Source organism: Stenella coeruleoalba (assembly GCF_951394435.1).
Source record: "Stenella coeruleoalba genome assembly, chromosome: 2".
Taxonomy (NCBI): Eukaryota; Metazoa; Chordata; class Mammalia; order Artiodactyla; family Delphinidae; genus Stenella; species Stenella coeruleoalba.
The window spans coordinates 53,019,034-53,163,212 of record NC_137147.1 but is presented as its reverse complement, the minus strand read 5'-3'; the positions used below and the strand labels follow the sequence as shown (position 1 = coordinate 53,163,212).

The 144,179-nt window shown below is 36.4% G+C and overlaps 1 protein-coding gene, 1 long non-coding RNA gene and 1 pseudogene across 4 annotated transcripts; 2 read left to right on the top strand and 1 right to left on the bottom strand.

The window, feature by feature from the left end:
• Positions 1–32,038: 32,038 nt before the first annotated feature.
• On the top strand, positions 32,039–81,193 carry LOC307181668. 2 transcript variants are annotated; one of them, XR_013827001.1, is made up of 6 exons: positions 32,039–32,183; positions 32,943–33,071; positions 34,073–34,122; positions 39,082–39,172; positions 50,029–50,180; positions 81,038–81,193. It is a non-coding gene; the product is annotated as an uncharacterized lncRNA (long non-coding RNA). The 2 variants fall into 2 exon arrangements; XR_013827002.1 differs by lacking the exons at positions 32,039–32,183; positions 32,943–33,071; positions 34,073–34,122; positions 39,082–39,172 and adding an exon at positions 48,209–48,298.
• Positions 81,194–105,789: 24,596 nt separating this feature from the next.
• Positions 105,790–106,577, bottom strand: LOC307183033 (ATP synthase subunit g, mitochondrial-like; annotated as a pseudogene). The gene has a single exon. The product of its transcript is annotated as an ATP synthase subunit g, mitochondrial-like (transcript).
• Positions 106,578–124,136: 17,559 nt separating this feature from the next.
• LOC307182259 (Golgi-associated RAB2 interactor protein 4-like) lies at positions 124,137–127,066 on the top strand. Its single transcript, XM_079913487.1, is given in 2 exon segments — positions 124,137–125,294; positions 125,296–127,066. Coding segments are annotated over 2 exon segments (1,806 nt in total). The 5' UTR covers positions 124,137–124,208; the 3' UTR covers positions 126,016–127,066.
• Positions 127,067–144,179: the final 17,113 nt, after the last annotated feature.

Genomic DNA, 144,179 nt, shown 5'->3' with positions numbered 1-144,179 from the left:
CTGTGGTTTCCTTGAAGAAGAAAATGGAATAACTCAATATTTTTAAGTTACATACATGAATTTTAAATTACATTCCCTTTACCATTAAGTTGGGGTGAGTCTAAATTTAAAGTATTAAGATATCTAACACATCTTAGACAGTTGTAAGATGTAAGACTTAGAGTAAGACTGCATAAATTATCTCATTCAAACCATCATATGCTTACCTTTTGATGGGGTAACTTAGTTACCAAGGTAACTTAGTTGTATTTTTTCATATTTTGTATTTTTTCACATTTCATACTACTTACTTTATAAGTAGTTTGAATTACAGGATATAGTCTAGTGTCTAAGCATCTGGGTTCTAGTGTTAGATTGTTGACAAATCTTTGCTCTATCACATATAAGCTGTGTGACTTTTAGCAACTTATAAAATTGTCCATACCTCAACATCCCCATTTATAAAATGGAGATAATAATAGAACAGACTGTTAGATAAATGAAATAATACATACTAATGTTTGGCACATATAAGTACTCAATAAATATTAGCCTTTCCTACATGGCTGGTCATGGCTCTATTTCTTTATGTGGGTACCCATTAGTTGTATGGAACAGGACCCTACAGGGCCTTCCCAGGACAGACCCCTCCCCCCATGTCATCTGCCTGCCTCTTGTTTGTAGAAAAGTTGCAGTCTCCCAGGCCTCCCCTGAGTCACAAAAGTCTGGCTCAAGAATTAATGACTGAAAGGATGTGAACATGGAGTGACAAAAGTGGCAGTTGGGCCAGGAGAACTGTTAACAACAGTAAATAAGGCATATGGCAGTCACAGAATCTTTAGTTCCTCCCTGAAGTACATAGATAACAGTATCTGATGCACATTCCTGAGTTATTTTGCAGATACTAAAGCCCCCACCAAATGAAAGAAGTTAAGTACATGATGACCATGAGCATGTAGCAGGCAGACCTACTGGAGCCTGAGGATCGACAATGTTAACCCCTGTGACACCACCCTGTTAGTGGTGTCATCTAACCAATCAGCCAATCAGAGAATTGTACATGAGCTGATCACACACCCTGCAACTCCTCTCCTTTACCTTGCCTTTAAAAATGCTTCCTTGAAACCCATCAGAGAGTTCAGTTTTTTTGAGCATTAGCTGCCCAGGACTCCTTGTCTGGCACCTACATAAATGATGCACTGGTTCCTTCACCACAACCAGTGTCAGTAGATTGGCTTTACTGCATACGAGCTAGTGGACCCAAGTTTGGTTTGGTAACAATTTGATTAAAATTAGAGTAAGCTTCAGAGGGGTGAGCATTTTCATTCCTGATTTCATCTATATTTACAGTGTGGATTGTTGCAGATTGTCATAATTTTTGCTTTGTTCCTATTTAAACTTCTTCCATAGAGTCTTCATTCATTACATGATCTCAATTTTTATATTTATGGGTATGAATTATACTATTAAATCTAAAACCATCACTTAGACATTATTAACAATAACAAATATAAGAAAAAAATATATTTATTGGGCATATGTTATATGCAAAGAATATTTCCAAGTACTTTACATTCATTACTTTGTTTAATTCTCAAAATAACTATGTTAGGTATTATTATCATTAACCCCATTTATGAATTAAAAAACTAAGGTTAATAAAGATTGGCCAGACTACTTAGGTCTATGGGACAGAGTCAGAGTTTCATTTCATATTATCTGATAATAAAGCCCATACTCAGAACCTCTAAATTCTACTTTCTTATGTTTCAATTGAATGTCTCTCCATCACTTCAAAATATACAAACATATTTTTTCCTGCCGATCTGACCTCTTTCTAACATGTATAGTTCTAATATTCCTGTATTCACTCCTACTTGGAATGCATGATTCTCTCCTGTAACTTACTTCTTTCCCTCCCATTTGCTACCAATTGTTTTTGTTCTCCCTTGGTAATATTTCTAACTTAAAAATATGTTCCTATGAGTTACCCACCAACCTCCATTCCTGTGTGATTTTCACTGCCACTACCCTGGCCTAAGCCTTCCTTAATACATGTCTGGATTACTGCCTTAGCTCCCTAGTTATTCTCCCCTAACTTCAGCTTCCTCAGATTACACTCCAACTTGCCATTTACTAGCTGTGTGACCTCAACAAATTAATTTATCTTCCAGTGACTCAATCTTAAAATTTGGATAATGATATCTACCTCATAGAGTTGATCTAGATTTCAAAACGTAACCTTAATGGATTTCCATAATTTGGCCCAACTGTGTCTAACCTATTTTAGTTCCTCAAACAATCCTTTTTAGCAGGTGTCTCAGGCCCCACAATCTCAAGGTCAGTAAGTTTTTGGTATCACTTTCTTTTAACACTTAAATAGTTATGAGATTAATGAGTTTTCCTTGGTTCACACTTCTTCAGTTAGATTGCATCTTTTATGCCTCACAGTACCTAATTTAATGCTTCATATACTGGGGGCAGTAGGCGTATAGTAAACATTTGTTGAATTATTTTGACTCAGATCAATTTCCTTGTTCCCTAGTTTATTCCCATTGGGTTTATAATGAAACCCAGTGGAAAATGTCATTTTTCTCCACAGCTGCCATTCCTCCTTTTTCTTACTGTGTTGCCATCATGAAGTTTGGGTAGGATAAATCTCACCTCCAGCTACAAGAACAGTCCTATTTTCAAAGACTAATTAGAATTACTTCGTTGTCATTACCCCAGTGATTGGCTCAGATATGGTGAATAAACATATCAGGCTGAAGTTAGTCAGTGCATGGCAATCACCAAGTTTCTATAAGAGTAAATTCAGGTCTTTTATATATGATTTAGGTCAGTGGTTTTCAAACTTAGCGTGCATCAAAATCATCTGGCAGACTTGTTAAAATACAGATTTTTGAGCCTCACCCCCAGAATTTCTGGGGTCATAGGTGGGGTCCAAGAATTTTTATTACTCTGCTGTTTGGAAGACATACCCCCAAGGACCACTGGTTTAAGGCTTTTCTATTCAAAATGTGGTCCACACACGAGCAGCTTTGACATCATCTGGGAGCTTGTTAGAAATGCAGGATTTTGAACTCAAAGACCTACTGAATCTGAATTTTCAATTTAACAAAATGCCTGCCCAGGTGATCCACATGCACATTAAATTTGAGAAGCACTAGTTTAGGGAGAGACATTTATTTTCCCTCTGGCTGCCCAAGAAGCAGATTGCTATCGCCAGTCATCCTGTAATCATAAGTGGAGCATGCTTTTAAATGAAGCTGATGGTAGAAAAGGCAGAGTGATGATATGGGAAACACTGGGTCCTTAGTTTACAATGTTAATCTGGGTTCACTTTTGTCCTAAGTATGAATTTTATTTTATTTTTTGTCCTTGGACCAAAAATTCCCTTTATTGTTAAGGGCATTTTGAGTTGAAATTTCTATTTCTTACATATTAACTATACAAGTCTCTGCCATGAAATCTATACACTGCCTTGGATTAGTAAGACATTGCTGTCACATTATCTAAAAACTTATGAATTTATTTTCCAATAAATTGGTATATTGACAGCAGCAGTATTTGGTGATAATAATTTGTGTTATTTTTAAAAAAGTTAAAACTAGAATAAGGGAGAGACACACATGAGTATAGATAATTTCCTCAGACAATTGGGTAAGTGTTGAAAGAAGCAGAAAAGGAGAGGATTAAAGACAAAAAAATTGCTTGAGGTGAATATCCCTAATCTCAGACCATATGCACAATTAACTGCACATTTCACATGAGAGGAAGAAAAATAATAATAACAATATCCGTAACTACTTTTGAGTACTTATCACATGCCAGACAACGTGTTAAGTGTTTCTTATACTTTCTCCCATTTAATAATCATTTACGCCAGATATGGAAAACAACTCTACGTAGTATGTATGACTCTCCTATTTTATTTATTAGGAAACAGAAATTATGAGAAATTTAGTAACCTGACCAAAGTCACACAACTAGTAGGGTTTAGGGCTATACATCAGGCATAAGTCTTCTTATCCCATAGAGCTGGTTATTTTCCACAAAGTAAGAATAAAACTGAATTGTTGAAATGGTGTAACTTTTTTTCCTGGAAGGTTTTCTCTTAGGAGAGTGATAAAGGCAGCATAAGCTAGTTGTATGTACTTTCAGGTTTAAGGAATATTGATTATAAACATATATTTCCATATTTTAAAGTAACCAAAGTATAATAACCAATATAGGTATCTAATAACTGTTAATTTTCACATACAAACAATACCACCCACACCCAATAAATTTATGAATGGTCACAGAAACAATAAAAAACTAAATAATAATGTTTACTTAATATATTATTTACATATAAAACTTCATATTTTTTTAATGTTAAAACATGCAATAATAAATTTGGACTCTGAATTAACAAAATTAAAATAGTTATTCTCTAATTGACATATTAAAGCTATGGTGAATCAGAATATTTTAACTATTTATAAACTTTTGTATGTCTTCAATTATTGCTGGCATTAAAGCAAAAGAAAACTAAATATTGCTATTCTTTAGCTGGCATTTGGAGGAAGAAATTAAGGCTATTCCTTAGAAAGGAAAACCATTATCCTCTAGAAAGCCTTTGTGGTGATTATACTTCTCAGGGCAAAATCTTTCTTAGCTAGATCTACAGTAACTCTTAATATTATTTGCAGAGATGATTTTATGTGAATATTATTTCATTACCACCAATTTTACATATATCCCTCTTACGTGAGAAAATATAACTTTAGGGAGAAAAGGAACTATAAAAGAAATATTTCTTTGATCTGTAATTAGCAGCATATCCTTCATGGTAATTTAAGAACAAGGAATACAGCTGTAGGCACTAAATCTATGTCATGTGGATACAAGATATTAATGAATGCTTCTAAAATCTGGGGACTTTCTCTATTAAAATGATTATGAAATGGATATTATTTGCAGAACATTTCAATATTATGTCAGAAAATATTTAAAACAGTAAACAAAATTGTAAATGATTTGACTGGAAATATTTACAATGCAGTGTTTCCATTACTTTGGAAGGTAATATTGCAGATCTTGCTTATACATTATACAATAATCAGTGATGAACACAGACTTTTCAAACACTAAAAACTAAATGCATGGCAATACTTTTTACTGATGCCTTTTACTACTTTTAAAAGTTTTTGTTTGTTTTAATTTTGAAATAATTTCAAAATTACAGAAGATTTACAGGAATAATACAAATGATTCCTATATGAAAATTCATTAATTCACTAGCTGTTAACATTTTGAGAGAGTGTGTGTGCATATATATTATCGGGGAGGGGAAATTCCCCCCCCACCCCTCTTGAGTTCTTGGGATGGGATTAATAATACATTTGACACAAGATATATTAACAGGAGAAAAAGGAACAAATTTTAATTAATGTACGTGGAGGTCTCAGAAATAGGACATAAGAAGTCGCCAAAGCAGGCCAGTTTTATACTTTTTAGACAAAGAAACAATAAATTTGGAAGGAATTGACAGGGCAAAGAAACTCAGGTTTTAGTTGCTTAATTAGTGAAGCGTCTAAAGAGAGTTTGGGCTTGGGGTACTAAATTAAAGTAACAAGATTTGTTTATATAGACTTCTTGGCTGGAATTGCCTATTCCTGGTGATAAGTGTATCCTTCCACCTCCAAATACAGAGAGTGCACCTTTCACATGAGAGATTCATTTCCTCCTTTCAGAGGGACAGAGAGGAGGGTCAAATTGTCCCCCTTGCCTTGACTGTTTCTTAAGTAACTTTAATTCAAAATAATCAATATGCCATTGAGGCATATTTTGGGGTGGCCTACTCTGGGCCCCGACTACATATATAGTTATATATAATTATATATAGTTATATATAATTAATATTATAATTAATATTATTATTTTCTGAACCATTTGCATGTAAGTTGTTGACAAGTCCCTTTACCCATAAATACTTTGAATGCATCCTCCAAGAATAAAGATATTCTTTTATATAATCACAATACAAACTCAGGAAATTTAACATTATATATAAATTGAACTTTCATCGTATCAGATCAACCTAATAATGTCCTTTATAGAAATACTTTTTCCCTGATTTAGGATGCAATCCAACATAACACATTGCACTTAATTGTCATTTACTCTTTAGTCAGACTTGGCACTTGGAAACAGTACTTCACTTCTCTGAGTTTTAGTTTGCAGCTCTGTATTATTAGGAAAATTATCTAACTTCTCTGAACTTTAACTCATAAAGATATTGTGAGAATTAAATGAGATACTGTAGTAAAGTCACCTTCCTTCCAAAGTATCTGGCACAGAGTTGGTGATCAAAAAATTGTAGCTTAAAAAAGAAAGACAAGTACATATGTTTAAAACGTAGTCATAAAATTCAGACTTTAACTTAAATGTAGTGAAAGACAAACCACTTCTTTATCTTTTTCAGGATGCATTTTAATGGGCCAGGAGCAAAAAGTCAAAGTCGTTTTGAAAATAAAGCATTTTGTATAAAGACAATCTATTTCATTGAATGATACAGTGTTTATAGCACCTGCTTTAATTATATATCTCACAATGGAAAGCAATAAAGCTGTACAGCTAGCAAGAAGAGAGTCAAGGTTTCAAGACATACTTTTATATTATGAAAAAAATTCTTTATTGACATACACAAAAAGCATTAGTTTTGGAAAAGAGGAAAATGCTTGAGAATGTTCCTATAAGTAAAATGTCACCTCATGTTTGTTTAACTCAACAATTACCTCAGAAAAGTGATGTGCTTAAATAAATACACTTTTTATTGATGAGGGCCAGATCCCAAGAGAATGCTTTCCCCCTGAAGTTTTTCTCCTTTTGGCCTACTTCCTCCTATACAATATAGATGCAGAAACAAATAAATAAATAAGGTTACTAAGACAAAGGGCATTGCTCACCACCCAGTTCTACAAAGGTTAAGTTGTAACCCACTGCGATGCTGACCAACAGTGCACCCTGAAAAGAATTCAGGATGAGAAACAGGATGAGGCATTTTGTGCTTTGGACAAGCAGGCCCTCTGATAATTACATAGATACTTTAGGAAGAATTGTAATGACCCCAGATTTTTGCATCTTCCAATACATAAAAAACCTCAGAAATTATTGATTTGAGATATCTGTTCTTTGTGATTAGCAGTACTCTTACCAAGATGTATGCTTAACTGCATGTATTTCCTAGCTGAAAGTTATATAAACTGGCTTTTCTCCTACCTCTTCAGAGCAAGCAGTTCCTCAGAGCTAACTGAGTGGCTGTCTCCCGGGCTCTAGTCTTCTACTGAGGACTAGATCCTGAATACAACTTAAACCCACAACTCTCATGTTGTGTGTTTTTCTTTAAGTCAACATCAACACCTGCCCAACCAGAGGTATAGCCAATGGCATGTCCTTCTGGAAGTATGTGGTTGCCTGACCAAGCCAGCTAGTGATTCCCTTCTTTGAAAACTTATTTTCTCTGTAATATTGTGATTTATAATAAGAAATATATATTTGGTCTTTGACCCTGTTTCTGGCACAGAGCTCCTAAAACTGTTGAAATTTCCTGTAATAAGAACAATAAAGGTGTCTTGTTATGTTGATGAGATGACTGTTTGGTAGGGGAAACAATCAACCCCATAGTTAGAGGGTTGTGACATTTAGAAACAACCAAAGCCCTCTCTCCCCCACACCCGTGCCCCCAACCTCAGGGGAGAGGAGAGGAGAGGGCCTCGAGGTTGAATCAATTGCTAATAGCTAATGATTTAATCAGTTGTACCTCTGTAATAGAGCCTCCATAAAAACCCAAAAGGACTGGGTTCAGAGAGCTTCTGGGTTGGTGAACAAGTGCCTAGAGAGGGCATGGAAGCTTTGCTCCTTTTCCCACCTACCTTGCCCTATGCATCTCTTCCATCTGGCTGTTCCTGAATTATATCCTTTTATAATAAACCAGAAATCTAGTTAGTAAACTTTCTCTGAGTTCTGTGAGCCACTCTAGCAAATTAATTGAACCCGAGGAGGAGGGCATGGGAACTTCTAGATTTATAGCCTGTTGGTCAGAAGTACAGGTAACAACTTGGACTTGGAAGTGGGGAAGGGGCAGTCTTGTAGGACTGGGCCCTTGTGGAATCTGATGCTATCTCTAGGTAGATGGTGTCAAAATTGAGTTAAATTTTTGGACACCCTGCTGGTGCCAGAGAATTGGTTGGTGTTGTATGGGAAGCAGGTAGGGGAATTGGGTCCAGGAACTCAAAAGAATTCTAAAGAGTGGTTTGGTCTTTGATCTAGCTTGTCTCACTATATGATATTTTTAGGTTCTATGTTTAATGCTTTTCTCCCCAATGAGATTGTTACTTTTTATGGAAATTGCCTAGTTCTTATATTTCTTTTTTCAGCTCATCATGCTTAATTCAGTGATAAATAAGAGAGTATATGTGGAATTGAAATTTTTAATCTTTCTTCACCTACCTGGGGTGTAAAGCAATCTCTTTTTGTCTCTACTTGCCTGAAACTGAGTTAAACTGTGGCTAAATCTGACTTCCTTATGCTTCTAATGACTTGCTACCTCCAATTATTTTGAGATACGATTTTATCTACCCTTATAGTGCAAGGAGTAGAAAAGGGAGAAGAGGACCTCAAGGTTCTTCTCTCCCTTTGGAGGAGACTCTTCACATGTGTTTTTCCTTCTAGTCTTACTGCCACAGTAAATTTTCCTTCAGTTAGAACACTGCCTCTGACCATCCTGTTTCTGGCCCGTACATTTTTACCTTCCCCTCCTCACCATGAAGCTCATAGAGTGGTACCTCTCATTTGTGGTCCTCCTTTCTTACATATACCTGAACCTCCTTCCTAAAGCCTTTAAGTACTCTCTTCCAAATCTGCCCTCAATCTTTTTTTTTCTATTAAAAAAAATCTTTATTAATATGAGCAAATGTTTGTGATATAATTTTAATTAAAAATCATGCTACAAAACATTTTGTAAAATAGTATCCACATTTAGATATATCTCAATGAAATGACCAAGATTGCTTAGAATAAGAGCGGTACATGGGGCTAGCAAAATTAGTGCCACTAATACTAACAAATGTTAAAGGAGCTATTTCCAGATGGTGTGAAAGTGGATCATTGTTATTTGTACCACTTTAATTCCTAAATTTTCTAAAATTAATATTTATTACTTTTATAATTAAAAAATTAAATGTAATTTAAAAATGCCCACCTAATTAAACTCCTGAGATAATTAAATGAGGTGGTGTCATGGAGTGCATTCCGAGGTATTGTGCACCTATTACATATTTTTTTTTAACATCTTTATTGGAGTATAATTGCTTTACAATGATGTGTTAGTTTCTGCCTTATAACAAAGTGAATCAGCTATACATATACATATATCCCCATATCTCCTCCCTCTTGCATCTCCCTACCACCCTTTCTATCCCACCCCTCTAGGTGGTCACAAAGCACCGTGCTGATCTCCCTGTGCTATGTGGCTGCTTCACACTAAGCTATCTGTTTTACATTTGGTAGTATATATAAGTCCATGCCGCTCTCTCACTTCGTCCCAGCTTATCCTTCTGGTCACAAAGCACCGTGCTGATCTCCCTGTTCTATGCAGCGGCTTCCCACTAGCTATCTGTTTCACGTTTGGTAGTATATATATATATATATATATATATATATATATATATATATATATATATATATGTCCACGACACTGTCTGACTTCATCCCAGCTTACCGTTCCCCCTCGCCGTGTCCTCAAGTCCATTCTCTAGTAGGTATTCGTCATTATTCACATCCTGCCCCAAGGTTCTTCATGACCATATATATATATATATTTTTTTTTTTTGATTCCATATATATCTGTTACCATACGGTATTTATTTTTCTCTTTCTGACTTACTTCACTCTGTATAACAGACTCTAGGTCCATCCACCTCACTACAAATAACTCAATTTTGTTTCTTTTTATGGCTGAGTAATATTCCATTGTATATATATGCCACATCTTCTTTATCCATTCATGTCGATGGACACTTAGGTTGCTTCCATGTCCTGGCTATTGTAAACAGAGCTGCAGTGAACACTGTGGTACACGACTCTTTTTGAATTGTGGTTTTCTCAGGGTATATGCCCAGTAGTGGGATTGCTGGGTCATATGGTAGTTCTATTTGTACTTTTTTAAGGAACCTCCATACTGTTCTCCACAGTGGCTGTATCAGTTTACATTTCTGCCAACAGTGCAAGAGGGTTCCCTTTTCTACACACCCTCTCCAGCATTTATTGTTTGTAGATTTTTTCATGATGGCCATTCTGACTGGTGTGAGGTAATACCTCATTGTAGTTCTGATTTGCATTTCTCTAATGATTAATGATGTTGAGCATTCTTTCATGTGTTTGTTGGAAATCTGTATGTCTTCTTTGGAGAAATATCTACTTAGGTCTTTTGCCCATTTTTGGATTGGGTTGTTTGTTTTTTTGATATTGAGCTGCAAGAGCTGCTTGTAAATGTTGGAGCTTAATCCTTTATCAGTTGCTTCATTTGCAAATATTTTCTCCCATTCTGAGGGTTGTCTTTTCGATTTGTTTATGGTTTCCTTTGCTGTGCAAAAGCTTTTAAGTTTCATTAGGTCCCATTTGTTTATTTTTGGTTTTATTTCCATTTCTCTAGGAGGTGGGTCAAAAAGGATCCTGCTGTGATTTATGTCATAGAGTGTTCTGCCTATGTTTTCCTCTAAGAGGTTTAGAGTGTCTGGCCTTACATGTAGGTCTTTAATACATTTTGAGTTTATTTTTGTGTATGGTGTTAGGGAGTGTTCTAATTTCATTGCTTTACATGGAGCTGTCCAGTTTTCCCAGCACCACTTATTGAAGAGGCTGTCCTTTCTCCATTGTGTATTCTTGCCTCCTTTATCAAAGATAAAGTGACCATATGTGTGTGGGTTTATCTCTGGGCTTTCTATCCTGTTCCATTGATCTATATATCTGTTTTTGTGCCAGTACCATACTGTCTTGATTACTGTAGCTTTGTAGTATAGTCTGAAGTCAGGGAACCTGATTCCTCCAGCACCATATTTCTTTCTCAAGATTGCTTTGGTTATTTGTGATCTTCTGTGCTTCCATACAAATTGTGAATTTTTTGTTCTAGTTCTGTGAAAAATGCCAGTGGTAGTTTGATAGGGATTGTACTGAATCTGTAGATTGCTTTAGGTAGTAGAGTCATTTTCACAAAGTTGATTCTTCCAATCCAAGAACATGGTATATCTCTCCACCTATTTGTATCATGTTTAATTTCCTTCATCAGTGTCTTATAGTTTTCTGCATACATGTCTTTTGTCTCCTTAGGTAGGTTTATTCCTAGGTATTTTATTCTTTTTGTTGCTGTGGTAAATGGGAGTTATTCCTTAATTTCACTTTCAGATCTTTCATGATTAATGTATAGGAATGCAAGAGATTTCTGTGCATTAATTTTGTATCCTGCTACTTTACCAAATTCATTGATTAACTCTACTAGTTTTCTGGTAGCATCTTTAGGATTATCTATTTATAGCATCATGTCATCTGCAAACAGTGACAGTTTTACTTCTTCTTTTCCGATTTGGATTCCATTTATTTCTTTTTCTCTGATTGCCATGGCTAAAACTTCAAAACTACGTTGAACAATAGTGGTGAGAGTGGGCAAATTTGTCTTGTTTCTGATCTTAGTGGAAATGGTTTCAGTTTTTCACCATTGAGGATGATGTTGGCTGTGGGTTTTTCATATATGGCGTTTATTATGTTGAGGTAAGTTCCCTCTATGCCTACTTTCTGCAGGGTTTTTATCATAAATGGGTGTTGAGTTTTGTTGAAAGCTTTTTCTGCATCTATTGAGATGATCATATGGTTTTTATTCTTCAGTTTGTTAATATGCTGTATTACATTGATTGATTTGCGTATATTGAAGAATCCTTGTATTTCTGGGATAAACCCCGCTTGATCGTGGTGTATGATCATTTTAATGTGCTGTTGAATTCTGTTTGCTAGTATTTTGTTGAGGATTTTTGTATCTATGTTCATCAGTGATATTGGTCTGTCGTTTTCTTTCTTTGTGACATCTTTGGTTCTGGTATCAGGGTGACGGTGGCCTCATAGAATGAGTTTGGGAGTGTTCCTCCCTCTGCTATATTTTGGAAGAGTTTGAGAAGGTGTTAGCTCTTCTCTAAATGTTTGATAGAATTCGCCTGTGAAGCCATCTGGCCTTGGGCTTTTGTTTGTTGGAAGGTTTGTAATCACAGTTTCAATTTTAGTGCTTGTGATTATATTTTCTATTGCTTCCTGGTTCAGTCTCAGAAGGTTGTACTTTTATAAGAATTTGTCCATTTCTTCCAGGTTATCCATTTTATTGGCATATAGTTGCTTGTAGTAATTTCTCATGATCCTTTGAATTTCTGGAGTATCAGTTGTTACTTCTCCATCATTTCTAACTCTATTGATTTGAGTCTTCTCCCTTTTTTTCTTGATGAGTCTGGCTAATGGTTTATCAATTTTGTTTATCTTCTCAAAGAATCAGCTTTTACTTTTATTGATCTTTGCTATTGTTTCCTTCATTTCTTTTTCATTTATTTCTGATGGTATCTTTATTATTTCTTTCCTTCTTCTAACTTTAGGGTTTTTTTGTTCTTCTTTCTCTAATTGCTTTACTTTTAACGTTAGGTTGTTTATTTGAGATGTTTCTTGTTTCTTAAGGTAGGATTGTATTGCTATAAATATCCCTCTTAGAATTGCTTTTGCTACATCCCAAAGGTTTTGGATCATCGTGTTTTCATTGTCATTTGTTTCTAGGTATTTTATGATTTCCCGTTTGATTTATTCAGTGATCTCTTTGTTATTAAGTAGTGTATTGTTTAACCTCTGTGCGTTTGTATTTTTACAGATTTTTTTCCTGTAATTGATACCTAGTCTCATAGCGTTATGGTTGGAAAAGATACTTGATACGATTTCAATTTTCTTTAATTTACCAAGGCTTGACTTGTGACCCAAGATATGATCTATCCTGGCAAACTTTCCATGAGAACTTGAGAAGACAGTATATTCTGTTGTTTTTGGATGGAATGTCCTAAAATATCAATTAAGTCCATCTTGTTTAATGTGTCATTTAAAGCTAGTGTTGTTTCCTTATTTATTTACAGTTTGGGTGATCTGTCCATTGGTGAAAGTGGAGTGTTAAAGTCCCCTACTATGATTGTGTTACTGTTGATTTCCCCTTTTATGGCTGTTAGTATTTGCCTTATGTATTGAGGTGCTCCTATGTTGGGTGCATAAATATTTACAATTGTTATATCTTCTTCTTGGATTGATCCCTTGATCATTATGTAGTGTCCTTGTTTGTCTCTTGTAAAAGGCTTTATTTTAAAGTCTATTGTCTGATATGAGAATTGCTACTCCAGCTTTCTTTTGATTTCCATTTGCATGGAATATCTTATTCCATCCCCTCACTTTCAGTCTGTATGTGTCCCTAGGTCTGAAGTGGGTCTGTTGTAGACAGCATATATGTTTTTGTATCCATTCAGCCAGCCTATGTCTTTTGGTGTGAACATCTAATCCATTTACCTTTAAGATAATTATCGATATGTGTGTTCCTATTACCATTTTCTTAATTGTTTTGGTTTTGTTATTGTAGGTCTCATCCTTCTCTTGTGTTTTCTGCCTAGAGAAGTTCCTTTAACATTTGTTGTAAAGCTGGTTTGATGGTGCTGAATTCTCTTTTCTTTTTCTTTAAAGGTTTTAATTTCTCCATCAAATCTGAATGAGATCCTTGCTGGGTAGAGTAATCTTGGTTGTAGGTTATTCCTTTTCCTCACTTTAAATATGTCTTGCCACTCCCTTCTGGCTTGCAGAGTTTCTGCTGAAAGTTCAGCTGTTAACCTTATGGGGATTCCCTTGTACGTCATTTGTTGTTTTTCCCTTGCTTCTTTTAATATTTTTTCTTTGTATTTAATTTTTGAGAGTTTGATTAATATGTGTCTTGGTGTGTTTCTTCTTGGATTTATCCTGTGTGGGACTCTGCACTTCCTGGACTTGGGTGACTATTTCTTTTCCAATGTTAGGGATGTTTTCAATTATAATCTCTTCAAATATTTTCTCAGTCCCTTTCTTTTTCTCTTCTTCTTCTGGGACCCCTATAATTCAAATGCTGGTGCATTTAGTGTTTTCCCAATGTCTCTGAGACTGTCCTCAATCCTGTTTATTCTTTTTTCTTTATTCTGCTCTGCAGTAGTTATTTCCACTATTTTATCTTCCAGGTCACGTATCCATTCTTCTGCTTCAGGTGTTCTGCTATTGATTCGTTCTAGAGAATTTATAACTTCATTTATTTTGCTGTTCATCATTGTTTGTTTGCTCTTTAGTTCTTCTAGGTCCTTGTTAAATGCTTCCTGTATTTTCTCCATTCTAATTCCAAGATTTTTATCATCTTTACCATTATTACTCTGAATTCTTTTTCAGGTAGACTGTCCTCTTCATTGTTTGTTTTGGTGGGTTTTTACCTTGCTCCTTCATCTGCTATGTGTTTCTCTGTCTTCTCATTTTGCTTAACTTACTGTGTTCGGGGTCTCCTTTTCACAAGCTGCAGGTTCATAGTTTCCATTGTTTTTGGTGTCTGTCCCCAGTGGCTAAGGTTGGTTCAGTGGGTTGTGTAGGCTTCCTGATGGAGGGGACTAGTGCCTGTTTTCTTGTGGATGAGGCTGGATGTTGTCTTTGTGGTGGGCAGGACTGTGTCCGGTGGTGTGTTTTGGGGTGTCTGTTACCTTATTATGATTTTAGCCTCTCTGCTAATGGGTAGGGTTGTGTTCCTGTGTTGCTAGTTTATTTGGCATAGGGTGTCCAGCACTGTAGCTTGCTGGTCGTTGAGTGGAGCTGGGTCTTAGCTTTTTTTTTTTTTTTTTGCGGTACGCTGGCCTCTCACTCTTGTGGCTTCTCCCGTTGCAGAGCACAGGCTCCAGATGCGCAGGCTTAGTGGCCATGGCTCATGGGCCTAGCTGCTCCGTGGCATGTTGGATCTTCGCAGACCGGGGCACGAACCCACGTCCCCTGCATCGACAGGCAGACTCTCAACCACTGTGCCACCAGGGAATCCTGGGTCTTAGCTTTGAGATAGAGATCTCTGGGAGAGCTTTCCCCGTTTGATATTACGTGGAGCCGGGAGGTCTCTGGTGCACCAGTGTCCTAAACTCAGGTCTCCCACATCAGAAGCACAGGCCTGACGTCTGGCCGGAACACCAAGACCCTGTCATCCACATGTCTCAGAATAAAAGGGAGAAAAAAAGAAATAAAGAAAAATATAAACTAGAATAAAGTTATTTAAGTAAAAAAATAAGAAATAATTATTAAAAATAAAAAATTTTAAAGTAATTTTTAAAAAAGAAGAAAGAAGAGAGCAACCAAACCAAAAAACAAATCCACCAATGATAACAAGAGCTAAAAACTATACTAAAAAAAAGAAAACAAACAAAAGGACCAATAGACCCCTAGGACAAATGGTAAAAGCAAAGCTATACAGACTAAATCACACGCAGAAGCATGCACATACACACTCACAAAAAGAGAAAAAGGAAACCAATATATATATTGCTGCTCCCAAAGTCCACCGCCTTAATTTGGGATGATTCGTTGTCTAGTCAGTATTCCACAGGTGCAGGGTACATCAATTAGACTGTGGAGATTTAGGCCGCTTCTCCTGAGGCTGCTAGGAAAGATTTCCCTTTCTCTGTTCGCAGAACTCCTGGGGTTCAGCTTTGGATTTGGCCCCACCTTTGCATGTAGGTCGCCTGAGGGCGTCTGTTCCCCGCCCAGACAGGACCAGGTTAAAGTAGAAGCTGATCAGGGGGCTCTGGCTCACTCAGGGCAGCGGGAGGGAGGGGTACAGAACGTGGGGCGAGCCTGTGGATGCAGAGGCCGGCATGACATTGCAACAGCCTGAGGCGCGCCGTGTGTTCTCCCGGGGAAGTTGTCCCTGGATAACGGGACCCTGGCAGTGGCGGGCTGCACATGCTCCGGGGAGGGGAGGTGTGGATAGTGACCTGTGCTCGCACACAGGCTTCTTGATGGCTGCAGCAGCAGCAGCAGCCTTAGCGTCTCATGCCCATCTGTGGTGTCCGCGCTGATAGCCGCGACTTGCGCCTATCTCTGGAGCTCGTTTAGGCGGCGCGCTTTATCGCCTTTCTTCACGCACCTCAAAACAAAAAGGCAGCAAAACATCTCTTGCCGCTTCGGGAGCTCCAGACTTTTCCCCGGACTCCCTCCCGGCTAGCCGTGGTGCACTAACCCCCTGCAGGCTGTGTTCACGCTGCCAGTCCTCTCCCTGCACTCAGACTGAAGCCCGAGCCTCAGCTCCTAGCCCCCGCCCGCCCCGGCGGGTGAGCAGACAAGCCTCTCGGGCTGGTGAATGCTGGTCGGCACCGATCCTCTGTGCTGGAATCTCTCTGCTTTGCCTTCCGCAGCGCTTTTGCTATGCTCTCCTCCGTGGCTCCAAATCTTGCCCCCTCCGTCTCCTGCAGTCTCCGCCCGCAAAGGGGCTTCTAGTGTGTGGAAACCTTTCCTCCTTCACAGCTCCCTCCCACTGGTGCAGGTCCCGTCCCTATCCTTTTGCCTCTGTTTATTCTTTTTTCTTTTGCCCTGCCCAGGTACGTGGGGAGTTTCTTGCCTTTTGGGAGGTCTGAGTTCTTCTGCCAGCATTCAGTAGGTGTTCTGTAGGGGTTCTTCCACATGTAGATGTATTTATGATGTATTTGTGGGGAGGAAGGTGATCTCAGCGTCTTACTCTTCCGCCATCTTGAGGCTCCTCATCCTGCCCTCAATCTTTTATTTTTAGACACCACCAAGACTAAACTAATTTTTCTACTTCACTTGGCTTTGAATATGCAGATATATTCATACTTTAGAAAATTCCTCACTATTTCTAATTTTCTCAGAAAGATATCCAATGGACTTGACCTCAGCAAAGCACATCATTAATAAAGTGATAGATAAATCACAGACTGGGAGGAAGTATTTGTAAACATATATCTGACAAGGGACTCTATGCAGAATATATAAAGAACATGAGAGGGTAGCATTGACATACATATACTACCAAATGTAAAATGAATGGCTAGTGGGAAGCTGCTGCATAGCACAGGGAGATCAGCTCAATCGACTCTTTGTGATGACATAGAGGGGTGGGAGGGAGGCTCAAGATGGAGGGTATATGGGGCTATATGTATACATATAGCTGATTCACTTTGTTGTACAGCAGAAACGAACACAGCATTGTAAAGCAATTATACTCCAGTAAAGATGTTTTTAAAAAAAGAATAATTATTGTTAAAGGCTAAGAAGTTACTTTAAAAATAACATAGCTAAAAAGATACAAATAAGCATAACATTAAAAGTTAGTACTATAATACATCAAATACTACAAATACTATGGTACATCAAATATTTTTAAAGGAGCTATATATTGCGTCAAGAAAAAATTATGTAACAAGGAGAGAAGAATGGAAATATGATTTTGTTCAAATAACCATAAATGGAGAACTAAGAAAAAGTCCACTTTAATACTAAATCTTATTTGCAATTTAAGATGCTAAGCAAAAAACTGGTTGGAGGAACATTAAGTTGGAATTCTAAGATTCAAATTATTTTGTTCATAGCTGAAGGCAGAGATTTTTTTGGGTCAACTAATAATTATTCTGGACGTTTTGAAAAGTTTTACTTTATGTTTTTTTAGGTCAGAGACTAGAAGAAAGACTAAAACCATACAAAGGAAAAGGGAATTGGAAAGGAGAAAAGTATTTTTTAAAATAAAAAGATGATTGAATACGCAAAGGATGATCATTCCCAGCCTTGATTTCTAAGTGCTATCTCAGTCATAAAGTAGGGAGGCTGTGACATTAAGGACCAAAGCTGTTTTCAGTAGATTCTTAGTAAGATCAGCTTACTGGAATTGTCATGCGAAGAGACCGTTACATACACAAGGTTTCAAGATTTGGTTTTTGTGTTAAAAGGAAATTAAGTGGTCTTTTTAATATTTTGCAGTGGATTAGGCTTTTAAGCCCTAACAGTGTTTCCCTATTTTAAATGTTCACTTTTTTATAAAAAAGAATATACTTAAATTTTTTTTAATTTTAAGACTTTCAATTTCTACTAATTCTAATAGAATTGTCACTTTTTCTCTTCTAAATATGAAGTGTGTAATACTTCAAAATATGAGATCAATAAAAGAAATGTATTTAGTAATAAACTAAAATTAGCAAGGGCATTTACATAAAATCCCTGAAGCAATAAAAATGCATGTACTGAATAATAAAAGTATAATGTAATTTTTAACTTTGAAAAACATAAACATTTTAAAACCTGGAACATAAGGTAAAATGCTAAAATGCCTCAATATTTAACTTAGTGAAACATGATATGCTTCAAGGAAAATGCCACCATTTAAAAGATGCATAAGCTATAGCACCTTCATATTTGTAGAAAGAATTGACAGAAAAGTCGAACCATATTTAAAAGATGAAATGTATTGAGTACAGAACAGCAGATCCATTTATTTGGCTATACTAATGATTGGGGCAAACCACCAGTGTGATGGCTTGCTAATTGATAATGAGTGTGAAAACATTATAAACTAGTGGACTGCTCTGGCTTCAATTTTTTTAAGCGTGGCTTTGGAAGCAATTAATAATCTCTCTTCTGATTGCAACTACATATTTTAAATAATGTGTACCTTAGAAGCAGAGATAAAATAACTTCTAAAAGGTTAAAGGACTATTTAAAGCAAAAATAATAAAAATATATTTGCCATTTATAACAACAGCAGAATTAAAATATGACAATAGTACCACAAAAGCTGTGTGTGTGGTGTTGGAGGGGCGGAGTGGGATGGAAGCATAATGTTATAAGGTTCTTTAATTACGTGTGAAGTTGAATAATATTATATGAAGGTAGATAAGCTGTGATAAACTAAATATGTATTTTGTATATAGTATAGGAGTGTTTTCAACCTTGGCTCTATTAATATTTTGGGCTGGATAATTCTTTTTTTAAAAAATTTATTTATTTATTTTTGGCTGTGTTGGGTCTTCGTTTCTGTGCGAGGGCTTTCTCTAGTTGCGGCGAGCGGGGGCCACTCTTCATCGCAGTGCGTGGGCCTCTTACTATCACGGCCTCTCTTGTTGTGGAGCACAGGCTCCAGACGCGCAGGCTCAGTAGTTGTGGCTCACGGGCCCAGTTGCTCCACGGCATGTGGGATCCTCCTAGACCAGGGGTCGAACCCGTGTCCCCTGCATTGGCAGGCGGATTCTCAACCACTGTGCCACCAGGGAAGTCCCATTGGGCTGGATAATTCTTTGTTGTTGGGTACTGTCCCGTGCATTGTAGGATGTCTAATAGCATCTCTGACTGACCTTTACCTGCTAGATGCCAGTAGCACCTCCTTTAACTGTGAAAATAAAAATATCTTCAGGCATTGCCAAATGTCCCCTGAGGTCAAAATAACCCAAAGTTGAGAACAAATGCCTTAGATAAACAACCAAAGAAAACACTAGAAACAGGTATAATAGTAAATCAATAGAGGTGATAAATTAAATCTTTAACAAAATAATCGGTTAATCGAAAAGAAAGCAGGAAAAGAGAAAAATACATGACAATAGACGGATCAAACAGAAAACAAAATCACTCAAGCTAAACACTCCGTGCCATTTTAGACTTCTCCCAAGAATCCTACCCACCCCTGCCTTGGTCACTAAATTTTGCATTTTCTATTTCCTTAGCATCTCTAATTTCTATCTTCTTCTCTTCATTTACATAGCTTTGTTTAAATTCAGGCCTTTCATCTGGATCATTTCATTAGAACCCCACTCTAATCCAGTCTTCCCTCTGCATTGCTGCCAGAGAGAGCTGGTTTTATTTTTCCCCTGCTTAAAATGCTTCAATGACTTTTGATTCTCTCTAGCAAGAGGTGAAACACCTTAATATAACACACACAATCTTTACAATGTATCTATCCTTCCTACTTCTCCAAGTTTACATGTGTCAAGTGACATCTCCCATCTGCTCCTTTTTATACTCCTTTCTCTAATCCAGAGACTCACAATCTCTGCTCCTACTGCTGGGAATTGCCACACACAGCAAGACCACCTCAGATCTTGATTTTGTTCAAGCTACTCTGTATGCCTGCATTATCACATCTTACCTTTCAGCTACTGAATACCTATTCTGCTTTCAGGTTTTAACCTTTATTTGAAATCTCACTCTGTCCTTGTACCAGGTAGAATTATGTTCTTCTTCCATTCACCACCATTACAGCTCATTAATATATCTATTTCATCACCTGTCACATTTTGTTAAGCCTATTTTGTGTATATTTGTGTTCATCTTTGTCTATTTCACAACCGTGTCTTCTCCCTCATATTTTTATCTCCAGTGCTTGGCGCTGCAACTACTGTTTAAAACATGATTGATACAAGTTTAATACACACATAAATAACAGTAAAATCGTGGTGTGAAAGAAGAAACAAAAGAATGCTACATTTTAACACAAAGAAATTTCTCCTATTTCAATCTTTTCTGTTTGACAATATTCAAGAATATATTTTAACTTCAGAAGCAATTGAAATTGCATATAAAAGGAAGCCCATACTAAAATGGCTAATCTGATTCAGAAAAAAATGTCTGTTATGTTAGAAGCACACACACACACTCACAAACACACACATACATAGATGCATGCCAAATATCTAAAGTGTAGCCAGTAAAAGTAATAAGAAGGGAGGATACAATAAGAAGGCCAAAAACAGCAACAAAGCAGTGCTATTATAGAAATGAATGAGCAAATAGTGCTTAATAACAGTGGGGGCATGTATGGTTAATCCTATTATACTGTTAAATTGACTTCAAGCAGTAAATGTTGGCCATTTTTTCATCAGCATAATATAACCTCTAGGCCACATGCTGAGAATCTTTCTCTGTTGTTTGACACAGACGGCATCAGTTCTGCCCCAATACATGTCTGAGTCAGTGTCACAGTTTGCAGATGAAATGCAGCGGTTCCACATTTTCAGCGTACCATGAGAAATTCTGACCTGTCACTTTTTGGTCAAATTTTGCTTAATCTCATGTAATTTAAAATGTTAAGCAACAAGTCAGGAGAATTTTCTTTTGCCAACAACTGGCAGAGTGCTATAAAATGGCTAAGGTCAGTGTAATTTTGATGATCTTAAAACTATGATTTAAGATTAACCTTTGAGATGTTATTACATTTGTTTCATACTGCTGAATTTATACAATAAATTTTTTTAAACTTTCAGATTCAGATTACGTTATGAAGAATAAAGGTTAGTTAAGATTTAAGAAAAAGTCTTCATTAGAATATTTTTAAAAGAAATGCAGTTTTGTTACATCTCGCTATATATGTTAGGCTAGCCACCAATAAGGTATTTCCAGTAAATATCAAGACTTCTCTAATGAATAGATTAAATCAATTATTTATAATCATAGTGTTATTTTATTCATAAGTATAAAATAATATTATAAGCATTTTAAAACTGCAGATAAAACTTTTCGTGTTCCCATCTCAACCCTGCTTACTCCACAATCTGGTATGCAATGATGACTTCCTTAAAAACCATTTTATTTTTCCAGTAGTGGTGATGTTAACAAAAGGGTGAAAAGAGATAATGCAGTGCCCAAAACAATCTTACATACACACAATTAATAAACAATGAATTACCCCAAAGTAAAGATAACCCAGCAGTCACAATTCAGCTCAAGAAATATTACATTATCAGCAACTTCTCTAGAGTCCCCTGCACTCACCATCTCCTCTTCTCCTCAAAGGTAAACAGTATCCTAATTTTTAACACCATAGTTTTTCAGTTTTATAGTCATAACACCTCACACATGGGAGATAATAAATGTTTATTCTAAAACCATAATTTAGATTTGCCTGTTTTTGGACTTTATGTAAATGCAATTGTGCAGTATGTATGTTTGTGAAATTCATCCATGTTGAGACATATCATTGTAGTTCATTCCATCTATATAATAATAGAAATTATACATATATATAATTGTTTTGTAGACTCAATTTTTTAGCTTCATAGCAAAATTGAGAGGAAAGTATAAAGATTTCCCACACATCCCCTGCCTCCACACGTGCATAGCTTCCCTTATTATCAGCATCCCCCACCCAAGTGGTGGATTTGCTACAACTGATGGACTACATTGGCTCATTATAATCACCCAAAGTCTATAGTTTACACTGGCTTTCATTCTTGGTTTTGTACATTTTATGGGTTTAGATAGATGTGTAATGACATGTATCCATTGTTATAGTGTCATATGGAGTATTTTCACTGCCCTAAAAATTCTCTATGCTCCACTTATTCATCCCCCTACTTCACCCTACCCCCTGGAAACCACTGATCTTTTTACTGCCTCCATAGTTTTGCCTTTTCCATAATGTCATACAATATATAGTCTTTTCAGATTGTTTTATTTTCACTTAGTAATACGCATTTAAGATTCCTCCTTGTCTTTCATGGTTTGATAGCTCTTTTCTTTTTAGCGTTGAATAATATTCTGTTGTCTGGATGTACCACAGTTTATCTTTCCATCTACTGAAGGACATCGTGGTTGCTTACAAGTTTTGGTAATTATGAATAAAGCTGCTAAAAACATCTATGTGCAGCAAAACATTTTTTTAAAGATAAAATATTCTATCTCTGTCTCAATATTCCTAATACTGAATCATATTCATGATTAATGAGTTAGATATAATACAGAGAAAGAGGAATCATTGGGTTAGAGGGTCACAAAATGACATCACATAGTTTTAATTTTCAGTGACCTTTGTGCTAAGTAGTTATTAATCATATGAACTAATATGATGAACCAAAATCAAGATATCTATTGATTGGTGTAAGATACTTTTCTAAGTTATGACTCATTGCTTCACCTCAAAAGACTAAGAGGGCATCCAAATTAGGTATTTATTTACAAAGTCTATTGCTTGTGGTACTAAATTTCATAATGACAACTGTAAGACAAGGATCACATATTATCTTTAAGCCAGGAAAATGTTTTGTAGCAGAGGGCAGTAGGAGGATATTGACTCATTTGAAAACAATGGCTACCAACAGTGTTAACTCCTTTTATATTAAGCTGCAGAAACCTTATCTAATAATAATATATACAACAGAATTTTTGTTAAGTGCCAACTGATCTTTTGTTGTTGCAAGTAGAAAGAAAATGAATTTTTAAGTTTCACGAATTCCCCTGTGATATTCTTTTGCAGACTTAAATAAATCGTATTACTGTAGTTATGTATATGGCGTTACTTTCTTCTGTTCTTCTTTTGAAAGCTAAGGTTACTAAAAGTATGTAGTACCAGACCATAGGGAATTAAATCTGATAGCATATGCTGGTGGAGCCAGGAATTATTAAAACAGACACAGTACACATTATGTTGAGAGACAAAGTAGCTTAATCATTTAGTTATGCTGTTTCAACCTTCACATTTGACTTTTCAGTACTAAAGTATTAAAGAGGTCACGCCAAAGAATAGAACCATCCATCTTTTTTTGTTTACTGTGGTTTAAGTGGCATCTTGCTTGAAGACAGAAATATGGATGAGATAACCAAAATGAATTAATTAAACTAGTGATCTGTTCTTGGCCTAAACCAGTGATTCTCTCAAACTTGGCTGCACATCAAATTCACCTGATGAACTTTAACTGCTATTGAAGCCTGGGTTCCACACCCAGGTATTCTAATTTTATTGGTCTCAAGTATAGCCTCAGTTTCCTGATCCTAATGTACAGCCAGGATTGAGAACTACTGACCTAGTCAGGTAACATATTAGAAAGGAAGATGGATTTTGGAGAGTCAGAATAGACCCAGTTAGAACTTCAGCCATAAGTATAATTTATGAGGGTCAATAAAACCTGATGAGGCTAAGCCTTTGAAACAACCGTCAAGAGGATAAAATAAAATTATTCATGTGAAAACTGACGGCCCAGAATTTGGCATGTAATAGGCATTAATAAATATTATTTTTTTATTCTTTCCTGCATCATCCCTCTACATCCTGGCCCTTTAAAGGATAGGAGACCAAATATAACAGCCACTGTTTACTGCCTATGGGGTGTATCCATTTACATTCTAGTTCCGGTTCAAAGGACATTGCTGGGTCATATGAGGGATAAAGAAGTTAGTAAACATATTTTTCTTCCACTTCCTCTACCCCAATGTCTGATTTGCAGCTTCCTGTTCATCCTTCAGGTCTCCATTTGAATGTTATGTCCTCTGGGAAGCCTTTCCTAACTGCTTCCCCTACCCTGACTTAGGTTGGATTCCACTGCATCCCACCTCCGTGATATTGGTAATGAATCTGTAGAATTTACTGCTTTATCTCCTAGGACACATAGTGCCCATTTAATAATTTTAACTGAATGAATAAATGAAGGAATTTAAGATAAAATAATATTACACAACGAGTATAAGGCAATATTTAGCTGAGTGTCAAATAGATGGTTGTAATAGTAACATAATTTTTATGAGTATACAAAATGCCTTTACATGAGTAATTTTATCTAATTCTTTCATCTATTTTTTTCCCATTTATGTTTTCAAAAGATATTTTTTGACTGTCCACTGTCTTATGACAAACACTGTTGTAGATATTGGAGATACAGAAGTTAAAAAGATCCACAGTGTCTTGGTTCTCTTTGAGCTCACAATCTAGTCAAGATAGACAGGGGGGGAAAAAAAAGAGTAAACAACATAGTATTATTTCAGTAGTAGTAAATGTTCCAAAGTAAAGAATATGAGAGAAGGTGACATTGGTGTGTGTGTTAGGGATGCTGATTAAGGAGGTCTTCTCTGGGAAACCAACAACAGGCTGGGATCTGAAAGACAACAATGAGGTGGCCATGTGAAGTTCTGAGGGTGGAAAATTACAGCTCAATGGAACTGAAAGTGCAAATTCCCCAGGGTGGGTCTGAGTTGCTACGTTCTATGAACAGTGAAAAGCTCATGCAACCACATAGAGAGCGAGGAGAGAAAGGTGGAAAACAAAATTAGAGGATAATCGGAGACCAAGTTCATGTAGAGCCTTATATGTCATGGTGAGAAGTTTGTTTTACATTCTAAATGTGATGGGAAATCACTGGCATATTAAAGATTCTAGAAGCTGTAAAGTTTATATCTAAACCTATCAGATTTATATTTTTTTAAAAAACAACTTGACTGAAATATGGAAAATGGATTTGTGGGGGTGGGTACTGGTAAAGAATGGGGAATATATGAGCACCAGAGTGGAAGCATTGCAGTCATCCATGCAAGATATGATGGCAAATCATCCTAAGGAGCAGCCATTAGTGGATGGAAAGAATACATTTTGGAGTTACAATAGGCAATACTTGCTGGTGGATTGGATGTTGGGTGGGGTGGTATTAGTTGCATGTCAACAGTCCAGCTCTAACCCTTGTGATGGGGGCTTGATGGTTGGGTGGTATGTGTAGGTCTAAGTCCTTCCACTGCATCCCTGGGGACTTACAAAGTAATGGGCTCAGGCAATGATTTTTTTTTTTCACATCTTTATTGGAGTATAATTGCTTTACAATGGTGTGTTAGTTTCTGCTTTATAACAAAGTGAATCAGTTATACATATACATATGTTCCCATATCTGTTCCCTCTTGCATCTCCCTCCCTCCCACCCTCCCTATCCCACCCCTCTAGGTGGTCACAAAGCACAGAGCTGATCTCCCTGTGCTATGCGGCTGCTTCCCACTAGCTATCTATTTTACGTTTGGTAGTGGATATATGTCCATGCCACTCTCTCACTTTGCCACAGCTTCCCCTTCCCCTTCCCCATATCCTCAAGTCCATTCTCTAGTAGGTCTGTGTCTTTATTCCTGTCTTACCCCTGGGTTCTTCATGACATTTTTTTTTCTTAAATTCCATATATATGTGTTAGCATACGGTATTTGTCTTTCTCTTTCTGACTTACTTCATTCTCAGCCAGGCAATGATTTTTAATCACTCCTTCTGAGTATAGCTTTGTGGTTGTCAGGAAAACCTTTGCTGAAGGTTAAGAATCTCAACAGTTCTTTAAAGGACAATTTCCAAAGGGTTTGGAAAGTAGTGTGCCAAAGCATGAAGGTAGAGAAGAAAACAACTTGAAAAAATTGAAGAGGCAGTGAGTGGATCAGTTTGTATGCATCAAGGATCCGTGTAAGGGAATAGTGAAAGATACATATGGAAAAACAAACGTGGGTTCATTTTGTGGAGAACCGTAAATGTTATACTAGAGTCCATGCTTTATGGCTTTATGGAACTAAGAAACTTTTCTGAGAAAACCTTATGATAGCATACCAAGGAGAGTGATCTAGCAGTGTTCATATAATGACTTAGAGTGGGGGAGAGTCTGAAAGCAAGGAGACCATGTAAATACCATTCAAGTAGGATTATTCATCCATCCAAGTGAACATCTACTTGTTCACTTAACATTCATTGAGCACCTGCTGTATGCTAAAAACAATGGTCACTAGGACTCTGCTCTTATCTAAAAGTATCAATAGAATCACATATGGTCAGGAAAAGCTGTAGCTAGACATACTCTTAAAGAGAGGTTAAATATATAAACCTCTTAAATCACCAAAGAAAATATCTGGAAAAGCATCTTGCTTTTATTATTCTGATTCTCTGACATTATGATTCATAGCTCTAAGGTATGTTTGTGCACATGAGATTTATTATTTTCAAGGGATAGATTTCTAAATACCGTCCTATAAAATTAATTGAATATTTTATAAACTCACAAATGCATGTTTTGAAGGCCTCCCAACTGATAAATATTTAAAAGAGCCAGATATAACTTAAATCAAGCTATTACTTTATTTTATAATGTTAGTGTACAGCATTCCACACACTTCAAGTATTTTACATATAAACAAATTAGTTGTTATAAAACTAAAAGATACCACTCACCATTGGATAATTGCACTAATCTAAGTCCCTTTTAACATATGTGGGAAAATCTATAAAACTAAAATAAAAGTCTTTTCCTAGTTTTAGATTACATGATAGCTTGTATGGATTTTTGTTAGGTGGAACTTCTTTGTTTTCAAATTTTTAATTCATTTATTTATTGGCTGCATTTGGTCTTCGTTGCTGCGTGCAGGCTTTCTCTATTTGCCGCGAGCGGGGGCTATTCTCCGTTGCGGTGCGTGGGTTTCTCTTTGCAGTGACTTCTCTTGTTGCGGAGCACAGGCTCTAGGCGCGCAGGCTTCAGTAGTTGTGGCACGAGGGCTCAGTAGTTGTGGTTCACGAGCTTAGTTGCTCTGTGGCATGTGGGATTTTCCCGGACCAGGGATCGAACCCATGTCCCCTGCACTGGCAGCCGGATTCTTAACCACTGCACCACCAGGGAAGTCCCATGGAACTTCTAACGGTAATGTAGCAAGTCCCAGTCTAACTATGTTCAACACTATCATCCAAGACAAAAGGTATAGAGGGAACATAATAAAATAAATATTGAGTATATTCTAGGAATTTGAAAACAAGGTGAAAATATCTGATTCTCCAGCCTCAACAAAAGAACAGTGACTAAAGATTGAAGGAAGATATACAAAATCCAGTGGGAGAAAAACAAACAAAAAAAGGATACCAGGAGATGGTGAAAGTTACTGCCAGCCACAGCACTGGTGGTTTGCAAGGAACAGCATATGGGGAGGCTGGCTCCAGCTTCCTGTTTCTTCATGAAATGCTTCAGTCCCAAGATTAAGGACCTCTTTCTCTGAACACATGCCTAATTTTATATAAATGTCAATGCAAAAATAAACTGCTTGAAAACCATTTAGATATCACATTTTCAGGAATTTTAGGAAGTGAGCTTTACCTATATGCAAGTGTAATTCTACTCTAGAATAGATTGTCATCACATATTAGCAGGAAAAAAAAATTAAATATTCCTGATAAAGCCACATATCAGTATTCACACAGTAGGAGAAATTTCCCAGTCAACTCCTAACGTTGATTATTTTGCAGTGAATTTTACTTAGTCTCTGTTTATTTTTATACCTATGCTTTGAATTCATTACAGCCAAATAATAGTTATATTGTTCTTTATGTTATCCTAGAGAGTAGAACATAACTCTGGGTTTTAATTACTCACATGAGATAGGTAAATTTTTCAGAGATGAAAGTTATCTGATAAATTCATTAGACAGACCTGAACAGGGTTATAGCTACAATACGTGCTTGGGAGTTTGCTCTCAGAGAATATTTCCTTCACACAGTGTTTTTGAAAACTACATTCTGTTTTCAAAGTAATACTTGTATTAGGAAATAAGCTGATAATATCACATTTTCTTCTAGAGAACTTTAGAAACTTTCTAGAAAATGTGAAAAATGTGCATATGGTTCTTGTCTCTAAATAATTTAACTTAATACTTAAAGTAAATTGTTGAATAAAACTTCAGATAATTGCATTAAAACAAGTAAAATTACATAATACAAAATTCTTTACTAAGAACCATATCAGTTAATGAGTAGTGTTACAAAAGGTAAAAGAAAAAAAGAGAACATTTAATCAAGATGTAACATGGCTCTAAAGATCATTTAGTAAGCAGTTACTTCTGTTTCACTGAAAACCAGCAGGCTGTGCCTTCAGTCAATTTCCAAGTGAGGCAAAACAAATGCCATGATGTCTTGCTTTAAACATAGACAAAGTTAACCAATCAAAACCAACACAATTCATGACTATAAGATGCATGAATTTTTAAATTAATTAAATTGCTTTTAAATAAACTTGAGGAAAGACCTTGAAGTTATGCCCAGCAGTCAATTAATAAAGCTTAATTTAGTCCCATCTCTTTAAAAACAAAGGCTATGAGAATGTAAGTGTATTTTTTATAGAATGGTTAAGGTTTATCAGTTATTCAGCTGAGAACTTTGAATATATTCTCCATTTAGAATATCATAATGCATTAAATTGTCCATGTGACAAAGCTCCATGTAAAGATGAATTAATGGACACCATTCTATTTCTGCTGACCTATTTTCTCTGATTTTACAAAACAATAATGAATGATTGAGAAAAATTGGTAGCTCAGAGATATTAACAGAGCCTATGTAACAGATGAAGGTAACATCTTTTGAGCAACAATTGAAAAAATTAACCCACAGCTCAATAGCTGAAACTATATTTATATTCTTTGACTTCTAATGACATCTAACTTTTATTCTTCAGTTGTTTCTTTTTTACATCTTTATTGGAGTATAATTGCTTTACAATGTTGTGTTAGTTTCTGCTGTATAACAAAGTGATTCAGTTATAAGTACATATATCCCCATATCCCCTCCCTCTTGTGCCTCCCTCCCACCCTTCCTATCCTTCCTCTCTTCAGTTTTATTGGTTAATAAAGATTAGTCAGTATTCTCCCTGATTCAGCCTGTCGTTCTGCAACTATTACATATGGCTTTATGATGTTGAAGGTAAGAAGTTTAATGACATCAACAAAACCACAGAGTTAATAGCATCCAACTCTCCCTGAAAGAATCAGGAGGCTTTGTAAAGGAGGTGATAGATGAATTAGATCTTAAAAATATATATATGTATATATAAAATTATATATATATATATATACTGGGTAAGAAACACTAAATCTGGTCATTCTAAGCTCTTAAATTCTATTAACTATTTCAGGAAAAATTAAAACTGTTTTTAATAAGCCTGTCATTAATTTTGCAGCTAAGCAAGTCAAATATGTAGTAATTAAACTTTTTAGAATGAACATTTTTGTGAGAGATGTTAATCGTATTATGAAATACTTTGTACTTTTAATTTTTATCCTTCTCTCTTTTGGAACTTAATCAACAGGCAGTTTTTGACCTTACCAGGTACACAGTACTTTAGAAAGCATTAGGACTAAAGCATGAATTTGATGTGTTGATTCCTTCCTCATTCATCCATTGAAAAAATATGATTTAAGTAACCCCTATTTTTCTGGAACTACGCTTGGAACTGGGGATTAAATGATGAGGAAAAAAATCAATCCAATAAATATACAAATGCAATTTAGACAAGTACTATAAAGGAGAGCTATATGGGGCAATGAGAGAATATACAAGAGGGGTCTGACCTCATCAAAGATGTCAGAAAGGGCTTTCCAGAGCATATGACACAAGAGCAAAAATACAAAGGATGCCTAGTAATTAACTAAGTGAATACAGGTGTGTAGGGAATGAGGCAGCACATTCCAGGTGGAGGGAAAATCACTTGCAAAGGTGAAGACTTATTAGAGGCAGTGCAAGTAAGATGAGAGAAAGAAGGCTATTGTGCCTAGAGAGGAATGATCTAGCCCCTTCTGAAATTTATAGGACAAATTACAGAGTTGTAATTTAATTTTAAGAAAAGAGTAAGCCATTGAAATGTTTTAAGCAAAGAGGTGAATTCATTAGATTTGTGCTTTGAAAAGATAATCCTGGCTATAGGGTAATTCTGGATAACTTATTAACAGGAGTCCAGACTGGAAGTGGGCACAAAAATTAGGAAAGAAGACCTAAGGAAATAGAATGGTTACTTATTTTAGGATACTGGTACAGCTGGAAGAGAGAAATGGATATACTTGAGATATGTTTAGGGAGTAAAATCATGAGAACTTGGTGATGGATGCATTTGGAAGTAAAGGATGACCCAAAGTGTCTGATATATTTAACTAGCAGAATTATATGCCATTAATTAAGATAGTAAACACTGGGAACATATCAAATATTGGAAAGTGTTTGGAGGCTGTTCATGAGTTCATTTTTGGAAAAATTAGGTTCAAAATATATCCCGGGGGGATATCACAAAATATCCTAGAAGAGAAGTCACCACTTCTTAGCTGGTCTAGAGTTCGTAAAGGAAGTCTAAATTGGAAACATAGATTTGTGGGTCATCTGTTGCTATGATCTGAATGTTTGTGTCTCCCCAAAATTTATATGTTGAAATCCTAACCTCCAAAGATGATGGTATTAGGACGTGGGTCCTTTGAAGGTGTGTAAGTCATAAGGGTGGAGCCCTCATGATTGGGATTAATGCCTTGTAAAAGATGATCCAGAGAGCTTCCCTAGCCCCTTCTACCATGTAAGGACACAGTGAGAAGGTGCCGGCTATGAACAAGGGAGAAAGGCTTCACCAGAGTTCAATCATGCTAGTGCCTTGATCCTGGACTTCCCAACTCCAGAACTATGAGAAATACATTTCTGTTGTTTATAAGCTACCCTGTTTCTTGTGTTTTGTTATATCAGCCCAAATGCAGTAAGACATTTGCATACAGGAGGTAACTGAAACCAAAGACGTGATGATATTAACTCAGAAGAGAGAATAGAAGGAGCAGAAAAAGAACAGAATTTGAACTGAGTCTTTATTTACTCCAAATTTTAATGGTCTCAAAGAGCTTGCATTCTAGAAAGAAAGAAAGAAGAGATACACACACACACACACACACACACACACAAAAACTATTAAAATACACGTTAGTGACCATAATAGTATAATTTCCTTCCATGAGGTCCAGGAAAAAGCACGTGACTGGTGTTGCCAAGGAGTTCTGGTCAGTGGAATGGAAGAAAACACACATATATTGAGAGCAATTCACACAAGAAAGAATGAGGTCATTTCTGTGAAAATACCATCTAATCTCAAATGAAAGGAAGTTTGAGGCTTTGTACACTGGGGATGGAGCACAATGCTGTGATAATTAGACACAAGGTAAAGGGGGAAGAGTGGAAGATATGAAATGCTTCAGGACAGTCTGTCAATAAAATGCTTGCATTTTGGGTGCATAAAGAAACCAGAGGATGATGAAAAGATGCACACAATACTTTGGGAGCACAGAGAACATAGTTTCTAACTCCCTCGAATGGAATCACAGAGTCTTCAAAGATTAGGTAGCACTTGTGAATTAGGAATTTTCAATGTGAACAAAGAGAGAACAATTTTTTTAATTAGAAAATGTTTTTAATTTAAATTATTTTAGGAAATAGTTGCAAAAGTATTTGTCTCCCCACTAACCATGAGATGAAATATCTGAAGAAAGAGAGTAAATAGAACAAATTCCACTGAAAGGAAAAGTGATGGCAGAGGTGGGGGTAAGGTGGAAGATGAAGGGTAAGGAGAGAACTACTACAAAATAGAGGGTTGATTTGGGACAAAATTTGCCCCAAAACTTTCTAAGAGATCATAGGAAAGAAGGATGATTAGAAATTAACTTGTGAAGAATAGGACTGAAGGATATTCCTGTTTCATTGTGAAGAAGATGGTATTGTTGAGAGGGAACAGATGTGTGGGGTTGCTTAGGGAACCTGAGTAGAATAGTGATTTGTGTACCATGATGTTTCTAAACAGCAAAAGTGCCTATTTTCTTAAAATCTCTGTGTATGTGTGTGTGTGTGTGTGTGTGTGTGTGTGTGTGTAGCCTTTGACCTATATATGAATATAGTTTATAAAATATATTTTACTTATGGCTTTATAGCAGTATGCATAATATGTATTATATAATATATATGATATGTATATTATAACGTGAAGTATTTTGGGTCTTAAAAGGGTAGCTAGGCATTGGCTGATATCTATTTCTCTTAGCGTAAATACTTGAATGGGTATTCTACTATTTTAAACTATTATTTGTTTTTGAGAAAATTATATTACTTAGAAAAGTCAAAGTCTTAAAGCAGCATATGCATCACAAAAATGTCGATTCTCTTTTAGAAAGTTAATTAAAATAATATGAGCCACCATTTATTGAGCAAATACTATTTTCCAAATACTGTACTGAGGATTTCGTATGTGTTATCCACTTTAATCCTTACTTTAATCCTTTAATCCTTACATACCTGGTTTTATCATTTTCTCACTCCCATTTTGTAGATGCCAAAACTGACTGGCTAAATCGTTTGAGCAAGACCTCTGCATCCTGAAAGGTAGAGCGAGGTTTTGAACTATTGGTGTATTGGAGTTCTAAGTCTTTGGCCCAGACCACTCCCTAGGTTTAACCTGGTAATGATTTATTTATATTTTGCAAACCAAATCTCAGGGGTTGATTTTTGTTTTAAAAAACCTACCTTTGCTAATTTTCATGTTTCCTGAATTTAGCCCAAGAGCAACTGAGCCTCCCAGGGGTCAAGCTTAACAGACTTTACATAATACCCTGCCCCAAAACATACACTCAAAGGGAAACACATAAATACATACAAGAAAAGCATACACCTGACTCCTAAAACCTTAATGGATGATAGATATTTTTAATGAAGTTTTTATGTAGCAGTGGAGAAGAGAGGACATCATAAAAATCCTCTTTAAATGCCAGACTTCCACCACAGTTCCTTTCATACGGTAGCTCTTGTAGTCATTTTCCTACTTGCACTCTATCTTCCCCTTCTAAAACCTTTTTCTAGCCTCTCTCCCTCCTCCCCTTCCTAGGTATAACCATAACAGTTCATGCTTTCTCCTCCTGCAACTAGAGCTTTCTGGAAGATTCTATTCTTTTTTCCTATACTCTCATACTTTCAGTCTACCTACCAAAGGACCTAGCTAAAAAACCTCATTTTCCTTAAGATCTAATCTGCCGTGGGGTGAGGAAATAATCTAATATTTATTTTCTGTCATTAAAAATTTTAGACAATATATACATAAGGTAGTCATTAAACTTACTTTATGAACACTTTTGAATGCTTATAAATATTTGTTTTATTCTAGAAATAACTAGCAATATGGAATCATACCCTAAATTGTAATACTGAATTGTATATATGGATTAAGTGCTAAATCATGAATTCCAAATTTGAAAAGAACACACACAATATATTTTTTACTTGTGATTTGGAAAAGCATGAGTTAATAATTTGTACTGCTTTTGTAAGAAAAATCCTGAACTTAAACTTGGCTTCCATTTCAGAAATTCATATCTGTTATTTCTTTAGACACAGAAATATATCTTGTGAATAACTTTGTAGCTCTATGTTCTTATTCACAATATCTTCACCACATTGTTTTCTTAGGAAACTACATTGAAGATTTGAGTCTACAATGATTCATTACAGAAATTCAGGTATTTATCGTAAGTAAATATGAAATATACCTGATTTGCTATATTTCATTCATATAGAAAGGGCCAGAATGAAACAGGGAAGGCCTAGCATAGAATCATTGATTTCATTATTAATATGGGAAACCTTAGAAGAAGTTGAAGTTTAAAAATTATATGCTCAACAGATATCAGTTGGTAATTAGCACCACCTATTTTGGAAATTATACTGATAAAAATAAAAGAGCAAAAATTAAAATTAACTCAGAGTAAACCATTTAAAGGAGCTCTCAAATTTTTTTCCTCTGCTTGAAACTGAAATGAAATAATGAAACAGCATTTTGAGGCTTATTCTGAACAGATCCACAGAGCTAAATGTGCTAGAAAAAGCAGAGAATTTTTGCACAGATGGTCCTGCCATGAAACTTGGCAAATTCACCCAACACACGGGAGCTCTGGGAAAGGCTTTTCTGCCGACAGGCACATATAGTGCCTTTCAAATTTGGTTGGCCAAAACCAAAGTCTGAGGGCGTCATATTGTGAAACTGCTTCTCTCTGATGAAGATCATAAATAACAAGAACATTATATTGTATAGTTATGATAAAAAAAACTGTTTGTGATCCAAATCGCTGGACTGAAAACGTAGCCTTAATGGTATTCTTCACGCAGCCTCTCTTGCCTGCGCCTCCAATCTCTTTTCAGCAGCAGAGCCAGAGTGATCTATTTAAAATGCAAATCTCATTCTGTCTCTGCCCTGCAAAAAACTGTTCAGTGACTTCCCTTTGTTCTTGAGAGAAAACCCCAAATACTTGACACGTCGCAGTCCTGCATGGTATGACTGCCTCGTTCATTCTGATCGCAGACCTCACTGGTCTGTACCTCTTCTTGACCCAGACCTGTCAACCTCATTCTGGCCCATGGGCATTTGCTGTTTTCTATTCATGGAACTTCTTTCCAGATCTCTCACCAACTGACTTCTGACCCCTTTCCAAGTTAACTAGAGGTCATACCAAATGGTTTTGTTTTGTTTTGTTTCTCAGGAAAGCCTTCTCTGATCAATCCCCACCTCCCCCTACTAGATCAGGTTGCCCTGTTTATGGAATCTCATAGTACCTTGTATTTTTCCTTTAAATAAATTAGTGAGGTTTAGCAAAGTGCCTGAAATATAATAATATATGTTAATATTTGTAGAATGGTGCATGAATGGAACTAAAATATTTTAAATACAAGTTGGAAAATAACAATAAAAAAGAGGCAATGACATTATATTCATAAATATGTTTGTGGTAAAAATTTCAACCTCAAGAAAAGTGGTAATGAGTATAGAAATTATGTTTGCATAAAATTTTTTATGTATTATTTTTAAAGACAAATGAAACACTAGCTTATTACTTTACTGACATAGTTCAAAATGCAATATCCTAGTGGTAATAGTGGTACAATTCTCAGAATATTCTAAAAACCTCTGAATTATACACTTTAAAAGGGTAAATTTTATGGTATATGCAGTGTATCTCAATAAAGCTGTTACAAAAAAAAGCAATGTTCTAATATAGCAATTAGAGATTAAACAAAAAAATTTTCAGCTTTCAGTAACAATAGTTTATTTTCTATACTTTTGATGCTGTCAAATAAAAAGACAAATCCTGACTTTGGTAAGGAGAAACTTTATTCTAAAAGACTATCGCAATAGGGGAAGGAGAACTATTGCAATAGGGAGGACACGCCCACTCAGGAGAGCTGTAAGGGTCTCAAAGGTCAGGCAGAAAATGCTTTTTTTTTTTTTTTGTGGTACGCTGGTCTCTCACTGTTGTGGCCTCTCCCGTTGCGGAGCACAGGCTCCGGATGCGCAGGCTCAGCAGCCATGGCTCGGCAGGCGGACTCTCAACCACTGCGCCACCAGGCAAGCCCAATGCTTTTCTTTTATAGGGAGGAACAAACTTGAGGATGAGTAGGTGGCATGGTGGGACAGTCTTTCCCAGGAGGAGCAGTTAAGGAGAGGTTGTTCAGTATTCTAATGCTTTCTTAACGCTCAAGGATGGGCCAGAGTTTAGGGACCTGGGGGAAGTGCTGAAGCCTGACTAAAGGTTGATCAATTTAAATTAGGAAGCATTTAGTCCAGATTGGTCAATGGGGATCCACAGTTCAGCTAATCATTTATGAGACAAAGACTGGGATTTGGAGAGTCTGTCTTTGGCCTTGCCATGGGTAAACCAGAGAAACAATCTTATCTGTGACATGGGGAAGAGTGATTCTTTGCAGTAATTGTTTCCTGGGACACAAAAGGGTGGGGGATTTCTTCACCATCACTTTTTTCCAGAAGTATGGGGCTCAGGTGAGCTTCAACATTGTCAATACTTGCTAATAAGAATTCTCCGAAAAGGTATTTTTGGTTACATTCATGAATACTGAGGTCAGTGCAGAATGTGGAATGGAATAGATCCAAGATCAAACCAGTAAATTCTCCGCACTCCATGCATTATTAGTGTGGGTATCTACAGCAGATGGGTAGGCCGAGGATGAGGTTCAGGTTTGTAGCACAAGATTTTTCTGTGTTTGAAATATTGTCACTTTATTATAAAATATCAAAGTTCACAAATTTATTATTGCTTTGGGAGCATTTCTATAGATATCTTGATAGAGAGGGTTAGAACATAGTTTTGGCAATAATTGTAGGCAGTATTAAATATTTTATGAGAAATACATTAGTGTAAGTCACCATTTTTTAAAAGTGAAACATGAATCACTACCCAAAGAATTGGACTTCAGCGCAAGAGATCCTGATTTATCTGCACTGTTGATACTGTATATGTAAATGCCATTTCTCAGAAGCATAAAACTCTGAGTATAATATATTGGTTAGTGTAAGCAGTATAATATGTATTTTTCAGGCTGTGCTAGTTTCATTAATCATATATTTTAAGAAGTTTAAGCTTTTTTTTATGAGGCATTGCATTACATGTGGCATTGATATGCATGTGTAATTTATTACTTGGCAAGTGAATTATATCCTACATTATTTTATGTGCTTGATATATTGATTTTCAGTTGTGATAGATCATTTTAAGATTGCATGGCTTTACTCATGGTGATTTATCCACAGAATCACATAGACTGTGGGGCAAGCTGATGCAGCCCTTTGAACATTTTCTATTAGCTATAAATAGAGTTGTTAACTGGAATTCTTAACCCCAGTAGGGAAGCATATTTAGCAAGCTGAAAAAAATAACTTTCATCCAAGATCTAATTAGTTGTTGAATAAGTGTCTGTACAAAGTAGTTTCAATATGTCTTTTTCTTCCATATGCTAATCTTGTAACCCATTTTTTTATCAATAAGCAGGAAACTATACAGTCAAAGAAAGAGAATGATGTCATCAGTTTGCTTAAAAGGTCTGTCTTCTGTGACTGCTGATTGTCTTTTAATCCTCATCAGCTCAAATACACACATTTGCATCTGCTAGAATTATTATCACTCTCTTCCTTTTAGAAAACTTGCTTTGAACAGAGTTCCAAGGAGAGAAAAACATGCACTGCCCAAACATCAAATATGTGATGGCCACTGGGAAAGATATTGCATAGAGGAACCAGATAAAGTAAAGGGAGTATTTTTAGAACCAAGAAAGTATTTTTGGAATACTTCCTAGAATTTGTAATAAACAATACTAAGGCCACCCTGCAAAAATATGCCATCTTGTCACCGGTCCCAAAGCACTTAAATCACAGGAGATTTTGAAGTAATATATGCCGAGAGTTTTCCTCTTTGCTCTCCTATCTTATACCCCACTTAAATTATTTTCTCTTTCTTCTCTTCCTACCCTTTGTTGCCATTGTTATTGTTTATAAATATTCCTCCTCACTTTGGTTTCCTAGGGACTAGGAAGGCTTGTTCTTAACTTCCATAAAGTCTCTGCTTAAATATCATTTTACTAATGTGTTCCCTGCATATAGACGTTTTCTTGGCACATACTAAGCACTTGATAAATATTGCTGCATAAATTAAAGAAAGAATGAATGAGTGAGTGAAATCGGATTCGAAACTACGTGTTCACTGCAACATAGCAGTCAAAAATTGGGCCCTAGAGTCAGACAATCCTTAGCCCTTCCTAGCTCTTTGACCTTAGACAAGTTGCCAAACCTTTTAAACCTCAGTGTTCTCATCTAAAAATGCAGATAAAGACAGTACCTTATCTCAAAGAGTTTTTGTGAGGATTAAATGAAACAATATAGGTAAATCACTTATGTCACACTTACATGGCAGATGGTATGCTCACAATAAATATTAGCTGTTATTATTATTATTTTCATCACTTAATGCTCTTCCCCTAAGTCTCTTCGTGCATTTGCGTTTTTCACAAATGTATTGATTGGCTTGAAAATAAGAGCTATAAATAATAAGGGTGTGGCTCTTTTCTATTTGTTTAACTAGAATAGCTTGCACCTAAAATGAAATATAAGATTTCAGTTTGAACTTGTTACCTTTGAAATAGTTTTCAACACATTAAAATGTGGAAAATAATTGATTTTATGAGATGAGAAATATGGTGATTCTATGTTGTGTATTTAGAAGGAACGTACTTAAAGGAAACAAAGGGAAAAGTGTGTTTGGGAAACAACATGCTATGCATTCTTTCGCGGTATGGGCCTGAACTACCGTATGACCAAAGTTGTATGAAAAGACCCTATGGCTTTCATATGTCATGAATCTATAATGGCAGTAATGAGAAAAAAAAGAAATTGTAAATAAGTAGCTCAAACCTACTGTACAGAACTGTGTATTACAGGTGGACCTCATTTTATTGAACTTTGCTTTATTGCACTTCACAGATATTGAAAATTTTATAAAAGAAGTTTTGTGGCAACCCTGCATAGAGCAAGTCTATCAGTGCCATTTTTCCGACAGCATTTGCTCACTTCATGTCTGTGTCACATTTTGGTAATTCTCGAAATATTCACTTTTTCATTATTATTTTATTTGTTATAGTGATCTGTGATCAGTGGTCTTTGATGTTACTACTGCAAAAAGATTATGACTTGCTGAAAGCTCAGATGATGGTTATTATTTTTAAATTAAGGTATGTACATTTTTTAAGGCATAATGCTATTGCAAACTTAATAAACTACAGTATAGTAAAACATGACTTTTATATGCAATGGGAAACAAAAAATTCTGCGACTCTCTTTATATTTGCTTTATTGCGGTGGCCTGGAACTGAACCCACAATATCTCCAAGGTATGCCTTTTAAAACAAAGCAAATTTCCAAATAACAACTGTTACTGCAGCAACTACCACTAGATGTCATGCACTTCTTATTCTGTCTTCTCACAGAAGGTCTGTAGGTTCTGTTAAAGAATATTATGCCCCTCAGAATTTAAATCCCAGGCCTTTGATGGACATAGGTTATAAGGTATTTAGGCATACATCAGGATTTGATAAAAATTAACTATCATTAAGATTTTATCTATCTGTAGAACTAAGATCTATTTTGATCAAACTGACCTGTTACTTTAGTCAAATTTAGATTTAATTAATTTGATAAGTCTGTTTTATGAATTTGGCAAATACTTGCCAGGGTTTTATCAAATTTTACCTATAAATATAGATTTAAAACATGGATATTGTCCCTGTTGTATTATGTGTTTACTCAATTTTAGCCTCTGAGGAGTATTTTTATATTCATGCCATGCAAAGTTAATGCATATTGGGTCTGTGCTGTGACTAGCAGAGCCATTTGTTGAAGCAGAACCATCTTAGACTCTATTTACAGCATTCTGTTACTGGAATAATAGGGAAAAAAACAACCTCTAAAATATGTTCACAAATCAGGAAGAGAATGCTATCTTGCTTTTAAAATAAAATTTTAAGGAGCTTGTTTACACACTGATTCAAAAAAATAGAACATCTAAACGTTTATTTTGAAACTGATGAATATTTCTTCCCTAGTAATTTTTGGAGGTAGTGTAGCTAAGAGAATATGGGGCTGTAAGTTAGAAGATTTGTGTTAAATTGTTTAGTTTTTATTTATACCTTCCTAAATGTGTCACATGTTCCATAACCATTTCTCCTATCTGAATTATAATATTCTAATCTTTAATTTGTCTATGTGAGAATCACATGAGATAATATGTGAAAAATTATTATGGACTTAAAATGTCCTGGTCATTCCTGTAATTCACATGTGAACTAGTAGGGGGAGGTCCTGGAATCTGTCTTAATCTCTCCCAGAATAACTGTGGGTGGGGGAGTAGGGGTGTGTTTGAGGATCAAGGACAGAGGACAGACATATTTCTCCTGCCTTCTTTTCTAGCCCTACTCTTTTAGAATTAGTTCCATTTGTGGAATTTCTTTGCTCTGTGCAGGCTTCTCTAAGCTTTGAAAATTAGCCTAACTTCTTTATCTTTCAAATATCACCAACATTAGGCTGAATTTGCCTACGAGTTTTCAGAGCAAGGTAGGTGTTTATGTTGAAACACCACAAAACTAAATTGAATATTGAACTTTTTTGTTGTTTAAAAAAAAAGTCTGTTGGGTATCTCACCACTGGCATTTTCTCGCTGGCCACCTTTATCTTCGGGCTCCAGTTTGGGGCCATGCTCTGTTCTCCCTCCCCCCCCTTGATTCCCTGCTTCCATCTTAGACCTCCAACCTCCTTTCCTCTTCTTTTAAAAGAGCTATATGTTTCTTGCTAACTTTTATGTAGACTCAATTACCTATCTTTAGATTTACTGTCTCATTTCCTATCAATCAGGTTCTTGAGACAGACAGCCCTCATTTAATGTGGCCTATCATGATATTTACTAAATAAAGATGATTCTTACCCTGAGTGGAGCTCTTGATGCCAGTTGTAAAATTAAAATCCTTTTAAAATTCACATGGTACATACTATGGTACTTATGTCACTAAATCAATAAGACCTGTAGACCTAGCAAACTTGAGTTTGCTCACCCTTGCACAGTAGAGCCAATCTATTGACACCAGGTTGTGGTGAAGGAAAGTGCAGCATTTACTGCAAGGGGCCAGACAAGGAATCCAGGGCAGCTAATGCTCAAAAAACCCAAACTCCCTGATGGGTTTCAGGGAGGCATTTTTAAAGGCAAGGTGAGGGAGGGGGTTGCGGGGTAAGTGATCAGCTCATGCACAATTCTCTGATTGGTTGATGGTGAGGAAACAGGGAAGTGTTACAGGGGTTAACAAGGAATCCTTGTTAGGGGCCAGACAAGGAATCCAGGGCAGCTAATGCTCAAAAAACCCAAACTCCCTGATGGGTTTCAGGGAGGCATTTTTAAAGGCAAGGTGAGGGAGGGGGTTGCGGGGTAAGTGATCAGCTCATGCACAATTCTCTGATTGGTTGATGGTGAGGAAACAGGGAAGTGTCACAGGGGTTAACATTATCAATCCTTCCGCTCCAGTAGGTCTGGGGGCTGTGTGCTCATGGTCATCAAGTTGTTAACTTCTTCTATTTGGTTGGGGGTTTAGCCTCTGTAAAAGAACTCAGGAATGTGCATCAGATACTATTGTCTAGGTACTTCAGGGAAGAACCAAAGACTCTGTGACTGCCACATGGCTGATTTACTGCTTAAATTCTAACCAATTCTCCTGGCCCAACTGCTATTTTTGTTGCTCCATGTTCACAACCTTTTGATGCTGAAAACTCAGCCTCTCTGCACTAGTGCCAAGTGGAATCTTGGAACCAGAGTTTTGGGTGAAGTAGAAAAGAATAGCTTTATTGCTTTGCCAGGCAAAGGGGGACACAGCAGGCTTATGCCTCAAAAACTGTGTCCCAACCCAGGGGAATTTGGTGAGTAGTTTGATAACAATGGTTCAAGGGTGGGGTTGCTGATAGGGATCAGGGTGGGTGCAGGACCTGTACTCCCTTAATCTGACCTCAGGTAGTCTGCTGATGAGCTTCTCTGTTTCCTTTAATCTGACCTCAGATGGTGTTCTCCCTTGTCTCTGCATCCCCTCCCTTCCCTGATTAGCAACTGTCCTGAATCTGCCCTTTGGAACACAGGGGAGGTCATGGAGGCTGAAGTCTATTCCCTACAAACAAGAAATGGGGGACACAGAAAGGCTTCTGTGCCCAGGAGCCCGACAGGGTCCTGCTCGGTTTCACGTTCAGTCATTAATTCTTGAGCCAGGCTTTTGTGACTCAGGGGAGGCCTGGGAAACTACAACTTTTCTACAAATGAGAGGCAGGCAGAGGACATGGGGGGAGTGGTCTGTCCCAGGAAGGCCCCATAGGGTCCTGCTGAGTTACACTACTGTCAACAGGTACTATGGTATAGGAAATAAAGCCCTTCTGTTTTCATATTATGGATATTGTTTTCTAATATTTTAAACTCAGATTCACAGAATTAAGTTGATTCTACTCTATTTCATGAAATGCTATTATGTTGGTCACAAAGTCCCTTTATTTGTTCTCTTTTTATTACTATTTTCACTATGTTTCTTATCCTCAGTTCATATTTTTCTTACTCTTGTAAATTTAACATATATCTATCAAACTTTCCTTTTATATATTTATATATTTACATGTAAGTATAGAACTGAAAAAAATACACCATTCTTTATGTATGTTTAAAAGAAGTAAAAGTGGGGCTTCCCTAGTGGTGCAGTGGTTGGGAGTCCCCCTGCTGATGCAGGGGACACGGGTTCGTGCCCCGGTCCGGGAGGATCCCGCGTGCCGTGGAGCGGCTGGGCCCGTGAGCCATGGCCACTGGGCCTGTGCATCCCGTCCGGAGCCTGTGCTCCGCAATGGGAGAGGCCACGGCAGTGAGAGGCCTGCATACCACAAAAAAAACCCCAAAAAAATAAAATAAAAGAAGTAAAAGTGGCTTTATCCTAAATCTTATTCTCTTCCCAACTGTTCTCAAATATCTATTTATTTTGAAGGGTATTCTGACTGCTCTATGTAGATCTAGCACCAAGTGGTATATCATTTTGTAGCTTCTTTTCTTTTCTATCTCAGTGAGAAATTATAGTAAAACTGGGTTCATGCCTTGGTGCCAAAGACACAACCAAGCCAAAGATCTGGAGAGGGAAGAATTTATTACTTGCAGTAAGTAAGGAGAACACTGGGAATCTTTCCCAAACAGTGTCTCTCTAAACAGCAAAATTGGGGAAGTTTTAAACTAAGGGTACATGCATATTCATGGAGGGACTGGGGCAGAGGAGAATTTAGCATAGAATTGGGTCCAAGGTCGACATAGTACAAGCTTTAGTTGACTGAAGTCACGGGGGTCAACATCATGGAGACCTTAGTTCCTGCAGGACTCAAAGACATGTATCAGATTGGTATGTATATCTCTTACGGAGAAACTAGGACTTAGTTTTATCACTGAACTATCGTTTCTTGACTGCTTTTCCTTTGTTTCTGCATTCCCTTACTTTCCTTAAGATTATTAATTACTGAGACCTATTCAAGGGCAAGCATTTGGCTAGGCTTAGATAACGAAATGGCTTAGGCCAAAAATGGTTTCTCTTATGTCGAGAAAGCCATGCTTGGTGGTCTGTCTCTGGGGATCCCCTACCCTATCTGCTTACAAAATGGGGCATATTTCTTAACTATATCATAAGAATAATTGCACTTAAATCATACATAGTGTTTACATGAAAAGTGCTTATTCAAGAATAAGTCTTCCCCAAATTTGCCACTTTCCCATGAGGATTACTTCAAACTAAAGGCAATCAAGACTGAGCTGACTCAGGAAAAGCCCTTCTTCCCCCTGACTACCTAAAAGAAATATAAATTTCCCCATTTGTGGGGAAAATCTGCAGTACTAAAAGAATTTACATTGGAAAGGGGCCTATACTGGGAGGAGAGCTACTACCAAAAATAACTTTTTACCTAAGAAACTTATTTGCATACCAGGGCAAACTTTGTTTACCAAACACTTCTTCCTCTCACCTTCCTGTGACTTGTCTTCCCCTTCTTTGTATCCCAGACCTCTACCCCTTTCCTTAGCCCAAGAAGTTTTATCTCTCAATTGCCTGGCTGCCTTTTGAATCTCTTATCTTTATGGGGCTCCCCTATATACATAGTTAAATTCATTTTTCTCTTGTTAATCTTTCATATGTCATTTTAATTGTTATATCAGCCACAGGATCTAGAAGAATAGAAGGATAATTTTTCCTCCCAACAATAAGAATTAATTATATGAGACTAATCTGAACACAGCAAACACACCTAGACTTTGTACCTAACATCTGTGATTATATATCTAACTACCATGTCTTCTGTTTCTTACTTGTGGAACCAAAATGGTAAATTCTACATTGAGTAATACAATTAAGGAGACAGAAAATTTCCTGAGAAATGCCACGTACTCTAATTCACAGGTTTCCAGATTTGGCTGTACATCAGAGATACTTGGGGATCTTATAAAAAATTATAGATTCCTCAGCCTCCCTAGCTCTAGTGAATCAGAATTATTGAGAGTTGTGGCCATTCCTCTAATTTACAAGTCAACTTGGTAGGAGAAGCTAATGTAATCTCTCCTAATCTTTCCAGGGATAATTGCAGTGAGGAAAGTAGAGGTGTGTGAGGAGTCTGGAGTCTGTCTGTCTGTCTATCTGTTTACCTATCGGTCATCATGTAACTATATCTCTAGATATCTAGAGTGAGAGATAGAATGATCTAGATGATATATAGAAACAGCTTCTATATAACTTCATCTAGATGGATCGATCTCTTTCTTTAGAGAGAGAGATCTCAAGAGAGATCTAGATCTTATATATATCTAGAACTGATACATATCTTCGTCTATATCTCCATCTATATCTATCACTATCATCTATATTTTTTCCATATTCTCAGGCAATTGTGATATAGCTAGTTCTGAGTGGCGCTGCTTAGTACACATAGCATTTCTGAGATTTATCAGAGATGAAGAGCCAGATCTGCCATTCCTATTCTATCACAGAAAGGATTAAATTTAATGGTATTGATGTTGGCATAGATTGTTTAGAGACTGAAAAATGCTATTTGTTGGTTAAGCATTTAAAATAATGAAAAAAACAATAGTGATAGTAGTTATTGCAGAAAAGCCTCAGATTAATGATTCTCATTGCTAATATTAGCTATAATTTGAAAATTTTAACATCTTGAATTTATTCTTGGTCTAATAATTCCTAGGTCTGGGTGTTTTGGTTTTCTTCTGCATCTAGTATTGATGAATAAAAGCATTTTCAATATTATTTTGGATCAGTTAACTTAGTGGTGGGTCATTTCAGATCACTAACATTTATATGTAAAATATCTGATTCTTTAGCTACTTAATTTAAAATCTTATTTGTGTATATGGGAATATCAATTAGTAAAAATAGAAACTATAAGTGTGTGAATAAAGCTGTCCAAATCAGACTTTAATTGCTAGTCTGAAGATCGTATAAATGTTCAAAATTCATCTCAGCACTTGTTCACTCATAGTTTGAGTGCTTGGTCAACACAGATAAATCCAAAACAAACTCCTGAGTGGACGTGTACTTATTGCTTTTAGGGGAGAAAATGGCTGACAGGTTTGCAAATCACTTGTGGCTAAATATGCTGGCCTCAGCCACTGAGAAGGAATAATTATCGGACATTTTTGTTGCCACTCAGAATTATACCACAGTCACTTTTAGAGCCAATTTTGATAATGCCCTATGAATATATGAACTCTGATAGGTCAGAAATGATTTTTATGGATCCATGCCAGACTTTTTTTTTTAAATCAATAGCTGAATGATTTCTAAAAATAGGAGCTAAAAAATATTTTCTAAACACAAGTTGTTCAGATGACATATGCTTATTTTTTCACTGAGGAAAAACTATAGACACTAATTAACAAATAGTACCTTAACATTCTTTGAGGATAAGAGATTTCACTTATAAAATGTTGACAGAAGTGATTATGAAGGTATTACACTCAGGTTGTATTCCCTGAAGATGTGGCGGTAGCTTTTTTCCCCTCCTAGTAATCTATTGGCAGCCCAAGGCTCTTTAAACCCTGAAGGTTTGATAAGAGCAATTGAAAAACTATGAACAAAGGTTTAAAACTACATTTCAGCAAGCAGGGGTTAATTAAACTCAATGAGTAATCTTCAACTACTGTACTGTGTCACGATTTCAGTGGTTTAGGGCTGCTACAGGAGGAAAAGAATGTGACAGGAAAAATGCACCATGTTTTTCTTCAAATGGAAAGGAGTGGAAGTAGAAGATGAGAAAACAAAAGATGATCACATATGGTCTACAACTGGTTAACAAGGTAGTCCAGGCAGTCAGAGGACTGAGTGCACTAAAATACTGCTTACTTATTGTGTCTGGGACAGTTTGTTTATTTCTTGGTTAAAAAGATATTATTTTCCTACTTAGGAAATTCTCATTTAGCCTTAGCTGAGAAATTCCCTCCCTCTCTTTTTTTTGTTTTTTGCTGTACGCGGGCCTCTCACTGTTGTGGCCTCTCCCGTTGCAGAGCACAGGCTCTGGACACGCAGGCTCAGCGGCCATGGCTCACAGGCCCAGCCGCTCCACGGCATGTGGGATCTTCCCGAACGGGGGCACGAACCCGTGTCCCCTGCATCGGCAGGCGGACTCCCAACCACTGCGCCACCAGGGAAGCCCCCTCCCTCTCTTTTTAATGTTCTAAGGACTGCCACTCATCTCAGAATGGCTCCAAGGTTGGATAGGTAGGGGAAACAAACAAACAAACAAAAACATAGAAGTCTTTACTACCTGTAAAGAAATATCAGGTTTTGGCCAAGCATGACTCAGTTAAATATCGGAAATGACTAAGAGAATCTGTGGAATCACAATAATGGAAGAAGGTTTTATGCATTAACATTTAAGTGAAATTCTGAATGTACCAATTTTAAACAAGTCCCATTAATAGATTTTTAGTCGTAACAATTTTTCTTAAATCAAAGATTTACATCAAAAACATAATCCAAGTATGTAGTTTTCTATATAGAACCTTATCTTGAAGATGTGCCATTTGTATGTACCTGTAGCTTTCTAGTAATTCATTCATTGCGCTGAAGATCCGTGGTGCACTGTGTGCTGGCATTTTGCAATGTAATTTCCTCAGGAAGGACAAACATGTTACTAACAATAAATAATAATAAAAATAATGGCAGCACCAAGAAAGGTGACATTTAAAAAAGCATTTTACATATAATTTTTTTTACTAGAAAAGGAAATTCATACAGAGATAATTATAGAAAACACAAACATCCTAACTTTGTTAGTCTGAAACCAGAATAATTGTATGATCATAATGTGTAGATATGTATAGTCATATCTATGGATTAAATTTTAGCATAAATTTGATGTTATCTATATAAGGGGAAAAAGATACAATATGTAGGATTGGGTAAGAAGTCTCATACAATACCAGTAAAAAATACCAGGAAATATCTTTTATTTGTATTATGTAAATTATTTATTTACATAGATTAAATTTTCTTTTTATTCGCTAGAAAATGAACTGGATTTCCTACTCTTGCATGCTGATTCGTTTTATGCATTTCACCCCTATTTAAATATTTTTACTGCTACCATGCAATAATATCTGATGAGAACTTCTCAAACATTTTCATGGGAAGACAGTATTGAAGGAATTTTCTTTTAGCAGGTATAATTTTCCAGTAATAAAGGCTCATTAATGTTTTTCTTAAACAAAATGTATTTTCTAATTAGGCACATTATTATTTTTTTCTTCACCAACTGCCCTAAGTTAAACTATTTCATTCAAAAGATGTAGTTTCTCAACGAATATATTCAACAGCAACTTAGACTCAAAAATGTTACCAAACCAGGTCCCTTTGTCCAACGGACAGCAACCCGAACTCTGAGTTGCTAAGGTTTATAGCCGACAAACAGCTGATTCACAAGGAAACCGGAGAACAAGTCTCAGAACTGCCTCCCGAAAGGCGAGGATGTTGGGATATTTATGGGATAAGCAGGGAGGTCTTAGTAGTGCAGAAAGGTAATGGGAGGCAGGGAAGGTGAGGCAATCCGTGTTCTGAGCAGGTGCATCTTCTTGGGAGCTTCTGCATATTCAAAATAGAGGCGCTGAGCGTGATTGGAGGGTGGAGTTTTCCGGCCTCTGACGTCACCAGGACCGTTTTAAGCGCAGTGGTTGCAACCAGCCCTAGCTGGTTCTCACGGATAAGCTGACTCCAAGTTCCTGTAAAACAGCGGGGCTGCCAGAAGCTGGAAAGGTATGCAATTAAAGAGAAGACGGGAGGGCTTCCCTGGTGGCGCAGTGGATGAGAGTCCGTCTGTCAATGCAGGGGACACGGGTTTGTGCCCCCGTTCGGGAAGATCCCACATGCCGCGGAGCGGCTAGGCCTGCGCGCCATGGCCGTTGGGCCTGCGCATGCGGAGCCTGTGCTCCACAACGGGAGAGGCCACAACAGTGAGAGGCCCGCGTACCGCAAAAAAAAAAAAAAAAAAAGAGGGGGGAAGAAAAGGAAAGAAAAAATGAAAGCGAACTTAATCAATGAAGGCAGTTTTTAAGCAAAGGGGTTTTAACAGGCTGTTCCCTTACCTGTTGTTCTGTAAGATGAGCTCAAGAATTTCTGTTAACAGCTTCTGTTAACTCTGTGGGGCACGGTTTCAGGAAGTATTGCTGATAATAGGGGAAGTATGTGGCACAGCCTTCGGAGTCAGAGCAAACAGTAACAAAATCCTGGCTCTCCCATTTAAAGTATGAGATATTGGAAAATTGCTTAGTACCCTTAACCTCAGTTTCATCATTGGGGACAATAAATATTCACAGTGTTGATCAGATTAGATGAGACAACACATATAACATGTTTAGTACAATTCCTGGCATTTAATTATATCTCAATAATGCTAGCTATTATTGTTATCACTATTATTAAATTCTTTAACCCACTGCCTATGACCAAGATAGCCTTAACCTTCCCCTTAGCTTGTCCAAACTATATATGGGCCTTTTCCTGACTCAGGGCCCCTGACCTCCTTTTTCCTATAGCATTTACTTTAGAGAACTAGGTATTGTAACTTTTTTTCTGCCCCTTTGAGATTTAAATATTTTTAAAAGTCTCTGGACCCTGGGGCCATCCCTTTGAAATTTAATCAAGGAAGAAGCACCTCTGCCTCCCAGTCTCTGTGGGAAAGTGGGAGCCTCAGTGGGCATCTTGCTCCTAGTTGTAAAACTTTCTCTTGCCTGGAGAAAATTTACTTTTCTTTTGGGTAAAACCTGTTAGCAAATACAGATCCTCCAACTATCCTCTATCTCAGCTTGTAAAATCTCTCCTGCCTTTTGTTTCAGCAGAACTGAGTTTCCAGACTTGGTCTGTGGTCTCTCCTCTTTTGCTAGCCATAGTATCAAAATAAAATAAACTTCTCTATGCCCATCTTCTCTGGTGCAAGCTTTTCTTTAATAACTAACTCATAGCAAGTACTTAATAAATGGCGGTAGTATTGTTTTTAGTATTATTAGAATAGTGGTACGAAAAATCACTTTTTTAAAAACACATTCGCTTGAAGAATAGCTATAACAGAGGTGTTTGCATAAAAAAGAAATGTAGAAGTTTCTGATGAGAGTATAGTGTTTCTGCATTATTTATTTACAATAAGAATTCTGGGTGAAGACAGGATCCAGGTGTAGATGTGAGTATGAAGAGGCTGAGTTGTGGATGATTTTGCTGAAGATGAAGCATTAAAGGAGCTATGAAAACTAGATGGCCTCATAAAAAGATAAAAAATATAGAAAAATTGTCAAGTCTTGGAATAAAGAAAACCTGTGATTCCTGTGTCCCAGTGATGGTTGGCTAGGAGGTGCCAGCCTGTGTGGGGTTGACAACGACAGGGAGAGGAAGACAATAATATCCTTAAAATAGGTTGGAGGGAAAGGGCCTGGAATTGGTAATGATCTAGAATTGGTACTAACCTGGAGCTTTCTGTCCTTTATTCACATCAGCTGATGATATCCCAGGATTCAGTTCTCAACATGTGGTGCCTATACCAGCAGCATCAACATCACCTGGGAACAACTTGGAAATGCAAACTCTCCACTCCCGCCCCACTTGGGTGGAGGTTCAGCAATCTGCATTCAGTAAGGCTGAAATATAGGTAAGTTATTATTATTCGTTTGTTAGGTAAAGCCTTCCAGTTAAATGTGTTCTCATTGTTTATGTTTAACAGAAAAATTCCAGAGGGTTCATTTCAGCCTTGAATTTTATCTACCCCAATTCTTTTTCAACTTAGCGAGTTTAGTGTTAAGGTAAAATAAAAATAAGAAAAGAATAAAAAAGAAAAAACAAATGTAGGAAAAAAGAAATAAAAACCAAGAGGGAAAAAAGAAAAAGACCTAAGACCAAATATGCCTTGCATAGCAAAAGTTCAAGAAAGGAGAACTTTCTGTCTCACATGTAAGAGAATAAGCAAGTTTGTTTTTAACGCCTATTCTGATTTTTCTGGGAAAACTGCAATGAGAAAAGAAGGTAGCACAAAAGACTTCTGTATCAGGAAAAGCAAGTCAGAGGCTCTCAGACTTTTTAGTTTCAGGACACTTTTACATTCTTAAAAGTCATTAATGGCCTCAAAGAACTTTTGCTTGTGTGGGTTTTATCTATTGATATCTACCATATTAGAAATTAAAACTGAGAAATTAAAAAAGAAAAAATTTATTTAAAAATAACAGTAAGAAATTTATTACATGTTAACATAAACAGATGATCTTAAGGAAGATTATTATATTTTCCAAAACAAAAAAATATGAAGAAGAGTGACATTCTTTTATATTTTTGGAAATTACTTTAAAGTCTGGCTTACTAGAAACTAGAATTCTCACCCCTGCTTCTGCTTTCAACCTTCTGCAGTATTTTGTTTTGGTTGATGAACATGAAGAAAATCCAAACTTACACCGGTCTGTAGTTGAAAAGGAAGAATTTCGTGAAATACCCAAAAGGGTGTTGGGGACCTCTGAGAGGTCCTCAGACCTTACTTTGAGAACTGCTGGGCTAGATTATCCTAGATTCTCCAAATCTCAGTAGTTTACCACGAACGCCTCCCAAATCTCAGAGACTTGCTCCTTGGTCATGCTGCATTTTATGTGAATCAGCTGGGGGTTTTGCTCAGAGACACAGGCTGTCTGAACAGCCACTGCCTGGGCATTGCCAGTCGTTGAGAAAGAGGAGGATGAGCATGGTGATGCATGCACTGGTTCTTTTTTCTTTTTTTTTTATAGCTATTATTATCATTGTAAGAGTGTGACTTTCAGAGAAAAGACAATAAAGAGGTGGAGGAAAGTGGGGAGCAGAAGAGAAAGTTAAGTGAATTCATACCTATTTTTCTGTGAAGGCCTGCACTGGTTCTTAACGATTCTTCTGGGAAGTTACCGCCTCACTTGTGTTCACACTTTGTTAGCTGAAGCACCTACTTTAAGTGGCAACAAGCCGAATCCTCTTTCAGGGAGGGGCACTGAATATTGGTGAATAGAATTTAGTTTACCATACTTAAACCTACAGATGACCAGAAGATGCTTGTGAAAAATGTACCCCCGACTAGCTGTTTTTTGTGGGTTTTTTTAAAGATTTATTTATTTATTTGGCTGCATTAGGTCTTTGTTGATGGGTGTGGGCTTTCTCTCGTTGCTGCGAGCAGGGCTACTCTTCGTTGCGGTGCGTGGGCTTCTCATTGCGGTGGCTTCCCTTGTTGCAGGGTGTGGGATCTAGACGTGTGGCCTTCAGTAGTTGCAGCACGTGGGCTCAGTAGTTGTGGCTCACAGGTTCTAGAGCACAGGCTCAGTTGCTCCGCGGCATGTGGGATCTTCCCGGACCAGGGCTCGAACCCGTGTCCCCTGCGTTGGCAGGCGGATTCTTAACCACTGCACCACCAGGGAAGTCCCCTGACTAGCTTTTGATAAAAGTGTTATTTCAAAAGGAAATCATGTTTAAATAGTTATTACAACATTATACTGTTAGATGTAATTTGGTTTCTGTTTTTCTGCTTCATTGATGCCCTCTTAAGAAATGATACAGGCTTCCCTGGTGGCGCAGTGGTTGAGTCCGCCTGCCGATGCAGGGGACACGGGTTCGTGCCCCGGTCCGGGAAGATCCCACATGCCGCAGAGCGGCTAGGCCCGTGAGCCATGGCCACTGAGCCTGCACTTCCGGAGCCTGTGCTCCGCAATGGGAGAGGCCACAACAGTGAGAGGCCTGCGTACCGAAAAAAAGAAATGATACAGCAGGCAAGCATATAATTTTTAAAATATCTAATATTTCTTTTGAACATTAAGCATGAGTTCTTGATAAAGAATATGGTCTTTGAGAAAATAAAACATGCCAAAATTTAAGCTAGCAATATTATAATAAAAATGACAACATGTTCAAACATTTACTGAGTACCAGCTGTGTACTGATGTACTATGCTATGGTTTTAGGGTTTTACCTCTTACCTGGGTTAATTTCTGAATGGATTCCTTTGTGTGGTCATGTGTGGAAATTGTGATACATATAATAGTAAACACAAATAAAGGTCTTGAAGATAGCTGAAATGACTTTGATAAAAAAAGAGTTTATCAAAATCATTTCTTCAACCCAGAAATAAACTTTATTGTAGGTGCTAATGACTTAAAAAAAAACAAAGATTTTTCTTTCTTTGGAAAATAGTAGTCATTTCATGTGATGATTTATCTTCTTACTAATATATTAGTTTCCTATTGCTGCTGTAACAGATTACCAAAAACATTGTGGCTTAAAACAATACAAATTCATTATCTTTCATTTTGGGAGATCAGAAGTCCAAAATGACCTTATAGGCTAATATAAAGGTGTAAGCAGAGCTATGTTTCTTTTGGAAGCTCTTGGAGAGAATCCATGTCTTTACTTTTTCCACCTTCTAGAGGCCTCTTGCAATCCTTGTCTCATGGCCCCTTCCTCCGGTTCACAGCCCATCTCTCCAACCTCTGTTCCTTCTTCACATTTGCTCTCTGGTGCTTCTGTCTCCCTCTTATCAGGACCCTTGTGATTACTTTGGACCATCCATGTGATCCAGGATAATCTCATTTCAGGAGCCTTAACTTAATCACATCTGTAAAGTCTTTTTTTTGCCATGCAGGGGAACATATTCACAGTTCTGGGGATTAGGACATGAACACCTTTGGCTGGAGGAGGAGTTCATTATTCTGTATCCAGTAGCTTTTATTCTTAAAGAGTGCAGGGAGATGTCTATCGGTTTCCAGTTACTTGTGGGACCATAAGAGCTGCATATTTAGAATTTAGGTGAAAAAAAATGTGTTCTTTTATATCCACAAAAACTGCAGAGGACTGCCAAATACCTTTCCTCACTCTTAACTGCGGATCACTTTATCCATGAAGATTGATAACCATTGTGTCTTACAGGTTTTGGATACTATTATTATCCACATTAAAAAATCTAATTATCTCTTCAGTTTCCCTGAGTTGTTTTCATACATAGCTGGGCAACCCAGCTATGCCCCAGAATGAATGGTGGAGATCTTTAAAAAAAAAAAAAAAAAAAAAAGGGAAAGCAAAAAACATGATTTAATTGCCTAGATTTTTTCCAGTTAAGTATTAAATAGGAATGTGCCAAGATTACCCTCCAGTTTCAAGGATGTTTTTCTGTTTGTCACTCTCTGTAACACATTCCATGTCACTACCTCAGGTAGATCACTTAGATCACTAGGAGGAAGTATAATAGAGGATAACTCAACTGAAGAGCTGTACACTAGAGGCTGTCAGAATTACCACCTGTCTCATTTTCTTTAGACGAAAACAAGAGTCAATATATAGACTGACCTATAAGACAATGGCTTTGTTATTCAATAAACATTTTAGAGTTAATTTCAATGGGAATGATTTTCCTTATTTGATTTTTTTGTTAATACTGAGTTTCTTATTTTTGAATTAATGTGTGCAACATATATTGAATTCCTACATTTGCCAGGCTGCATATAGGCTCCTCACACATGTTCTCACCCAATGCTTTTATGAAGCACATGTAATTGATACTAATCCATGTGTAATCAAGGCCTATCTTGTCTTCTCATCCTTAGCTATTTATGTCTTTGTATTCAGGTAAAAGTTTTGCTCGCAGCTAACCTGGGTATGGACCTAAGATTTCTTCAGGTTGCCTATGCATATCTACTTTAAAAAACAAAACAAAACAAAACAAAAAGAACCTAGGGAGCAAATTGAACTTACAGAAGGTTTTATAATAGAGATAGAAGATGGGTTTACATATGACATATCTGTGCTATTCACAGTGTGATCCAAAGACTGGTGCCTGACCACAAATTATTTGTTACCTGATCAGTGATGAAGTAAGCACAACAATTTTATGTCATGGGGATGAGAGATTACCATAGTGTTTCTAAATATTACTCTCATTATCTATGCTTGTCTTGTCATGGACCAATTATCAAGCAGTTTCTGGACTGACATTGTTTGGAGTGTTACATTTGAGAAACACTACTATACTGTAGAGTAGATAAGTTAGAATAACTTATTTGAAAGTGCCATGCAAACTGTGAGTCTACTTGAGGTTTTACCTTATGCAACTTTCCCTAATCCGGGTCCACATTTCTATAACCATTATGGCCCCTCCCCCAAACTCAAATTCCTCATTTTTTGTTACTTGATCAATTGCTTGAGGTTATAACCTATTCAAAGCAATTTATTGAGAACTATTTATGAAATATTCTCCTCAAAAGGAATTTTTTTCTCAGAATGTGATCATAAGAAAACTCATAAACTCATACACAAAAATAATACAATATAAATCAGATCTATGTGATTCCAAAGTCTGTGAGTAACAACCCTCTTTATAAAGACATTTTATAATACTATAGGTACATGTTAGACAGTTGAGTTTGTTTTTTACCTTCTTTACATTTTTATATAAAATCTGGAAATTTTGAAATATCTAGCTGAAAATACTCTGAAAATAAAATTGAAGATGTCCTTTATGTGTTTGATGAGTAATTAATACTAGTTAATACTATTCTATCTTTGGAAAAGATAACTTTGGAATAATAAAGCGAGACCTGAAACTCCCAATTGCTACCAGAAGGGGTAAATGCAGGCAGTGATCAAGTAGTAGGAACAGAAAAATAGGTTACTGGTAAACCTGAGAACCTCAAATTAAACCCTGTGGGAAAACAACCCTGTTATGTATTTTTAATCTAAATATATATCCTGGATGCATGACCATTGTATGATCTTGTTTATGAACCTACCATTCCAAACGCCCAATACTAAGACAAGGCCAATGTCTGTTCACAAAATTTTTATCAATTGGCTGCAAATTGATAAAAATAAAGATTGCATAGTAGATCTTTAATAAAATAAAAATACTCAATTTAAAGAACAGATTTTTATTTTTAGATTTCCAAAGTAAATTTAAAAAATTACTCCATTCTCCAAAACCTTTTTGAAATGTTTACTTGTCTGTGAAATTCAAAGGTTAAGGCACTGCAAATCTAGGGCAAAGAGTACAGGTGCAGGAATCTGGGAATTTCATAGTTTAGCCATTTTCTATATATAACTGAAGATACAAATACTTCCCTCTGATATATGGACACTGTATGTAGACACTGATTAATTGATTTAATGCATAGATGGACATAGAAAAAATAACGATTATTTAATGTAATTGAAATATCTTAGTAAAAGCCATGGTCAGGTACACTTTTCACAGTTTGAATCACTTAAGGAAGTTGGGGAGTTGAGTGATTGATCATGCCACAAGGTTATGGCAGACTATTTAATTTTGGAAAGAAGAAATAATTTTTCTATTGATGTTTTTATCCACCTGTACCTAATTAAATTGGTTTTAATTATCATTTAGTGTTCGCATGGGTAAAGGAAATGCCTACATTTTTTTGCTAAGAGTGGATAGCCATTTTGCTCCTTGCAAAAGACAATGTGGTTTGGAAGTGATGTGCATATCTTTCTCTTTGCTTCTGTTCTTTTCAGGAAAAGATGCAGGAAATTGAACAGAAGGGTATGACAGAAAAACCTCCTGAAATGAAAGAAACAACAATGTATTCTAACCCCTTCTATGTGAGGCGATACTGGATGCTAACACAATAAGAACATTACAATAGCTCATTGCTGATGCATAAACATGTAGAAAGGATGCATTTCATTTATATAAAAATTCTCTGAGGCAGAAAGGCATTTATGTTTGGAAAATAGTTTAGTCCTTGTTGTAGAAACTGAGGGCCTAGGGCCTGTTTATTGGCTCAAGATAGTTTTATAAAGGAGGAAAGAAACCACTCTGGTCAATTGAAAGTGAATTTGAAGCTCCAGAGGAGAATGCAAAGAATAGAAAGTGAGCAGAGGAGGAGGGTAGCAAAGCAATGGCAGAATGTTTTATGCTATGTAATATAAATCCTCACGAGAATACCTACGTATCTTTAATTAAAAAATAAAAATCTAAGGAACCAGCAACTATGAGGAGATAGAGAAACTTGAACTAAGTTTTCTTGGATATCTGGTAGGTGTGGAGATCTCCGTTGAGATTTTGGTTGTGCTAAGGTTGAATTTCTGTTATAGTTGTTTGCTACTGCTGAGGATTAAGTATTTCATATTAGGTTGTGTAATAAGATAGCTTATTTTATATTTCATCAGTTAGGATTACATTTAGAAGTAAATAACATAAAACCCAAGGAACTATGGTTTAAATGAGTAAAAGACGTTTTAATCTGATAACAATATGAAGACCTGGTGAAGGCAAACTCTCCCCAAAAATGTCATCAGGGGACCCAGACACATTCCACTTTTCTGTTTCCCCATCTTTAGCATGTGGCCCTTACCATGATGCTTGTCAGCACTGGTGCAAGATGACTGCTAAACCTGTAGGCATCATGTCTACATGCCAGAGAAATAGAGAGAGGGAGAGAGAAAAAGGGAAAAGGAAAGAGAAAGAGAAAGAAAGAGTGCTGCTAGCCTGCCAAGGCTGTCTCTTTTTTAAAAAGCTTTCTTTGGAAATTCCACTTATTAATTTCTGCTGTTTCTCATTGGCAGAGCTGGTTCCACTGGCCAGATCTACTTGGAAGGTTGCTAGAGAGAACAGAAAGCCAGCACACTAAGAACTTGTGCCACAAATTTCTTCAAATTAATTCATTCTTTTTGAATATATTGACAGTATTCAGTTTAAATCAGGTATAATTACAGTTAATGTTATATTGATGACAAAATACTAACCAAACAATTTAACAGATTTTTAAAATTGAAGTATAGTTGATTTACAGTGTTGTGTTAATTTCTGCTGTACAGCAAAGTGATTCAGTTATACATATATATATACATTCTTTTTTTATATTCTTCTCCATTGTGGTTATCATAGGATATTGAATATAGGTCTCTGTGCTATACAGTAGGACCTTGTTGTTTATCTCAATAGATTGTTGATGTCCTAACTAGGACATCAATTAAAACTACTAAAACATTGTCCTATTTAGTAATTTCTTGCTTCTACTGATAAATTATTGAGGCACAAAGATATTGATAAAAGTTATTGGAATAACTATACAGTTTTGAAGACTGGAATAGTTAAAATAATTGTCCAGATTGTGATTAAAAATATGGACAATTTTCAATATTGATAGTAAATACTTATCAAGTGTTGTGTGTGTTGTGCGTTAGGAAATATTTTCATATTTACGTTAACTTTCAGTTATGCAGCCACAAGAAATAATTGATGAGGATGGAGAATGATCAGTTCAGGTGCCTGATATTATATTTGCTGAAGATTCACACCTTCCTCAGGGAACTGTCATACATCTGTCTGCCAAAATACAAATATTACTGGAAGGGTAATACTCTTTAACTTCTAATTCCTTTATATTAAGGAGTTAATTAGAAACCTACTTTAGTGATAGAATGGATTTGGGACTGGGCCTGACTTCTAAGATTTTAGGATATAAAGACATAAGTCAGGAGGACACGGAATAGAGAAACGAAAGAGTCTAAAATGTTTCTGCTTTGCAATTTTGGCTAAACCTGATGCAGGGAGGAAGCTAAAGAGTTAAACATTTAATGAGACCTGTTATAGCTTCTAGAATTTAGAGGTTATCAGTATGAAATCTTTATGACATTCCTCCCTGAAAATCTATTTCTGCTTGAATAATTTAAAAACATGTATCTTCTGCTTATGAATTATTATTTTTTTTTGCGGTATGCAGGCCTCTCACTGTTGTGGCCTCTCCTGTTGCGGAGCACAGGCTCCGGACGCGCAGGCGCAGCGGCCATGGCTCACGGGCCCAGCCGCTCCGCAGCATGTGGGATCTTCCTGGACCGGGGCACGAACCCGTGTCCCCTGCATCGGCAGGCGGACTCTCAACCACTGCACCACCAGGGAAGCCCTTATGAATTATTTTCGTAAGAGGTTTTCATATCCAACTTAGCAAAACACCCAAATGCAAGGAGATAAATGATGTCCTCTCTGGTTGGCAACATGTTGCGGTTTTTCATCCCTAATTCTGTTATGCTATGGTCATCATCTCCTCTGAATTATGTATATATACTGTCAATTAAATTAAAAACCTTTCAATGAATTATGCTTAGAACTGGAAACAGTGAATCAATTCTGAGCTAATGTGATATTCTCTCTTCATTATCCTTTATTGGTTTAAGAAAAAAAAGTAGCCTCTGAACCTTCTGCTAGCATATAATTTTGAGGCACCACTGGTTTAAAATTAGGAATTCTCTCTACCTATCAATAATTTCACAAGTGAACAACAGGAAAACTAGTTCAGATACCTTAGGACTGGTAGTTGGTTATTCATCTATATTATTCATTTGTTCTAAAAAGTAATGTAGATAAAAAGCTCCACTAGAACCTATCTTTCCTGCCTTGACGTTCTGTTGGCAAAAATCACCACACATAGCCCCTTACTGTGATATCCAGGATTAGGAGAGTATACTCTGAGGTCTGCAAAAAGGAAAAAAAAATACAGGGAGAAGAATGCACGTTATACTATTTTTCTTCTTTTTTAGTTTGAAATAATTTCAAATTTACAAAACAATTTGGAAGACTATTACAAAGAACTTTTTCTCCTGAACTGTTTGGGAGTAAATTGCCAGCATGATCCACCATCCTCAAATACTTGGGTTCATATTACCTGCAAAAAGGGGAATTTCCTGTATACTCACAATACAACCCTCAGCTTGGGTTTTTCTGATGCTTTCTCATAATTGCATTCAGCTTATGCATCTTTGGCAGCGATATCACAGAAATGATGCTGTGTTATGCTCATAGTATCCTATCAGGTGGCACATGATTTTGATCTGCCACATTGCTGATGCTGATAATTTTGGTCATTTGATTAAAGTGGTGGTTTTCCAGTTTTTCCACTGTAAAGTTACTCTTTTCTCCTTTTTATTAATAAGTATTTCGTGGGGAGGTAGTTTGAAAGTATATAAATATTCTATTTCCCCCTCCAAATTTCACTTACTACTTTTAGCATACATTGATGCTTCTTGGCTTAATTACCTTTTGCTTTGATAATTGTCAAATGGTTATTTTCTAAACTACTGTTCCTTCCACATTTATTAATTTGCATTCCTCTGTAAGAAGAAGTTTTCTTTTTAAAAAAATTAGTATGGACTAATGGATTTTGTTTTGCTTAATAAGTTATATGTTATTTGCTGTTATTTACTTTGTTGCTAACATGTCCAGATCCAGTCAGTGTGAACACCTTCAAGATGGCTCTTGAGTTAATTTTGCTTTGTTTTGTTTCTATGTTTGTTTTGATATGCCCCCATCATTAAGCACTTCCTTGCTTTCTGGCACAAGATGTTCCAGGATCATCTTATTCTTTCCTAGCCCCAGGCCTGGACTCAGCTATTTCTACAAGGAGTTCTGGTTCCTTTTAGTAGAGAATACTATTTAGAAACCAAGATCTGTGATCTTGGTGTGGTCATTGCCATTGGGGTGTTGTTTTTCTCAGGCCATGCAAGTCGATAGAGCTACAACACACATGCGCATGCACATATACACACACACCCTTCCTTTTACACTCGTACTTAATTCTGTATCTTTATAGATTGAAAACCATATGATTTCATTAATACCTTTAATTCCAGTAGATCGCTTTCTATATTAAAAAACCACAAATTCATACTAATACCTCCTATTCAAACTGATACCTCAAATTCCTATTCTATTTCAGCTATACAAAGTGCGTTTTCGTTTTCTCCTTTTCTATATCTGTAGTCCTCTCCTCAAATGAAGCCTAGCTCCATTCACCCACAGTATATTTACAATTGGATTGGTGCTCCCTTCATGTAACCAGTTTCCCACTGTCACAGTAGCCATCCCCTCTGCACAGGGACCTCCTCATCCTACTTGGGCTCCAGCCACCAGCCAGGATGTCTTTTCACCACTTTTCTTCTCCTTCTCAGACCATTGCTCATACTGTTCACGCTCTGAGACACCACACTGGGCTCCTGTCGTATGCCCTCTTACACCTCTTAGGCTCTGATAACACATACACAGCCTCTGATGCACTTCCTCCCAAATGCCTTTTACTCCATTTGGGTTTTAATACTCAGAGTTGTGCTGCTGCCTCATCCTCCCCCATAGACTCCTAACCTGTTTAGACCACGTAATAGTTTTAGACTGAGAGGGAGAAAGGAAGCAGGGAAGGAAGGATGGAAGGAAGGAATGGAGGAAGGGAGGAAGGGAAGGGAGAGAGGAGGGATGAAAAAAGAAATGCATGAAGGAAAGAAAATAGAAAGCAAAGCAAAAAAGGAAGCTATACAATTATTTAAAATTTCAGAGAATGCCAATCTTCATTTTACAGGTCTGAGTGTGGACACTTACCACATACAGCTAGAGGCACTCATTATTTCACCTCTTTAACAGTAAAATTTAACTGGAGGTTGCTGAAAACAGTAATCATGTCAGAAGGTGGTGATTTTATAATAAAGTACAAAGTATGCAGAGCAGAAGGATTTAAATCTGTTCAGTGATCTTTGAGGTCACTTTAGTCTGTATAATCACAGGATTCTTGGGGGAGAAATAGATGGGTACAGGAATATGAAGAAAGCTTTTAGAGAATTTTGTATTGTCAGTGATTCACTATGGGGTCTGTTTTTGTTTGTTTCTTTGTTTCCAGAAAACAAATACCAGAGAGACAGAAGATTAGACAGTGCAGGATTATTATCATTCTGGTTTTGGTTTATAGGTTGATTATTATAATTTGATTGCCCACAGCAGTGACTAAACACTGATACACAGTAGAGAATAACTCTTGAAATCAAAGCCTAAACTTAGTGCATTGGCAGTGATGACAAGTCACATCCATCAACTGTTTCTGAAGATACTGGACTGAATTAGATTTTTGCATATTTTCAGTTTCAAACTCTCATGCATTTGGATCAAAATCCTCATATTTTAGGCAAATATGGTCAATTTTCTTACACAGTCAATATTTATGATGCTAAGCCTGTGTCAAAATGACTCTAAATCATCGTATTTGGCAAAATATTATATGTAACAAGCTCAGAATTAAGTACGAATATAATTACTGAGCTGAAGAAGGGAAAACATCCAAGAGTTGTTAGTTTATGCTGTTCAGAAAATGCACATATACACAGACATGCACCACAGTAACAGGCAGTAATTAGTGGTTTATACTTTGGTAAGCATTCTTTAAAGGAAATATATATTTTCCTAGCATCACTTTTATGTCTGCACCTACAAAGATGATTATTTCCATGTGTAGCGTCACCTAGAATGAAGTCCTCTACCATTTGAATAATTCTAGAATAGAAATAGTCACAGTAAATAATCAGTCTCTATTAAAATAAAAAATGGCCCCACTGCTGTCCCACAGCATGTTAAAGAAACATCATAAGGTTGATAAGGAAAAATTATTAATGTTGAATATTGAACATTTACTCTTCTTACACCGCATATATACACGTCTCAACTTTCACTAAGAGGGGCTCATCACAGGACCTGCTCTGTGTGGTCTATAAATAATAGATTATGAAAAAAGAATAACAGAAGTGCCAGGAAAGCTTAAATTAACCTACATATTACAGAGCTTAGAAAGAGTGACTGTTATTTATATTTAATTATGTTTTACTTGAATCAGTATTCATTGCAAAGACTTTTATAGCAAGACTTCCTTCTCCATTGACAAAATCTTCACTTGGATTAATCAAAATAAGTTTAGTTGAATAGTATCTTCAGATAGATTTGGTATATTTTTGAGTGTATGAAATTTGAGGATTCCTTTCTGTTGATTTCAAACATGGACAGTAACACATGACATCTAATAACGTACAAGAGAAGTTTAAGATGAGTTTGATATTTTTAGATTAAATTATTTGTAAGTGGACTGCTTTTTTTCCTGCCTGTTTTGATATGAGATTTTTGTGTCTATCTTTAGGTAGACACAAAAATGTCACTAGGTTCTACTCTGTTGTTTATTAAAATTTTAACTAAATTCATTACACTTTCTGGTTACATGGAAGCCCCTTGGATTTGCATGTTCAATTTTTTCTTTATTTCAGATATTTAAAAAATAATAACATTATTAAAATTTTTTAAATTTTATTTTTTGATATTTTGTCTTTTTAATAAAATATAAATGCTATTTTTTATTGATTCTGTTTTATTTATTATTTTTTCCAGTCATCCAAACTATTTTGACGTTTATCTTTGTGTCAGTCTTCCAGGCCTTTCTAATACCTCCATAGCTCCACTTTCATCTGTTGTTATCCTTTACTTTGCATTATAAGTGATTTTATCAGTTGTCTTCTTCACATCTCTGATTTGGTTTTCTACATTGTTGAACTTATTCTTTATTGCTTCTGATAGCACTCATTCAATTACGTAGTCCTTCCATCTGTCTTCCAGTTCTCAAAGGTTCATCATCTGCTGGTTTTTTCTTTATTTGCACTTCGTATGCAATGTGCATACTTTTGGTTAGTTACAGAATATTTCCATAATTCTACATTGCTGTCAGTGGAGTAATTTCTGTCCAACCTTTATATTTGAAAAATAAAAATATTGCAAATGGAATTTTCTTGGCTTCCCTCTCTGTTTACCTAGATATATCTTGAATCCTCTAGTTAGAGCTTTTATTGAAATTATGTAAGTTGAAGGATGATATTCAATAAGCTACATGGTTTGGACAGGTGGGTGGGGCTATGGAAAGTTCCAGGCAACGTTTTGTCTCTGTCATGTTTTTCTTTATATGATTCTTGAAAGCATAGAAATTCAGGGCCAATTTTGCCCAACGGAGCAAATATTCCTTGCTATTGAGTGAAGGCCTTCAAATTTTGCTGTGTTGCTTCATACGGTGGTGAGCCCAGACATAAATGAATAAATGAGTGCCTGAATAAATGAGTATGTCAAGGCATGGCCAGCTTCTATACTTTGGGTCCCAAGAATGCTTTCCATATGTATAGGAAAAGGGACTCCATATAAGAAAAGCCTCCCACGTACTGCAAAAAAAAAAAAAGAAAAGCCATTTTTTCCCAATTCTCTCAATTAGAATATTGGTAGTTAAATTGCTCTCTAAAGAGAGGGATTATACTAACCAAACAACTTAATTTTTCTAAGTGGGTGAAGGTAGGTGAAGGAAAGTAAAGTCCCAATTTTCCTATTTGTTTTCGTTGTTATTTTCTTTTTAAAAAAAGGTCACTCTTACTAATATTCTATCATAATGCTCTGCTTTTGGGAAAAAGTAATTTTATATCATTTTACCATGTCCTGTTTCAGTTTTGACATCATTTAATTGTGTCCTTGTTGGTATTCTTATTTTTTGTATATTGTATAACAAGATATCCTAAAGTTTTGTAGCATAATATTGGAATGATTCCTAGTTTCAGCATTTTGGCATTGGTGATATTTCCTTAATGGTTATCTTTTGCTGCTTCTAATCATTTTGCATTCACAATGCCATATTTCCTGGACATCTTATTTCCTTTTCTCGATTTCATCTCCATACTCCTAGATAACCAGAGACATCTAAACTTTATAGAAGCAAGTGTAACAGTAAAATTTCTGTACTTTTCCCACACCATTCCCGGTGTTCAGTGTGACAAACCGTAGATGAATATAGGTAGTCTCTGGTTATAAAGTAGCTGTTAAAATCATTCATGCTTCCACTTATATTTTCAGTTTATTTCTCTTCTACTTCACAGCCTGGCCTTTCCATCTTTGCTTACATGATACAAATATGGGAATGTAAAGGAATGGAACATTCTAAGGTTAACAAGTCATTCTGCTTTTTTCTAAGAAGCCAGAATCAGCCACAGGCTGATGAATAGACAACCCATTATTTCTACTTGTCAGAGTTAACATTCCTGATGTCGTTCTTGGTAAGGAATGTTAACTAAAACTTTTCATATGCAAAGATATTTTAAAATCATCTTTATAGCTTTCATTTCAGGAAGGTCTCATCTAGTCATTTTATATTTTGACTTCATGAAAACTCTAAGAAAAGTTTACATGTTATATAAAAACATAATGATTGATATAACTTGACATGGAAATCATTTAAAAATTAGAATATTTTTTCTTATATAATTGAAATATATCTGAAGTTGTGTTTATAAGTTGCATATTTTGGTAATAATATATACAGGAGTGTTTTCTATTTAAAGTGATCCTGTTTGAATCCTACTCTAAAGGGAAGAATCATTTTCCATATAAGATGATTATTTTCATGTCCTGTATATATATTCTTTGGTATATTTTTAGGTGGTATGTGCATGTGAACAGAAGTGCCTGTGTGTGAGTGTGTGTGTTTTTGTGTTGGTGGTATTATGAATAAATATCTTTCTCTTAGTAATAGAATTCCTTCTTTGGAACGGACCTGTTACTATTGAGTCAATATATCGATAAGTCAGTCGAAGTGGAGGGTGAGATTTCCCTAAAGGCACTGTTGCATGTAGTAGGCTGCCTTTTGAGATGGTCTGCAATGATCCCTGACTCTTGATATTGAAGTGTGTCTTCCCCCTGCCCCACACTTTCTCTCCCCCTCCCTCTCCCCACTCCTCTCTCTCTCTCTCTGTATATATATATGTACATATATATACACTCACACACATACACACACACACACACACACATATTGCTCCATTTCAGTGTGGGCTTAACCTAGTGTATCTCTTTTAACAAATAGAATAGTCCAAGAGTGATTTGGAATGCCACTTTCAAAATTAGGTTTCAAAAAGACTGTGACTTCTCTCTTGCCTCCGCTCTATCTCTTCCTTCTTGCTCTGATGAAGCAAGCTGCCACGTTTGAGCTGCACAGTGGAGAGGCCAACGTGGCAAGGAACTGGGGTGGCCTCCAGACAACAGCTGTGAGGGGCTAAATCCTACCAGCAACCATGTAACTGAATGTGGAAGTAAACCCTTCCCTGGCTGAGTCTTGAGATGACTTCTGTCTCGGCTGAAATCTTGATTGCAGCCTGTGAAAGACCTTGAAGTAAAGGACCCAGATAAGCTGCACCTGACTCCTGACCTACAGAAATTGTGTGATTGATAATAAGTATTGTTTGAGGCCACTAGTGTTGGGGGTAATTTGTAGTAACTAATACATTGAGTTAGAATATATAAACTGTTCTCTGAGAAGTCATGGTCTGCTAATAAAAGGACTTTTATTGGTGGGTGAAGAAAAGTGAAGGCCAGAGATAAATAGTTCCCAAGAGTAGCAAAATAGGCTTTTACTCAGAGTGGGGCTTGGGAGGAAGAATTGAAGTGCCTAATGAGAATCACAAGGGAATTTTGCAATGTGATATGCAATATGAAGTTTCTTCCTAGTTTTCAAAGGAAATTTTTAGTAAAATCTACATTACCGGGCTTCCCTGGTGGCACAGTGGTTGGGAGTCCACCTGCCGATGCAGGGGATACGGGTTCGTGCCCCGGTCCGGGAAGATCCCACGTGCCGCAGAGCGGCTGGGCCCGTGAGCCACGGCCGCTGAGCCTGCGCGTCCGGAGCCTGTGCTCCGCAACGGGAGAGGCCACAACAGTGAGAGGCCCGCGTACCGCAAAAAAAAAACAACAAAAACTACATTACCTACAAGTATATTGTTGAGTTCAATCTCTGTTGAAGGGATGTGATAACATATTGTGAGTGAAGTAAAGGTGACAACAGGGGACAGGGGAAACCTTGAGGAAGTTCTTGGGAGCCCAACCACATTGGAATTGCACCTTGTTTATTTAAAGTTAAGTTTACCTCTTTGTCAATTGCCTAAGTAATTTGGCTGCAACTGAGTTAAATTACAGGCATTTTTATTTTAGATCAAAACCTCTGAGATGAGTTATGGACATAGATTACTGTCAAAATTGGTGAATAGCACAACTTTTAATATTACTAAACATTTGGAAAGAAATATTGACTAGGAAACATTTATAATACATGTTTTGTGTTTATAATTTCTATGACATTTTCTATGACAATTTTATTATGTAAAAAATATGGTTTTGGCCTTTATACTTTCAGGGAAAGTATTAAGGCTGAGATAATGCAAAACCGAACTTCTGGAAAAATCTGTCTTATTTACATGTAATAGAAAGATAGCAGGGATAAGAAAAAGCCCAGAAAATAGCATATTGGTGCTCATGAATTAGAGAGGAGTTGATGTGGAAAAAATCTGCATTAACATTATCTTTATTTTGTTTGTTTTTTAATTCAGTTACAGATAAATAACCAGATGTGAAAGACATTCAGGATTTTAGGGAGATATCAAGTGGTATAGTGCTCCCAGGTCTTCGCCAGAGTCTCAACTTAGAATCCTTACTTAGGTGAAAATATATGCAATACTCATTTCCATTGAAATAAATGGAACTCTACTGTGTGTAAACAGAAAACAATTTGACTTTCACACCTCTTGTCTCCCTGCATAGGTTTCTTTCTTCGCTATCCTTAGGGAAATCTGTTACAGATAACCACCACCCTTTCTATTAGTCTTAAATAGTAAACACTCTAGTAATTTCCAGACATGATCTCCATTACATTTCACTAATATAAAATGAGTGACTCAGTAACAGTCAAAATTCTAAATTTCATCAAAGCTTGAATCTCTCCCCTACCTCAGATTTCCTTTAAACCTGAAAGTCTACAGAGTGGTAAAGGGAAAACTGTGGTTTCTTATCTAATTTTCTCACTTTTTTCTTCTATTCCTCCATACCAGCAATCTGACTGTGTGTTCTGATCCCTTTATAATTGGAGCTGGGGGAAAGGAGTGGTGAGGCAAGATGTTGCTTGACGGGCACTGTCTTTTTCTGGTGTCAGTTCTCTCTGTGCCTGGCATATAAAGTAAGGGAGCCTCTGGGTGTGAGAAAGGTCTTGAGAACTGATCCTTTCTCTTATAGAGGGCTCTTTGGGTTTCTGGAGGACCCCTTATCACAGGATTTGTTACCTTTGGTTCCCTTAATTCAGATAATGTCTCCTTTGCTTACAGCTTTGCTAACTTTTTGGTTTTTTTTTAACAGTCCTTTCCACACATACGTATTTTGTTAGGGTCTCATGGCTCTTCCAGATACCTGTCTTGGGGAAAAAAAAATCCCATTACAGTCTCTCCAGACCAGTTCTTTCTTCCTTTGTGGTCTCTAACAAACTGTGCTAGGACAGGCTGTTCTCAGCATTGCCATTTCACTCTCCTTCATTGTCAAAAAAGCAAGTCAGACACAAGTTTAAATTTGGTTCTTGCTCTGTCTTTAGTAACCCACATACTACTGGGGTCATGGGCCATGTTCTCTGGTCTCCATGAAGTCTTTCATCTCCTTCCTGTGGGGGTAAGGGTGTGATTGGGAGGAGAATATGCAACAGAACCTCACAGTCTTTTTCCAAACAAATTATTTCCCTGTTTTTGGTTAATACCACTCAATTTCTTTTATATTTTGGGGGTGGTTATTGAACCAAGGATTGCTAGATATTTTAAAATCTTTGCATAGTTCCACATAGATGACCTTTGAAATATGGAAGTATCAATACTTCCTAACTTTAAACAGAAGGTGTCATATTTTAACATCCTATTATTTATAGAATTAGGGCTCGATGTCTGAAGGAATGGGATTAGCCAAGCTGTTACCATAAGTACTGCTTGCTGCAGGACAGGCCAGTCAATCAGGAGATGAGATGTTAGGGCAGGGAATAGTGACTTTATTCAGAAAGTCATCAGACCAGGAAGATGGTGGACTAATGTCCTAAAGAACCATCTTTCCCAGGTTTGGATGCTAGTTTCTTTTAAGGTTGGGGGGTGGAGTGTAAGGAGATAAAGTTTTAAAAAGGAGATAAGTTGCTGTAAATATTTCCTAGTTCTGTCCAGACTCCAGAGGGAATGTGTTAAATTCTTTCCTATAGCCATTCACAGGTGGGCCTGGTCAGGATGTTTCCTGTGAGCTAAACAAAGGTATTTTAGCTTAATACTCAGGCATGGGAGGCAGGGTACCTGGAGGTGGGCCATTACATATATTTTAAGCTACAGGAAAGAACCCTTTAGTGATTAACTTGCAGCAAAGGCAGTAGTATATAAATATTAAAGTCAAAGAAGCAGATCCAATATGGAGTCAGACTTGTTCTTTCCTATTACGAAGGTACTGAAATGAGGGGGTCATTAATCACAAATCAGTGGTTTGGCATAAAAACTAACCATGTCTTTAAGGAAACTTTTTACCATTTTCTTCTACTTCACTGAAGTCTTAATAACTTTGCAATTCAGGTTTCTTTTAAGGCATTTAGTTGTGTGCTGTCTTTTCTGGATATTTGGTATTTTAAATATGTATATTAGATTTTCAGCTGATTTTTTAGTTCCTGAAAGGAATAGTTTCTTATATTTCTTTGTATTCTACACAACAAAGGGGGAATGCATATAATAAGTACTAAGTAAGTATCTGTAAATAAGTTTGTAAGTTTATCTCAATTGCAGAAATTTTATCAGGGGTCAGTGGTCCATAGAAGTCCAAAACTATTTGGTAGGAGCTCCAAGGATTCTTAACTACAGATGAAGCTGAGTAAACACAGGACTCTTGTGGTGATAGGAGACTAAAATATAAATTCTGTGTCATTAACAAACCTCTCTTTTATACATGCAGTTGTATGTTCACATACTCATAATTAAAAAGTGTGTTGGTAACAGATTTTGAGAGTATCATTTGGGCCAGGTGTTATAATTATATATTTTTTCCTTGTTAACATCCATAAGAATAAATGAGATTCCATGTGAAAAAATTCCAATTAATTTTATATTATACTTTGGAAAATAATTAGTCAAATTTTTGTTTGTTTTATTAGGCAGTGTTTATTCTGGTGGTTTTGAATTGAATTGAAAGTCTTAGGTACTATAAAAATAGATCTTTTCTGACAATTATGAACGTAATCACAACAGTGTGTTGTCACAATTCATGCCTGTTGGGAAAATATGATTAATGAGAAAAAGTATTTCTTAGTATGACATATTTATGTAACTTTTCCATGGTTGGCTCATGTGTTAGGAAACGAACCCCAGATTTAGATAATCCTTCACTGTTTCTTATGCGTAAGAATATGTCAGCACCAGTGAGGAGCTCCAGCAGGAAGGCACTAAGCTATTGGTCTTTTTCAATATATGTGCCAGGGCTGAGAAATAATAAATCAGTATGACTTCAGAGGAGAAGCTTTTAATTAAATGATACCCGTAAGTCACCCTTTCTGTTTCCTTAGAGTTCTTTGTGAAAATCTCCAATGTGGCTTTGATGCTTAAATGTATGAATATATTCACTCTGTCTCCAAACTGCTTCACAATTTTCGCCTCACTTCTTTCTACATATTGTAAAGTGTCAACTTTAGCATTTCCAGAGTCTTTTTTAGGCACCTTATTTATTATTGCCCAGCTACAGTCAGCTTTACAAGCTTTAAATATTTATAAATAGGAAAAAGCAACACTTTATAAAGTCTTTAAGTGTTGTAACAGAAAAACAAGCTTAAAAAATGAAATTTAACTAGACCTTTACTGAGTTCACAGACCATTTTCACAGTAGTGTTGTGACAGTGTCTTTTAAACCTCAATTTCAGGAGAGGTTCAGGTGCCTTTGAATATATACTACTTACCTGTCTGGATAATCCTAAAAACAAGCCACAGGTCAGTGAGCTCTGAAACCAATAATAAAAGGAACTCAGCACTATCCTTTCCCATTTACACACACGCACGCACACACGCACACGTGACCAATATTGGAAGGGTTATATAAGAGAATAAATTGTCTAATTTCTGAGGACCTATAAAAACCTACGTAGCATTCAGTATCAGAAATTTTAGTCTTCATAACAGCCCCATTATACCTCCCTTGGAGAGGTTGAAACTGAAAATATTATGCATCTTGCCTGGAGGTATATAGTCAGGGATGGGAACTCAGACTAGGGGTTTCTGGTGTCACAGTCAGGTCTTCCCCACAACCCCTACTCCCCCAACACAATATACCACTTGTGTTCCTAGGAGACAATTCTCACTAACAAAGTTTAAAATTTTGCATACAATCTAGAAAGAAACAGAGGCCCAAATTACTCGTGATAGTAACTCTCGCAATTCCTTTATTTATAGTATTTTATAATTTATTTTGTTTTTATTTATAGAGCGTGAAGGAGAGCTAGATAATTAACTAATGTTAGGCTGAGGATAAACATAAAATTGGTATATAATCCCTGAAGATAAGCAGTCAGAGAAGTAGCAGCATAAAGTTTCCAGACACTCAGAAAACACAGCCACCTGGGGTTAGCAGAACAGGTTGTTAGAATATCAGCTACAGAAAAAGGAGTGGATTAGAGGACAAAAACTATTTTGATCAGATTTACTATAAGCAAAAACATGAAAGAAAACAATATTTTATCAGCTCAAATAAAGAAAAGCTCTTTCTGTCAGTCAGGACTGATAAGACTGATAGGAGATGTCTTTATAGGCAATTGTATGTCAATTTGTTTATTCAATAATTTTAAAATTTCTAGAACTAATAAGTCACTGATTATTTAGTCAATGAGAAATTGGTATATCTTATTGTACTAACCTACTGTTATCAAAATGTATTACAGGAAAGGGCAAAATGCAGGGAGAACAAATGGATAGTTTCCAGTTTTACTCAACATTCTACTCTGAGTTGTAGCTGGGAGCTGTCAGCTGTGATAATATGAGAACAAGGGATAAAACCTCAAATTATCTATTCAAAAGATGCATAAATAACTAAGTGAAATTTAGTCAAGTTTACAAGTTAATTTTGGGGTGTAAGAAGTAAAATGAATTTGGGCTTTATTAAGTATTTGATGCTACCAAATAATTATATTTTTAAAATTTACTTAATATTATCTGAAAATTATAAAATTCCATTGTAGAAGATATTTCTGCTCACAGGTATATGAACATTAATATTTACAAAGCAGATCTACTCGAATTTTTTTTTTTTGTACACAGAATCACATTTAGTGCATATCAAGTACAAAGTCTAGCCAATCAGGTGGACAATAATGTGGGAGGTGGCCACAGTCCAGGATATGGCTCCTAGATTAAAATACAACAAAAAATTAAATGTTACAAATTTACCAGAAATGAGCATTCTACATGGAATAGATCCTTGCTAGCCAAACTCTTAAGGAGTTGATATGCAAACTGTAATGACAATATGTACTCTATTTCCTGCAACTGCAATATATGTATTTGCTATTTAAATCATCTACTTCCTAGAATTAAAGACAGTCAGATTTACCACAGTAGACATCAACTGCTGCTTTTATAGGCTCAGAGGACAGGCTTTGAGACATTTCATTTATATGTTAACTTTCTTTCTTGGTCTCACTTTCATTCCATGTACAGAATATTAACTTGGGACTTTTCTGCCTAAATTTAGAGTTAGGAAGAAAGGCTAAGAACTAAGCCTGAGACTTCCTTTGCCATAAAACAGTAGATGGCAACCCTTTTCACTTTCCAAAGCAAAGCAAAGTGCTAGATTCTAAGCAGTACTATAAATGAGATAACTAAGAGTTTTGTGAACCATAGTTAACCACCTATTTATAATTTAGATTGAGAGGCTGTGCACTGGACATGGGCTTATTTTGGAAAGGTTGGGATATTATTCTCAACTTTTTTTTTTTTAATTTCATATGAAATCACAGGAACTTGGAGTTTGGGAGACAGTGGACTATGGTCATAAGAATCTAAATGACAAGAGGCTGGCTCCTGTAACCCATGATTATAGAGTAGAGGACTGCCATTGGGTAGTATCTGTAGTAACAGTGAGAGTGGGCCATTGGCCTTATTTTAACATGATCCTATGTGTAGGCCACGTTATCAGCTGATATCTGACTGTGACCGCATGAGAAACCCCAAGTGAAAATCTCCCAGCTGAATTCAGTCAACTGACAGACCCGTGAGAGTAGTAATTCATTCTTTAAGCCATCAAGTTTTGGAGTCTTTGTTCTGTAGCAGTAAATAACTAGAATCATCTGTAATCCTAAAGCTGTGGTAGGATAGTCACTTCACTTTTGCCTATATAATTTCTTGGAAGTGTAGAATAAAGAAATCTTAATTTATGCTATTATGTCTTAGCTTGGGTTCTCAAAAGCAAAACCTATGTGATGATGCTTTATTGAGGAGTACAAACGCAGAGTAGCAATAGTGAAAGGAAAAGGAAATGAGGCATAAGAGTAAAACAAATGTTGGTATATTACTAAGGTGGCTACAGTTTCATAAACACAGCTGTGTACTCAATCAAGCAATGTCTCTGGCTAGGCCATCTGGGGCTACTGTGCCTCAGAATAACCCTCTGGAGAGCAAGGGAGAGGAATTCATTCTATGGCTCCTTCGCATATATTGCCTCTCATTGGTCAAAATCTGCCCAAAGGGCATTTGTTCCCTCACCCTTCCAGGTTGTGTTGCCTGCACCTCCTGGACAGCTGCTGAGGAATGCAGAATCATAACCTTGAGCTTGGCACTTCATTTGAGTCTGGAATTTGTGGGAAGAGCCAAAGCCTCTGTGGGTGGGATCAGTCTAGGCTTAGGTGCCATAGTTGTCGGAGCTTCTGCTCCACTGGGGTAATTGATACTCTGTCAGAGACTGGCCCTCACTCTGGGAAACCCTACAATATTTAGGAATATTGAGAGATGAGGTCAGAGCAATGGCAGTTAGAGTACTCCATTGCCCAAATGCCTAAGGAATCAGGAGGCAGGTAAAGCCAAGTGAACCAAAGGAGACATATGAATTGGATGTGATTCAGTCTACCCGATGGACTAATCAGATCCTCTCCCATACTTCAATGATACCCAGTTATGGTTTATAGAATAAGAATAGGTTGCCCTCACTTCTTCTGCTAATGAAGGGGATGTGCAAGTCTAATTGTTCAAGGTAATAGCTATTTGCAATACATTTTAAAAGGCTATAGAGAATTATAAGATTGAGCTACAAATGGTACTTGGGTTACAATTATTACTTTCCATCTCCCTTTTCCAGCACTCATTCTAGAGTTTATTATCTTTAGCCAGCTCATTTTGGCTGATCATGTCATTTGTATTGTTGAATGATCCAGAGTATCATATCTGGAGTATTTATCAATTCTACTGAGGGAGCTTCACTGACCCTTTCAAGGTTGAAAGTGTATAATGTAATTGATTTGTCACCAAATAGCTGGATGACCTCCCTGAAAAATGGTGCCATAAAAGGAACTCAAAATCAGTCTCAGATGTTGGCAGGCTGTTTATTCAGTAAGATCAATAGCAGGATCCGCATAGTGAGAGGAGATCTATGCTATTATCTCATCAGCAGCTACCACTTTTGCAAACATAATCCCTCCTTTTATGGGCCCACAGTGAAATCACTGGAGTGGCTGATGAGAGTATCTGTCTGATATTGTCAGGACAGGTCATTCTATCTTCTCTGAAGTGTATCTTCTATGGTTGGTATTATGTGAGTTATAAAGATGCATGCACTTGTACACTCTTCCATATATGGATCCATATGCTTCTTCCCCAGACTTTCTTGTCCCCAGATCTTGCAGTTTTGGTCCTTTGACCAGTTTTTTGACCCAGTAACCAAGCTGATCCCACTACCCAGGAGTTATTATATATCTACATAAGACCAACTTCTCTTTCACATAGGTCTATAATCAAGTCCTTCTGGACTGCCCTTTAAGGGCAGCAACCATCCATTTCTGGCTTCAACCAACTTACGGCACTAACACATTTGTGAATCAGGCCTAAGTCCTTTCATTTTATGTTAGTTGGTTATAAGAAACACAGAGAAGAACAAAGGTGTGAATTGAGGGAGAAGCATCAGTGCTGCAGAGGTAGGGAAACTGGACGTGCCTTTGAGCTTATTTACAAGTAAATAAATCATTTTCACCATATTCTGTTTTTCTACTATGTCTTGTTATTTGGTAGATCTGTTAATATTAGCTCATAATAAGTTTCATTGGTCTCAAGTCATTTAGTGCCCTATATTCAGTCTCTCTTAGGGCCTAATAAAGCACATTAAGAGTTGGGTTTTCAAATGGAAAATGTTTCTCTACCTTAAAGGACATGCTCTTGCTCTATGATTCTAGGGGTTTATGTAATAACATGTAAATATGACAATCTGAAATGTAAATATTTTGTAATATTTAATTCATTTTAATTTTTTATGCTATTGTGATAAAAATGTTAAAAATTATTTCCCTGATTTTTAACACAAGAGATTCTATTATAAATGTTTCATCAAATTATAAAATACTTTTGTGACTTAAAACAAAAACACACATGCATGGACTCATATAAATAATTTATGAAGCATTTCTATATCTGTTAGAATTTTGTCTATAGTATTTTTAACTTTAGTCAACAGTAAGTATAGTATAGAGAAGGGAGCATTAGACAGAAGTTGAAAATACGGGTACATTTTTGTTTTCTCTACTTCCTTGTTAAATGTCCTTGGACTGTATTTCACATATCTAAACCCCATTAATTTGCTAAGTGCCAGTCACAACTCTAAATTTAATTATAATATCTGAATACAAAGGATGAAAGAGACATTTTCTTTTATCCCATTTCTATTCCATAATTTTAGGAAACTTTCTTTTTAAATTCTGTGCCCACGCTCAGATGTTTTGGTTAGTAAGTATGAGCATTGACATGATTGAAATATTTGGTTTCAACAAGTAAGATTACCATAAGTATGTATAAATGCATTAAAAAACTAATTATTCCTGTGTATTAACTCCAAACCATTCCAGAGAACATATGGGTTTTGAGATTAATTAGTAAAGTGCATATCTTTTAATTTAATGGTATATGATGAGGTGGTGTTCTATCACAGTGTAGTGGATGAACTGTAACTTGAGAATGTTCCACATACAAACGTTTTTTCAAAGGTTAAAAATTTAACAGACTATTTTGCACTTACAGAAAAGAAGTCTGTCTTTTGGCTGCACTTATTTATCTTTATCTTATCTACCCACATATGGATTGGTGCTCAACCCTTTGGAAAATAAAAAGAGCAAAATTATTTTCATATAATGTTTACTTTCTCATGAGGCTTATATTTGTATTTTTACTCATGTTTTCTTAAGATAAGCCTACTATTTCCTTACATTAAATAAAAATAAGTTTTGGTTTTGATTGTTTTCTTCATAAATTGGCTTTCCTTAACTAAAGTTTGCCTCCCAGTTTGTTGAAATACGTTGAGTTTTGTGTTACCTTATATATGGTTATTGTGGGGTCTTTTTTAACTTTTATTTTGAAATAATTTTGAACTTAGAAAAATATAAGAAGAATAATATTACAAAAAACTCCAGTATATCCTTTACTCATATTCATCAATTTTTAACATTTTGGCATATTTGCTTTATAGCTGTGTCTTTACTTCTTTTTGTTTCTAATAATATTTTGTGTATATTTCTTTTAAAATCATAATACAATTATGAAATTCAGAAAATTTAACATTGATATGATACTTTGATAATCTGTATCTCAATCCTGTCAGCTACCCAGTGAAAATTTAACATTGATATGATACTTTGATAATCTGTATCTCAATCCTATCAGCTACCCAGTGGCTAGGACCCATTTTCCTTTTATAATATTTCCACCTGCAATACAGGATCCTCTCCATGATTACATACTGCGTTTAGATGTCATGTCCCTGTAATCTCCTTTAATCTGGTGGTATTCTTTAATCTTTCTAAGACACTGATATTTGTTTTTAAAATAAAATATTTCTTATTTTGCGTTTGTCTATTGTTTTCTCATCAGAATCCTCCCTTAGATGTGGAATCTATTAATGAGTCTTGCCCAAACAATTTTTATTATTCCAACTTTACCACTTATATTAAAGGAGCCATGAAATGGTCCAGAGGGCCAAATAAGGGACAATTTATGCATAAAAATAAATAAGTACTGGAATATAATCCACTGAATGAAATAAATCATTAGTCGATATTCCTTTATTGATCCTTTAAGGGTATACAGTTATTCTAATATCATTTATTGAAAGAAAAAACCGACAATTATCCTTTCCCTAATTGTTGGTAGAGATCATAGGGAAGACATGACCCAAGAACTGGTTCCTCCCCCCTGCTCTTTCCTTGGAATGTATGTCACACCCACTACTCTCACAGTGGGAGCCATTTTCAAGGACACAGCCTTGAGATAGTAAGGTGGTGTTGAGACCATCTGGACAGTATACATGACTGAACCCAGTTAAGGCTTCTATATAAACTTTTAAGATTCTGGAAGGTGAGTGCAGAGATCTACTCATCTTGCTGCCACCCAAGACAAACCTCATATGTAAGTTCCCTTGTTTATTAAACCTGCCGCCTACCAATTTGTTGTGGTCTTCCTCTTTCTTTGGTCACTTCTTGCCCTCTGTGTTTGAGGACGAGTTTCAAAATCACCTGGGGAACTCCTGAGGTTGTGAACCAATACCAATGAATTATCTGGCATCTTTGGAGAATATCAGTTGACCTTGTATGGATTTCTTTTCTGACTCTGTATGTTCCACTAATCAGCATACATACATGTACATGTATAATATGTAAATGATGTATAAGTATATATAATAAGTGTGTATATATATGACATATATCTATGTCAAGATGATATGGTATTGGTGTAATCCATATACCAATACTATATCTTTTGTTAAAATAAATTTATGTATTTTATTTATTTATTTTTGGCTGCGTTGGGTCTTTGTTGCCGCACGCGGGCTTTCTCTAGTTGCGGAGAGCGGGGGCTCCTCTATTGCAGTGGGCATGCTTCTCATTGCGGTGGCTTCTGTTGTTGCAGAGCATGGACTCTAGGCATGCCGACTTCAGTAGTTGTGGCATGAGGGCGCAGTAGTTGTGGCTCGCAAGGCTCTAGAGTGTAGGCTCAGTAGTTGTGGTGCACGGGCTTAGTTGTTCTGCGGCATGTGGGATCTTCCCAGACCAGGGATCGAATCCATGTCCCCTGCATTGGCAGGCGGATTTTTAACCAGTCCGCCACTAGGGAAGTCCCCATATCGTCTTGATTACTGTAGATTTATAGTAAATCTTAGAATCAGGTTGTAGATCCTCTAACTTTATTATTCTTTTTCAAAATTGTTTTGGATATATTGTATCCTTTGCATCTCTACAAAAATTTTATAGTCAATTTGTCAATTTATGCAAAAGGTTGCTGGAATTTGGATTTGTTTGGTTTATTTATAGAATCTATAAATAAATTTCAGGAAATTTGACATCTTAGCACTTATTAAGTCTTCCAATTCATGGACATGATATCTCTCTCCATTTATCTTGGTCTTCTTTAATTTCTTGTGGCAGTGTTGTGTTGTTTTCAGTTTCTAGGTCTTATACATTTTTTGTTAAATATGAACTTTTATGCTATTGTGAATGGAATCTGTGTATTAATTTCATTTTAGGAAGTTTTTGGTTAGTATATAGAAATAAAATTGATAAAATAGAGTTGTGTATATTTACCTTTAACCTGCAGTCTTCTTAACTTGATACACAGCTATTAAAATTTTAAATTTCTTTGTGAGTCACTTTTGGTAATGTTTGATTTCAGACCTTTTAAATCTATTGAGACTTATTTTATGATCCAGCATACGTTCTATCCTGGTGAATTTTCCATGGCTGTTTGAAAGGAATATATATTTTTGTGTTGTTGGATGAAGTTTTCTACAATTGTCAATTAGATCATGGAGGTTGATATTGTTTTCAGGTCTTCTATATTCTTACTGATTTTCTATCTATGTTTTCTATCAGCTACTAAGAAAATGTTAATATCTCCACCTATAAATGTTTCTCTAATTTTTCTTTTAATTTTCTAAATTTTTGCTTCATGTATTTTGAAGCTCAGTTGTTAGGTACTTTTACATTTGTAATTGTTGTATCTTCCTGTTGTATTGACTTTTGTATAATCATAAAAATCTCAATCTTTATCTCTACTAATATTTCTTGTTTTAAACATATATTTTCTGATATAAGAATAATTGCTCATCTTTCCTGTGATTTGTGTTTGCATTCTGTTATTTTCAACCCCATTGTGTCTGATTTTAATTTGAATCTCTTATAGAAAGCATATGCTTGGAGCTTTCTTTTTTACCCTATTATAACAATATTTGCCTTTTCTATTATGTTATTTAAGCCATAAACAGTATTTATTGATATGATTGACTTTTTTGCCACCTTAATATTTATTTTGTATCATAAGTTTGTTCCTCTGTTCCTCCCTTACTGCTTTCTTTTGTGTAAAAATGTTTTATTATACAATTCTAATTCCTCTATTGAATTTTTAGTTGTGCTTATTTATATCGTTTTTAATAGTTTCTCTAAGGATTACAATACGCATTTTTAGTTTATAACGGTATACTTCAAATAAATACATATTTGCTTCCATTAGATATAAAAACTTAGCATTAGTATAGTTTCATTTCCTGTTTTTTGTGTGTTATTGTGATATGTATTACATGTATATACAGTATCAATCTCAAAATATAATTTTACAATTTTTGTTTTAAACAACCATGTCTTTTAAAGAAAGTCAAAGAAGGAAATGCTGTATGTATACTTTTATATTAACCTCCATATTTACTATTTCCAATGTCTTTATTCCTTCTTGTCAATCCAGATTACCTTTTTGTGCATTTTTCTTCAGTCTCAAGGACTTCCACTAGCATTTCTAGTAGCACAAATCTGGTAGCAACAAATTCAGGTTTTCTTTACTTAGGGACGTCTTTTTTTACACCTTAGTTTTTGAAAGGTAGTTTCACCAGATATAAAATTCTTACTTGACAGCTAATTTTTTTTCCTTTCAATACCTTTGATATACCATTCTTCTGGCTTCCATTGTTTCTGATGAAATGCCAATCATTAATACTATTCATTGCCCCCACATGTTTTGTATTTTCTCTTGGTCTTGTTATTGTATTGACTTTTAACACTTTGATTGTGATGGACCTATGTATGATTTCCTTCATGAGATTTGTTAAGTTTCTTGGATCTGAAAGTTATTGTTCTATAGCAAATTGGAGATGTTCTTGGCCATTGTTTCAAATATTTTTCTGCTCCTTTCTCTTTTTCTTCTCCTTCTGGGACTCCACTTTCACTTACTGTGGAATGCTTGACATGTGCCACGCATCTCTGAGATTCTTTCATTTTTCTTCTATTTTTCTTCTGTTTTTGATGTTAGACAATTACTGTTAGTCTACTTTGAAATTCATTGAGTCTTTCTCTGACATCTCAAATTTGCTGTCAAACCCATCTGGAGAATTTTGATTGTGTATTTCAACTCTAAAATTTCCATTTGATTATTTCATAGTTTCCATTTCTCTAATGAGATGCCCTATTTGTTCACTAATTCTTAGCACATAATCTTATAATTCTTCCTTTTTCTTTAAGTTTTGAACATATATATAAAAGCTGCTTTGAAGCCTTTGTCTGCTAAATCCAGCATCTGGGCACACTCAGACATTCAGAGTTATTCCTATTGGCTCTATTTTTCTTTCCCCTGATTGTTCATGAATATTCCATATTTCTTTGCACAGCTAATAATTATTGGAAAACTGGACATTGTGGACAATACAATGCAGCAACCTCTAATTCTATTTTGATTTACTGAGAATTTCTGTATTTTTATTTGTTTATTCATTTCATTTAATTAGTTGTTTAATAGGCAATTAAAATTTCTGTGTTCATACTGTGAAATCTATCTCCCTCTAGTATGCCATCTCTGCGTTTTGCTTTCTTTTTCCAATAGCATAGCTTCTTCCTGCATACTTTTTTTTTTTTTTTGTGGTACACGGGCCTCTCGCTGTTGTGGCCTCTTCCATTGCAGAGCACAGGCTCTGGACGCACAGGCTCAGCGGCCATGGATCACGGGCCCAGCCGCTCCGTGGCATGTGGGACCTTCCTGGACTGGGGCATGAACCCGTGTCCCCTGCATCGGCAGGCGGACTCTCAACCACTGCGCCACCAGGGAAGCCCCTTCCTGCATACTTTAAAGTCAGTCAAAGGTTAAGGTCAGATACTTCAAGCAATTAAGGCTTCCACCCTTTGCTCTCTGAGTTGTGTGTGTGACTTGAGGAACACATTCAAAGAGACAGAAAATTCTCAAGTCTCCCCAGGCTTTCAATTTTCACTGGGCTTCTAGGGTCTCCTTAGGAGTAGGTACTTTAGTCAGCCTTCAGCCAGGGAGGCTTGTGTGGTAAGTTTATTTTCACAGTCAGTCTTCAGGTCTCTCATTTCCAAAATCTGCCTTTTAAAATACTGGAAGCTCCTGATGCTTGCCTCAAAGGGTACTCAGTACCTCTGGCTGGTAAAGCGGCAGACTTTGCAGCTCTAAGTGAGGGTGGGATTATGGGGCAAGAATACCAAAATTCTGTGTACTTACACAACACAGTAACAAATTATCATGCATAAATACTTCTCAAGTTGTTATCTGAATTTTTAGTTCTTTTTCTTAGTGCCTGAGGTGTTGATTTTAAATAACATTTTCCAATTTTATATTTATTTTCTGCAGAGGGGATTGCAGTACTGCCTCATGACATTGTTCCTGGAAGTATGGTCCTTCAGTTTCAATCTGTTAAAGTAAGCAAATTATGCATGTTTCATTATTTCTTCTTTCTTACAGTTTGGGTGGGTGGGTGTGGGTGTTCATTTGCACATTGCTTTTTACACTTATGCTCGTGTACCACAGTTTATTCAAGCAAAGTTCTGTGTTGGGACATTTAATGGTCTCCAGTGTTGTTCAGTAGCAATCCTATAATATATAATCCCATGCATATGTATTTTTGTATTGTTGTGGTTGTATCTTCAAGGTAAATTCCTAGAAATGGAATTTCAATGAGGAAGAATAAACAGCATATAGTTTTGTTAGTTATTGCCAAATTTGTTCATGATTGCCTTCCCATCAGTGATGTATGAGAGCCTCAGTTTTCCTATAGCGTTTTTTTAAAATTTTTATTGGAGTATAGTTGATTTACAATGTTGTGTTAGTTTCAACAAAATGAATCAGTTATACATATATATATATATATCCACTCTTTTTTTTTTCTTTTTTTAAGTTTCTTTTCCTGTATAAGCCATTACAGAGTATAGAGTCGATTTCCCTGTGCTATACACTAGGTTCTTATTAGTTATCTATTTTATATATACTAGTGTGTATTTGTCAATCCCAATCTCCCAATTTAGCCTAATTTTTAAATTTTGGCTGATCTGATGGGTGAGGAATTGCATTGCACTATAGTTTTAATTTTTGTATCCCTTACCATAAGTTTACATCATTCATGTTTAATTTTATTTTTTATTTTTAATTATTCATGTCTTTCGCACTTTAAAAGAAATAGGATTTGTTTGTGACAAACTTATTAAGTTATAAATGTGATAAAATTCACCCTTTTAAAGTGTACAAATGTGATGAGTTCTGACATAGCCATGCAACCAACACTATAATCCAGAAATAGAATATTTCCATTACTCTAAAAAATCACTTGTGGCCCTTTGTAGTCAGTTCCCCCCTGCCATTTAAGGCTTCTTTAGTTCCTCTCAGCAAAGTTTTGTGGTTTTCAGTGTATAGCTATTGACCATATTTTTGTCAGCTTTATTCCTAAATATTTTGTATTATTAATGCAAGTGTACATGGTATTGTTTTTATAATTTTAATTTCTGATTGTTGATCGCCAGTTTATAGATATGCAGTTAAATTTTATATATTTTATCCAATAATTTTGCTAAACTCATGTGTTCACTTATGGTAGCTTCTTAGTAGATTCAGTGAAATTTTCTATAAATTATTATGTTTTCTGTGAATACAAATTTAATTTCTTCCTAAGCAAATAATATACTGCTACTACCTCCATCATCATACCCATCATTATTTTCATTATCATATATGCTTATTGCATTGGCTAGAACAAGGGTTTGTAAACTTTTCTGTAAAGAGCCAGATAGTAAATATTTTTGACTTTGTGGGCCTATAGTCCTTATCACTAACTGCTCAACTCTTACACTGGTAAAATAGTCATAAACAATATGGAAACAAGTGGGCATGTTTGGATTTAGCCCAGAGGCCATAGTTTTCAGACATCTTTTTTTCTGTGTTTCATTTTGGAGTGTTTCTATTGCTACATCTTTAAGTTCTCTAATCTTATCTGTAAATGTCTAACCAATCAATAATCTCATCCAGTGTATTTTTTTATCTGTGACATTTTGTTTTCATATCAAGATGTTTGATTTGAGAGTTTTTTATATTATCCATGTCTCTCCTTAACATGTTCAGTCTTTCCTCTAGCTTTTTGAATGTATAATAACTTTCAACGAGTACTAATTCTACCATTTTCTGGGTCAGTTTTCAATTAGCAATAATCGCGCCTCGGATAAACCTCATTGGCTACGATACTGCCACTGCGCAAAGCTTGGGTCAGTTTTAATGGATTTTTCTTCCTCATTTAGGGATATATTTTCATTTTGTAATTTGTGTCATACTTTTTTGCATTCCTGGTGATTTTTTAATTAGATTCTGGACATTGTGAATTTTATCTTTTTATGTGTAAGGGCAATTTTGTTTTCTATAAATATCCTTTACCGTTTTATCTGGAACATGATCAGATTACTTGGAAAGAGTTTGATCATTTGGGTCTTACTTTTTGTTAGGTGAAACTAGAACTGTGTTTGGACTAATAATCTTTCCCTACTACTGAGTCAAGACTCTGACTATTCTAGCTGTGGCCCCATTAATTACAAGTTGTTTTTTTTCACTCAAGCTGGTGAGAACAGGAATTTTTCTAAGCCCTGTATGAACTCTGTTCCCTTTTTCTTATAATCTTTTTAGGTGATTCTTTCTAAGACCTTAGTTTCCTCATACAAATGAGCAATCCGTATTCAACTGAATATTGATAGGGACCCTCTTCAGATCTGTGACATCCTCTCCTTGCTGGTACGTGCAGCTCTCCCTCTCCAGCACTCTGTCTTATAAAATTACTCTGTGAAGCTGTCTAGGTTTCCTTAGATCCCAGCTCCATTCTTCAACCAGAGAGACAATTGTATTTGCCTAGGCTCTCTTTCCTTCACTCTTCCCCAGAAACTTTCTCCAGGATGTCACCTGGGACAATTGTCAGGCTCACTTAAGTTGTTTCCAGTCTTTTAGGGAGGGCTGTCCTTCACTGTCTGTTGTCCAGTAACTTGAGTGTCATTGTATCGTATGTTTTGTCATAGTTGTTTCAAATGAGAGGATATTCTGATCCTTCTTACTCCATTTTGACTAGAAACTGGACTCCTTATTTTCTCAATTAAAAAAAAATCCTTGATTTTTATATATAATGGATTTTGTCTTTTGTCTGATATATTTTGCAAACATTTTCTCCCAGGTTTTTTGTTTATATTTGACTTTGAGGTATTTTTAGCAGTGTAAAAGTATATACTTTTAAATTTGTAGTCACATTTATTACTTTATTCATTTATTGCTTCTGCATTTTGATTTATAGTCTGAAAGCTTTCCCATACATTCAGGTAATCAAGGAATTCAGTCATTTATTTCTCTTAGAATTTGTGTAGCTGTGTGTTACCTTATAGGATCTGATTTCAAGTTTTTCTAAATGGCTTCCCTATTGTCCCAACATCATTTATTAAAATGTCTGTCTTGGCCTAGTCATTTGAGATAATTATAATGTTTCCCATCCATCTATTGTTTCAAAATTATACTAATTTTCTATAGCAATTTCAAACCTAACAATCTGGTGATGGTTTTTCTTTCATAAAAGGTCAAGTAGAATCAAAGGAGGAGGGAATGATTTCATTTGGACAAGACCCCAAAGCCATTGGGTTTAGTAGGATTTTGATGTTTATTATCTCTTCAGAATTTACATGTTGATTAAATAAGATAAAATGGGATAAATTTGGCTATTATATGAACTAATTTTATTTCTGTCTACTTAGAATATGTGAACAGTCCACATATTACAAAATAGAAAGCTTGCTTTTTTATTCCTGGACTATAGAATCATAGAATGTAAAGTTTGAAAATATATTTTTGTAACATTTCATTTGACCCTTGTATTCTCTTTAGGAGTCTAAGAAAGAAGTAATAAATTTATCCATGTTTTAGTACCTTCATTAACAGAGAAATCCATTCTTTCCCAAGAAGTCTTTTATACTTTTGAACAGTTAGCTTACACATTGTAAAGTAAAAAGTCTGTTTTCTCCTTTCCTCACATTAATCTCAGTACCTCTGGTCATCAAATATGTGGCCCATTTACCATCTCAGTTCCTCTGTTTTCAACAAATAACTGTTTGCTTCTCTCTTAAAATGTGTGCCAAGGATTGTAAACAATCCTCTAGGAGTGATCTAAACCCTAGATCTAACAGACTTATACTAACATGTCTCTACCACAAAACATTTCCTAAGTTGTGCTAAATAAGTTATAGTCAGATGGGCTCTCTAAAATCTCAAATTTTATGGAAATAAGTTATTTTATTAATCACATTTTATATGTGTTGTAAAAGTGCTGTATTGTCCTTTTAATGGGTATGTACTCAGTTAAATAAGTATTTATTAAGGCGAGTGACCACTTAAAAATCTATATACTTTGCCGTTATTTCTTACACAGTACTTTATGTCAAACCCCCCCCCCAATAACAAATTATGTACCACAGCACAATAGTTTTGAGACATACTGTACAAACAATAAGTTCCATGATCAGAAAACCTTGGGAAATCCTGGAAAATCTTCCTCTTGAGAAGTCATAATGTACATTAACATATTGCCAGTTCTGAGAGATCCAGCGTTAAAACAATTGCCAATATTACTTAGCTCAGCCTTTTAGACTAGGAACTATTTATTAAATTGAAAAAATGTATTACTATTATATAATTTATTGATGCTAACAATGTATAAGGTTATGTGCAATGAATACTGCAGATGAAATGAAATAGGCATTCAGTAATATCAGCTGAATGTCAGAATGCCCTAAAATAACTATATGCAAATTATAACTAATGAATAAAGGGTGAAATTTTACTCTATTATTTTTAAACAGTTGAGTTCAAAATAAGGATAGATTTCATTTACCTGATTGAAAGTATAGAGAATTCAGAGAGGCTTGGAAATTGCAAATATTTTTTGAAAAGAAAGTTTATTAAAATACCACTATTCTTGAAGGATAAAAGTGGTTTGTGTATATTTACCTAAGAGTAATTTTTTTGATGCAATCATTATGGAAATGCTCGCAGGCTATATATGCAATGCTATAAAGTATGCAATGAAAAGAACACACTGATGAAATAATAACTACACTGTATTCAGTGTAATCCAAACAAACATCTCCAAATGCTGGTTCATGCTTAACATAAGTCAAAAAAAAAAAAAAAAGTGAAACTTCTCATTTATCCATTTTATTTTACATAGTTTTATGGTCTTTACAGCTTAATATATTTGTAAATGATCTGCTTCTTGAATTAACTCCTAGAGTAGTGATGTTATATTTTAATGCTACAAATTAGATATGCAAATATATTTTCAAATTGCATGAGATTAAATTGAATAATTCTATAATATTACATATTAATAATTACATATTAATAATTATGTAATAAGTTTCATTGTTTCCTTTGTTGATGGAAAACTATCTAAGAAAGTAATGGAAAATTTATGTTTGAGCCAAATTATAACCTGGGAATAGCATCTCAGAAAGCTTTGAGAACTGTTTCACCCATTAGAAGTCAAAACATGATTATATAAGTTCTTTGAGTCAGGTCTTCAAGTACAGGTCTTCAAGTGTGTCATGTGACCCCTTACAAGATCAAAAAGGAACGTTATCTTTTAAGGAATTGTCTTATTATTGCTAGGAGAGTGTTGCTCTTTATGAGCAGATATTTCTGGCAACGGGGGAGGTTTTGTCCATGCATAATGCAGATATACAGTGCACAGTAGAGGGGAGAGAAGAGGCCAAAGGGCAGAGAAAAATGTTTAAATTTTATGTTTAAATTTTTCTTGTCTTGCCATAAAACATGAATTTTACCTCACACCTTTATATTTGCTTTAGCTTTAATATAAAAGTAATAGATAGTTAATGGAGAATGCATTTATATATATTCCTTACATATTTAAAGACTAAATTAGAGGTTCAAGATCACAGTATTGTTAAACAAGCTAAGATAAGAGAGAGAGAATTTTAAAGTTATGCTTCTATAAAACTCACATAGTGTGTTCACTGGCCCTGCTTATACATACTAAATACGCTATTAATAAACAAGAGACCTTGACAAAAAAACCCTGTGAAGTGAATAGGAGAACTTATTTCTAGTTAAGCATTTTTTTCTTCTTTGAATATATACCTGTTTCTTCAAATAAAATTAATTTTATTTAAAAATATTCTATATTTGTGTGTATGTGTTTGTATATATATACACATATATAAAGTAAAAAATTATAAGGTGATGAGAAAAATCAGTTTTAAAGATAAAATATAAATAGTTTTAGAAATAAACAGGTTTAGGAAAAAGAAGAAAAAAATTCATTTAAAGTGAAAAATAAAATTCTGTTCCAATAATAATTTAGAAAACTACAAGGTATCATTATGAGCAGAAGAAACAAATCAAATAGAACTAGGCAACTCTTTTGTTTTTCTTTCATTGCCTGAGTGAGCATTATGATAAAGAAATGGCAATTCTAATCTCAGTTATGATAGGTTGCTATTTTACATTCTGAAGTAGAAAGAATACAAATAAAATCAATGAATAAATTATCCCTGAAAAAATAACCTCATTTCTCAACTTGGTGGTGGCCAGAAATTGAGGAGAGATTTCATTTATAATACCTCATTCACATAAAGTTTAATAATTTTTGGACAAGTAGATAACACTCTTTAAAATATTAGGTGTTACTTGCTAAGGTAAAATTATGGAGAGTTTGTTAACATGATCTTCCAATGTAATATTGTTTCTAAATGAATTTTCAAATATATTACTTATCTGAACCTCAGTATGGGTTTATTTGTATATGATGTTTATTTTTAGTTTTTAAAGGAATTTTGCTAAAATTTATTGATATTATTACTTCCTAAAGTAAATTTTCTAGACTAAGATTTTTTTTAAATGTGATGACACAAAGTAAGAACCTTGAGATTAAAACTATGTGTTTAAAGCTACAAATGATTTTTGCACTTATTGCAGCCTGGTCTTGCCCCAAGACCTGCAGTAGCAGCATCTTCTTTGGTCACGTGTGGGACTACATAAAGTTACTCTGAATTTACTCAGTACTGAGAAGCACTCAGTATTCTAGGCTCTTAAAATTCCAAGTGTGTTCCACAGACCAGCAGTATCTGCATCAGCTTGGAACCGTTTAGAAATGCAAAATTTTGGACCCGACCTCAGAATTACTGCAACAGAATCTGCACGTTAATAAGATCTGAATGAATTCACATGCACACTAAACCTTAAGAAGCACCCGCCTAGGTCCTAACTCATAACCAACCCCATGAAACATTAACTGGTAGGATTTACAAAGCTATATCCTAAACACGGGGCTTACTCAGTTTTGCACATGATCTTTAAGGTTAATTCAAATCTAGGTGTCATTTATGCCCGATTTCTCTTCCTTGGTACTAGTGATTTAAAATGTTCTGCCTGGTATATAGTAGGTAACAGTTAATATTGTCAAATGAATGGAAATGATTTGAGTGAGATGACTAGTATGTAGGCATATGTTTTATGTTTTGAGATAGGCATAAATAAGGAAAGACTACAAAACAATTTCAGAGTAAAGTTTTCAGATCAGCTGCACATCTGGCAACCATTTCTCTAGCAGGTGACTTCTAAATCATTTGATCTTGGAATTGGTAGTAAACCTCTTGGTTTGGGGCCAATTTCATTACCAGAATTTTTGTCGGAAGAGTCAGAGCTGACAAGAGAACTGCTGCCTCTCATCCTTCTCCTTGCTGTCCTCTCAGAATCTGATCAGCTGTTTCTTCTTGGGGACTCCATGGCTGTGTGTACTGGAAACCTCTAGGAGCTGTTTTATTATCTAACAGATCCTCAGAATGATGGTTGTTGAACAGTGGCATGCTTCCCATCATCCTAGAACCTACTAGCTTTATTTATGAAAACAGTGCACCACTACCAATTTTGATACTGTCTTTCCACATCATGAACACCCCTGTCTCAAGAATTTCTCAAAATCTTTCTAATGTAACAAAGTCTTACTTTGTGAGCAAAAATGTACACATACCTTCTTTGATAAAGTTTCAGTTTAGGGGGTTTTTTTTGACCATTTTTAATTGATTTCTTATATTTTCTGGATACAAGTCGTGTTAGAACTGTATATGTTTTACAGATATTGTTGTCTAGTCTGCACTTGTTTTTTTCATTCTCTTAACAATGTCTTTCACGGGCAGATAGTAAAATTTATATTTTCTTTTATAAGTTGTGCTTTCAATATTTATTTATTGAATAATAATGGTTTTACAGTGTTGTGTTAATTTCTTCTGTACAGCCAAGTGATTCAGTTATATACACATTTAAAAAAATACTCTTTTCCAGCATATTGAATATAGTTCCCTGTGTTATACAGTAGGACCTTATTTACCCATTCTATATATAATAGCTTACATCTGCTAACCCAAACCTCCCACTCTATCCCTCCCCCCAAATCCTTCCCCCTTGGCAACCACAAATCTGTTCTCTATGTCCTTGAGTCTGTTTCTGTTTCATAGATAAGTTCATTTGTGTCATATTTTAGATTCCACATATAAGTGATATCAAAAGGTATTTGTCTTTCTCTTTCTGACTTACTTAGTATGATAGTCTCTAGTTGCATCCATGTTGATGCAGTGGCATTATTTTATTCTTTTTTATGGCTGAGTAGAATTGCATTGTATACATGTACCACATCTTCTTTATCCCTTCATCTGTCGATAGATATTTATGTTGTTTCCATGTCTTGGCAATTGTAAACAGTTCTGCTATGAACATAGGGGAGCATGCATCTTTTTAAATTATAGTTTTGTCTGGATATGTGCCCAGGAGTGGGATTGCTGGATCATAATGGTAGCTCTATTTTTAGTTTTCTGAGGAACCTCCATACTGTTCTCCACAGTGGCTGCAACAACTTACATTCCCACTAACAGTGTAGGAGGGTTCCCTTTTCTCCACACCCTCTCCAGCATTTGTTATTTGTAGAATTTTTCATGATGGCCATTCTAACCAGTATGAGGTGGTACCTCATTGTAGTTTTGGTTTGCATTTCTCTAATAATTAGTGATGGTGAGCATCTTTTCATGTGTCTATTGGCCATCTATATGTCTTCTTTGGAGAAATGTCTATTTAGGTCTTCTGCCCATTTTTGGATTGGGTAGTTTGTTTTTTTGTTTTTGAGTTGTATAAGCTGTTTGTAAATATATTTTGGAAATTAAGCCCTTGTTGGTCACATCATTTGCAAATATTTTCTCCCATTCTGTAGGCTGCCTTTTTGTTTTGTTTATGGTTTCCTTTGCTGTTCAAAAGCTTGTAAGTTTGATTAGGTCCCATTTGCTTATTTTTGTTTTTATTTCTATTGCCTTGGGAGACTGACCCAAGAAAACATTGGTATGATTTATGTCAGAGAATGTTTTGCCTGTGATGTCTTCTAGGAGTTTTATGGTGTCATGTCTTATGTTTAAATGTTTAAGCCATTTTGAGTTTATTTTTGTGTATGGTGTGAGAATGTGTTCTAACTTCATTGATTCACATGCAGCTGTCCAACTTTCCCAACACCACTGTTGAAGAGATTGTCTATTTTCCATTGTATGTCCTTGCCTCCTCTGCCAAAGATTAATTGTTTGGGTTTATATTTGGGCTGCCTATTCTGTTCCATTAACCCATATATCTGTTATTGTGCCAGTACCACACTGTTATGATTACTGTAGCTTTGTAGTATTGTCTGACATCTGGGAGTTATGCCTCTGCTTTGTTCTTTTTCTTCAGGATTGCTTTGGAAATTCTGGGTATTTTTTGGTTCCATATAAATTTTAGGATTGTTTGTTCTAGTTCTGTGAAAAATGTCATGGGTAATTTGATGGGAATCACATTAAATCTGCAGATTGCTTTGGGTAGTATGGCCATGTTAACAATATTAATTCTTCTAATCCAAGAACGTGAGATATCTTTCCATTTCTTTGAATCACCTTCAGTTTTGTTTATTAGTGTTTTATAGTTCTCAGCATATAAGTCTTTCACCTTGTTGGTCAGGTTTATTTCTAAGTATTTTAATTTTGGGGGTGCAATTTTGAAAGTTATTTTTTTTTTTTTACATTCCCTTTCTGATATTTCATTGTTAGTGTAAAGAAATGCAACTGATTTCTATATGTTAATCTTTTTTCCTGCTACCTTGCTGAATTCATTTATCAGTTCTAGTAGTTTATGTGTAGAGTCTTTAAGGTTTTCTGTATATAGTATCATGTCACCTGCATGTAAAGACAATTTTACCTCTTCCCTTCCAATTTGGATACGTTTTATTTCTTTTTCTTGTCTGATTGCTGTGGCTAGGACTTCCAATACTATGTTGAATAGAAGAGGTGAGAGTGGACATCCTTGTCTTGTTCCAGATTTTAGCAGGAAAAGCTTAGAGCTTTTCACTGTTGAGTATTATATTGGCTGTGGGTTTGTTATAAATAGCTTTTATTATGTTGAGATGTGTGCCTTCCATACCCACTTTGGTAAGAGTTTTTATCATGAATGGATAATGAATTTTGTCAAATGCTTTTATTGCATCTATTTAGATGATCTTGTGGTTTTTGTCTTTTCTTTCATTTATGTGGTGTATCACATTGATTGATTTGCATATGTTGAACCATGCATGTGAAATTGAGATGAATCCCACTTGGTCATGGTGTATGATCTTTGTTATGTGTTGTTGGATTCGGTTTGCTAATTTTTTTTAAATTTTTATTTATTTATTTTTTGCGGTACGCGGGCCTCTCACTGTTGTGGCCTCTCCCGTTGCGGAGCACAGGCTCCAGATGCGCAGGCTCAGCAGCCATGGCTCACGGGCCCAGCCACTCCGTGGCATGTGCGATCCTCCTGGACTGGGGCATGAACCCGCGTCCCCTACATCAGCAGGTGGACTCTCAACCACTGTACCACCAGGGAAGACCAGTTTGCTAATATTTTGTTGAGAATTTTTAAATCTTTATTCATCAAAGATATTGGCCAGGGGCTTCCCTGGCAAAAAAAAAAAAAAAAAAGATATTGGCCTGTAATTCTCCTTTTAGGTGGTGTCTTTACCTGGTTTTGGTAACAGGGTGATGGTGGATGTATAGAATGTCTGGGAGTGTTCCTGCCTCTTCAGTCTTTTGGAAGAGTTTGAGAAGGATCAGTATAAATTCTTTGTATGTTTGGTAGAATTCTCCTGTGAGGCCATCTGGTCCTGGTCCTGGGCTTTTGTTTGTAGGGAGTTTTTGGTTTTTTTTTTTGGTTTTGTTTGTTTGCTTTATTATGGATTATATTTAATTCTAATGATTGGTTAATTCAGCTTATCTATTTCTTCTTGATTCAGTTTTGGTGGGCTGCATGTTTCTAGAAACTTGTTTATATCTTCTAGGTTGTCAAATTCATTGGCATATAATTGTTTGTAGTGTTCCCTTGTGGTTTTTTTGTATTTCTGCAGTATTGGCTGTCATGTCCCCTTTTTTATTTCTTATTTTGCTTATTTGGGTTCTCTCACCTTTATTCTTGGTGAGCCTGGCCAGAGGATGGTCAATTTTGTTTACCCTTTCAAAGAACGAGCTTCTGGTTTCATTGATTTTTTTCTATTGTTTTTTAATCTCTATTTTATTTATTTCCTCTCTGATCTTTATTATTTCCTTCCTTCTACTGACTTTAGGTTTGATTTGTTCTTTTTCTAATTCTTTTAAGTGGTAGGTTATGTTGTTTATTTGAAATTTTTCTTATTTTTTTGAGGAAGGCCTATATCACTATGAACTTCCAAGAACTGCTTTTGCAGCATGCCATAGATTTTTGTATGGTTGTGTTTTCATTGTCATTTGTCTCAAGGTACTTTTAATTTCTTCTTTGATTTCATCATTGACCCATTGATTTTTTAGTAGCATGTTGTTTAGTCTCAATGTAATCATTTTTTTTTCTCATTTCTTTTTCTGTGGTTGATTTTTAGTTTTATGTTGTGATCAGAAAAGATGCTTGAGATTATTTCTATACTCTTAAATTTGTTCAGGCTTGGTTTGTGCCCTACTATGTGGTCAATCCTAGAAAATGTTCTATGTGCACTTGAGAAGAATGTGTGTTCTGGTTTTTTTGGATGTTATGTCTGAAAATTTCAGTTAAGTCTAGCTGTTCTGTTGTATCATTTAGTATCTCTGTTGCCTTATTGATTTTCTGTCTAGAAGATCTGTCCGTTGATGTGAGTGCGTTGTTAAAGGAATACTATTACTGTATTCCTGTCAATTTCTCCCTTTATATCTGGTAGTATTTGTTTTATGTAATTGGGTGCTCCTATATTAGGTGCATATATGTTGATGAGTGTAAAATCCTCTCCTTGATTGATCCTTTTATCATTATACAATGTCCTTCTTTATTTTTCTTTATGGTCTTTGCTTTAAAGTCTATTTTCTCTGTTATGAGTATTGTGACCCCCACTTTCTTATCATTTCCATTTACATGGAATATCTTTTTCCATCCCCTCACTTTTCATCTATGTGTGTCCTTTGCTCTAAAGTGGGTCTCTTATAGGCAGCATATTGTAGGCTCTTGTTTTTTTATCCAATCTGCCACTCTATATCTTTTGATTGGAGCATTTAGTCCATTGTCATTTAAGGTAATTATTGGTAGGTATGTATTTATTGCCATTTTAAACCTTGTTTTCCAGTTGATTCTGTTTCTTCTTTGTTTCTTTTTATTTTTATTTTTGTGGTTTGATGATTACTTTTTATCTTATGCTTGTGTTTTCTTTTTTGGTTTTTATGAATCTGTTGTATGTTTTTGAATTGTGGTTATCCTGTTTTTCAAGTATGTTAACCCCTTCCTATACCTAATTGCTTTATACTGATAGTCATATAGGCTCAAACACATTCTAAAAAAACCAGAATCTACGTTTTCCTACTCTCCTCCCCCACATTTTATGATTTTGATGTCCTCTTTTACATCTTCATGTTTATCTTTTTGCTGTTCATTGTAGTTATCATTGTTTTCACAAAAATGTTTCATATGTTTTTTTAAAATTTGTATACTTATTTAAGTGATTTACTTCCCAATTGTGTTTTTCTCTTTCCTGTAGATTCTTGCTTCTTTTCTGTTTAAAGAAAACTTTTCAATATTTCCTTTAGGACAGGTTTAGTATTGATGTATTCTTTTAGTTTTTGCTTGTCTGAGAAATTATTTTTCTCCTTCTATTCTACATGATAATCTTGCTAGGTAGAGTATTATAGGTTGTGTATTTTTCCCTTTTAGGATTTTGAATATATCTTGCCACTCCCTTCTGGCCTGCAATATTTCTGTAGAAAAAAAAGCTGATAGCCTTATGGGGGTTCCCTTATAATTAACTTTGTTTTTCTCTTGCTGCCTTTAGAATACTCTCTTTAACTTTTGCAATTTTTATTATAATATGTCTTAGTGTAGGTCTGTTTGGGTTTATCTTGTCTGGGAGCCTCTGTGCTTCCTGTACCTCGATTTCTGTTTCCTTCTTTAGTTTTGGGAAGTTTTCAGCCATAATTTCTTCAAATACATTTTCAATCCCCTTTTCTCCTTCTTCCCCTTCTGGGAGCCCTAATATGTGAAAACTGGCACATTTATATTATCCCATAGGTTTCTTTATATTATCCCATAGGTCTCTTATATTGCTTTCATTTTTTTCCATTTGACTTTCTATCTGATGTTCTAATTGGGTGATTTCCTTTATTCTGTCTTCCATATCACTTATTTGTTCTTCTGCAATATTCATTCCGTTATTCTTTGCCTTTAGCTCAGCCTTTGTCTCAGCAAATGAGTTTTCTAATTTTTCTTGGCTCAGCTTGGTAGTTTCTAGTTTCTTTTTACAGTACTCTGCATTTCTGTTGATAGCCTTTCTTAATTCTTTCAGTATTTTCAGTATCTCCTTTTTGAAATTGGTGTCTTTCATTATTTGTTCTTTCAGGGGAATTCTCTTGGCCATTTAACTGGGAGCAGTTCCTCTGCTTCTTCATTTTACTTGTATTTTTCTTACTCTGTGAGTTTAGGAGAAACAATTGTCTACTGTGGTCTTAGAGGGCTGTATGCATTTTGGAGCTTCCCTGTGTAGCTTGTGTGGGTTTAATATTTTTGGTGTAAGGGCCGTTTTTTAGGAAGGATGCCTGCCATCTCTTTCCTCAGTGTGTGCTAGCTGTTATCCCTTTGATAGGGTGTGTGCAGACTTGGCAGGTGTTCCCTGTTCCTGGGGCTCTAGGTTGTGGTGGCAGCTCTTGTGCCCCCGGAAACTGTGATGGCAGTGGAGGTGGCTTGCAACTGCTCCTGGAACCTGGGAGGGTGGTGGTGGCTGCTTGCATGCGCTCCCACAGCCCACAACAATGACAGCTCGCGACAGCTCCTGGAGCTCCTGTAGGTCATGTCTTGTTGCCTGAGAGCATGTGCAGGGAAAAAAGTTGCAATGGCGGGTCCCTCCTCTTGTCCACCCCCCAAAACAATGATGTCTGACCTCTAAGCTGGGCCAGGGCTTCCTCCACATACACCCTCAGTTGTGGTCACACCAGACTCCAGCCAACTTCGGGCTGTCTCCATGCAGCCAACCCCAGTTCTCTCCCCAGGTCTGATCTCTGAAGCCCAAGCTCAGCACCCAGCCCCTGCCCACACCAGTGAACGTGCCTCTCATGCTGGGGAGTGCAGGGCAGTGGCACTGACTGTCTGTGCAGGTTTCTCTCTGTTCTGGCTGCCACAAACCGGTTGCTGTGCTCTCCTCCGAGGCTCCAAATCTCCTCCTCTGTCGTGGCTGATCTCCCTGCTGGTGAGGGCACTTCCCCAAGTGCGGGAACCTTTCCTCTTTCACAGCTCCCTTTCGGTGATGCAGGTTCCATCTCAATTCTTTTCTCTTTCTTTTTTTCATTATTCTTTTGTCCTACCCAATTATGTGGAATTTTTCTTACCCTTTTAGAAATCTGAGGTCTTCTGCCAGCGTTCGGTAGGTATTCTGTGAGAATCATTCCACATGTAGATGTATTTTTGATGTATTTGTGGGAAGATGTAAACTGCACGTCCTACTACTTCACCATCTTCATCTCTTCCCCTCAGTGTTGTATTTAAAAATTATCTCCTAACCCAAGGTCATAAAGCTTTTTTATCATAATTTTTTCTAGATGGTTGATAATTTTATGGTTTACATTTAAGGACACAACACATTGTAAGTTAATTTTTGCATAAAGTGTAAGATATGAATTGAGGTACATGATTATATATATGGATGTCAAAATTTTCAAGCAGCATTTCTTGAAAAAGACCATTCTTTATCCATTGACTTCCCTTTATTCTTAAAAAAAAAAATCATTTGACAGTATGGGTCTGTTCTGGGCTCTCCACTGATTGATGTGTTTATCGTTTGCATAATGCCGTACTGCCTTGGGTTCTGATCTTATCTTTACTATTGCTGATCTTATTGCTTGATTTTAGTTTAGTTTGCTCTTGTTTATCTAATTTCTTACTGTGGAAGCATAAATTACTATTTGACTCTTTATTGTTTTTTCTAATATAGGCATGAAGTGCCAAACATTTTCCTATAAGCGTTACTTTAGCTGCACCCCAGAAAATTTGATATGTTGTATTTTCATTTTCACTCAGTTCAAAATTGAGTGTATATTAATATTTCATCTTTGATGCATGGGTTATTTAGAAGGGTGCTGTTTAATTTCCAAGTATTCATGGGATTTTTCCAAATAGCTTTTTGTAATTGATAATTAGTCTAATTATATTATTGAAAACACATTTTGTATTCTTTCTATTCTCTTAAACTTGTGTAAATTTGTCTTATGGTCCCGAATATAATCTATTTTGGTAACTGTTTCATGTGTATTTGAAAGAATATGTATTTGCTGTTGTTGGGTAAAATGTTCTTTCAGTGTCAATTAGGTCAACTTAGTAGATAAAAAAAGTTTAGTGGTTGCCCCATGGTCTACAATATACATCTTTAATTAATCATTCTACCCTCAAATAATATATCACTTCACATATAGTGTAAGGAATTTATAACAGTAAATTCTGAATTCCTTCCTCCCATCCTTTGTATTATGATTGGTATACATTTTATTCTTTTTTGAAATATTTATTTATTTATTTATTTATTTATGGCTGTGTGGGGTCTTTGTTGCGTGCGGGCTTTCTCTAGTTGTGGCGAGCAGGGGCTACTCTTCATTGCGGTGTGTGGGCTTCTCATTGCGGTGGCTTCTCTTGTTGTAGAGCATGGGCTCTAGGCACGCAGACTTCAATAGTTGTGGTGTGCGGGCTCAGTAGTTGTGGCTCACGGGATCTAGAGTGCAGGCTCAGTACTTGTAGCATGCAGACTTAGTTGCTCTGCGGCATGTGGGATCTTCCCAGACTAGGGCTCAAACCAGTGTCCCCTGCATTGGCAGGTGGATTCTTAACCACTGCACCACCAGAGAAGTCTGACATTTTATTCTTACACATACTATAGACATACAACTCTTTCATACTATTTTTAATCACACAGTTATGTTTTAGAGCAATTAAGAATAAGAAAAAATAAAGTAAAATTTATTTTATTTTCATTTATTCCAGTGTTTTTTCTTCTACTGTGCAGATGCATATCTTGCTGTCTGGTGTCATAGTCCTTCGGCCTAAAGAGCCTCCTTTAACATTTCTTTTAGTGTAGATGTGATGGAAATGCATCCTTTCCAGTTTTGTTTATCTGCAAAAGTCTTTATTTGTCCTTTGCTTTTTTGAAAGACATTTTTACTAGTTACAGTGAGGTGGGTATAACTTTCCTTTTGCTCGGCTTTTAGTGTAGGTGTTTGAATTAATGTAGTCAGGGCTTGGGCAGGGTTTGAGATTTGTTGTTGCTGTAGTTACCCACAGTGCACTACAGGCTTCAGATTCCTCCAGCAGTACCTTTAGGGTGGGGGGCCCAGTTTGCTTGAGGGTTGTTTAGGGTGGAGACCCATTTATCATTTCTCAGTGTCAGCTGCACCTTCAGCTTTCAATCTGAATTTTGCCTGTTTGTAATTTGCCTCTTGCTTTTGTCCCAGGAGGCCCAACCATTACTTGTAATTTGCACTTGTTATCCTAGTCGCACATGGCATGGTGGCGAGTGTTTTCTGATAGTCTGATTATGTCTTAATCCTGGCCATCCCAGTACCTGAATAATGGAATTATGGCCTTTACAGTTGCTCTTGACCCGCTTTAACTGTAGTTTTAGGCACAGGATAATTTCCTGCACCTTAAGTGTCACTGGTTTTCTGTTTCTTTCTCCCTTTTGCAGTTGTTTTTTCCCAGTACTTTAAAGTTGACAGTTTTTGTTGTCTTTCCTCCTACAAATGAAAGATTTTGTTCCTCTTTGGAACAAAATCTGTTTATAATATTCTAAAGCTAATGATATCCTGTTATGGTTTCCCAGTCTGCAGCTTTTGTTCACTCCCCAGGGTCTTCAAGGAGCTGCCTTTTGCATTATGTGCAGGATTTATAGCTGTTTCTTTGGGGGCTGGGGGAGCCCCCATTACAATCTTATTCCTACATTGCCCCCTCGCATATATTTTTCTACATGTTTTTGCTGCTCTTGTCAATCTGATCACATGTCTCTCAGGAATTATTTATAATTTCTAGAGCCACAATCTCAGCATTTTTTATTTACCTTAAATATGGATATAAATACAAACACAGAAACAAATACAAACACAAATGTGTAATTATAACTGAATATATTACAACAAATTTAAAAGTAATAGCTCATTAAATATAAGTACCTATTTCCTGTAGGAGCTGAAGTATCACTCTATTTAATATACCTTGATCCAGTCTTTCTCAATCCTTTTCCTAAACAAGTTCCTCATTTAAAATTGAAAATGACCTTACATCTTGTTCTATAATCTAGGAAGATGTTTACAATTTATTGCCCATTTCCCCAAAGCCTTGTAATCTCTCCAAACAGCTTTTAATTTCCAGGAAAGATTCCTAGATGTAAAATGCCATTTTATGAATAATTCCTCTATTCCCCTTTTGGGCAAGCTGCTACTTATCTGGCAAGATTTAAAAGCTATTTTCAGAAAGACTTCCAAGGGACTGGTAATTAGCTTCTTTTAACTTTCAAAAACATTCTATTTGGATTTTGTTCCATATTAAGAATATTTTATAAGATATTTCACAGGACACTTATTCCTCTTTTTAAATGGACTAAAGGGAATATGATACAATATCTATGAATGAGTGTAATTAAACTCTTTGCACTCAGATTGTATATTCAGAAACCTTTAAGATAACCATGACACATGACTATATTTAATAATCATTCTAATTATTATAAATTAAATTCTCTAGGATGTTAATATTGAAGGTACGATGTTAGATGTTTCTAAACAACCAGCTATTCACTTTTAAACAAAGTTTATTTTTATTCTGTCTTAATACTAAAATATCCTTATTTGTTTACATATCTTAAATATTTTAATAATTCATTTTACTAGTACTATAAAAATTAGTGATATTAATCCTCAGGGTCCACTTGAAGCTATACCATCCTTGTATGCCATTCATATAGCCCTGTTCCTGTTATAATGCCTTATCTGTACATGAAATAGTGAATGATCAATTGCTGGTAGGGTGTAGCAATACATCATAAAGTTGCACTGGCTCCATACTCAGAAAAAAGGCAAAAAAAAAATGAAGAATCATTCAGACTTACCTCACCTTATGTAGAGCAGATTATCTATTATGTGTCTCCTCAAACACAGATAAATGCTCTGCTTATTGGTGATCCAAACCCAATGGATGAATTTTTACTAATTAATTCCAATGATACCTTGAAGATATCTCTCTGGATGAATTATGATGGGAAGTATTATAAATGGTAATACATTTTAACATATTTAAGCTTAACATTATCTGGCTTCTGTTAGAGATAATGTTTAAAGGACTTATGGTTCTTGCATAAATTTTCTGCTGATGCTTCACATGGTTTTCAAATATTTGGAAGAAACCAGTTAGACTTAAGGTTATTAGGTAGTCTTTAATATCTACTGTATTATTGACAGGTATTGAACTGGATTGCATAGATAATAAAACCACACTTCTATTATAATGACATAAAAATGAAAAGAACCAAACAATTGACTCAAGTAGCCATGGGGTAGACATCACTGTATGACAGTCCTTTGTGTGCTCATTGATATGATCTACCTTATCTTAAAATTTAAAAATAATGTAGTTAAATTGTATGTATTTAAACATACCTTTGAATAAAATAACATTTTCTATGTAAAAGTACTTAAAAAAAGTAAAGATAATGGCACTGCATTTTGAAACTAATACAATGCAGCCCAAATATTATTCATAGGAAGTTTCTTGCTTTTAAAATTGTTTTAATAAAAGATGAGATTATTAAAATAACTATTCAAAGCTTTAAAAAAAGATTAAACCTTATAAAAACTTAAGGAATTGGATAAAATTTAAAGTTACACATTGATTAGAAAAGAAAAAGCAGAATAGAGGAATGACTAATAACTGGTCTACTGAATGAATAATTAAAAGAATAAAAAGAATAAAGCCAGCACATCTCTGGAAAATTTGACCATAGGAGATAAAACACACAAAAAGGAAAAGAAAAAGAACAACCAAGATTGGAAATGAGGAAAAAATCCTGCCAAAATTTTTAAAGGAAATTGTAAGTTTTTATAAAAATAGGATATAAAGTTATATGTACACATATATTGAAACATTCAGCTATTCTCACCTCTAATAAACTTATATAGCTTGGAGCTCGATAGTCTATGGTTTATGCGCTAGAGATATACCAGTGAAGTTTACCTCCTGCTGACCTCTCCAGGTGCCAATGGAAATACACTACTTGCATAGTGCTCTGATGGCTTTGGCAGGTGAGAGAGAGAATAATTGCATCCATCTTCTGCCTTTTGTTAGAGATACTGTTTAGGGGTCTAAGGTATTACAGAATTTAAGTAATTCAGCTCCTTAAATTTATACATATGCCTCTTTTTTGCCCCAGTGTACATCACACCACCAAATGGTTAGAAAAGGATACTTCAGTACAGCCTCAATATTGCACCTCAGACCACCATTCCCTCCCTCACCTCTGGCATGTAGTGTTTTTTTGCCAGTCGGCTTCCTCATAATGATTTTTTTTCTTAATCTGCTCATTAATCCCCCATGAGATCTAACTCCTCCACATCAACATACACATTCCTTAATGTGCCATAAGCCCAATTAATGATAAAAATAGTTTGTTTCCTTGTTTGTTGATTGGTTGGTTGGTTATTATTGTTTCTAAAATTAAAGCATCTCTTGGAAGGATAAAATGAAATTGTCGTTGTTGTCCTGTTGATATCCATATGTTGAAGTCTTGATATTCCACAAAAGAAATAGAAGTGATAGATACACAGTAATATAGCAGTTGCCGTGGCACCGCAGTTTCTTACACAATATAGTTCATGAAACAATATATATAGGGGAACTTGGGCATGTTGTTCTGTATAAAATATATATGGAAGTCTAGCTTCCCCATTAACAGACCCCAATTCTTTTGGCTGGCAATAATTTTAGGATCTCAGTTGAACATGGGTCTCTCTAAAACCGGAAGTTATTTTTTCTTTTTTTTTTTTTTTTTTTTTTTTTTTGCGGTACGCGGGCCTCTCACTGTTGTGGCCTCTCCCATTGCAGAGCACAGGCTCCGGACACGCAAGCTCAGAGGCCATGGCTCGCGCGCCTAGCCGCTCCGCGGCATGTGGAATCCTCCCTGACCAGGGCACAAACCCGCGTCCCCTGCATCAGCAGGCGGACTCTCAACCACTGTGCCACCAGGGAAGCCCAGAAGTTATTTTCATTGCATGTTCTGCTAGTGTAGATTTGGCCTATTTTTCACCTCTGAGTGATTGATTCTGGGGACAATGAGTTGCCTTTTCATTGCAGCAAAAGAGAACGATTTCAAATCATTGTGTGTAATCAGTCCAAGGGAGAGAAGCCAACCAAGCCTCTAACTTGAAGATATTTCCTGTTTCAGTTTTCATTTTATCTCTCTGATTCATCTTTTAATCACAGCAATGCTATTGTCTGATGGAAATGCAATGTTGGAAATTTAAACATGGCATAATTTAGTATATGTCGCTGAACCTCAGAAGAGAAAAATCTCTTTCCTTTCTCAGGCACCCAGCTACTTTTTAAAAAAATGACTACTTACGAGTTGAAATATCATTACTACAAAAAAAGAATGTGTAAGGTCACTCCAAAATGCACAGATATTCTTACCAGCTTTTCAAAGTAATTTCAAATGTGGTACATTTTCAGTTCTGTACTGATATTTGTTTTCCAAAGATGATTATTTGGATACAAATATAAACATGTTTGTATGTATCTTCATAATATTTAACGATATGTCTGCATGAAATAGATACATATAGAGACATACAGCAATATTAAAGCAAATTAAAGATGTACAGTAATATAAGCTTCCTTAGAATGGTTTATCTAGTATTTTTTTTTACTTAAATAATTGCTTAATGAACAGAAAAAAAAAGGAAGAGATCCATTTGAAAGCAAAAAACTGACAAATCTAAACTTTAATCTTCATAAATATCAATAAAAAATTCCCTGAGCTCATTGTTTCTTAAGCTTGTCTACACATTAGAATCAACTGGGGATCTTTTAAAACTTCAAAGCCCAGGACACATCCCAGCCAAATTAGATCATAAAGACATTCTTATAGAGTATCTTCTAAAAGGATTAGAGCTTTGCCTTTCACATTTAGGTTTTTAATTTCCCTAAGAAAAGTTGGAGTTCTAATTAACTTTTGGGACAACATCAGCATTCATTGAACCCATTTCTTGTTTTTGAGTTTCATTTTTTGAGTGCTTCTAACTATATATAAGGACTGATACTTTAGGAACTTTATTCTTTATTAAAAGTCTGTCAGAGGAAAAAAGGAGTATTTTTAATAAACAAAACTCATTCTATCTGCAGTTACCATATGATACGTGGAACCCTTTTATAAAGTAAAGTTACATAACAGGATCTCAGTGATCTTATTTTTCTGTATTTTGAAACACCTGGCTATTTTATCATAGTGGGGATTGTCATTACTCATCAATTATTATCAATGATGCTTTAAAAAAGACTGAAATAATAAGAAAGTAGAAGATTAATGGATTTTTTCTACAAGGCTCATGCTGAAATGAAAACAAACAAACCTTTGTCATTGAATCACTCTTATTTTTCTTATTGCCTTATCCAAAATATTGTAGCCATTTCTCAAAAAGTAAAGAAGATGATTCGAAACATCATCTCTGTAGTATTGTCTTACCTTTCTTGAACACAGTTGAGAATTTTCTGCTTATAATGGTGAAGAGAAGAAAATTTATGAAAGAAGAGTTTTCACAAATATGATATGAATCAGGAGATAAATCAGGTGGTGAGACAGCACCACAGTGAACCCTAGACTCTTAATAATGATGATGAAATAGATTCTATAAGCACAGTCTCAGCTATGAGTCTTCAGATTATGATGTCTGAGATGAACTTTCTCAAATTCAAGAATCAACAAGTGAACAATATATTTCTAAGGATAAATGGAAAATATGATATTCTCATTCAGTTAGTCATTCAGCTGGAATGACATCATCGCACAAAATTTTGCAACAAGAATCTGGACATTTTTAGGATGGACCTAGAGGATATTATGCTAAGTGAAATAAGTCAGACAAGGAAAGGCAAATACTGTATGATTTCACTTATATGTAGAATTTATAAAACAAAACAAATGAACAAACAAAACAGAAACAGACTCATAGATACAGAAAACAAACTGTTGGTTTCCAGAGGAAAGGGAGATGGGAGGGTTAGGCAAACAGGTGAAGGGGATTAAGAGGTACAAACTTCCAGTTATAAAGTAAGTCATAAGGATGTAATTATTACAGCATAGGGAATATAGACAGTAATATTGCAACAACTTTGTATAGTGACAGGTGGTTACTAGACTTATTGTGGTGATCAATTCATAATGTATATATATGTCAAATCACTCTGTTGTACACCTAAAATCAATATAATGTATTCAACTATATTTCAATTAAAAAAGAATCTGAAATTTTTTTTGAAAGGATGTGTGACAGTATTCTTTCATCTTTTATTATGTTTATTTACCAAAATGTTCTTGATATGCTCATAAGTGGACAAATGCTAAGAGTAAGACTGAAAAAAGACATTGGAAGGAAATAGATGGTGTAGACATGAAACAAAATCCACTGGTTTCATCAATCTAGTTCGTATTTATAAACCTAAAACTGAGACTACTTTCCAATTTTGGAGCAGAAGAAAAGCACCGTGAGCTGTCAAAGTTTCAAAAAACTTTTTCATTGTGTATTGATATATAAGTGCTAAAAGAAGAACAAGAAGTAATGACGAATTTGAAATTATTAGAGATGTATTTGCAATCTGGAACCAATATTTATAAGCTGGATATGTTCATCATTCATACATTGCAATAATGAAAAGTTGGTTTTATTCAGAAGATATTGTCCATTTTAGGTATATATCTTCAAAAATAGGAAAATATAGAATAAAATTTGGACTAGCCATGTTTAAATTCTCATTTAAATTTCTAATAAAATAGCCTCTAAATATCCCTTTATTCTTAGTTCTAAAATTATCCATGACATAAAAATCTAAAAAATTAAGATCTCTTTGGAACAAGATATTATATGGTGATGACTGTTTTTTTGTTTTGTTGGGTTTTTTTTGGCATACTGAATTTTTTTCCACAGTTGACACACTATTTTCCTAACACAACTGATTAAAAAAACCATGCTTCCCACTGTCCTTCACTGTCACCACTGCCATATATCTGCATTGTGGACATTATGTCTGTTTCTGGGACCTCTATTCTATTTATTTATTATAAATTTATTTATTTATTTTTGGCTGTGTTGGGTCTTTGTTGCTGCGCATGGGCTTTCTCTAGTTGCGGCGGGGGGGGGCTACTCTTTGTTGCAGTGCACAGGCTTCTCATTCTGGTGGCTTCTCTTGTTGCGGAGCACAGGCTCTAGGCGCACGGGCTTCAGTAGTTGTGGCCCATGGGCTCAGTAGTTGTGACTCACAGGCTCTAGAGCGCAGGCTCAGTAGTTGTGGCACATGGGGTTAGTTGTTCCACAGCATGTGGGATCTTCCCGGACCAGGGCTTGAACCCGTGTCCCCTGAGTTGGCAGGTAGATTCTTAACCACTGCGCCACCAGGGAAGTCCCTCTATTCTATTTAATTGGTCTGACTTCTATGCTGCCGTAAAATCTCACTGTCTTAATTACTTTGCTTTATAGGAAATCTTGATATTTGGAAAACCAGTCCTCCCTCCACCTTCTTCCTCAGCAGTAACTTATTTATTTTTAGTCCTTTGAGAAATTAAATACATTTTAGAATCTGCTTATATTTCATCAAACATAGAATTTTAATGATAACTGCATTGAATTAATAAATCACTTTGGGTAGCTTGACATCTTTATACTATTGAGTCTTTAAATCTACATACCTATTATTCTATCTGACCAGTCGTATTACTTTTCTGGAACTACCTTCCATCCATCCTTGTAATCACTCTGAAAAAACTATAGCCTATTTAGCAAAAGTTAGTAGTCCAGAGATAGGTTTTTGATAAAAGGTAAGAAAAGAGATCTATTCTCTAAGAATTTTGGAATTGGGATAGAGACAGATATCTTAAACTCAGTTGTTTTCTGAAGAGTAGAGGGATTTGCCTAAAAAGCAGAGGAACTGGTCTGCAGCATGAGAAAAAAACTGAAGGAAGTTACAGAAGGAAAGAATGTGAAAACAAAGAGAGACTGAGGACAGTCAACCCGCACATTTCAATTTGTTCATGAGATACAGCTGCATTTTTGTCCTTCTATTCTGTGAAATACATATGCTTATTAATAAAATTTTCTCTTTTCTGAAGCCAAATTAAGTTCAGCTTTTGTTTGCTGTTGAAACATTCATAATTATCACAGTTCTTTCTTATAGGCTATTTATCAATAATGATTATTTTTTAGGCATTACTTTTCCTTCAGATTCGTAATTCATAGTCAATTTAGAAATTATAGATTTAAGGACAATTTCATCATACTTTATAGAAAAGTTCTTAAGTGTGCTTATGAATGATTGGTAATAAAGTCATACAACATGACTTAGGAATTCTGGTAAAAATGATGGGAAGGGTTTGAAATTGTTAATTTGAAATAGCCTTGATTTTTGGAAAATATTTGTCTTTGAAAAGGACATCAAAAAATCTATGTCAAAAACTGATAATAGATTTTCCATTTATTGATGTTTCTTACTTTTTAAGAATAAAGGCCTAATCTAATAACTTCTGACTGGTAATCATATACTGCTACTTTGGGTTAATAATACTTTTACAAAATGAAATCTAGGTTTTAGTGTCTAATTATTATACCAACATTCATGGACAAAGTTGAAATAAATTTTGGTTAGAACACTGAAAACTTTTTTTTTGACACTGTTTTATTTTATTCAATAGCAGTCTGCTCACACATGGTCCAAGAACTCCCAAATACTAAGGCAAAGATTGGTCTTCAAACATCATAGCCAGTGATGCCATGCTTGCCTATGATCTCATCAACATAAAGCCACATCCACACCTCAGTGGCCACCAAACCATTCAGTAGAGCTTCCTTAACTGTGAGCTGTTTGAAGCTACCAGTTTGAGCACTATTGATAATGTTTTTCAAGCTCTGAATAGCTGTAGGGATCTCAGCAGGGGTTGGAGGAACCACTTAACCTTAGCACAGTGCCAAAATGTGGCCAGTCGAGGCTTCGAGTAAGTCACGGCAGCGTTGACCAGCACCGGGGCCTTCTCCATGAGGTTACAGACAAACTGGGCCATGGTTCTAGGATGGAAAGCCTGTCACCCCAAGTGGCCGACTTGAAAACTTTTAATTCTGAGCCAACATATGGATTTTTTAAGGAATATAAATGAGCTCTGTACAAATACATAAATTATGCTTATCTTCTGTTTACAAGAATAATAAATACAAATGCACTTAAAGCTGCCTTATAGTGAAATTCACAGCTTATAATATGGAATTAAGTATTGGTGAAACTTTAAACAGTGTTTGGAAAGCTGAGCGTTATTGAAGTAGACTTCTGGAAATGTTAGCTTTTTTTTTTTTTAAACAAAATTCACATTTTATTTAGGTGGAAATAAACTATACAAAATTGATTTTCTTCACCAAAAATAACAGCATTATTTTCTGTATTATTCCTTATAAGTGTTTCATAAAGGCAAAGGTATAAATAATCCTATATGCAAATATCCCAGCTCAAAATACCCCCCTAACTGAAATGATCACTTGAGTATGAAAGACTTTGAACAATGTTAGAAAAGCTACTTAGCAGGATATTGCAATAGACCAATGAGAGTTAATGGATCCTTGTGTTACTTATATATCTATTGGAGCAACAGAAATAATGAGTGGATGGATAAAGAATATATATTTGAGGTAGAACTACAAAGGACTTGCTGATGAATTTGATGTCAAGGTTTAGAGAGGAAATAATGATTACTCCTAGGTTTTTGGCTGAGCATTTGGTGTGTACAGTGGTAGCATTTCCTGACACAGAGAACATTGGAATAGAAATAGGCTTTCATGGGAGTGAAACCGTGCAACTCAGATTGGACTTGAACCCACGTGCCAGTACTCGAACCCAGCCTAAACCCAGATTGGGACTTGAACCACTTTTAATTAAGATCACACACCTTGTCTCAGGACTTAGTGAAACTCAGGTTCTTTATGTCTCATCACAGAAAGAATTCACTGAGAGACAAAATGATAGCCAAGTGGATTTATTTAGAGAAATACACATTCCATAGACAAGAATGCAGTCCATCTCAAAAGTCAAGAACAGCCTTGGGAGAAACACAGTCCACAGACAGAGTGTGGGCCATCTCAGAAGGCAAGAGGCCCTGAAATATGGCATGGTTAGTTTTTATGGGCTGGGTAATTTCATAGGCTAATGAGTGGGAGGATTATTCCAACTATTTCAGGGAAGAGGTGGGAATTTCCAGGAATTGGGCCACCACCCACTTTTTGGTCTTTTATGGTTGGCCTTGGAACTGTCATGGCACTGGTGGGTGTGTCATTTAGCATGCTAATGTATTACAATGAGAGTATAATGAGGTTCAAGGTCTACAGGAAGTTAGATCTTCTGCCATCTTGGACCTAATACCAGTTTTTGTCATGTCCTGTGGCTATGTCATTCTTTAAAGGTTTTGCCCTACACCCTTCCCTCCTGCTTCAGGAGTAGTACTGTTGGGGAAGCGACTTACTACTAGACTGTTAAATATTAATATGTGTGTGTGTGTGTGTGTGTGTGTGAGAGAGAGACAGAGACAGAGACAGAGAGAGAGAAGGAGTTTGGTTGACTGATTCAGGGGAGAATCAAAGTTAGAAAGGAGGATAAATGGGAGGCAGTTGACCAAGATGGCCTTAAAATTTCCCTCAGGTTGACTAAACTTAGTCAGGCTTCTGACTCTTAAGCTCCTGATCTCCCTTTTCCTAGAGCATTTACTTTAGAACACTTGTAAATTCCCCTTAAGATATAAATCTTTTTAAAAGCCTTTTGCCAGTTTTATGACCCATGAATGACTTTCTCAAGGACCTGAGGGCCATCCCTTTGAAATGTAATCATCAAGGAAGGTAAAGTCCTTATCTCTCAGTTTCTAGAGGAAAGCAGGAACCTAACTTCAAATGGGCTCTAAATAGCAAACACAAATAGCCTAATAAGAGTTACACATTTGCAAACTCAGACATAACTCACTATACTCAACATCTCCCATTGATTAACCTTCCCTGTAACTTCTCTTAAAGTAATGGAACATGACATTTGGGCCCTTGCTACTGTGATCTGAGGACCAGCAACAGCAGCCTTCCTGGGTGCTGGTTGGAAATGAAGAGTTCAAATCCCATCCCAGGTCTACTAAATCATAATCTGCGTTTTTAGTTAGATCCTCAGGGGATTCATATACACACTAAAGTTTGAGAAACACTGCATTAGGTTACCTAGGGAGGGAAACTAGACTTCAAAGGCAGTGGGGGTCGGTAATGAAGAATGAAACAGTGGACTGGTTGTGTAGTTAAAGTTGAAATATTATTAGAGTGTGGGCTGCAGAATAAATTAGATGGAAGGATGGGCTAGCCTGGCCAAAGAGAGGGATGTGAATATAAGGTGAGTTAGTGAGGTTGTTGATAATAGCATGGTCAAATGTACAATCACAGTAGGGTTGGCTGGCAGTAATCTGGGGGCTAGATTTGTCTGTGAGAGGTCTTTAAAGGTTATGGCTGTCTAAGTAAGTATGTTGGGCAATGGCATGAGTATCAAATATTTTGTGTTTTTAAAAGTCAAGAGAAGGAAGCATGGTTTAGAAGTATCAATAACACCCTTGTGTTATCTTCCAGTTGTGAGGTACATATGAAAGGGAAATAAAAAAGTAGCCTTGTCTTGAGTGGGCTAGGTGGAGGCTGTGATCTCAGGAAAGAGCCAGGATTTAGATGAGACAGGAGTTGGCAAACTTTCTGTACAGGTCCACCTAGCAAATATTTTAGGCTTTGTAGGCCACCTGGTCTCTGCCACAAGTACTCAGCTCTGCTCTTATAGTGGGAAAGCAGCCATAGACCTTATGTAAGTGAATGAGTGATTCATTAAAACTTTATTTACAAAAAATAGGCATCAGGCAGAATTTGACCTGGCTGTAATTTGCAGAGTCCCGAGTTAAGGTATCAAGGTAAAGAAAGTGATGATGATGATAGTATGGGGATATTTAATCCTGGATTTCAGAGGAATCTAGAAAACACTGGGATGCTGAAGAGCTGTGGTAGATTTGTGTCAGGTTAGGAGATATATAAAGCAGTGTGGCACAAAGTGTGAGTGAGCTGGGATTTCTGCTGGTAATGTAAATAAAAAGCAACATGAGGCATGGAAAACTAGTCCTGATATTCTTTAAAAATTTTAAATTAACCACATATTTCACAATATTTTATACATACACAATAATATATTATAAACTATATAGAAGCTATATAAAACAAGATGAAACTCATGTGTCCAGGTTAAGGAACAGGATGTTAGGAATATTTTGAAGCCCCTGTGCGTCCCCTCATATTCTTATTCATCTCCTCTTTCCAAAGGCGAGCTCTGCTCTAAATTTTGTGTTTATCCTTTCCCAGTTTTTCTGTACCTGGAACTCAGTTAAAGGACAAATCTAGAATTTAGAAGACTGAATAGAGACCTCTGGAGAGATTGAGAAATTTCTCTCCCATAGGTGTGTATTTATATTACAAAGGCAGATAAAATCTGATGTCAGTCATTCATTTACATTCCAAAGGGTTAAAAATTGGGAAACTTCCTCTTCACTTCCCAGAGAAGATTTGTTTATCCCAGGAAGATAAAGTTTATTTCTCTCTCTCTGGAGGAGAGGGAGGCAGCTGGGCAGTGTGTAATCCCTATTTGCTCCCAGAATTATAATTTTGGGGTTTTTCTCCTTTGGGGCAAGAAACCTCCTTTGTGCACTTGCAGGCCCAACCATATGGCTCGCATTGCATCACCTGGAAGGGGGAAAATGAGGTATGGGGAACAGATGTGCTTACTGTCGTATTAATAATCTTCCCTGATCCAGAAACCTCGTGTTTGTTTTCAGGACAAAGTAAACGAATATAGATATCAAACACCTGCCATCATCAACAGCAAATACATATTCTTGTCAAGTGTGCCCTGGGTTCTGAGGGTTTAGAAGTCCTATTTCTCCAAGGTATACAACAGGTTCACCATGGACACAGCAAGAGCTTTATTGAATTATAAGCTGTGTCATCTGCCTGGAACTTTGGACTTCCCCTGTTCAGGGGCTAGCAGATGAGAAGATTCATCACAGGGGCAATCGACTTGCTTTATCAGAAGGTAGGGCTGCTGTTACACAATAGGGACAGGGAAGAATATGTTTATGTACTTGGGCACTGCTTGATAATTCCTTATACAATTTTAATGGTCAGTGGACAGGTGTAACAGCCACAACCTGAGAACATAATGTCCAAGGCTCAGACCCCTCAAGGACGAGGGACTATGTCACACTACCCAGTAAGAAGTGCTAGTCTAGGAGAGGAGAATCTACAATGGGTGGTAGAAGACAGAGATGATGTCAGTTATAATCCTGACAGCAGCTGCAGTGGTGATGACTGTCATTTGTCCCAGTGACCGTCCTTTTATAAGTTTCCACTAGGAAAAGAAGCCTGTAATCCTCTATGAGCCACTCCCAGAATTTACAAGGATATTCAAGAAGCACAAGGAGTAGACTTTAGTGGACTCTATGCTGCACTGCCAAGATCCTTCTTTAAGATTGAAGGACTTATTCGCTCAGCCTCTGGGGGCACTCCTGTCAGACAGCCCTCAGTTGTCATCTCGCCCAAAGTCATATTCCTATCTTGGGGCAGCCCACATCCAGTGACTGTTCAGTGCAGGAGTATAAAGGCCTGCTCCTACTGGCCACCTTCTCCCTCTGCCCCTCCTCCTTTCTTCCGTTTCCACAGCTGTTGATTCCAAGAGTAGCCTCTTATCACTCCCCACATGCTAATTTCAGTCACTTGGTGTGCTTTGTTGGGAACCCCAGCAATAACACATAGCAGTTAATGAATTATTTTTAAAATACGTGTCTGAATGATGTGTTACTTTGAGGGATAAATATTGAAAGGGTCAGTTTATAGAAGTTAAAAAGAAATATTCTTAAAGTTAGAGTTAAGGGGAAAATACAAAACCTGCTGGCAACATTGACTGGAGCTTAAGCACCTGATACAGCACCTTCCCTCCAGGAGGAATGAAAATTCACAGAGTATGGGACTTTTGCTTCTCAACTGTGTGGCAATAACGGTAGCAGTGACTTTACCCAGGAGCTTGTTAGGCTATCAGGTTCCACCCCAGAGCTACTGAATCAGAGTTTGCATTTTACAAGATCCCAAGGTAATTCCTATCCAGTGATTTAGACCAATGATTCTCAACCCTGACTGCAAAATAGAATCACCTATGAGCTTTGAAACAAATGCTTATGCCTATGCCTCATTCTAAATAAATTCCATTAGAATCTCTGGGATATGGTGTCCAAGCATTAGTATATTATAAAAGTTCCCAAGGCCTTTTATAATGCATAGCCAGATTTAGTACTCATTGATACAAAGGGTCTTTAAGATTTCTTTTCCCCTTTAATGTCTTAGGTTAGTTACAAATGCCTATGAAATCCCTTTGGATTCCCATTACTAAGTCTCCATTTTTCTCTTAGAATTTTTAAGCTGTTTATCTCATTTCCATTCTTCCAACCTCAGAAAATCAAAATCTGAAACTGTATACTGATCAGTTTGTTTATTGTCTGATTCTAGCCTCTAGAAATTGCAGCTTTCTATCCTTTCTTCTCAATGGACTATGGATAAGGTGAAACTAATAAATGGCCATAAAGCTTAGCTTCCAGGTACAAAATCAGTGCTCATACTCACTCCTTTCACAATGCTGTTTCAGTTTGGTTAGAAGGATTTTTAATTTCAATGTATTTTTTGGGTCAGTCAATGAAGTTTGGCCCCAAGACAAATCATTCAATCTTTTGTTCCTTCCCAGTGCTTTGAGACATAGGACCAAAGAAAGGGATGAAAGTAGATAAATAGCGACAATGGTATGCAATTCCCAGACCACTGATTCTTGCTAAAGCAAACAAGTACAGAAGACAAGTGGAAAAAAAAAGCCCATCACTTCATTCTACATAAAATAGGAGATAATTCAAATAGATTGAATTATGTAGACCTGAATAAATAACATTATTTTAATAATAAAACACACGTATTACATAGCAATTTTAAATATGCTTGGTGTGTAGGTCTTTTTCCACATGTTCTAGAAACCTTTCATTGACTAAAATAAACCAGTGAAATATAGGAAAAGGACATAATAGTTTAATATTTCGAAGTTATTTAATGATAAATGAAGAAAGTCTATCAGTATGTCTAAATAGAAGTTTATTTGCATGACTATTCCTTGTACACTAAAGCCCATGTGAAAACAAATATATATTTAAAACATACGTTAGATCTAGGAATATTTTATCGCTGTCAAGGTGAGAGAACAGAAGAAGAAAATTTTGCTTATGTAAGTGGAAAATTTATCAAACTGCTATTAAAATTTGGAATTTGGCAGTTTTGTCATTAGTATTATTTTTTAAATTATTTTAAAAGTAAATTTATTTATTTATTTTTGGCTGTGTTGGGTGTTGGCTGCTGCACACGGGGCTTTCTCTAGTTGCGGTGAGCGGGGGCTACTCTTCGTTGCGGTGCATGGGCTTCTCACTGTGGTGGCTTCTCTCGTTGTGGAGCACAGGCTCTAGGCACGCGGGCTCAGTAGTTGTGGTGCACGGTCTTAGTTGCTCCACGGCATGTGGGATCTTCCCGGACCAGGGCTCGAACCCGTGTCCCCTGCACTGGCAGGCGGATTCTCAACCACTGCACCACCAGGGAAGCCCCTGTCATTATTATCTTTTACTTAGGAAATAATTTTTTTTTTTTTCTGAAGAGAGAATACATTAAGATTCTCATATGGGAGAGAATCAACCAAAGGTCAAGAAAAGAAACTTCTTCACAAATTATAACATGTGTGGTAACTTACTTAAACATTTAGTGACTTCAGGTAACTATGCATATGCAACCAGATGTTAACACTGGACCTGATGTTACTGTCGGTTGCCTGTATACATGAGTGATCAAATCCTCTGCTTGAGATGGTGAAAGGGAAACCTGCAGGAATGGCCACTGCACATTCACATGGAATTCTGCATTCTTTGGCTTTTTATACAAACTCTTTTAAAGATCATGATATCTCAACATGTATTCGGGACTATTTCCACTTTTAAGGAGTGGTAGATTATCACTCATCTTTTTAGACCTTCAATTGGCTAAAAAATACTGACTGGCTTTATTATATATTTTCTTTCTTTCATTTCCCTCTCCTCCCCAATGTAGATAATTCCTTCCATTGGCCTTAGCCATCTAAAATTTCTCATAATTTTACATTCATATACAGGTATCCTGCAGGCAGTTATTTCCTTAGTGTGTTTGTGTTTTCCCCTATCTTACAGTTGCCTTGACCAAAAGAAATGAGAGACCTAGAGATAATTTTTTTGAAATAGTTTGAAAATAATTTTGAACTGGAATACTTTATATCTTGTTTTCAAATTCTAGCAAAATGATACTGTCATTTTTCTGACTATATACATGCCTAAGGAGGAAAATTCAGAGCTTATTGTAAGAGTCACACTGGTCTTGTAGCAGCATAGACATATTATATTAACTTTGAAGACTTGAAATTATATCACTATAAGTTAACTACCAAGATGAAAACTTGTTAATTTGATTTTACAGGTAATGGAAGATTGAATACATTTTATGAATACTTGTGAAAATTCAACATGTAGAAAAAAATTCATTTATAGTCCTCTAAAAACTCACGAATGGAGTTGTTTCACCTTGCGAATAACGTCAGGCCCAACTCTTTTCAGAGTAAGAAGTAATATTTACCATTTAGCTCAAAGGAAGGAGAAGGAATCTCATTTGTGTTTATGATTGAGAAATTAAGTATTTGTTAGCTTGTTGAATAAACTTTTGTCATTAGGTAACCTTTTAAAATGTGTTTCCTTCAGAAAATTGAAATCACTAAATATCTGAAATATAAAAGGGATTTATAAGAAGGGAGGCTTTATATCAACAGGGTATGAAACTTCAAGTATTTTGATAATATGCACAATTTAATTATTACAGCCTTTTAAAGACCATGTCAAAACTTCAGTTATTTCTAGCTGTGGCTTCTGCCCTCAAGTAGCATGTTAATTAATTAAACATTTTGCCTACGTGGGTTTTTGCCCGTAGATATTAAAGAGTATTGTTTGGGCAGTTTTCAAGGCTACTGTTAAAAATTATAGAATCACAGAATCATTGGCAGAGTCCAGTCGTGTCATGATGTGATGACAGGTTCTCTGACAGCAGAGCTTAGGGAAAATACTTATGTAAACAGCTTTCCCAGATTAAGAGAAAAAATCCTGTTACTCCTTTCCCCCTCTGCTCTTGCTCTTCTTATCTGTTAATTTTTCTTTCCACTATACCAACAGCAGCCTGGTAGCTTTAGAAACTAAGTGCTTTGGCCTCATGAGACAAGAAGCTTATCAGACTTTTCAAACTTGAAAACCCATTCAGTTATCAGCAAGCCAGTGACTGTCACAAACAGTATGTGCTGTGAATCACCACAAAGAAATGAAAAAGGTCCAAGTAACAAGTGCTCCAAAAATGTTTTCTGCTTCATGCTTAATTAACTCAGATGATAAGTCTTTGATGCATAAACATGTGAACGTTTTCACCAGAACATATTGTCAACAACTCAGGAAAACATTATGGTGCAATAAGCTTTAGAGATAATTCTTTGCCTTTTGTTAATGTGTTTTGAATCGCAAACATTAGAATTCAGCCCTTTCAAATATGATGAAAAGGCCATGATTCCTAGAGCAAAATTAAAATCAGTATTATTTTTATGATTGCTTTCATAATTAGGAGTTAGTTTTTGGGAGAAATCCAAAAATATTGATATGCTTCAAAATCTCTAAATCCTGTTCTGCTTCCATAAACCATATATTTTCTTTTATCATATACTACTTCTCATAGAAAGTACTGGCAGAGATTCTGTCACTTTAGACATTATAGTTAAAAGTAGATAGATTCTCTCTGTAAAACAGCCATCTATCAGCACAATCCTACCTATGTGGGAACATTTTAGAGTTACTCGATGAAAATATAGTGTCACTAATGTTTCCTTGTTTGTGTATCCCAGTTTTATATTCCTTAGCATATAGTAAAAATTCCAAAAAACAAGGCTAAAACAAAAGGCAGTAATGAAAACAAGCATAACTGAGAATTCAAAAAGCTCTATGCAAATGGAAAAGCATATTGAAAGCAGTAAAAATGAGTAGGGGTTTACTCTCGGCCATATTTTCTTTTAATATTATGTTTTATAGGTTTCTAAAAAATATAAATACATATAGGGCTTCACATTTTTCCAATGTGTTTTAAGTTGCAAATGGCATAAGGAAATAGTGGTTTTTGTAAATCCAGAACATGTCAGCACCTATTAAAATGTGTAGATGTGCAGCACAGATACAAATATTAATTGCTGATATTCATTTTTAAATAACCAATTTAAAACTAACCTATAAGTTATGGAGACTTGACCAAAACTCAGATTCTTTCTTATATGTTTCTTCATAAGAAAGATGATTATTTCTCTGATTCTATACAAATCAGACCTTAAGAATAAAACTAGGTCTTCCAAAATTTGTAAAACTATATGTGAAAAATTATTTATCTAAGCTTATATAAGTGTTATCTACCATTGCCAACAATTCTGATCATGAAGTGGACTGATGTATACTGAGCATCTATAGTATAAATCTATTAAATACCTGCTTCTGTAGATACTGAGAAGGTTCTGTCTGCAAACTTTTTCTCTCTCTTTTTTAAATATTTTATTGAAGTATAGTTGATTTACAATGTTGTGGTAATTTCTGCTGTACAGCAAAGTGATTCAGTTATACATATATTCTTTTTCATATTCTTTTCCATTATGGTTTATCACAGGACATTGAATATAGTTCCCTGTACTATACGATAGGACCTTGTTGTTTATCCATCCTATAAATACTAGTTTTCATCTGCTAGTCCCAAACTCCCAGTTCTTCCCTCCCCCCTTGGCAACCACAGGTCTGTTCTCTATGTCTGTGGGTCTGTTTCTGTTTCGTAGATATGTTCATTTCTATCGTATTTTAGATTCCACATACAAGTGATATCACATGGTATTTGTCTTTCTCTTTCTGACTTACTCTGCTTAGTATGATAATCTCTAGGTCCATCCATGTTGCTGCAAATGGCATTATTTCATTCCTTTTTATGGCTGAGTAATATTCCATTGTGTGTGTATATATGTAAACACACCACATCTTCTTTATCCATTCATCTGCTGTTGGACATTTAGGTCATTTCCATGTCTTGGCTATTGTAAGTAGCACTGCCACAAACATAGAGGTTCATGTATCTTTTTGAATTATAGTTTTGTCTGGGTATATGCCCAGGAGTGGGATTACTGGACCATATATCAATAATAATTCTATTTTTAGTTTTCTGAGGAACCTCCATACTGCTTTCCATAGTGGCTGCACCAGGTTACATTCCCACCAACAGTGTAGGAGGGTTCCCTTTTCTCCACACCCTTTCCAGCATTTGTTATTTGTAGACTTTTTGATGGTGGCCATTCTGACCAGTGTGAAGTGGTACCTCATTGTAGTTTTGATTTTCATTTCTCTAATAATTAGCGATGATGAGCGTCTTTTCATGTGCCTGTTGCCCATTTGTGTGTCTTCTTTGGAAAAATGTCTATTTAGGTCTTCTGTTTGGATTGGGTGTTTTTTGCTTGTTATTGAGTTGTATGAACTGTTTGTATATTTTGGAAATTAAGCCCTTGTCAGTCACATCATTTGCAAATATTTTCTCCTAGTCTGTAGGTTCTCTTTTCATTTTGTTTATGGTTTCCTTTGCTGTGCAAAAGCTTGTAAGTTTGATTAGGTTCCATTTGTTTATTTTTGCTTTTATTTCTATTGCCTTGGGAGACTGACCTAAGAAAACATTGGTACGATTTATGTCAGAGAATGTTTTGCCTATGATCTCTTCTAGGAGTTTTATGGTGTCATGCCTTATGTTCAAGTCTTTAAGCCATTTTGAGTTTATTTTTGTGTATGGTGTGAGGGTGTGCTCTAACTTCACTGATTTACGTGCAGCTGTCCAACTTTTCCAACACCACTTGTTGAAAAGACTGTCTTTTCCCCATTGTATATCCTTGCCTACTTTGTTGAAGATTATTTGTCCGTAGGTGTGTGGGATTATTTCTGGGTTCTCTATTCTGTTTCATTGATCCATATGTCTGTTTTTGTGCCAGTACCACACTCTTTTGATTACTGTAGTCTGAAGCCTGGGAGGGTTATTCCTCCTGCTTTGTTCTTTTTCCTGAGGATTGCTTTGGCAATTCTGGGTCTTCTATGTGCAAACCTCTTCTCTTCTCTAGCTACACTGTATAGGTGAGGATTCTGGTTTTATTGATAATGTCAAATATCTTTCCAAAGAGGTTGTACCAGTTCATACTCCTGTCAGAAATATGTAAAAGTTCCTATTGATGAACATACTCACCTATATTTAGCATAATAAGACTTTTTAATTTTTTGTCAGTGTAACATGATATTTGATCATTTCCCTGCTAAAGATTAGTGTATTTTTATATGTTTCTTGCCCAATCATGTTTCCTTTCTGTAAATGCATCTTTATGAATTTGGCCATTTTTTATTTCAATTTCTTTCATCTATCCTATATTTACTGTGGGAGAACTTTTCATGTTATATTGCCAGTCCCCAGTTTTATGTTTTGAAATATCTTTCCCCATTGTCTTTGTGGTAATTTTTAATAAACAGAAGTTCTTAATTTTAATAGAGCCCAATTCGTCAAAATTTTCTTTGTGATTTTGTGCTTTTTTGTTTTAAAAACTCCTCTTTAGACTTGTAAAGTGAGTCTCTTAAATTTTCTTCTAAGAGTTAAACATTTTTGTCTTTCATACTTTTGTCTCTCATACTTAAGTCCGTAATCTATCTGAAATTGATATGAGTGTATGAATTGGCATACTCTTTTCTTGATGGAAAACAATATACACCTTTGTCATATATCAATTTTTTTGTGTGTAGTTTATTTCCAGTCTCTCTCTTCTTTCATCAGTCAGTATTATACCATTGTGTTAATAATACAATATTTTAGTGATATCATATGTTAAGACCTATTATAAATCTAGATCATCCTTGTTCTTATTTTTCAGGAGTCTTGATTATTTTTGGCAGTTTTCTCTTTCATCTATTAAAGGTTTTGACTAGGATAACAGATCAATTTTTGGAGATGTTTTATTTTCTAGTATAAAGCTTTTCCTGATTATAAACATGGACTAGATCTAGGTCTTTCAAAATTTACTCAGCTCCTCTTTTATTGTTTTTATAACCTGTAACTTTCTATAGGTTTTATAATATTTTTACATCATTTGTAAGATGTATTCCTTGAAACCTTACTTTTTTTCATGATAATGTAAGTGGACATGGATGGACCTTGATGTCATTAAGCGAAGTGAGATAAGTCAGACAGACCAAGAAAAATACTGTAAGATATAATTTATATGTGGAATCTAAAAAAAAAAAGAGAACCCATAAAAAGAGAGAGTAGAATGGTAGTTACCAGGGGTTTGGGGTGGGACTGTGGAGGAATTGGGGAGATTTGTTTAAGGATACAAACTTTCAACTAAGGGACAAATAAGTCCTGGAGTTCCAGTCACCAGCATAGTGATTATAGTCAACAATAGTCAACAATATAGTTTACAATACAATACTGTATTATAAACTTCAGAGTTTCTAAGAGACTAGATCTTAATTGTTCTCACTACAAAAAAGAAATAATAATTATGTGACATGATGGAGGTGTTAATTAACACTACAGTGGTAATCATATTGCAATATATAAATGTATCAAGTCAACATGTTGTACAGCTTAAACTTACACAGTGGTATATGTCAATTATATCTCAAAAGATTAAAAATAATGTAAATGGCCTGTTACTTTCAGTGAATTGAGAAGACACTATCAGAGTTCAAGCAGAGGAGTGATATGGTATGAATTATATTTGAAAGAGATTATTCTGGCTGCTTTATGAATAGACGAAGATAGGAGTCGGGCAAAGCTGGAGTAAGGAGAACCATTCAGGAGGTTATTACTATAATCCAGGAAAAGATGATGATGACTTGACTGGGATTGTAGAAATAGATATAGAGAAAAGTAGTGAGATTCTGGATATATTTTGAAGTTAGCAACAACAGGTAACAGTGATTAATTAGATATGAACTGTAAAGAAAGAGAAAAGTCATGGTGGACTGCAAGGTTTTTAGTTTGAGAAATGGAAAAGGTGAGGTTGCCATTTTAGGAAATGGGGGAGACTGCAACAGGAATAGGCTTGGGTGGTAGGAATACAGGGAACTCAATTTTGGAAATGTAAGTCTGAGATCCCTCTTGGACATTCAAGTTGACATGTTGGGTAGGCGGTTGGATGTAAGAGTCTGGAGTTTAGGGGAGAAAACTGGGTTGGAGATAAATTTGGAGGTCATCCAGTTAATAGGATTTTCCCAAGTCCTGAGACTGGATGATATGACAAAAGAACTTAGTATAAGTTTAAAAAAGGTAAGAGCTCTAAGGACTAAAGCCTGTTGAACAATATTTAGAGATGTGGTCATAAGGAGCAACCAGCAAAGGAGACTTATAGGGATCACCCAGAGATATATTAGAAAAAGTCCTTTTTTTTTTTTTTTTTTTTTTTCCTCCCAGTACGCGGGTCTCTCACTGTTGTGGCCTCTCCCGTTGCGGAACCAGACGCGCAGGCTTAGCGGCCATGGCTCACGGGCCCAGCTGCTCCGCGGCATGTGAGATTTCCCAGACTGGGGCACGAACCCATATCCCCTGCATTGGTAGGCGGACTCTCAACCACTGCGCCACTGGGGAAGCCCAAAAGATAGAATTTTGATATAGAATCTGAATACCTCAACTACCAGTTTCTCTGAATACACAAGAGCCTAAAATGTACACCTGTTGCTCAACTTGAACCTTACAATCTGTCACAGAACTCCTCGTGTTCACTTGAATTACATCTCTTATAAGGTCCAAGTTTGTGTCTCATTGTTGCAAACAGGTATTTCAAATTTGGAAAAGAATGGCGGTGAGGATGGGGAGGAAGAGAGAGTATAACTTTAGACGGGATAGGTGTGATAATTCAAAGAAAACAGTCCATCTAATTTTCTGGAATCTCCAGAGCATATGATTCCTTAGGTCTGAAACAGAACCAGGGTCCCTTGCTCTTTCCCTGTGTGTTACATATGTAACACTCACAGGCTGGGAATAAAAACTGGCTACTCTGCCACCAATGCCATTTTTCAGAGAGATCCTCGCTTCCTTGAATGTTCATGCACATGAAGCATGCCTGCTCCTTTGAACTCATGTATAGTTCCTTTAAACTATCACCTGTGACACAGGCATCCTAATTTTGCTGCTTTAACTACATATCAGGGGCAGTTCCTAACATGCACAGAGCATCTGGGCGAAGTACCATTTACCACTTCTTTCAGGAGATAATCTATTTTCCTTGTCTTGGTGGAGGGGGATGAATTTCCTTGCATTTACCTTCTGGATGAGCCACCAATCAGCCGTTATGAAACTTAAGACAGTTTTAAAGCTGCCGTGGACAACAACGAATTAGAGAGGAAGGAAGGGGGAAGTGGCGATGGCAAGAAACATTGATCTGAGAAACGCATGTAAATCATCAGTGGAACTGTAAGTTCTCTTAACAAATGCATTAAAAATAGTTTTGTTTTCTGTAACCAAGTTTATGTTTCCGTACTTTAAAAAGAAAGGATTAATAAGTATTTACCATCAATTTGCTTAGTTCATCTAGCTTCACGTTCGACAGAGAGGGAAACTGGGGCTCTGAAAGAATAAACTTGGATGGGATCTCTGCCAGAGTCAGACACCTGGATTGACAAGGTCTTTTCCTTGGGCCACCACCTGCTGGGGTTGTGATGTCACAGTGGCAGGGCATGGACAGCCCACCCTCCCTCCTGTCTCCCGCCCTCATCCTGTCCCCTGGCCTTTCCCTGAGATCTGGCCTGACACCTACTTCAGAATAAAGAGCTGTAAAGGGTGCTGGCCCAGGACAGGGGTTCTGGAGTTGAAACTTCCACTTTCTGCCAGGAGCTAAAATGCTATTTTCCATCTTTATCTGAATTTCTCCCACGGGCTTTAAAGAAACCCTGAAACCCAAACCCATACCAAGCTTTTCCTCTCTTCCGCATCCCATACTCTTTGGTTGTGTTCAGGCAGTTTCTCCGTAGAGTAAAGTGTTTTCATGGATTTGCCTGAGAAAAAACCTCAAAGGAGGCCAGGTTTGTCCAGTGAAGATCCTTCTGAGTTCTCATGGTGGCTCTAACCCCAGAAGCTTCTCTATTTGTCTTACCGAAAACTGCTGTCAGGAAGGAATTCACACTGAAGCTTAAAGGGCCAGTTGAAACTAATGCCAATAATAGCTGACATTTATTGAGTGAGACAATATGCTCAATACTTTACATGCATTATCTCATTTAATCCTCACCGGCAACTGTTATTATCCCCTATTTATAGATGAAGTGGAGAGCTAGGTAGCATGCCCAAGGTCACACAGGTGACCTCTCTAAAGCTGGAAGCTATGTTTTTTAACTATAAAGGTTCTGAGCAGGAGTGTGTGTGTGTGTGTGTGTGTGTGTGTGTGTGTGTGTATACTTGTGATAAAATTCACCACTGTAATTTTAGAGTGTACAATTCAGTGGCATTCAGTACATTCACAATAATGTGTAACCATCACCACTAGTTCCAGAATTTTTCATCACCACAAAAGGAAATCCTGTACTCCCCATTCTCTGCTCCCTCCAGCCCTAGGCAACCACTAATCTAATATCTGTCTCTATGGATTTGCCTCTTCTGGCTATTTCCTGTAAATAGAATCATACAATATGTGGCTTCTTTCACTGAGTATAATGTTTTCAAAGTTCACCCATGTTGTGACATATATCAGTACTTCATTCCTTTTTATGGCCGAACAATATTCCACTGTTTGGAGAGACCACATTTTGCTTATCCAGTCATCTGTTGAGGGACAGGTGTGTGTACTTTAAAAGAAAGATAGCCTTTATCCTCAAGGAATGAATCTCTATGGTGGGATTTCAAGCATAACATCAAACTGGAGATAAGAGAGTTGGCAGCAAGGGCCTTTCTCAGAACTTTCAAGTCACAATTTAGAAATCACTTGTTCTGTGACTAGCTCTGTGGGAGTGGCAGTGAGGCCGGATGTCTAATGGTACATGCTCCCCACAGGCGTCAAGGCTTCCAAACCACTTCTGCCTGGTAGGGAGGTTACTACAGGACGGCATCTGGCAGGCTCTTGGAATCAAAGCTTACATCTCAGGCTACTCACCCCCCATTTCACTGGGGGAGGACATGTCATAAGAATAAGTAGGTTTCCACACACAGGCTGTTTGCACAAGCATAAAGGAAGGGAGGATCTGAGTGATCCCCTGGGTAATTTAATCCTCACGTCAGCCCAACTGCTGTCTTGGGTTCTCTCCATAACATGTATACACACATAAACTTAATTACGCAACTTCTAATAATGCACCAAATAGGTCTTCTTAAAGGTAGTTAGATCAGTCCAGTTTGAAAACATTTGGTTGGGCCAAGCTTTCTTTGTGAGGCTAAGTACTGTAGTGGTTCAGAACACAGGCTTTAGAATCAGGTAGACCTACATTCAAATAGTGCCTCTGCTACCATTAGCTCTGGGAATTTAAACAGGAGATACAACCTCAATTTCTTCACCTATAAACTGGGAACAGTAGTTAACAGTACCAAACTCAGTGCATTCTTACCACCATATGTGAAGAATGCAGCATGGTGCCTAGGAGAAGCAATTTTTAATGTGATTATTAAAAATCACCGTCGTCAACTTTTACTGAGATTTTATGAAAGGACAGACTAAGGATCGCAACTGCCAACTCTACGTTATTCGATACAATTAAACCATGAGCTTAAATGGTTCAAATTTATCCCATCATCTTACATTCCTATAGATTTCATCCAGTAGCTGAATTTGGGGGAGGAAAAGAAAAAGGACCCACACAAAACTTTCCCAGTTGAAGACATTTTTATTTCGGTACGCACCTGGGTCCCTGGCAGGATGGGCCTGTCCTCCGCGGGAGGACATGTTCTCCCCCTCCTTTGGGAGAGGATGGGGGCCCTGCCCTGAGGGGGCAGCTGGGGGATGAGGCAAAGGGCTATGTGACAGTGATAGGTCACAATGAGGCAAAGGGCTATGCGACAGTGATAGGTCACAAAGGGCCCAGAGGATAAATAGGCTGTGCCAGGGGGTTAGGCTGAGAAAGTGGTTACTTCTCTCACTAGGACTGAAGTTCACCACAGCCTCTTGGGGAGATAAAAACCCAGAAGCAGAAGTGAGGGGAGGCAGAGGGGGAGCCTACCATACCTCTCTACACACTTGAAGAGATTCAGCCTGGGGTCCAGGCACCCTACAGCGTCCCCGCTGTGATCATCTGTACCCCTACGCACGCCCCTGCCTCTGGGGGACCCTGAGGCAAAGGTGGGGCCTGTGGGGCGGGCTTGGAAGACCTGCTGTAGGGCCGCCTGTGTGTTACTTACGAGCACCGCAGCTCGCTCTTCTGCCAGTGAGGCCGAGGGAGGGAAGAGCCAGGGGCCCACCTTAACCGCGCTGCCTGTCGTGATCAAAGACAGCCATGAGAGGGGACACTCTGCTCCCATATCACACGGCCCAGAGCAGCACCAGCGTGGGCCTGCTCAACACCACCACGGGGAAGCTGCAGCAGCAACTGCGCAATGGCGAATATGACATGTTCAAGTACGCACCGATATTCGAGAGCGACTTTATCCAGATCACGAAGAGGGGAGACCTGATTGACATGCACAACTGTGTCTGCATGGTGACCGTGGGCATCACATCCAGCAGCCCCGTCCTCCCACTCCCAGACACCATGCTGCTGGCCCGATGGGCCACCGACTGTGAAGAGCACGCTGAGCACAGCCAGGCCGCCAAGGGCAAGAGCCACGAGCCTGCAAAGACCTTAGAGCTCACCAGGCTCCTTCCCTTGACGTTCGTGAGCATCTCCACTCACAATCGCGAGAAACAACAGCTGCGCGTGCAGTTTGTCACTGGCCGCTCCTGGTACCTGCAGCTGTGTGCCCCTCCGGACGCACAGGAAGACCTCTTCACCTCTTGGGAAGAGCTGATTTACCTCCTGCGACCACCAGTGGAGAGTCTCAGCCGCACCTATGCCGTTCCAGCCTGGGACATGATCGACCTGCCTGTGTTCGAGGAGGAGGAGGAGGACGGCAGGAGCCCGGCAGTGGAGGATCTCCAAGAAATGTGGGATCAGGACCAGGTGAGCATCTGCAGCATCCACACGTGCTCTGAGCTGTCCGGGGCCACATCTGCAGCTTTTGCTGGTGGGGAGGGGATCCAACTGGACTCCCACAAGTCCGATACCATGCCCGATGTGGCCACCGCAAAAGCAAAATCTACAGTGCTTGACAAAGCGTCAGCGTCGTGGGCAGTGACAAAGGTGGAGACAGCAGGGGTGGCAGGAGGCACCGCAGCGGGTGCTTTGAGCGTGGCAGTGATCAAGTCTCCTGCCCCTGAAGAGCAGAGCACGGCCACAGCAGCCACAGCCAGCAACGGTCCAGGAGGAAGGAAAACCCACATAGCCACTGGGGGCACTGCCAGAACATCCCCGAGGAGCAGGAAAACGGTGCTGCGAACAATTCAGGGTATGCTTGGCAGGTGCCGCGAACTGTTCAGGGTATGCTCCCAGCACGTCCACCAGTCTCTCCCCAGAGGCCGGCGTGACTGTGGTCGGAGCAGAACCCACCAGCAAGACTGCTGAAGGAAGAGCCGACGAGGAGGACGAGGGGACCCTCATCTCAACCTTGCCACAGGAAGGCAAAGTGAGTGAACAGGATGGCAGCTCACAGAGGGTGTCCCAGGCCCGCAAGGGAAGAAGGGAGAGAAGGGAGCACTGGGGAGAGGACAGAGCTCTTATGAGCCCCTCGCTCTGCAGTTCAGTGGAAAGCCACCACAAGGCAGCGGGGAACAAGACCATCCAGAAAGCAGCTGGCCCGTGCTCAGGCGGCGGCAGAGCCACTAGCGATGACCAAAAGGACAAAGGCCACGGCAGCCCGGGGGTCAGCGAGCAGGGCACTGCTCACAAAGGCATCAGCCGTGCTCCCATCACCAACAAGTCCAGGACCTCGCACAAATCGGGCAGGAGCTTATCTACAGTGAGTTCAGGTCCCACCACCGAGAGACTCAGCAGGATCAGCTCTTTCTTCAGGAACGTCAGAGCCAGTCTTACTACAAAGACAGTGGCCTCCTCACGCGATAAATATGTGAGCATCCTGGCGAAGCCAGTGGAAGGGACCCGAATGGAGGCCGTCGTAGAGACAGCAGAGAGTGGCCAGGGGCTGGAGATCACTGGAGGTGTGACATCTGACACCATGGAGCCAGTGACCGCTGAAGCCCATCAATAGGACCTAGAGCTGGGAGCTGCAAAGGGGACCAGGGCTCAGGGAAATACCCCTGGAGAGCCCATTTCAGCTTCCTTACTGCAATTTAAATAAAAAAACAAACAATCTGAGAATGCATGCAGTGTTTTGTCTGAATTTCTAGGTCCCGAAGCCCAGCTGTAGCCTCACAGTGGATTCTGTGATGTCAGCTGTGCCACAGTCTGAGACCCAGTGTCCAGTCAAGGGCAGCCCCACCTCACACACATGCTCAGCACCAACAGCAGTGCTGCATCTGGCCTCCACTCCTTTCTGGCTTTGCCCCCCAGGGCCATGGCTCAAAGTCAGACTATGGTCTGGGAAGCTCTCCTTCACTATCCCCCTATTCTTTTTATAAACACTTATTCCCCCTGAAGGTCTGTAAACAAAGCAAGTACAGGACTCATGTCCCCTCGGGCTATTCAGTGGATAGAAATAAGTATTAGCTAGCAATCAGAACCGCAAGCACTCTCATCTAGACTAGCTGTTCCCTGCCCAGGTATTAGCTCGCAATCAGAACAGCAAGTATTAGCTAGTGTGCCATCGTAAGCATACCACTCGATCACATTTCACAAGATAAGCAACCCCACGAAACTAGCACCTGGCGAAGAATCAGAACATCACTGCAACTCTGGAAGTGCCCCCTTGCAGTCACTCAAGGGTAACCACTACCCTAGCTTTCAACACCATAGATGAATGTTGTTTGCTTTTTCAACTTTACATACTGGAATCACATAGTATGTACTCTTTGACTCTGGTTTCTTTCCCTTAACATTATATTTATGAGGTTTGTGCATGACTTCCCTGGCGATCGTCCATTTATTTTCACTGCTATACAGTATTCCATTGTGTGGTGATACTACAACTTATTTTGTTATTGATTTAAGTTATCAGTTTTGGGCTATTAAAATAGTGCTATTATGAACATTTATATACAGATCTGTTGGTAAAAATATACATAAACTTCTGTTCGGCATATACATAGGAATGGGATTGAATATATGCGTATGTTCAGCTTCTGATTATACTGCCAAGCTATTTTCCTTCCAAAATGACTGTGGAAATAATAATTCCCACCAGGAATGTATTAAAGTCCTGGTTGTTCCACATCCTTGTCAACATTTGATACTGTTTAGCTCTTTCCATTTAGCCATTCAGGTGGGATATAGTGACTTTTCTCCCTTTTTCATGATAAAAATATACTGAAAAATATATAATTGGGCTTCCCTGGTGGCGCAGTAGTTGAGAGTCCGCTAGCCAACGCAGTGGATGCAGGTTCGTGGCCCGGTCCGGGAAGATCCCACATGCCGCGGAGCGGCTGGGTCCGTGAGCCGTGGCCGCTGAGCCTGCGCGTCCGGAGCCTGTGCTCCGCAACTGGAGAGGCCACAACAGTGAGAGGCCTGCGTACCGCAAAAAAAAAAAAAAAAAAAAAAATCAAGTAATCAGCTCAATAGATGCAGAAAAAGCATTTGAAAAAACATCAATAATCCTTCACGATAAAAATGCCCAGAAAACTAAGAACAGAAGTGAACTTCTTAAACTTGACAGAGGGAAATTCTGAAATAAAGCTACAGCTAACAACATACTTTATGGTGAAAGATTGAATGATTTCCCAAGACAGGGAACAATGAAAAGATAACTGCTCTTAACCCATCTATTAAATGAGCAGGAGTGTGTGTGTGAGTGAAAAAGCCAAGACCAATTAGACATGCCAAACTGATCCCAATGCAAACCTCCAATCTTCTGAATTAAAAAAAAAAATTAAGAAAAAGAAGATACAGACAACAACAAACCCAGAATAATATGAAAGAAGGAACACTCAGGAAACAAGACTTCTTAGATATTAAAACTAATACAGTAGAAATGTATTCAAAGAAGGGCTAGAACACAAAATTGAGGAAATCACTCAGTAAGTGGTGAAAAAAAAGACAATGATAAAAACATTTGAAATGAGAAAGTTAAAGGACTAAACTAAGAATTTCAATTCAGATGTGAACATAAATTTCAGAAAAAACAGAAAACTGAAGGTAGCAGCTTATTAAAGACATTTTAAGGATCCCCAAAATGAAGGGCCTGTGTTTCCATATTAAAAGGGAAGTCAGAACAAAAAAAATTAAAAGCATATCATGATCTAATTTTAGAACACTGAAGATAAAGAGAAGGTCCTGTATTTGTTTTCCAGGGCTTCTGTAAGAAAGTACCCCAAACTGAGTGACTTAAAAAAAAATTGTCGTCTCACAGTTTGGGAAGCTAGAAGCACAAGATCAAGGTGCTGGCAGAGCTTGTTTCTTTCGAGGGCTGTGCAGGAAGGACCTATTCCAGGCCTTTCTCCTTGGCTTGTAGATGACCGTATTATTTCTGTGTCTCTTCCTGTTGTCTTCCCCCTATGTGTGTTTACTCTTTGTCCAAATTTTCCCTTTTTATAAGAACATCAATCAGACTGGATTAGAACCAACCCTATTGACTTCATCTTAAGTAATTGTATCTATAACGACACTACTTCCAAATAAGGTCATATTCTGAGGTAGTGGGGAAAAAGACTTCACATATGATTTTTAAGAGGACACAATTTAACCTACAACAAGTCCTAAAATCATCCAAAAGAAAATATATATAAAACAGATCACATAGAGGGAACTGGATTTAGAATGACATTGGACTTCTTAGTATACCCTCAAAGTTCTTTAGAAAAATGATTTTCAACCTAGAATTCTATTCATAACCAACTAATAATTAAATGTAAAGGTGGGCTAAAGACGTCTTTAGACACGCAAGGACTCAAGTGTTAACTTTCCCTATCCCCTTCTCAGGAAGCCACTGCTGCATATGCTTAATAAAAATGGCAGGGAGTGGGGGATTGGTGGATTTACTCTAAAGTTAATGAATCTTCAATTTTAGAATCCCTCACTTGCACAGTTCCCCCTTTCAATGAATGGAAAGGGCCCTAGCAATGTGGTGACATAATCAAATGATTTTGAAAAAATTTTAAAGAAAGATAACCACTATTGGTTAAGACAGTCACATTTCCTTGTATAGGTGTGCTAGGCATTTTTGGGATCCAGCTAAGAAGAAGCTGTGTTGGAGACATTATATTGTGTTTAGTAGGATATATTTATGAGGCTTATGTCATTTCCATGTATAATTAAAGTTTTGCCAGTTGGAAGTGTAAGAATAGCTTCTAGTAATCTCCTCTTACCATTATGCTAACTGCCTTAGTGGCATCAAAGTTCAGAGCCAGAGATTTATCTCAATAAGAATGTGTCCTTTTGCAGCTGACACCAGAAAGATCTAGGTAGGGAAGGAGATGGAGGATGTGAAATTTATAGAGGCGGAGAAATCTACCAACCATCATGCACGCAAACTGTAAGCAGAGCATTCAGTTCTCATCAAAGCCCAGAAAAAAATGGACATTCTCTTCAGTCGGGAAAGTACTGGATAATATAGAATTCGTGATTATAAATGCACCACAGTTTTTTTGATGAAAATTGTACAAAAATACGATTTATCTGAATTCCTGTGTGTTAAGGGCGTATACTTGTATATGCAGTGTCACAAACATAGTATATTTGAATGTAAAGTTGTATGATTTATAACTTAGCATCTTGTCCTGACAAATTTTGGCAGTTTCCGATGAAAACTGCCCCTGAGTGAAACAATCTCTGAGTGGAACCTGAGGAAATAAGTCTCAAGTGACAAAAACACTACATGTCATCCTGTGTATGTCAATGTATGTGTATAATACACATTTATGTAGCTCAAAACAGGCTAGCAGCAATTTGTAAATGCATTTGAATTTGTGGGACAGGAAATGAAAAGTTTTAAAGCCATTATTATCTTCAGGAGAAACAAGAAGTTGTAAAAGAGTTGCAGTCGTAGTGAGGTGGGAGGTAGATGGGCACCCCCAGGGTAAGCAGTTAGAGATTCGTTCCCAGTGGACTGATACTCCAAGATGAGAATAGCAGGACAATTGAGAGAGGAGGCTGGGCCCTTCCCAGATAGAAGATAAAAGACCACGTATTTCTCATTCTCAAAGTCAAGGAGACCTTCCCGACTAAAAAGCTCCTTGGAGGTCAAAAAGGGAGGGGGCACCACCCCATAGTAAGAGATGTCAAGTACCCATAGACCTCTGCTAGACTCTATCTTGGCTAAGAGATGCGCACGCACACATGGGAGGATCCTGAGATAAACCAAATATGGGCTTAGAACCAGGCAAAACAAAATGATTGGCTAAAGGAAGCCTGGAAGAAATGCCCCATATAAGTGATTTAAACTACTACGAGTGTGCGACTCTCTCTGAGTCCGCCTGTGTGTCTCTCTATACGTACTGTACTCTTTTCCTCCTAATAAGCACTTATTTCACTACCTTCCGTCTTTGTGGGAATTCTTTTCTGCAAAGCCGAAGGGCCAGGGCCTTGTCACTGACCCCTGGTCTAGTGTCTCGGATTCGGTGTCTCACTTCCGCGACCCGACCTCAATCTCTGACCGGGAACCAAAACCCTGCTTCAAGCCACTGCAGGCCGAGGCCACCTGAGATCAGTAGTATACCACTTAGTCTCACTGTGAGCACTATTAACCTCATCAGAATCCATGTAAGCACTGCACATTGATTTAGTTAATATTATGATGTAACTACATTAGGAAGCTATAGGGACTATGTATGGGAGTCTGTATGCTTGCGTGTCTGTTGTGTGCGAGTTATTTGTAAGAGAGGTAAATTCTCGTCTTCCATTTAAAACAAAATAACTGCCTAAAATTGAAAACTGAAGAAATACCATATAGGAATGTTAAATGCCTGAGGAAACAGCTAAAGGTGTATTAGGGGATGCTGTTGGAGAATAAGATTTATGGGTCAGGAAGAGAGGAATAGGAAATAGCTACATTTTGTTATAAACTTTGTAGTGCTATTTGCCTTTTAAAAGCATGTTTATATATTTTTAATAAAAATAAGATGTAACTGAAAAATGGAATCAGTTCTGACACACTTTCATAAAATGAGTCCTGTAAGCTTATTACACTTTTCTAGATTATTGCTAAAATTGATTCACATTTTATTTTTGCATTATATAATGCTAGTAGGAGTACTCTTTCAAGGTGAAGAAATGATTAAATGAAACTAATTATTTCTTTGAAGAAAACCTAAATCCTTGATAAACCAAATGAGAATTGAGATAGAGCAGCCTGTTTGAATATCATTGTGCAGAGCCAATACTTTTTTAAAGGAAAGTAGGATTTAAATATTTATGAAATTGAGTTTTCTTTACTATTTTGAAAAAGAAATTATTAAAATTTTACGACCTTTGTAGAATTTATTTTTCTTTCCTTTCTGTGCTATGTAGGAAATAAATTAGTTTTACATTAATAAATCAGAATACGTGAAAAACTAATTGCTCACAAAATGCAACTGTATCAGATAGAAATAAAACAGCATTGTTGCTTAGCTTCCTAAGTTTAAATTTATTATATTTAATAAAATAAAGATTAAAAATGTATGCATTGGGGTTTCTAAATGTAGGCACCATGCATTCATTCAGGTTTTGTTATAGAAGAAGCATTGATTTTACTCTTGCATCTACATTTCACAAAGAGAGTATCAGCGGAAAAAAGCTTGCCTCACAGGCAAGGTTGAAAGCTCAGTTTCATTTTATTTCTTATCTTAATAGCAGGAACCTGCTACACAATGAAAAATATATGCTTCAGGAAGATTGAACGTGCTCCGTTTTGCAGAGTTGTTCATCTTTTCTAAAGGACAGTTATCAACTAAGCAAAAAATGAAGCTATTCTGTTTGGCTTGTGATATTATAGATCTATGACTGTGTAGTTAGAAAACTCCAAGCAGGAGAGGTTAGAGTTTAAAAATTAAAAGAAAGGTGATACAGTGTTTTTGTTGAGAATATAGCTTCAGAGGAGTACATATTATGGTGGGCATCCTGTAAAATGGCCCCCAAGAGTCCTTACCTCCTAGTATTCAGGCTTTTGTGAAATCCCCTCTCATTGAGTGTGCACTGGACTTGCTTCTAAACAATAGAATATGGAAGAAGTGATGGGATGTTGCTTCCAAGATTAAGTTATAAAAAAGAGTTTGGCTTCTGTCTTGGTGCTTTCTCTCACTCTCTCTTGGCTTGCCGAGCCTGAAAGACCTTGCCAGTTTTTGAGGCAGCTCTAGGGAGAGCTTCATGTGTGTGAGCTTTGAAGGAGATCTTCTGAGACCTGTCAGTAGCCACATGTGTGAGCGTTTAAGAGATCCTTCTCTAGTCAAGCCCTGGGAAAACTGCAGTCCCAGCCGATACCTTTACTGTAGGCTCTTAAAGGACTCTAATCAGAAACACACAGCTAAGCCACTACCTAACCTACTGAAAGTGTAAGATAATTTTTTTTTCAGCTACTGAATTTTGGGATAGTTAATTATGGAGCAATAAGTAACTAATTCACAGGCCATAATTTAAACCCTGGCCCCACTTAATTTCTCTTAAGTCTCAGATTCTACATTATTAAAATAGGATAACAACTGTATGTAATTTTTGTATCATTGTTTGGGGATTTAATGGGTTAACTTATACTAATAACTCAGCATCTGTAACTGCACATATGGTTTACCCAAAAAAGGGAACTATTATTTTTATTATCCATATAATTTGGGGCAAAATGTATAGAATCAGCCTGTTCTTCTGTACTTAGACTGGAATATATCTTCTCAAAAGATCCGTAAACCATCATCCAACATATAATTTGCCTTTAATATTTATTCTACACCAGTGTCAATCTTTGCTGCCTTTCCATAGCCATCACCTGCTATCCTTGGCTTTAGACTCAGTTGTATCCAACCACTGAACCAATTCTGATCAACACACACCATACCTATATTAGCAATCTCACAGTCTCCAACCAGCTGGGTTTAGAATTAATACTAAAGTCCTAATCCCAGGACAAGATTAAGGTTGGGGTTTGAGAAGTAATAACTTTTTAAACTACAGAATTGTCCCTATCTCTTGTTGGCTTTTTCCCTAGGCCATGACTTCCTGATTTGTACAACATCCTGAGATACCATGCCTGGTGGCTCTACATCTAAGTTGGACCCCCTAGACCAGCCATGCTTTCTCCCTTATTCCTGACACCACCATGATTCCTGAATTTCTGTTCTTCCTCAAAGGCAAAATGCACTCTCAGTTGGTTTATGTGGATTACGCAGCTATATTTGTTAGACAGAATTTGGATAACTCCATGATGGGGATGAGATCTGTTATCATTTCCTCAGAATAATAAATATTGGGCTGGCCAAAAAGTTCATTTGGGTTTTTCTGTAAGATGTTATGGAACTAACTTTTTGGCCAACCCGATAATTTCAGCTCTATTGATGCCTCTTCCTCTTCTTCCTCCTTTTATCCTATTTATCCACACTGTTCTAACTAAATCTTAATTCTGTGTTTATCACAAGATTGAAAACACTGCACTTTTACAAAAGCAGTAATTTATTAAAATTTTATATGTGAGACAGCATGCAAAGAAAATACTGTTTAGCAATTGGGATAAAGTATAGATACCTTCCCAGTAAAAGTAAATTTACATCTCCAAAGATTGATTTCATTAAAGCACCTTTTATCCCATAGAAAAAAAAATGAACTCAGTACAACCCTAACTCAAACTTGTGCACTAAAGAAAGTACACTTCTAAAAAGGATGATAACTATGTGTATCTATATGTAATGCTGTGGAATTGATATAAACTCTTCTTTATAAAGAACATCTTGACGTTTAGAAAATGAAGGATTTTTCTCTCCTAATTTAGCTAAGACTAAAAAGTTGATTTTATAATTCTTCAAGAATTGTAGATTTAAGACTATAAATCCAGCAGATTGGAAGACATGGTAGTGGTGATGGATTGTTGCCAATATAAAGTAAAATATCAGGACAATTTCATGATAAAAAAATATTATAGAAAATCACAATCATTCTGCTCACACTTTCAAGGAAGTTAATCATCCCTAAGCTAAATGATCAATTTGTATAGTATTAGATTATTTAGATAAATATCTTCACTCAAGAGACTTAGCACATTTTAGGAATGATGTGTCAAAGTATGATAAAATTGTCAATCTGTACTATAGATTCTACCCTCATCTCATTTGTTTTTCAATAAGAATGGTGTTATAAATTACACATAGTGACAATGAAGTACGATAAATTCTAATGTGTAAATCCGGGTGTAAATATCTGTGTTATAATGCCATGCTAGCAGATTTCACTCCCAAACCCAATTTATAAGGTCTCTGATTAATACTATGGTGAACACTTACTCAAAAGTAAACTTGAAAGTCATCGTAACTACTAATATTTAAGCTGTTTATGAGTTATATGAAAGATCACTTTGATCTTAGCAGTTAATGGATGTGTGTTTTTTCTTAGTTATTTCCTTTTTATTTTTCATGCTATAATTGCCACCTTTGTCGTTTCTTCAAAAAGCATCATCCAGGAATTAATTGACAAAGCTATGGCTGGATATTAGGTCTACTGAGTGAACAACTGGGCGTTCCTTTTTACACTCTTGTGTGCTTCATATAAAATGATTTCTAAGTGGTAGCATTTAAAAAGTGTTTCGTTGCATTTGGCATGTCTACGCTGATTAATGTTCCTGATATTTTGACACAGGCAAAGAAAGATGATATGAATTGCAGTGGTTCTTGGCCAGGACCTTTTGAGCAGGACTAGTGCAGTTTTTGGCCATTTGGCAAGTGACGTTTCCTTCATCTGTGAACTTATAGAAATCCAAACTAGTATGTGCAGGACCATATCTATTATCTCTTGAGAATGGATGCAAAAAATGAACAAATAGGAAGGACAGTCTTTAGTTTTATAAAGAATACTCCTTTATATTTATCATAAAAAGCAGGACATGCTAGCTGAGAGGAGAGAAAACCTCCTAGTACCCCCAAATGAGAAAAAAAGTTATAATTGGATGTCATCACTGTCAATCATTTTGTCTGTAAAAAGGAAGCTTTTCGTCTCTAAGTGGAAAAACAGTGATCAGATTCTGTCTGTAGATGAGCATCTTTTGTCTTCCCTTACTGAGACTGAGGTAGGGTCAAATTGAACGTCTTCTGGATGTTGTAGAAACATCCAAGAAAAAAATTTTATGGCTAAGAATCCATGCAGGCAATATACAATTATTACTTCTGATTAGAGAATAAAGAAGGTTTGCTGAAAATTGTTTTCTGATTTATATGTTTCTTAGAGTTCATACATTCCTTCACCTCAGAAGTATTTATTGAGACCTCATTATGTTCCACACACTCTTCCAGCCTCTAAGAACACACCAGAACAAAATAGAAATTCTTTCCCTCCAGGGTTCACATTCTACTAAATATTTCATTCTTTGATTTGCCAAAAGAACCAATTCATTAATTTGTGAATGATTAAGTATACGAATTTCCTCTGACCTTTTATTTAAAAGTTCTCCTAAAACAATGGCTTTGTGTAAACGTTTGGTGTAACACTGTTGCACTCCTCTCTAAATCTGAATTATAACCTGTGATTGTGGCAGAACCATTAAAACTTTTAGTAACATACATAGAGATTGTGTATCCTTAGAGACACAGTAGTTAAATGCTAAGAAGTAATTCAGATGCAGATTTGTGTCTATACCCATTTATATATCTACATCTCTATATTTATATCTAGATAGATAGGTAGATACTAGATATAGGTAAAATTATGGGTATAGAGATAGAGATAGCAGTTATCTTGCTAGAAAGGGTAATAAAACTACTGACAATTTATTGTATTCAGTAGACCTTTATCTGTCCTCCAATATATACAAGGCATTAGTCAAAGCACTGTGATGGTTTAGGCAGATAAGACTTCACTGACCTTAGATCAGGCTTATGTACTAAGTAAAGTGTGGGGTCAAGGTATAATACAATAAATGATATATAAATTCTGGAGTTGAGATGAACCCGGTGATGAGGGATTATTGATTATAGTTTAAGGGACTGAGAAAGGCTTAATAATTGAACAGACTATTTGTTGAGCTTAAAATATCCAAACACTTCAGTCTAACACTATTTTATTAGATCTTTACCAGAAGGATCTAAAGTCCTTGAAAGAACTTAGCTCTAATTAAATATTTCCAAATCCATTTTCAAAGTCTTTCACTGGGCCTTGATGTTGAAAGTGAATGTTCAGTTGAAGGTAACTTTCAGTTCACCTTCTGAAGTTAGTACAAAAAGAAATGAGTTTTTCTCTGATGATTAGTGACTTCTCTGTCTGCCGCTAAGACATTTAAAGGTTTCAGAGAATCAGTAGTAGTCCCACAGTTTTTGTTCTGTCTTTTTAATGAGCCTGAGTAATCTTGGATAAAAAAGAAGTAGGATAATTTTTTTTTAATAAATTTATTTATTTATTTGGCTGTGTTGGGTCTTTGTTGCTGCACGTGGGCTTTCTCTAATTGCGGCGAGCAGGAGCTACTCTTCATTGCGGTGCGCGGGCTTTTCTAGTTGAGGAGCATGGGCCCTAGGCATGCGGGCTTCAGTAGTTGTGGCTCAGGAGTTTTGTCTCGTGGGCTCTAGAGCACAGGCTCAGTAGTTGTGGTGCACGGGCTTAGTTGCTCTGTGGCATGTGGGGTCTTCCTAGACCAGGGCTAGAACCCATATCCCTGGTATTGGCAGGCAGATTCTTAACCACTGCACCACCAGGGAAGTCCCAGAAGTAGGATAATTTTAAAAAGGATGAGGAGAAAGAAAAGCACAGATGTACACCTGAAAAAATAATTTTTTATGTATTTTTTCCCATTGTATTGTAAAGGGAGAGTGGAGAAGAGAGCTTATCTTCATCCCCTGCTGAGTGGAGGGCTGACCAGCTCAGCTCAGTGATCCATTCAAATGCACAGGGTCATCAAGCTGGTTGTCCATGGTTTCCGTTTTCTGGGTACAAATAAAAATAACACACTAAGTCATTACTACTCTCCACCATTTCATTGTTTCTCTGGAGGAGGTGTCCCTTTTTAGGCTTATTTTGCCTGATGTTTTCACATGATTAGATTGAGGTTATATAAATATTTTTGGTAAGAATATCACAGAAGAGGTGTGTTCTTCTCTGTATATCATATCAGTGGGCACAAAATGTTAGATGTCATAACTGGTGATATTAACTTTGATCACTTGTTTGATGTAGTATATGACAGGTTTATATGCTCTGGAATTACTGTTTCTACATTCTGTATTGATTAAGTACCTGGGGGAAGATATTTTGACACTATACAAATATCCTAGATCTTAATTTCTACTCAAAAGTTTGCATAATAATTTTAGCATGTAATCACGCCATCAATAATTATTGTTGTGGAGTCCCAGTGGAAATTTTAAAAGTTTTCTTCAGTTTTTATACATTTATTAATTAGATTTATTTTATAAGGAAGAGCTAGCTCTTCTCTCACTTTTATATATTTATCTAATTATTCACTTATATTAGTTGGCTGCATGAATATCTACATTATTGTATGGGTTATAATATAATACTATCATTATTTATCTTTTTGCTAAGATTTATCCAGGTTGGTTATTGGAGCTCTTTCACATAGTCTTCTGTGTTCGCATCTTTTTATGAGCATTTTCTTACTTTTGAAACCATAAGATGCTCCACTAATTTTGTATTTTTCCTTCCCTAGACCTGGAATCAAATACTTCTCCAGGAATCTCAAGTTGTTTTTATTGGAAAGATCTAATGTTTAAACACTAAGGTCTGAATGCTTGGTGTGCTCTTTGATGCTAGGGTGTCATTGATTCCAGGACCTCTCACAGACTAAGCTTAGATTAAGCACACATACATAAAAACATATTTGGATTTCTCTCTGTATCTAAATATTTGTATATAATATATTAAAAAGCATAAGTTCATCATATTTCTACTTATAGTTCAACCCCATAGGTCTTATTCTAGCCTTTCCCTTTCAGTATTTGCAATTGTCTTTCTTTGACACTGAGAAAGCTGTCTCTCATTATCTGCAATTAACTTAGTTTTTCAGCCCTATTATATACATACATTAACTTCAGATCTCCTAACCCATATGCATTTGAGAAACAGATTTACTAACTGTAGTACGTTATTTGTCTACTGTTCTTTTTGTCTTTAGCCTTATAATACCCAGTCAAAATACTGTTTTCCAAAGTTAACTAAAGTCAGTCTTTTTCTTTTCCATTCTCTACATCGTGGTCACGTTACTTATTTGTAATACATTTAGGCTCCTATATCACTGTATTTGACTTTGTGTTCATCTCACATCCTTTTTAAAATTTATTTTAAATTTACAAACAGTAAAATTCATTCTTTGTGGTGTACAGCTTGAAAAATGCATGGAGTATTATATCCACCAACATAGCCTTGGCACAGAACAGCCCCATTGAAGTCTCCCTGCAAATTCCCTTGTAGTTAACCACTTTGTTTTTCCCCAGTCTCTGGCAAGTTCTGACCTGTTTTGTCTTTATAGTTTTGCTTTTTCCAGGAATGTCATATAAATAGAAACATACAGTATGTCAACCAGTGGTTCTCAATGAGATAAAATTTTGTTTCCAAAGAATATTTAGCAACGTCTGGAGATGTTTTTGTTGACTGTAGTGGAGGGGATGTTACTGGCCTCTAGCGCATGAAAGTCAGGGATGCTGCTAAATATTCTACAGTGCACAAACAATTACCTAGCCTAACAAGTCAGTAGTGCACAAATTGGGGAACCCTGATACAGGTATTTGGATCTGGCTTCTTTCACTTAGCAAAGTGTGTTTAAGATTCATTCGTGTTGTGTGAATCAATAGTTCGTTCCTTTTTTGTTTTCTGATTAGTATTAAGTTGTGAGCAATATCTCACATAGGTTGTTTATCCATTCACATGGGAAGGACGTCCTTGTTAACCAGTTTTTGGCAATTATGGATAAAGCTGTTAGAAACATTTGTATGCAGGTTTTGTGTGGACAAAGTTTCATTTCTCTTTGTTAGAGTAGGATTGTTATTGTTTCTTTCAGTCTGTGTCTTTTCATTATTATAACATTTTCTTTAGTAGATTAAAATATTTTAATTTTTATAGAGTCCAGTTATTATGGATCATGCTTTTGTTATTGTATCTAAATATTCTTGACCTAAACGAAGCTTACACAGATTTTCCCTGGATTTTCATCGATCCGTTTTTTAGTTTTATTTTTTACATTAGTCTGTGATTCATTCTGAGTTAACTTTGTAAGATTCGAGGCACGGGTTGAAATTTATTTTTCTGCGTATGGACATCCAATTTTTCAAGTTTCAGTTGTTGAAAAGACTATCTTTATTGAAATGTCTTTCTCAAAAAATCTGTTGATGTCAATTATGTAGTGGTTAAAAAATCAGTTGATTATATTTGGTGAGTCAATTTCTAGGTTTTCTATTCTGTTCCATTGATCTATATGTCTATCCTTTAGGGAATAGCATGCTTTCTTTAATTAATGCAGCTTTATAGTAAGGCTTGACGTCTGGTAGTGTGAGTCATCTTAACTTTTTAATTCTTTTTAAAAGTTATTTTGGTTATTCTAATTTGTTAGTCTTTCCATGTAAATTTTAGAATCAGCTTGTTGATATACATTTAAAAGAAAAACTCCCATTGGCATTTTGATTGATATTACATTTAATTTCTAGTTTAACTTGCAGAGAATTGAGTTCTTGACAATATTGAGTCTTCCAATCTATGAATACAGTATAGCTTTTGATTTATTTTGGTCTTTGATTTATTTCAGTAAATACGTAATTGTAAGCATACAGAAACCTACATGTGTTTTCGTTAAATATATAACTATTTCATTTTTTTGGTTCTATTGAAAATGGTAGAGTTTTTGTTTTTCAAGTAACTATTACTTATTTCTAGTATATGGAAATACAATGGATTGTATGTATAGTAACCTTTTATCTTGAGACTTTTAAAAATTCACTTATTGGTTCTAGAATCTTTTTAAAGATCCTCTGGGATTTTATATGGAGGTAACCACATTTGTGAAGAGAGACATTATTATTTCTTTCTTTTCAATCTATATCCCTTTAATCTTAACTCACTAAGACTTCCATTATTATATTTTCTTGTTTGCAATCTTGGGTGAGAGCATTCAGTCTTTCACCATTAAATATGATGTGTTTAATATGTTTGTATATGTCCTTTAATAAGTTAAGGACGTTTCCTTCTATTCCTGATGTGTGGCTTTATTTTCATGAATAGTTACTGAATTTTTGTCAAGTGCTTTTCCACGTCTATTGAATTGATTGTATGATTTTTTAAAATATGGTGTTAATATTAATTTTATTGATCAATTCTTGAATCCTGAACCAGCCTTGTATTCTTGGGATTAAACCTTACCCTTTTGTTATAATGTGTTATTCTTTTTATATTGTCTTTTGGAATTGATTTGCTAAAATATTTTGTGAGGATTTTTATATCCATATTCATGAGGGATCTTGATCTGTAGTTTTCTTATATCTTGGTCTAGTTTTGGTATTATAATAGTGTTGGCCTTATAAAATTTGTGGGTAGAGTGTTTTATTCTCTTTAATTTTCTGAAAGGTATTGTGTAGAATTGGTATTATTTTTCCTTAAATGTTTGGTAAGGTTCACCACTAAATCCCTCCAGTTTTAGAAAGATTTTTTAAAATAAATTTTTCACTACAAATTCAATTTCTTTAACAAAATGGTACCATTTAGGTTGTGTATTCTTTCTTGAGTGAGGCTAGGTAGTTTGCATCTTTCCTAAAACTGGTCCATTTTATCACAATTTTCAAGTTACAGTAAAGAGTTGTTAATATTCTCTTACTATCCTTTTAATGTGTATGGAGTCTGAAGTGAGGCTTTATTTTTCATTCCTGGTATTGGTAATTTTGTCTTCCCTTTCTTTTTAATTTTTTAAAAAATTTCATCAATCTTACTAGAGTTTCATAAATTTTATTGATCTTTTCAAATAACTGGCTTTTTGTCTAATTGATCTCTATTATCTTTCTTTTTTAAATTTCATTACATTCTACTTTTATCTTTATGATCTGCTTCTTTCTGATTGCTTTGAATATAAGCGTTTGTCTTTTTCTAGTTCCTAAGGTAGAAGAAGCTTGGAATACTCAGCATTTGCAAGGAATCAGTGTCAAAATCACTGATCTAAATACTTTTCAAAATAGACCTTTTGAAAATAGGAAGAGAGGTTGCTGGAGAACTAGGGCTCTGAGGTCAAGTAGCCTGGGCTTGAATCTCTATTATGTGAATCCCATTCACATAATAAGCGTTATGTGAATTTGAATGATTTAAGCCATTTCGTGCTAGTTTTCTTCCTCTATTGAGAGGATATAGTGAAAAAATATATGGAAAATGTCAATTAATATTGGCTGTCATTTTATTCCTCTCCAATCTCATGCTCTCTCTCTCTATTCATATACATATCATGTATGTGTGTGTGTGTGTGTTTATATGTGTACAGTTGACCCTCGATCAAAGCTGGTGTTAGTGGTGCTGACCCTCTGCACAGTCGAAAATCTGCATATAACTTTACAGTCAGCCCTCCTTATCCATGGCTCTGAATCTGTGATTTCAACCAACCGCAGATTGTGTAGTACTGTAGTACAAACTTACTGAAAAAAATCCTCGTGTAAGTGGACCTGTGCTGTTCAAAGATCAACTGTATACATACGTACTTACATAACATTTTATATATAATTATATCTATATACATATATATCATTAACATCACTAAGATCAGTTCCATGACCTCACTTAAACAGATACTCTTAACACCCCCACATAAGATGTTTGAGCTAATTTATAATAAGTAGGAGATACCTTAGCATGTCATCATCAAGCTTCAGCTTCAGTTTTTTCTCAGCAGTGTTTGTCTACCTTTCCAGGTTGACCATCAATCTTTTTGATAGAAAAACTGATACAAAATATCTGAAGAATTTTTACATTTACTCTTTTGTCTATTTTATATCACTGACACCAACCTGCTTTTTCCTTCTCCAAACACTGTTTATTATGATAGAGTTTTCCACTCTGTTTTGGCCAGGCTTCCAGTGAAGATGATAAGAAAAATATACACAGACAATGTAAAATACATATCACGTATTTCAGCCTGATTTAATAAAAGAAGCATTAGAACAGGAGCAAGGCTTCAGATTTATTATCTATATCTGGATCTATCTTTTACTCCTTATGTGGCCTTTGGGAAATCACCTGACTTAACACCTGTCATACAAACAGAAGGGGTTGGTGTTTGAGATAAATGAGAATTTTCTCAACATATGCATAGGCATTAATTTTTTGAGGAGTGAAATATTATATTTTTATTTTGAATTGTATAAAAATACTGAAATATTCAGATAATAACAAAAGAAACATGCGTAGACTTTCTCCAAAAATTAATAAATATTAGTATTTGTGTTTTTGCTTCAAATAAAGTAAAAATATTACAGAAAAAATTAAATAGCTTTTTTCCCTTCTCAATTATGCCATGTCATTTTCCCTTAAAAATCAGTTTTAAGCTTTTTAACTTAGGTACTTCTGTAGAGACATCTAAAAAAAATAGTTTTACTTTTTAATGTTTTTTAAAAAATATACATACCATACCTATCATTTTATAATGTGCTTTTCACTCAACATGAAAATTTTGAAATATATATTGACGTATACACTAATTAGCTTTCACTAACAAATAATATTCTATGAATATGGCATAATTTATATATTACTTCTCAATTGATGAAAAGTTTTTACTTCTTTATAATTACACAGATTTCTTCAATAAAGTCTTGTTCAAATGCCCAACCTTACTTATATTTAGCAGTGCTATTAAAAGAAATGAAAGTAAAATGATTTTTTTTAATTTATTTATTTTTGGCTGCATTGTGTCTTCGTTGCTGCACGCAGGCTTTCTCTAGTTGTGGCAAATGGGGGCTACTCTTCTTTGCGGTGGGTGGGCTTCTCATTGTAGTGGCTTCTCTTGCGGAGCACAGACTGTAGGCACTCAGGCTTCAGTAGTTGTGGCACACAGGCTCAGTAGTTGCGGCTTGCGGACTCTAGAGCGCAGGCTCAGTAGTTGTGGAGCACGGGCTTAGTTGCTCCGCGGCACGTGGGATCTTCCCGGACCAGGGATTAAACCCATGTCCCCTGCATCGGCAGGCATTCTTAACCACTGCGCCACCAGGGAAGTCCTAAAATGATTTCTTAATGAAGATTTCTGTATCATCTCCAGAAATCATCTCTGTATTGAATACAGCAAATTAAATTGCTCCACATTGTGGGTAGAAAAGTGTCACTTTCTTTCTTTTGCCAAATCTTCAGAAATATATCAAAAGGTTTCATATGGATTGGCCAAAACATTTGTTAGGGTTTTTCTGTACAATGTTACAGAAAAACCCAAACGAACGTTTTGGCCAACCCAATACGTTATACATCTACTTTGAGCAATTGAAAACATCTCTACCAGATCACCTGCAGATAATAATCTCTTATTATCACATTTTCGTTGTACTTCTACATGAGTTATTTAACTCATTAACATTTATTGAATATCTATTGTGTGCTTTTACTGATAACAAAAATGAATATAGCACAGATGTCCTTAAGAAGCATGGATTTTTCAGCTTAGAATATGTATTACCTGATATCAGAAGGCAGAGGAAGAAGAGAGAACTTTGGATGAAATTGTTATAGAAATGTTATTGAGGAAGTGATTTTAGTCATACCTTGATATGTGGCTGAGAGATGCAGAGAAGAATAGAGTTCCCCAGTATATATGGGGACATTGAAAACCCAAATCTATAGATTGAAAGGTGGACTGTGAATAGAGTTCAGAGCAGAATTTTTAAGTGGTGGAGCAGAGGAAGACATCCAGGCTATAACTTCATCAAAAGCTAAAAATCCTGGGCTTTAATTTTTAGTGACAGGGAATGTCTGGGAGAAAAGAGTATTTGAAGAAGAAAATGGTATGGTGCAATTAGTATTATAAGGGTGTATTTGATAGATTATAATGGTGTTTGATCACAAATATGTTTCTCTACAAGATTTTGTGCTTTTTGTACTCTATTAGGCTTGAATTCAGTTGAGGTTAACTATATAATAAACACGCATATTTGTATTTTGAATCAACTAATGTGTCTAGAACTTGGGAATACTGAAGTT